The sequence below is a fragment of the Neofelis nebulosa genome, chromosome 3, assembly GCF_028018385.1.
Source record: "Neofelis nebulosa isolate mNeoNeb1 chromosome 3, mNeoNeb1.pri, whole genome shotgun sequence".
In the NCBI taxonomy this organism is placed as follows: Eukaryota; Metazoa; Chordata; class Mammalia; order Carnivora; family Felidae; genus Neofelis; species Neofelis nebulosa.
The window spans coordinates 174,527,794-174,633,634 of NC_080784.1; the positions used below are offsets into that span (position 1 = coordinate 174,527,794).

Sequence of the window (105,841 nt, forward strand, 5' to 3'; positions counted from 1 at the left end):
ACGAGATAATCACGTGTAGAAGTACTTCCTTTCAAATCACAGGCCTAGGCTTCCCCAAGAAGGTGATGATGTAACTAACACATTTCTGCTTTTGGCTTTTTGTTTTGTTTCTTATACCTTTTCCTCTCTCTTCCCTTAAGTACATAAATACACTCTAAGGCTGATCCCTCCTTATCATGGAAATAATGAATTCATGTCCATAATATAATGATTACATAAACATTAATGTGTTTTTCACTATCATTATTATTTCCTTTGTGGCCCCACCAATAACGACCACAAGATTTGCTTTGGGAATGGAAGTATTCAGTTTCTTGGTTCTCAACATTTCAAGAACATTTAAAACCGGCTCAAAAAAAGAGAAAAAAAAAAGAGTTTGGTTTAATTTTTAAAGAAGGCAACTAAAATCAATCTACCCTGATATAAAATGTAAAAACACATTAATCACAGCATTGTATTTTAAAAGATGGGAATTTAGTTGATACTCATTTTTATATTAAGACATAAGTTAATGACTTGTATATCTTAAAGGGTTTATCATAAAATGTTACTGCCCAGTGCATTTTTGCAAACAGTAAACAATTCACTGAGAGTATTAACATTCACATGTGTAATTGGAGTTTACAAATGTACAAAACTTTGGGTAATAAAGAGTTTAAACTTATTTTTCAACATCCGATAAGCTCATTCCCCTCAAACGGTTTGATTACAAAGAAGCACAAAGGGTTACCACCTGTGGCAAAATGTGAGAAACAAAAGCAAGGATGATAACTACAGACTTGAGAACATAATATCCAAAGAGTACCTGTCCATATCAAAAGACAAAATCAAAACATCTTTTATAACATAAAAGAAAACAAATCCACAGAATTAAATACTACTCAGGTGAAAGAACATTGTAGTGAATATAACATTTATTTTCTCTACATAAATTTGCATATCTTAAATTTAATACAAAACACCATGTGTCAATTATTCCAATTTGAGAATATCATAACATGTGGTTCTTAGTGAATCTAAATATAATAGGTTGAATATTTTAAAAGAACCCAAAGATCATTTTGTTTTCATCCGCTCATTATTGTTTTAATGCTCTAACGTTTTTCTTCACTCATTAGACTAAACCGATTTAGAAATAAAATACATAATCAAAGCTTATATAATACAGCTATTTCTGAAAAAAACTAAGTATTAGCATCGTCTTTAGTATATCATTAAAATAGTGGTTGTGGTTAAACAAATACAAATTAGTGCAACTAATGTAGAATAAAGTTACAAAGCAAATGTTAAAAGTTTTATCTGGTATATGTGCACTATAATAAAGGAAATCTGGATAATGGAGTAAAGTGTGGTTATTAATAAATGAAATTCCCAGTTGTGTTGTATTTAGGAGGACTGCATTTGTCTGCATATGTTAAACCAGGAACGTATGTTCACCACCCACCAGCTGTAGTTATGATTTGCTAAGAAATGACTTACTAGGAAATGCAGGATTTAATCCTGGTTCATCCACTCCTTCCTCCCTTGTTTTATCATCTTCACGTTGAGATTGGGCACTTTGTGCCCAGGTATGTGGCATTGTGAATTTGCTAAAAAATGTATCCAGTGGTGGTAGGATAATTTTCCTAAATTCATAAGGAAGAGGATATCTTCTTCACTTAGAAAACAAAGCACTACATTATAATTTGACAGTTACAACGCAAGCCCCAGCTCTTCCTAGACACAGTGGAGCAACCTAAAAAAGAAACAAAAAAATGTATTTGTTGCATTGGCAGGTACAAAAGTTGAGAAAACCATACCCAGTTTGAAAACTACTGAAATAGTCTGTTTTTGTCAAGGAGCTCTGCCAAACCCTGCCGCCCCAGCCTTGCTGTGGGCCTGGTTCCTTCCCCCGGAATCCCTCCTGCTGCCAGAGTTTCACAGATTAAGTCGTTTAGGGTGTATCACATTATTATGCAGTATTCGTTTCTCTTTAAAGGTAATTCTAAAAAAAAACTGCTCAAGATTTTTCTACCTGACCCTTTGTTTTGGCCAAAATGATGCACGATATGGATAATGAGGAAATGCTGAACTTTAACTCTGTGGCCAATGTGGACAAAATATCAAGTATTATCTCGAAAAGCCCTTTAACAGATGTGCTGTCTCAGAGCACACCAAACACACTGCGTGCCTGGGGTCTGCTTATTCCAGGGGAACCAGTAATTTCACATTTACTGACTGCCTTCTCTGTGCATGGTGGAAAGGTCTAAACCCATTCGACTAATTTTTAGCAGAGTATATAAATAATAAATAGTACTCCTCCAGCTCCGGAGGAATTGAAACAAATCTGGTGAATAAACTCTATGACAATGAGACAGACACCCTAGTAGGGTGGTAGGGAAAGAGATATGATCTCAGTTTATAGATAAGGAATAATTCTTAAATCTTTCACTTACTCTTTTATCATTATTTTTTTAAGTACCCTAGACACTGGGCAATTCATAGTGAAAATAAAAGTGTAGACAAGGATAGTTTTTAAATTTTTTAAAACATTTTATTTATTTTTGAGAGACAGAGACAGAGCACAAGCGGGGGAGGGGCAGAGAGAGAGACACACACAGAATCCGAAGCAGGCTCTAGGCTCCGAGCTGCCAGCACCAGAGCCTGACGTGGGGCTGGAACCCATGAACTGTGAGATCATGACCCGAGCTGAAGTTGGACGCTTAACTGACTGAGCCACCCAGGCACCCCAAGGATAGTCTTTAAAGAAGGGCTACTTTGAGCACATTAAGACCTAAGAATTAAAACAACAATATTTAGGGAAGGAGTGACTAATACAAAGTACTAAGAAAATGTGTTTTGTACTTATGTATGTAGGCGTACGTTAATGAAATGTTTTTGTCAAATACACGAAATCAAAATGACTTTCTAATCAGTTTGGCCTCTTTCCCAACCTTTCCAGTTGAATGACTGGATTTTAAGAACACACTGTAAGAGAATTCTCAGTTGTTCTCAATTTGAATCTGTTGTTTTGATCACTGTTCTATCTCCCTGAACAATCAAATCACCTGCTTTAAAGCCAAATCTATTGACAGTATTCTAGGAGTAACCTCTAGGTCATTTCAATCACAAGTGTCTGTTTGTAATTAGGAGCTTTTCTCAAAACACCCATGACCTGAAGTCTTTACACTGTAAAGAGTTGATGTTGCCATAACAACCAGGGAGAAAGGTCAGCTTAGAGTATTTCTTTTTTTTTTTTTTTTTTTTTTTTAAACGTTTATTTATTTTTGAGACAGAGAGAGACAGAGCATGAACAGGGGAGGGGCAGAGAGAGAGGGAGACACAGAATCTGAAACAGGCTCTAGGCTCTGAGCTGTCAGCACAGAGCCCGACGCGGGGCTCGAACTCACAGACCGTGAGATTGTGACCTGAGCCGAAGTCAGACGCCTAGCCGACCAAGCCATCCAGGCGCCCCTAGAGTATTTCTTCAATACAGTGCAGTCACCTCCTGCTTTGGGTCAAGGTGGGTTGTAGGGTGGGTGATGACTTTAGACTTTATAATCTCATTTCACTCCCTGACCAAATATCCTCTTGTTCATTTGTTGGAACACTAAATGGAAAACATTTGTTTTTCAGATTCTATGGCTATAAGTTCAAATTTAGGTGCTTTAAAATAGTAATAGAGGTGGCATGCAAAACAAAATAGCTATGTAGTCACAGATTGTTAATTTCGATAAGAGAGTAATTCAGCATAAAGTATTAATTACCTGTAATAACAAATCTTCTAAAAATATTTTTTAATGTTTATTTTTGAGAGAGAGAGAGAGAGATAGAGAGAGAGAGAGAGAGAGAGAGAGAGAGAGAGAGACGAAGCGCACAAGCAGGGGAGGGGCAAAGAGAAAGGGAGACACAGCATCTGAAGCAGGCTCCAGGCCCTGAACTGTCAGCACAGAGCCTGACACAGGGCTTGAATACACAAACCGTGAGATCATGACCTAAGCTGAAGGTGGATGCTCAACTGACTGAGCCACCCAGGCATCCCAATAACAAGTCTTAAACACTGGCCAACAGATTTCCTTATAACTAGTTTAACAGCATAAATCAAATATATCTTAGAAAAAGAGATTTTTACATCTTATTTTGGGCTCCTTCGTTATCATTCATATTGCCATGGTGGGATACTGATTTCACTTTTAAGAAACAAGATCAAGGTCACACGCTCAGTCCCTTTTTCTATCTTTTTCATTTAAAAACTCTTTTTTCTCAATTCTGCTTCCTGCCCTTCTTTCAGTAAAGTGCCCTTCAATGTTACTCTCTCTTTCTAGCATCTGGAATTTCTACTCTTGTTTTCACCTCTATTTTGAAAAAGACCTGCGGCTCAAATTCTAACTCCATTTATTTGCTGTGTGACTTGGGTCAACTATTTAACCTCTCTGTGTCTCAGATTCCTCATCCAATAGAGCCTGGTACATAAAATATGTTTAATAAATGTTAACTTTCTATCATCATCATTATTTGAAAATTGTATGCCCCTCTAGCTCCTGAGTTTATTTTTCTCTTTACTTTTTACATTGTGTGTAATCTGTCTCAAAATAAATAAATAAACATTTAATTTAAAAAAATTGCTCTATTCCATTATCTTGTCTAAGACATTGTCTGGTCATTCATTTGCTGTTTTCTTCACCTTCAATCCAACCCAGTAAGTGTAAAAAGAAAGAATAGATAGGACTTGGTAATATCTCTTGAATCCATCTATAGAGTTGACAGCTCAAGCCTTACAAGTGAAGCAATCTTCTAGATGTTTCATTTTTATCCAGCCTTCGCTTCCCCTGCTCCTGTCCCCAACTGCCACATGAACTTCCTATTACTGTATCACTCTCCTGGTTAAAAGTCTCCACTGGCTTCCCACTACCGAACTCTTTACCCATGGCCTTCACAGACCTCCATCCTGACCCCAACCTTGCTCTCTAATAGGAACTCCTACTCTTGCTAAGCATGGATCCATATAACCAGCCACCCTTCCTCAATTATCTTGCATAGTTCTGCTTCAGTGACATTTCTTTTGTGTTTTTTCACACAGCTTCCCATTTCTTTCTACCTTTTTGAATTGGATCAATTCATTTAAGGCTTAGCTTAAGTCCAGCTTCTCCTCACTAAAGCCCTCTCAACAACCATTTTATTTTTTCTTTGACTTCATATACCACACAATGCCTATACCATGGGACACTTCCCTACCAACTGTTCTACATTGTGGGTTCTCCCCTTGCACATGCAGATCATATTTATTTAAGTAGCTAAGTTGTATGACAGTGGGGATGCTTTTAAATTTTGTTTTCTTGACAGTACTTACTACTGCTCCTTGTATGTAGGAAAACCTTGGCTCAATTAAACATTTGAGCATCTTTCAGTACCAGATACTAAATTGGGTCACAAAATTTCTAATTCTGTTCTTGGTAATGATGGAAACAAGGATCTCAGAAGATCATTCTTAGAAGTATGAAGCCCTCCAGAAATAGACACGGTTGGAATTCTGCTAATAAGCTTGCCAGGTCAAGACTTGTTAATATAATTTAAGATTGCTATCTTTATTAGGTGATGACCAGACATTTTATCTGCTTCCAGATATCAATAGCTTGAGTATTTAAAAATTATTGCTCATGTATGGATAATTGGTTCAAATTTTTCTGATTTCTATCTTTTTTCTTATTTTCCACAACCTCCCTCTCTTTTTCCCATAGCTCTCCTGTAGTCCTATCTGCTTTACCAATACTAGAATATCTCATCAATTCCCAGCAAGCAAATGGTGGCAGATCAAAACTATTAATAATTTCCTTGAGTATTAACTTATACTTCAAAGATAATTTTGGATTTTAATTATGTTATAAAATTAAACAGTCCTTCTTGTTTTCATACATTTAATTCAGAGATGACCTTATCATGCTTATGCTATATATTTTGATATTGGATAAAATTGAAAGAATCAGTTTTACCAAACAAATTGTTTTAATAAAAACAGAGAAGTGTAATAATGAAAAATGAAATGCCATACCTGGGTCCACTCATTTGTCTGGGGATCATAAGCCTCCACTGTATTAAGATAAGTCTGTCCATCATACCCTCCAACAGCATATAATTTATCACCAAGTAAACAGACCCCTACTGCATCTCTGCTGATGCTCATAGATGCCACTGCAGTCCACATATCTGTTTTGGGATCATATCTGAAAGAAAATTTTAGAACTGGAGCTGACATTGTCCTCACCACATTTTTATGTAAAAATTGTTTATGGATGAAAGACTTGCATATAAGACCTGATACCATCAAACTCCTAGAAGAAAACATGGGGGGGAAGATCCTTGACATTGGTCTTGGCAATGATTTTCTGGATTTGACACCAAAAAGCAAAGGCAACAAAAGTAAAAATAAACACAAATGACCATATCAAACTAAGAAGCTTCTGCATAGCAAAGGAAACCATCAACAAAATGAAAAGGCAACCTATAGAATGGGAAAAAAATGCTTCCAAATTATGTATCTGATAAGAAGTTACTATCTAGAAGATATAAAGAATCATACAACTCAATAACCAAAAAACCCAAATAAACCAATTAAAAATGAGCAGAGGGTCTGAATAGGCATTTTTCCAAAGAAGACATCTACATCGCCAATAGGTACATGAAAAGGTGCTTAACATCACTAATCATCAGGAAAATGTAAATCAAAACTACAATGGCTGTTAGCAAAAAAGATAATAACAGTGTATGTGAGGATGTGGAGGAAAGGGAATAACACTTGTGTACTGTTGGTGGGAATGTAAGTTAGTGCAATTGCTATAGAAAACAATATGGAGAGTCCTCAAAAAATTTAAAATAGAAATACCGTATGATCCAGTAATTCTACTTCTAGGTTTTTATCCAAAGAAAAGGAAAGCACTAATTTGAAAAGATATATGCACCCTCATGTTCACTGCAGCATTATTTACAGTAGCCAAGACATGGAAACAACCTAAGTTGTTCATCAATGGATGAATGGATAAAGATGTAATACATCTAGAACACACACACACACACACATACACACAAACACACACACACACACATACACACACACACACACAGTGTAATATTATTTGGCCCTAAAAAAGAATGAAATCTTGCTATTTCAAACACATGGATGGACCTTGAGGGCATTATACCAAGTGAAATAAGTCAGAGAAAACAAATACCTATTATCTCACTTAACATGTGGACCCTAAAACAAAACAAAACAAAAAACCTGGCACTCATAGGGTGCCAGAAGTAGGGCACGAGGTGGGGGGGTGGGGAGGGAGGAATGGGTGAAATGAGGGAGGGGGATCAAAAGGTACAAATTTCTATAGTTATAAAATACATGAATCATGGGGATATAATGCACAGCATGGTGATACAGTTAATAATACTGTGCTTTCTATTTGAAAGTTGCTAAGGGTAAAAAGTTCTCATCACAAGAAAAAAATTTGTAACTATATATGGTGATGGATGTTAACTAGGCTTATTGTGATCATTTCTCAATATATACAAATGTCAAATCATTGTTATACACCTGAGACTAATATGACAATTACACCTCCATAAAAGAATACCTACATATCCAGAAACACCTGGGAGAGGCAGTATAGCAAAGTGGTTAGAGAACACGCTTTGGATTTGGGCTGAACAATCTTAAGTCTTTATCCTTCCAATTATTAGCTCTGTGGTATTGTAAAGTTACTTAAAATCTTTAAATCATAGTTTCTTTACTGGTAAATATTGCCCACCACATAGCATTGAAAATTTAATGAGAGAATGCATAGTAAGCATTTGATAAATGTCATCTTAAAGATGGGTTCATTTATTACACTTGTTTCCTATTAGCAAGGAATACAATCTTGTAACAAAAATTCAAAGAATACAAAAATATATAAAAAAGCAATAGCTAGCCTTTTTTCATTCCAACTTTAATTACAGAGTCAAGTGGTAGTGACTCAACAATTTAGTTAATATTTGATCTTCTAAATATTTCACTTTTTATTCTGAGGACCCAGATGTCTATTTCAGAACATGTTTTTAATTCAATTTACTTTTTCTTTCCATGTGTAACATTAAAAGTTTTTTCATTAAAAAAAATAAAAATAGTTTAGTTCTTTAAGCCTACCCCTTGTCTTATTACTGCTATCTAAAGTACATTTGGACATATTTTTAGAAAAAATCAATATTTCCCTGAAAACTTTTAACTTACAGTATTGTAGCTTCATTTAGTAAATCCATGACACTTAAACTATCCAAAAGAGCTAAAGTAAATACTGAAACTGCTTTATGGGTTTTGATTGTCCACTGAAAATCTGAGGAAATCAATACATGAAGCTCTGTGTAAGATGGCTTACACACTCAATCATTATAGCTGTCCATTTTTGAAACGTCCTGTTCCTTTCATGAAATACATTACCTAGAACAGCCCAGAGTTGTCTAAGAGCAGATACATCATGCTACAATGACCTATACTGCTTGTAATACCTCTTGCATCAATGAACAATTTTTCATCAGGTGCGGTACTGCAGTGAGCTTGTAATGTATAAAGTATACAAACGCTTCCATATTCCTTTCCTGAAATGTAACATGCAACAAGCATAGTCTGGATTACTTTCCCTAACACAGGGGAAATGCAGGTGTAACTCTCCTGCTTTCTCAAAAGACAACAAACCAACCTTCCGTATTATTTCACAGAAAGCACTCATTGCCATCAAACCTGCATTTCACTTTTTATCCTTCTTCCAATCATGTATAAATCACACACACACACACACACACACACACACACACACACACACACACACACACTAACTTCCAGTTGCTCATTAAAATCTAGACTCTTTGATAAGGCCTTAAAGACTCAACGTGATTTGCCCCTACCTCCACCCTAGTCCGCCTCCTTTCCTGACACTGTCTCCCTCATTCTTTGTTCTCCAGTCATAGTGTCTGCCTTTCAGCTTTCCGAATGAATCATATTCCTTTCTGCTTAGGAGTGTTTGTAATGTTCCCATTGATTCTACCTCCTAAATCCATTCAATTCTCTCCATTCCTTAAATTAGACTAATAGTAACAGATGGGAGCCTGAACTATTGTCCAAATCGTCCATTGATGTTAGGCTCTTTACCTGGCCCATACTTGAGTTTCATGAGGCCAGTTTGGATGACTTGTTTAGCCTTTTAGTCTTTTATTATTTCATGTTATTTCATTTTATATGAAAATGTGTTAGTAACGTTCCTCTCCTTTTTACTTCTAATTAGCCTCCAGCCCCTATTCCTTCTCTCTGAAATTCATCAACCTCCTTTCCTTTTCTTGTCAAGGTACAGTGTCCAGTACAAAATATGTACATAACAAATGTTTGTCATTTGACTCAATTAATAAATTGTATAATCAATTCTAAGGTACATTTTCTTTTTTTTAATATGAAATTTATTGTCAAATTGGTTTCCATACAACACCCAGTGCTCATCCCAACAGGTGCCCTCCTCAATGCCCATCACCCACCCTCCCTTCCCTCCCACCCCCCCATCAACCCTCAGTTTATTCTCAGTTTTTAAGAGTCTCTTATGGTTTGCCTGCCTCCCTCTCTAACTTTTTTTTCCCCCTTCCCCTCCCCCATGGTCTTCTGTTAAGTTTCTCAGGATCCACATAAGAGTGAAAACATATGGTATCTGTGTTTCTCTGTATGACTTATTTCACTTAGCATAACACTCTCCAGTTCCATCCACATTGCTACAAAAGGCCATATTTCATTCTTTCTCATTGCCAAGTAGTATTTCATTGTATATATAAACCACAATTTCTTTATCCATTCGTCAGTTGATCGACATTTAGGCTCTTTCCATAATTTGGCTATTGTTGAAAGTGCTGCTATAAACATTGGGGTACAAGTGCCCCTATGCATCAGCACTCCTGTATCCCTTGGGTAAATTCCTAGCAGTGCTATTGCTGGGTCATAGGGTAGATCTATTTTTAATTTTTTGAGGAACCTCCACACTGTTTTCCAGAGAGGCTGCACCAGTTTGCATTCCCATCTAAGGTACATTTTCAGTAGGCAGTAATATGATGAGAGAAGAATCTGAGTAGGCATTAGGAGACAGACTGAGAGACGGGCAACTCAACGTTTACAAAGCTCTGAAGGAACTGCTTCGCATATGGTAGATGTTCACTAAAGAGTCATTAATTTGTCTGCAAGTGTCAGACAAACTTTTCCTTCACAGGAAATTACCTTTCCACACAGTCTGAGAGTCTGGATGTCAAGTTGGATGCAGGAGCATCGTGTCCTCCAATAGCATACAGCAATCCATTCCAGGTAGTTACTCCGACTCCCCCTCTCCTTTTGGACATTTGTGCACAGAGTGTCCATTTATTAGTATGAGGATCAAAACATTCTACTGATTTGAGGCAAGAACTTCCATCACGACCACCAACTGCATAAAGTCTGTAAAAAACAGTGCCATCATTATGATTAAGACACAGAGGTTATTCTTATGGTATTATTGAATTTAAGATGCTACAGATTATAAGACAAACTGTCAATTTATGTGCCATCAAGAAAGAAGATATGCTAGCATTATATGACATATGTGTGTAACATATGTGTGTGTGTATATATATATACACGGGGCGCCTGGGTGGCGCAGTCGGTTAAGCGTCCGACTTCAGCCAGGTCACGATCTCGCGGTCTGTGAGTTCGAGCCCCGCGTCAGGCTCTGGGCTGATGGCTCGGAGCCTGGAGCCTGTTTCCGATTCTGTGTCTCCCTCTCTCTCTGCCCCTCCCCCGTTCATGCTCTGTCTCTCTCTGTCCCAAAAATAAATTAAAAACGTTGAAAAAAAAAAATTATATATATACACACACACATATACTATATATACATACATACATCATGTATATAGATATGTAGATAGATAGATACATATCTATACATATAGATATCATCCTGCATAAAATAGAAGAGGGGTGCCTGGGTGGCTCAGTTGGTTAAGCATCTGATTCTTGGTTCTGGCTCAGATTGTGATCTCAAGATTCATGGGTTCGAGCCCCATGTTAGTCTCTGAACTGATAGCATGGAGCCTGCTTGGGATTCTCTCTCTCTCTGCCCCTCCTCTGCTTGCATGTGCACTCTCTTTCTCTCTCTCAAAATGAATAAACATTAAAAAAAGAGAAAGTGACATGAAGGCAATGACCACTATTTCACAGCTGCCATCTGTTTGGCAGGTCACCACGGATTTCACAATGCATTACAATTTAGAGGTACAAGATGTGTCTTAGAATAAATGAAATGTGGTGTATAAATACACCATGACTTATTTCTTAAATAGCTAAGATAGGACTGGATTATAAAGGAAAGAAACGAACCTTCTCTGCACTTACCACAGGCTAGACATTTTACCTGTATTAATTTAATCATATCAATGATGCTATGAGAAACCATTTATATTCCTGTTTCATGGGTGAAGAAACAGACTCATGAAGATTAAGAGGCTAATACAGGGTCAGAAGCAGAACCAGGGCAGTTATAATAACGAGCAGTTGTATGGTGAGCAGTCGCCTGGGATGCTCTTGTAATAGTGAAATAGGAGGATAAAAGGATTGCTTGAAAAAGTGGTATATAAATTAATATTTATTACATGTGAACAGTATCCTTCATTAATTCAAATTACTGCAGAGAATACTGTAAGTTACTGAAAATGAATATGGTATGTTAATGTCCTAAGTGTTGCCTAGTAGATAAATTTTAATTATCAGTCAATATATTTCATTAATTTAAAAGTCTTTTACTCTGAACTTAAAATATATATAAAATATTTTAAATATTTGAGCATTTGAATATTTTTATTAAGCACAAAATCTTCTTGTACTTACTATTCACTTGGGAAGCTCTTTATAGATATTTTCCTAATCTTTTTTTCAAAACAGTAAAAAAAATCAGTTCATTGCTTATATAAAAGTCCTCACATTTTGAATTTACAGATGCCTCAGTTAATATTTAACTATTTTTCTTACCTCAAGAAATAATATTTGAACTATACCAAATGTCTGCCAATTAAAACTCTAAGTTATTATACTGAGGTGTATATATGTGTGTGTGTGTGTATATTTAAAGACTTTTTTTTAATGTTTATTTATTTATTTTGAGAGAGAGAGCATGTGTGGGAGGGGCAGAAGGAGAGAATATCAAGCAGGCTCCACACTGTCAGCCCAGACCCCAATGTGGGGTTTGAACTCATGAACCGTGAGATCATGACCTGAGCCAAAACCAAGAGTCAATGCTTAACTGACTGAGCCACACAGGCACCCCAAGACATTTGTTAAATTTTAATTCATAATGTAAAGTACACTATGCCACTTAAAGTGGTTCTTTTTTTTTTATCTTCAAATTTTTTGTTAAATTCTAGTCAGTTCACGTATAGTGTAATATTAGTTTCAGGTATAGAATTTAGTGTTTCATCACTTACATACAACATCCAGTGCTCGTCACAGCAAATGCCCTCCTTAGTACCCATCAGCCATTTAACCCCTCTACCCTCCTGCTCAGCAATCCTCAGTTTGTTCTCTACAGTTAAGAATCTGTTTCATGGTTTGCCTCTTTTTCTCCCCACTATGTTCATCTATTTTGTTTCTTAAATTCCACACCAGTGAAATCTGACTGATTTGTCTTTCTCTGATTTATTTCGCTTAGCATAATACTCTCCAGCTCCATGTATGTCATTGCAAATGACAAGATTTTGTTCTTTTTGAAGGCTGAGTAACATTCGTGTGTGTGTGTGTGTGTGTGCGCGCGTGCGCGCACATCTTCTTTACCCATTCAGCAATTGATGGACATCTGGGCTCTTTCCATAATTTGGCTACTGTTGATAATGCTGCTAGAAACATTGGGGTGCATGTACCCCTTAGAATCAGTATTCCTGTATCCTTTGGGTAAATATCTAGTAGTATAATTGCTGGATCATAGGGTAGTTCTGTTTTTAACTTTCTGAGGAACCTCCATACTGTTTTCCAGATTGGCTGCACCAGTTTGCATTCCCACCAACAGTGAAAGAGGGTTCTCTTTTCTCTGCATCTTTGCCAACATCTGTTGTTTCCTGTGTTATTAATTTTAGCCATTTTGACAGGCTTGAGATGATACCTCATTGTAGTTTTTATTTGTATTTCCCCAATGATCATTGATTCAAACTGGTTCTTAACTGAGAAGATGATCATATCTTAAATAGCAACATGTGGCTGTAGCGATATCTTATTCTATCTAAACTTTATATTAATAGTATGGAAAGGGGCGCCTGGGTAGCTTGGTCGGTTAAGCGTCCGACTTCGGCTCAGGTCATGATCTCGCGGTCTGTGAGTTCTAGCCCCGCGTCGGGCTCTGTGCTGACCGCTCAGAGCCTGGAGCCTGTTTCAGATTCTGTGTCTCCCTCTCTCTCTGCCCCTCCCCTGTTCATGCTCTGTCTCTCTCTGTCTCAAAAATAAATAAATGTTAAAAAAAAAAATAAAAAAATAATAGTATGGAAAGTGAAATTTATTTGAAACTTTGTTAAAAAATTTATTATCTCTTAAAAACTACTTTCTTGTGTTATCATTCTTAATGTTAAACTATTCTTATTTTTAACTAATACTTGTAGAATATTTGTCTGAATATGGGATCACAGAATATTAGAGGACACCAACAATTAGAAAATATTCATAATTAAAAAAACCATGTACAGGGGCACCTGGGTGGCTCAGTCCTTTAAGTGTCCAACTTCGGCTCAGGTAATGATCTCGCGGTTTGTGACTTTGAGTCCCACATCAGGCTCTGTGCTGACAGCTTAGAGCCTGGAGCCTGCTTCTGATTTGGTGTCTGCCCCTCTCTCTGCCCCTCCCATGCTCATGCTCTGTCTCTGTCTCTCAATAATAAATGTTAAAAAATTTTAAAAAGCCATGTACACACACACAGAAACACAACAACAGGATTCAAGGCACCACCCCCTCTTCACAGTGAACTCATGGGTCTTGACTATGAAAAGTGGTGTAGTATAGGGATTAAGAGATGAACTCTGGAGCCAGACTCTGGATTTGAAGCTTGGTTCTAACACTTACTAGCTCTGACTGTGGACAAGTTATTTAACCTCCACCTGCTTGAATTTCATCATCCAAAACATCTCTAAACCCTGTCTCAAAGGATTATTGGTGATCAAATTTAATATACTTTGAATAGTGCCTTACAATGGTTTAAGTGCTTAAGGGGAAAAATAAATTCTATCTCTATTTGTATTCTTTTAGAAAATGGCATTTTTATTTAAAAAATAATTTTAAACATTTATTTTGAGAGAGAGAGAGAGAGAGAGAGATTGCATGAGTGAGTGCAAGCAGGGGAGGGGCAGAGAGACAGGGAAAGAGAGAATCCCAAGCAGGCTCTGGGCTGTCTGTGCAGAAACTGATGTGGAGCTCCATGTCACAAGCCACCAAGATATTGACCTGAGCTGAAATCAAGAGTTGGACACTTAACGAACTGAGGAAAATGGCATTTTTAGATCTTAAGTGTCCAAACAATGTTTACACTCAGTTAATGTTAAGGGCTAAAATGTACCAATAATACTTTCTGAAGAAACATGATCTCAAGCAATGGCTTTCAAATTGTTTTCTAAGAACAGAATTCTGTGGAGGACTTGAGGAGGTCCCCAAAACAGTACATTTGAAATTTAAGTTTTAATAATTTTCAAAAATGTCACTTGGCTCAATTAAAGGCCATGAAAGATTCACAACTCATCTTTCTTTCCCATGACAGTATCTATTACAGTAAGAAAATAAACATTATGTCAAATTATGAAATTGTGCCCAATTGTATTGTACTATATGCTTTAAAATAAGACTTAGTCTTTTCTGACTTTTAAAATTAGGATCAAGAATGCAATGGGCTGGTGGATACTGAGATTTAACAGAAAAAAAAATTCTACTACTTTTAATCTACAATACAGTTAAACTGAAAAGTTTCCTGAGATTCCAATTAAATTGCTCTATTAGTTAAAATAACTGTTATCATTTTCAGCTACTGATCTGTGAATGAGGATTTTCTTTATACTGAACAACAACAAAAACCAAACATAGAAATAATCTGGGTGTTTTTAAAAACAGAGTTGTTCTTCTACATTGATTTTTATAATAAATATATGTTATAGGCTTAAACTTCAATTTACCTTAACTATTGAGATTTTTATAAGGTTTCATTTGAAAGAGAGATTCTACTACCAAAAAATATTTGTCAGTCAGTGGCTTAAAAGTAGCCTGAGCAATTGGAATTCTAAATAAAGCTTTTTTCTCTCAAACATGGTAGAAAGTGAAATTTTAACTTTTGACATTTTCAAGATATATTGACAGGATACAACTCATAAAAAAACATTCAAACAGTTCTTTTCTAAAGAAACAATTATATATATATATATATGTATGTATATATACACATATGTACATACACATCATGTGCATATAATGCACATATATATACATTTAAGAAACAATTATATTTTGCATCAGGGAGCATTGTAAAATTAAGTTTAAAATAACAAAAATAGTAATTAATTTAGGCTTTTCATTATGTAGATAAAAAAACCGAGGCACAGGGAAATGATTTGTTCTAAATCACAAGGAGTAGCGAGAAAAGATGCATAATTTTTTTCAATCTTTTTTAAAAAAAACACGATTTCTATTTTTTCCAGATTCTGGATATGTACCTAAAAATGGAGAACAGGGGCACCTGGGAGGCTCAGTCAGTTAAGCCTCCGCCTTGATTTCAGATCAAGTCATGAACTCACAGTTTGTGGGTTTGAGCCCCTGCTGTCAGTGCAGAGCCTGCTTGGGATTATCTCTCTCCCTTTCTCTCTGCCTCCCCCGACCTTCTCTCTCAAAATAAACAAAGAAACTTAAAAAATGGAAACCAACAAAATCTTTTAAAATATTGCTACTTTAGCAACGTGGATGGAACTGGAGAGTGTGATGCTAAGTGAAATAAGCCATACAGAGAAAGACAGATATCATATGTTTTCACTCTTATGTGGATCCTGAGAAACTTAACAGAAACCCATGGGGGAGGGGAAGGAAAAAAAAAATGAGGTTAGAGTGGGAGAGAGCCAAAGCATAAGAGACTCTTAAAAACTGAGAATTGAGGGTTGATGGAGGGGTGGGAGGGAGGGAAGGGTAGGTGATGGGCATTGAAGAGGGCATCTTTTGGGATGAGCACTGGGTGTTGTATGGAAACCAATTTGACAATAAATTTCATATATTAAAAAAATAAAATAAAATATTGCTACTTTGTTTTAAAGCATGCTTAGAAAAATGTTAGTTGATAGATTAGCTGTGATTAAAGTACCATGTCATCTAAGTGGTACCAGGACATTCTTCAATAAGGTCACACACTTCAGGTTATGTTCCAGGTACCATGCTAGGTGTCAGGAACAAAAAGTTAGACCAGGTCACTCAAGACTATGATATACTATAGGAGATTGATGAGTAAATAACAACAACAATAGATTGGTACCTGCTATGATACAATCATACACATATTATGCACAGTAAAAATGCAGAGGCTAGAATGGACAATTAATATGGTGAGGGGCACTGAGGAGATGGAAGTGGAAAGTGGGGACAGTTTTCCAGAGATGACAGTTGAGTACGTTTCAAGGATGCTGAATTTGCCAGGTATGAAACCAGGGAAATAATACTCTAAGACAGATGGGATGGGTCAAAAGACAATGTTGAGTGTGAAACAAAATACATTTTTCACAAATAAGTTAGTTTTGCTGGGGTGTAATATGCATGGGTAGAGGAGAGAAAGGTGGAGAGGGGTGGACGGAGGCAAGTAAGATATCTCTGTCTAGGAGTCAAAGCTGCTGAAGGTCTAGCAATAAGATTTTAGGTAAAGTTTTTTTCTTTTGTACTGTCAGAAAGAAATATTTCTAGCCAGAAATAAGGGCTAAGAAAAATGTCAGTGAACAAGAATTAGTTCAATGAAATAATCCCAGAAGTTAAAAAAAAATTTTTTTAATGTTTCTTTATTTTTTAAGAGACAGAGAGACAGAGTGTGAGTGGGGAAGGGGCAGAGAGAGAGAGGGAGATAAAGAATCTGAAGCAGGCTCCAGGCTCTGAGCTGTCAGCACATCGAACCCATCAGCCGTGAGATCATGACCTGAGCCGGAGTCAGACACTTAACTGACTGAGACACCCAAGCACCCCTCTCAAAAGTTTTAACTGAAGGGTCAAAACTGAAAAGATACTGTTAGTTTTCTCTTTTTTCTCATTCACTAGATTCTTTGGTGGCTAACTCTGCTACCAAAGAATTAGAAAGGATAAATTCTGAAGTTCTTTCTTTAGTTAAAACAAATGAAGAGAGGGGTGTGGAGATCACATACATTTTAAAAAGTAGGACATAACTAACATGTCCTGAGGAAATAAGACCTTAGGTGTGGGGAGTAAGTTTAGGAATTTCCTGGGCTTGCACCAATGGGTTAACAAGACATAAAGAATTACAAAACCATAGGGTGCTCTCACCCAAGCTTGGGTAAACAGGGTAAGACTCCCAGAATAAAGTAGGGAGGGGCCTAGGCCCCCAGAATAGAGAGGGAGGCAAAGGCCCCCAATACATGGGTATATGAGGTAAGCAAGATTAGGCATTCAGGTGAACCCGCCCCCCCCCCCCCCCCCTCAATTTAGTACTATGGCAGAAAGCTGCTTTTACAGGAGGGAAGGACCAAGTTAGGTAAACAGGTAAATAGAGCTATGGATGGACCTCTGCACTGCAGGTGAAGCTGCCCAGAGCAGAGCTGATTAGCAAAAGAAAAGGTGCCTCATTAACCCTGAGGTTATTTGACTTATCTGCCTTATCTCCTAGGCTAGCTAAGATCAACAGATAACTGGCACCTCCTGTCTGCCATTAACAACCATCTGCCCATCTGCCCGGTGCCAGGATTCTTCTATTGACCCAAACCACTAACACCCTATGTCTTCAAAACCCCCTTTCCCTCATGCTCATGAGTTAATGTTCACCGACGCATTGTCTCTTTGTGGATGCCCATCACGTTTGTAAGCCTTCTGATCTTAATAAATATGGGGCAAGGACCCTTATTCAGGGCTCTGGTCTTTTCTCGGACACTAGCCATCTGTTGCATTTCAATCCCGTGTCCCGCTTTCTTGCTAGACAAGAAAGAACTTTAGACTTAGAGTCTACGACACTTAGGTCATAAATTATAAACATTTTACTATTATTTTCTCATTTTTGTTTTGCCAATCGATCAGTAACACAATTCTACAAATAATTCTTGGTTTCTATATTTTAACTTTGATTCCTTCCCCTTTATGGAAGTGATGATAAAGCATTTTAAATGAGTAAAGGTATGCAACAAACAACTTTTATTTAATAACCATAGAGAGCTTCATTTTATGGAAGAAAGGTCTTTGATATGTATTTAGTCTCTGAGTTACCAAGAGCTATTGGTGATAGCTGTCCAAATCTGTTTACTCTAGTGAGAGCAGACTAGAGCCAAGACCACACCTTTCTAAATCCATTTCAGTTTCCAGCAGTTTTACCATGATAAGAAAGAAGTAAAAATAAAGTCAGTAGAAGAGATGGAAGGAATTATTTAGAAAAACACTGAGAGGGCCTATACTGTGCTTAAAACACTATATACTTTTGGGGCACTTGGGTGGCTCAGTCAGTTGAGCGTCTCACAGTTCATGAGTTCAAGGCCCACATCAGGCTCACTGCTTTCATTGCAGAGCCCGCTTCAGATCCTCTGTCTCCCTCTTTCTCTGCCCCTCCCCACTTGTGCTGTCTCACAAATAAAATTAATTTAAAACACTATATACTTTTAAAGCTATACAAACTACCAGGTTTTTACTATATTTTTACTATATATAAAGTTTCTTCATGTAAAATAATTTGAAATTTACAATATCTGTACATTAAAATGAAAGCCTAACACTGCTAAGTTATTTATATTTAGAACTACGATAAAAAGAAACTATTTAAAAAAATTTTTGTTTATTTATTTTTGAGAGAGAGAGAGAGAGAGAGAGAGAGAGAGAGAGAGAGAGAGAAGGCATGAGTGGGAGAGGAGCAGAGAGAGAGGGAGACACAGAAACCAAAGCAGGCTCCAGGCTCTGAGCTGTCAGCACAGAGCCTGACGCGGGCTCAAGCCCACAAACTGTGAAATCATGACCTGAGCTGAAGTCAGACGCTTAACCGATTGAGCCACCCAGGAACCCTGAGACTATTTGAAAAGTTTGCATCACTAGGGGCGTCTGGGTGGCTCAGTTGGTTAAGCACCCAATTTTGGCTAAGGTCATGATCTCGAGGTTCATGAGTTTGAGCCCCGCGTCAGGCTCTGTGCTGACAGCTCAGAGCCTGGAGTCTGCTTCAGATTCTGTGTCTCCCTCTCTCTCTGCCTTCCCCTGCTCCTGCTCTCTCCTTTTGCTCTCTCAAAATAAATAAACATTAAAAAAAAGCAGGGGGGCGCCTGGGTGGCTCAGTCGGTTGAGTGTCTGACTTCGGCTCAGGTCATGATCTCATGGTTCGTGGGTTTGAACCCCCCATCAGGCTCTGGGCTGACAGCTCAGAGCCTAGAGCCCGCTTTGGATTCTGCGTCTCCCTTTCTCTCTGCCCCTCTCCCACTCACGTTCTGTTTCTCTCTGCCTCTCAAAAATAAAGAAACGTAATAAAAAAAAATTTAACAGTTTGCATCACTCAAAGAAAGTATTTCTCTTTTGTGATTTATTTACAAATATTTTTACTCATAAAAATGTTTTTTATACATAAAATGTATTTTTATACATAAAAATGATGTAGCTCAATAAATTTGGTTTATTGTGTTTTAAATGGAATTTTAAATATTTCCTTACTTTCCACTTAGTACAGCCACACCTACTGTGCTTCTGGGGGTGGACATAGTGGCAACAAAATTCCACTGGCGAGCCTGAGGGTCCCATCTTTCCACTGTATTCAGATAGCTCCAGCCATCATGTCCTCCTACTGCATACATGGGACCTTCCAATACAGCCACACCTACAAGGGGACAGGAAAGAAGCAATGACTTAAGATTTACCACTAAGCCTTAAAGATCACATTTTAACTGAAATATAAATACACAGTTTACTGCCTATGATTTCTTCTATGAGTTTTATGGCTCCAGGTCTTATGCTCAAGTCTTTAGTCCATTTTGAGTTTATTTTCATGTTTGCTGTAGGATAATGGCCCACTTGCATTCTTTTGTATGTGACTATACAGTTTTCCCAGCACCATTTATTGAAGACTGTCCTTTCCCCATTGTATATTCTTGGCTCCTTTGTTGTAAATTAGTTGAGCACACATGCATGGGTTTATTTCTGGTCCACTGATCTATGTGTCTATTTTTAAGCCAAATACCATTATGTCTTCATTGCTATAACTTTGTAGTATAGTTTGAAATCAGGGGGCGTGATGCCTCTGCTTTGTCCTCCCTCAAGTTTGTTTTGGCTATTCTGTATTTTTGTGTGGTTCCATCCAAATTTTAGAATTATTTGTTCTATTTCTTTGAAAAATGTCATTGGAATTTTGAAAGGGATTTTATTGAATTGGTAGACTCCTTTGGGTGGTACAACGAACCTTAAACATACAAATTTAACTAAGGAAACATTTATAATAAAGGTATCTGGTTGCCACACAGCTCTTCTTGGTGGTAGGGGGGTACGTGAGGGGGAAAAATAGCACTATAGCCCTGGTGTTGTAAGATTTTTTTTTTAATGTTTATTTATTTTTGAGAGAGAGAGAGAGAGAGAGAGAGAGAAATAGAGCGAGAGAGCGAACAAGCATGAGCGGGGCAGGGGTAGAGACAGAGAGACAGACTGAGAATCCCAAGCAGGCTCTGTGCTGTTAGCGTGGAGCCCAACTCTGGGCTCAAACCCACGAACTGTGTGACCTCAGCCAAAATCGAGAGTTGGACACTCAACCAACTGAGCCACCCAGGTGCTCCTGGTCTTATAAGTTTTAGAGGCAGTATCTTGAGGTCCAACAGTGGAAACTTATTTAAAACTATATAAGATGCATACATTGCCATATTTAAAAGATTTTTTGGGGTGTCTGGGTGGCTAAGTTGGTTAAGCAACTGACTTTGGCTCAGGTCATGATTTTGCAACTCATGAGTTCAAGGCCAGCATCAGACTTCAACACAGAGCCCGCTTTAGATCCTCTATCTCTCTCTCTGCCCCTCCTCTGTTCTCTCTTTCTCTCAAAAATAAACACTTTTTAAAAATTAAAAAAAATAGGGACACCTGGGTGGCTCAGTCAGTTAAGCATCTAACTCTTGATCTCAGCTTGGTTCATGATCTCACTGTTTGTGAGTTCAAGCCTTGCATCTGGCTCTGTGCTGATGGCATGGAGCCTACTTGGGATTCTGTCTCTCCTTCTCTCTGCCCCTCACCTGCTTGTGCTGTCTCTCAAAATAAATAAATAAACTTAAATAACCTTAAAAAATAAATCCTCATTTAAAAAATTTTTTAACACATTTATTCATTTTTGGGAGACAGAGACAGAGTGTGAGTGGGGCAGAGAGAGAGGGAGACACAAAATCCAAAACAGGCTCCAGGCTCTGAGCTGTTGGCACAGAGCCTGACGTGGGGCTTGAACTCACAGACCATAAGATCATGACCTGAGCTGAAGTCCAACACTTAACCAACTGAGCTACCCAGGCACCCAATAAATCCTCCTTATAAAAAATTTTAAAAAATAAAAGATTTTTCAATAATTCAGATTTAAGATATGTTTGAAAAATCATTTTTATTCCTTTCCTCCTATTAATTCAAATTCATGACATTTTACTGTAGTTAGAGGTGATACCACAATCATTGGTGTGATTCATCATCAGGGAACCAAGCCAGATTCATTTGTTCCCTTATTCAACAAATATCTATTTAGTGTTTATTAAGTGCCAAGCACTTAATAAAAGAACAGATAAGGGCCCTGCCATCATGGACCTAATATTTTAATGAGGAAACAGGCAAAATATATCTCAGGTATTGGTAAGTGCTAATAAGAAAAATGGAACTGAGTAAAAGGGTAGAGAGGGTCAGGGAAGACCTCTTAGATAAAATTACATCTGAACAAAAACACAAATGAAGTTAGGAAACCAGACAGAGAGACAACTGAGAGAAGAGATGGTGAGGTAAAGGGAGCAGTATGTACAAACTACACACACACACACACACACACACACAGCTCCAAATATATATAAAATATATCCAATTATATGTGTATATGTATGTGTGCAAAGTTAACTAAAGGGCTGGAAGAAACGATAATGGGTCTAATTCAACTCCTTTAACAGTATCTTTGAAAATAAATTCTAGCAGCAGAACCACTTCTTCCAAATGAAGTCTTTAGGTAATTCTCACATATAAAAGAGATAAAAGGAGTGTTTCCTATGTAAGAATTTCTTTTATAAGGTCAAATTGATTTATTATAGGATAAATTAGTAAGAACAAGGCTGTTTTGAATGAAAGATCTAAAAAAAAAAAAAACTTAAGACATATGAACTATAGGATTATTCTTCTCTGAACTTGCTTCAATAAAATCTTATATGGTACCTAGAATGAACGATAGTATTCTATGCACAATCTGATTTGCACAAAACACAGCTGGATCATGGGCATTCTCATTCTGTGTACTCTAAGAATCTACCTTAAGTTAAAATTAAATTTCTTTTCTCCATGGTGGGGGAAAGTATGCATTTGAATCACACACTATTGACCCTGGATTTTATGGTCAACTCAAGGTTATAAGTCTCATTCATGCTGCTTTTAAGATACATTCCCATTCTGTGCCTATGTAATAAGTTGATTTTATGGACTAAAGATTAATATTTTATGGTTTCCTTAATTAAATTTCATATAGTTAATTTTTAGCTCCCCTCTCAATACCGTGCCCTTAATCCTCTGGTTTTACTGTCTTATCAAACTTGAAACTTAAGATCAACTTTAATTGAAACCTAATCACAAAAAGTAGAAGCACTTATTTCTTTGATTTTTTTTGTTGTCCAACTATCACACCAATCTTCATGCCTAGATAATTTACATTACTGATACTGACTTTTTTTGGCAGCCTCTGCTCTGGTGCTCAGCATTAATAAATTGAATGTAGTACAAAGCTATGCCATCTAAACTGAATGATGCCTTCATTGCTACTCATCCATCTTTTAATTCATCTTTTATGATGACCTATCAAATTCTTTATTGCAATTAATTTAAACCTTTTCCAAACTGTGATACATTGAAATATAGCCACAAATTTGTCTTACCGCTGAATGCATGCCTATTTTCAATGTGACGCTGTAGTGCCTCCCATAAAGAACAGTGTCCATCAATAGATGAATAGATGAATGGTACACACACACACACACAGCCATAAAAATGATGAGGTCATCCCATATGAGACATTCATGGACCTAGAGGGTATTATGCTAAGTGAAATAAGTGAGACTCAGAAAGGCAAATCTAAGAAATGAATAAACAAAAAAAGAACAGAATCAGAATTATAAATACAGGGGTGCCTGGGTGGCTCACTCAGTTAAGTGTCCAACATCTCATGGTTCATGAGTTCAACCCCGCGTTGGGCTCTGTGCTGATGGCTCAGAGCCTGGAGCCCACTTTGAATTCTGTGTTTCCCTCTCTCTGTCCCTCCCCTGCTCACACTGTCTCTCTCTCTCTCAAAAATAAGTAAACATTAACAAATTTTTAAAAAAGAACTATAAATACAGAGAATGAACTGATAGTTGCCAGAGGGGAGGGAGATGGAGGGCTGGGCAAAATGGGTGGAGAGGGAAATATAGGCCTCCAGTTATTGAATGAATAAGTCATGGGAATAAAAGGCAGAGCATAAGGAATATAGTCAATGGTACTGAAATAGGGATGTATAACAGGACAGATAGTAGCTATACTTATGGTGAACACAGCAGAATGTATAAACTTGTCAAATCATTAAGCTGTATACCTGAAGCCAATGTGACATGGTGTGTCAACTAGACTCAAATAAATATTAATATAAATACATACATACATATATAAATAAGAAGAGTAGTCTTGATCTCTACTCTTTGGATCTGGACTTGCCCATGTGACTTGTTTTGGCCAGTGCAACATTAGCAAGTACAATGCTAGCAGAAGGTTGAAAATTCTTTGTGCACTGTGGCTTGCCTTCTCTTGCTGCTTTTGAAACCCTGTGACTGGCACCATGTGAAGAAGCCTGGCTAGCCTGATGAATGATTACAGGCATGTGGCCCAGTTGTCTCTGTTCCCCAGGCCAACAATCTACCTACCACTATACATGTAAATGAGGCTATCCTAGATCACCTACCTGACCTGTGAGCCCACCAGAGATCCATGAAAAAATCTAGCAGAAATCATCTAAGGCAGGCATGCCAGACCAGAAAAATGCCTCAGCTGACCCACAGTTCCAACAGCTAAATATATGGTTGTTGTTTTAAACCTTTGACCTTTCGAGTTAGGCAGCAAAAGCTGGGTGATACAGATTCATTTCAAGCCCCATCTAGTTTTATGTCCATCTGCTTCACTCATCTAACAATTCTTTTTATTTCATCAATTCTTTCTCCTATCAGAAAAGATAGATCATCTGATATAAGGCCCGAAGTTATCTTCTATCAGCTCAGAGTGAGCCATCAGTTCCTTCAGAGTAAAGATAGTGTCTTCTTCATCTTTGTACACCTACAGAACAAAGAGCATGATGGCACATAGTACATGCTAATCAATGTCAGTTTAGTGTTTTATTGAATGAAAGAATGAAAAGTCTCTATCATTATATTCTCTGTGCCAGCTCAAGATTTCTCTGGGTTTTTACTCATTTCTGCTTAAAAAACAGGGGATATAGATGAAAAACAATAATGCTAAATATTTTTAAATAAACATTTCAATCAGGTTAGATTAACACTGATTGACAGAACACACATTTTAAAACGTGTTACACTAGAATCCTTAAATATCCATGTTTTTACTTGTGCTAGTTGCTGTTACATTCATGTATATTCTACTTCCCAGTTAAAGAGCATGTGAAGGAATGCTTGGCGACTGATTGCTGCTGACTCAGCAGCTGCCACATTGGTTTTCTTCTGCCTGGTACAGAATGTAAAAATGCTGTGGAAGCTTAATGATGATATCATGAATGAACGTGCATGGTTATACTCACCAAGGCCATGCCTGTGGGTGGACATAGGAGGCATCACACTCCAGGTTTTTGTTTTGGGGTTGTAGCATTCTACGGTGTTCAAAGTCTTCAGTCCATCTCTTCCTCCAACCACATACAGTTTGTCATCTAACACTGCAACACCAAACTGCAGCCTCCTCCCATTCATATTTGCTACAGGAGTCCACATATTTGTACGAAGATCATACTTTTCAATGCTTGTTGCTCCTTCACAGTAATATATAGATGTTACGTAAAAGAATTTCACATTTGAGTACTTTATGATTTTATACACATAAAAGTATAATTTATTAGCATTGACAATAATACTTTTATTATATTTCATTGAGCTCCTGCATGGTCAGGCCCCTGCTTATGTCTCTGACCTCATCTCCTACTATTCTCCAGGGCATACACAAGGCTCTACATTAAAAGGTCAAGTGAGAAAGGATTACTTGTAACAGCTAGAAGTGGCAGGAAAAGCAGGTAAGTTTGGTGTCATGGAACCCAAAATAAAAAAAAATTGTAGCAGGTAGTTTTGAAGGAAGATGGTAGCAGAATAGGACAACCCTAGACTTGCCTCATCTCATGACTACAACTAGGTAACTATCAGATACTCAATACACGAGAAACCGGTACAAAGACTGGCAGAACAAACTCCACATCTAAGGGCAGGAAAAAGGCCACATCAAAGATGGTAGGAAGTATGGAGACATGACTTGGGAGAGAAATGGATCATGGTCAATGCAGTGAGGAGGGAGTCATGGTATTAGAGAAGGGTGAGAAGCAAACCAGCACACAGAGAACTGCATGGGGAAAATGAATCCCCTTAGCAACTGGGCTTGGAAAATGAGAGGGCATGAATTTCATGAGTTCTTGCAACCAGTGGGGCTTAGAACCTGAGGTTTTAAAAGTCAGCATGCTTGGCTCTTGGAGACCTTGAAGAACATTGGGGCTGCTCTTAGAGAAAAGCATATCTGCAAGCTGACATACAGCACAGAAACAGTGATCTGAAGAGCACCTGGAGACACAGTGGAGAGGTTAGTTGCTTATATCGGAGTGTGTCCCGAGGAGGCAGCATTCATGGAGAGACCTCTCTAGTAACAAAGAAATTGGCAGGTGCCATTTCTCTCTCCCCATCCCTCATCACAAGCACAGGGCCACCTGCAGGAACCAGCACAGTGCCAACACTCACCACCTACCTTGCTTACATCCAGCCCAGCACCCCCCAAACTCCAGTGGAACTGCCCTTCCCAGTCACACTTGCCTTCGTCCCAGCACAGGGGCCCCCTTTCTCCAGAAGACCAGCCCAAACTCCTGCCAACTCTGCATCTGCTGACTGAGGAGTTTTGTGAGGCCTCAATTCCAGTGGTGGTGGTGACAGGTCTCTTTTCACAAGCAAACCAGAGCACATCTAGTTAAAATGCACTACATTCAGGCCAGGGACCAAACACTGCCCATAACAAGCAAAGAGAGTCTCTGCAGACAATTGGTATGAAGGATAAAGTGGCCAAGACACAGCAACAAAAGCACACGCAGCACACACTGGACACACTCCTGGAAGTACCAGGCCCTGGGGAACAGGAGATACTACACTGCAGGGTACTATAAGATCTCTTCTTTATAAAGCCATTACTCTCAAGAACAGGAGACATAGCTGACTTTCCAGAGAAATAGGCACAGAGACTTAGACAAATGAGAAAACAGAGCACAAAGTTTGGCTATAAAAGGGAGGAGAGAGATAGGAATTATTAGATCAGTTGAGAGAGGTTTTATTTTGTTTTTAAAGCTGGATAAACTTGAGTTTGCTTAAATGCTCATGGGAAGGATCTACTTGTGAGGAAAGAAGCTGTAAATACAGGACAGAAGGGATCCTACTTAACAGTGAGGTTCCTGAGGAATCAAGAAAGGGCAATGTCAGAGCACAGATGTGGGGCTGGCTTTCCTAAGAGGAGGGAAGGGATATACATTCTCCTGCGACCTGGAAGGACAAGAGCCTAAGTGAACATCATGGATTTTGGAAACTATCAGTGTGAGAAGTCTGGGGATAACTGCCTGGTCCTGTCTCTCTCTCTCTCTCTCTCTCTCTCTCTCTCTCTCTCTCTCTCTCTCTCTCTATATATATATATATATATATATATATATACACACACACATATATATATATATTTTTTAAGAACTGGAAGATTCCAGGAACTTTTGTTTGCTTTATGAAATGAGAAAAAAAATTAAAAGCGCCACCCCTCTAAAAAAATCCAACTTCCAGCTATGAAGAGTTCAATTAGAATCTATTTTAATTCTAAGTGTTGAATATCATATGCAATCAGAGCTCTTTATAGAATTAAAATCATAACAAATATTTATTCTGAAGTATTTGTTATAATTACTTCATCAGAGCACTAGTACTACTGGAAACTCCTAAAATTTAGAAAGAGTTTTGTTATATATATTATATATATAATATTATATATATAATCTATTTAGAATACTGTATATATAATATATGTATTTCTTCTCATACATTATAGTTTTTATTTTATTAATTTAACCTATGAAATTCTTAAGTTATTTGGGATAGATTACGAGTCTTTTTCCATCTCTGTATTCTTTTTTTTTTTTTTAAAGATTTTATTTTTACACCCAACATAGGGCTCAAACTTACAACCCTGAGATCAAGAGCCACAGGCTACTGACCAAGCCAGCCAGGTGACCCATCATCTCTGTATTCTTCACAGCAACAGAGTTTCTTGTATGCAGTAGCTGTTCAAAAATATTTTTTGAGCTTGAATAATCTTTCTTTATAATTTTTAGCTATAATCAGATTTTATTCATACACTCAGATTATTTTATGTAATAGTATACTTTATTCATCACTCTGAATTTGATCTTAAAAAATGTCTTCATTCCATTAAAAAGGCAATGCTAGTCATCTTTCCTCACTTATGAAGTTAGGGAATATTTCTTTCATTTTAAGTTCTTTCTTTTACTTCTAGCTCACTAGGCAGTATCATAGTCCTATGAACTGCTAAGTAAAATTTCCTTTGCTAACATCAAACATAATTCTTAAAATAAAAACAAAAACAAATATCCCCAAATAACAAATTCCTAATAATTACAAAATTCTGTGTAGAAGCTTCAAACTTCCTTGACTTATACTTAAAGATTAGCCTTTAAAAAAGTAAGCAGAAATATATGCTAACATTTTCTTAGTGGTTATTTAGAAACATTACCAGTTTATGTGTTAGGCTCTACACTAAGTTATATGTAGGGACCAAGAACCCAGTGATCAGATTGCCCTCCAATTAATGCAAATTGCTCTCCATTATAAAGACACTGGGTACAAAATAAGTTGAGGCCAGGGAAGATAGCTTGAATAGGATAGAAGGTAAGAGTAACTGATGTCTAGCAAAGACTCAGAAACAAAGTTGGTCAAGTAGTAAGGTCCAGATTACAGAAAGTCTTCAAACCTAAAAAGAGGAATTTATGTCTTATGTGGTAAGAAGTAAAGACTATTATAATTTTTAGCAGAGTAATGGCATATAAACAGAAGAAATAATGAAACAGAGGGTATAGTCTCCCACGTCAATGCCTGATCTGAATCCTGATTCCATCCCTAATTAGCTGTGTATTCTGGAGAAAGGTAGTTAACTTTTCTAAGTCCAGGTATCCTAGAGCAATAGCAACATTCAACTCTTACAGTTGTTATGAACATGAAATTAAAAATGATAGGTGAAGCACTTAACATGATGCCTAGCACATAGTAACAACACAATGAGCACAATGAATGCTATTCCTATGTTAAATGAATGTGATCAAAAGATATAGGCTGATAGGGGGCTACCTGGTACTAGAAAGTAGCAATGGAAATTTAGAAGAACAGACCCCTTTCAAAGACTATTTGGTGACTGTCAGAAGGTACGATTTAGAGGGAAGGGAGGGAGGGATGGGAAAGAAAGAAAGACAGAGATATATTATTCACTTTGGGTACTTAGTATCTGAGTTCCTTCTCATGCAAGGGGAATTTTCCACCGTAGGAAAGAGCTTTGATGAGAGGCAGAAACCCATCTACCATAAAGCTGAAAAGACAGATATTGATCCTCATTGTCCTTGGAGGCTTAGGGCCCAGGAAGCTGGTAAAAATAGATGCTTAAACCTAGGATTTAAAATCTAAGGCAGGCATTATAAAGAAGGTGCAGTGGATATAGTTCCTGCCCATTTCTCAACAGCCTTCTTTATCTGCTTAAATGAGCCAGAGTTGGTATCCGTTGAAAGACACTGAATTACAGTTCCGAGTCCTCAAGTCTGGGAGACATGGGTCAGAACACACAAAATTTGAGATGAAAGTTGGACAACAAACAGATATTTTATACAAGTTGGAAATATGAGCATAAAAGCAACACAATGGTATAAGCAATACAGAAATAACCGTTAAAGCCTTGAAAAAGAGAGGGAAAGATGGAGAGGAAGAAGTGCCAGTAACGACTACAAAGCTGAGCACCAGTTCCAAGCATATAGTAAACAATAAGTATTTGCAGATTGATTACCTGGACTGTAGAGTGCTCCAAAAATGCCAAATATTTATACTATAACTCTCATCAGTTATCTAACTTTATGTATTTCTGTAGCATTCAGTGATGAAGCCTATATTTAGAACTTCAGCATCTATAAATACATAGTACTCTACTATGTTCTGTGGGATAATATCTACAGCTATATCTTTGTTACCATGAGGCTAAAAGTTAAATCACAATAAAAGACTTTCAATTAGAGCTCATAGTTTTATATTCTTTAAAGATATCAGGTAGAAAAGAAATCTTTGAATGTGAATAATGCATCAAGGGCTTAAGTCATACAAATAATTCAAGAGATGGCAAAGGACAACCTTCATTCATCTGGCAAATATTTATTGATGCTATCTATGGGCAAGGCACTGATCTAGGCTCTGTGGGATATATTCTTGAAAAAAACAAAAAGCAAAAAACAAAAAAACCAAGTTTCTTGCTTTCCAGAGCTTACTTGTGGGTAAGAGGTAGACGATAAATCAATGGATCAGGTGCTATGAAGAAACATAAGTAGAGGAACAAGACAGAAAGAGGTAGGCCAAAGATTAGAGAGTGATGAACAGGTGATGACTGGCCATGGAAGTCTTCTTTGGTAAACTGATGTCTGGGAATCTAAGTGAATAAATTCTGCGAGGCATTCCAACATCAGAGCACACAGCATTCCAGTGAGAAGGAACAGCTAATATCCCCAGTGTGGGATAATGTTTGGCTTGTTACGTGAACAGGGAGGCCAGTGGGGCTAGAACACAAAGGAGTGGAGAAGTGGAATGAATGAGCTGAGCTCAGAAAGGTAGTCTGAAGTCAGACAGGTGTTGTCAGGGAATTTTAGGCGGTTATTAGTACTAGGAAATCAGAGGGAGATCCATGTACACTGAGAGATAATACACAGAAAGCTTCTAGCACAATACCTGACATTGGGTAGGCACTATATGTGGTATTTGTTACTATTATTGTTACTATTAGTAAAAACTGTTACAAGAACAACACAAAGAATTCCCAGATACCTTTGGTACAGATTTCCCAAATATTGAGGTTTTATATTTGCTCTCACTATATACGGGTATGTAGATTTTTTTTTTTTTCCTGAACTGTTTAAGTTGTAGAAATGATACCTTGTACCCTAAATACTTCAGTGTGTCTTCCTCAAGACAAGAAACCCTATCACAAAACCACAATACAATGATCAAAACCTGGAAATTAACATTTATACAATGCTGTCATCTAATCTACAGACTTAATTTGGATCTTATCATTTGTTCCAATTATGTCCTTTATAGCAAAAGAAATTCAAGATGATGCATTATAATAGTTGTCATATCTCTTCAGTCTCCTGAAATGTGGAATAATTCCTGAATCTCTTCTGTATTTCATGATATTAGCATTTTGGAAAACTACAGACAGACTAGTTATTTTGTAGAATGTCTCTCAACTTGGATTTGTTTGTTTCTTTCCTCATGATTAAGTTTGGATTATACACTTTTGGCAAGCGTAACTACAGATGTACAGCTGAGTTCTTCTTACTGTCTCCCACAAGAGGAACATACTACTGATTAGTCTCGTTACTGGCAATAAGACATCGATCATTTGGTTAAGGTGCTGTCTGCCACGTTTCTCCCCTGTAAAGATATTATTTCACCCTTTGTAACTACTAAGCAAGTGGTTGGAAGATACTTGGAGGCTAATTATCCTGTTCTCAAACCTTCACCTACTGATTGCAGCATCTATGAATGATTCTTGACTGAATTAGTCATCATTAAGGTGGTTGCCAAATGGTACTTTTTCTAGTCCCATCTTTCCTTCTATATTTATTAGTTGGCATTCAGAGAAAACCTTTCCCTTCTCCAATCTTTATTTGTGTAAGAGTGGGCTCATGCATCCTTACTGATTTACTAAATGATAATCTTTTATCATCATTATCTATTTTGATGCTGAAATTATCCTAGATTTGGACAGTAGTAGCCTCTACAAATGGCCTCTTCTGTCCCTTGACTGTCTCCATTATTCTTTGACCACTTCTTTACTTTCTGGCACTACAAGATGTGCTGGGTTTATCTTGTCTTTTTCCAGTCCTGGAAACAGCCATTTCTCTAAAAAAGCTCATTGGCCATATGTATTACTAATTAAAGTTCTTTTTTCCCCTCTTCCCCCAAATACAAAATGATTTAATACCTTTTGTTGAATCCATTCCTCCAACTGCAAATAGTGTTCCAACCGTTGACTTTCTAGGTTTTGTCCGAGGGCTTTGTAACATGGGTCGTCTCTCTGGTAATAAGTGGTACTTCATCGCTTCCATAATAAGTTTCTGACATTCTATATCATCCCGGAAAAGTGCATTATTTTCCATATCTGCCAGGAACTAGAAAAGAATAGGGAGTATGTACACTGAGTGACCAAGAAAATAGTAATTAAAAGAATAACCTATATAGTTCACAAATGGGAATTATCTCATTGAGAAAAAAAATCCATGTGTGGACATCTATTTTTAACTAAAATCTGCAATATTTACAAGATTTACATTTTAAATTTCATTGAAAAACATAAACTGACCGGATAACTGGTATGCTCTAAAACCTGAGTGGTGCTTATCTCTGGGTAGTGGGGAAACTGCTGCTTCTTAAATAAACTTTTTTACTGCTTTTCTATATTGTTTAGATTTTCTAAAATAAATCATTTTACTTTTTCTTTTTATTTAATTTATTTTTTTATTTACATCCAAGTTAGTTAGCATATAGTGCAACAATGATTTCAGGAGTAGATTCTTTAATGCCCCTTACCCATTTAGCCCATCCAGTCTCCCACAACCCCTCCAGAAATCCTCTGTTTGTTCTCCATATTTAAGAGTCTCTTATGTTTTGTCCACCTTCCTGTTTTTATATTATTTTTGCTTCCCTTATGTTCATCTGTTTTGTCTCTTAAAGTCCTCATATGAGTGAAGTCATATGATTTTTGTTTTTCTTGGACTAATTTTGCTTAGCATAATACCCTCTAGTTCCATCCACGTAGTTGCAAATGGCAAGATTTCATTCTTTTTGATTGCCGAGTAATACTCCATTGCATATATATATCACGTCTTCTTTATCCGTTCATCCATTGATGGACATCTGGGGGCTCTTTCCATACTTTGGCTATTGTTGATAATGCTGCTATAAACATTGGGGTGCTTGTGCCCCTTCAAAAGAGCATACCTCTATCCCTTGGATAAATGCCAAGTAGTGCAATTGCTGGGTCATAGGGTAGTTCTATTTTTAGCTTTTTGAGGAACCTCCATACTGTTTTCCAGAGTGGCTGCACCAGTTTGCATTGCCACCAGCAATGCAAAAGAGATCCTCTTTCTCAGCATCCTCATCAACATCTGTTGTTGCCTGAGTTGTTAATGTTAGTCATGCTGATAGGTGTGAGGTGGTATCTCACTGTGGTTTTGATTTGTATTTCTCTGATGATGAATGATGTGGAGCATTTTTTCATGTGTCTGTCAGCCATTTGGATGTCTTCTTTGGAGAAGTGTCTACTCACGTCTTTGGCCCATTTCTTCACTGCATTATTTGTTTTTTGGGTGTTGAGTTTGATCAGCTCTTTATAGATTTTGGATACTAACCCTTTATCTGATTGTTATTTGCAACTATCTTCTCCCATTCTATTGGCTTCCTTTTAGTTTTGCTGATTGTTTCCTTTGCTGTGCAGAAGCTTTTTATTTTGATGAGATCCCAATAGTTCATTTTTGCTTTTGTTTCCCTTGCCTCCGGAGACATGTTGAGTGAGAAGTTGCTGCGGCCAAGGTCAAAGAGGTTTTTGCCTGGTTTCTCCTCGAGGATTTTGATGGCTTCCTGTCTTACATTGAGGTCTTTCTTCCATTTTGAGTTTATTTTTGTGTATGGTGTAAGAAAGTGATCCAGGTTCATTTTTCTGCATGTCGCTGTCCGGTTTTCCCAGCACCACTTGCTGAAGAGGCTGTCTTTATTCTATTGGATATTCTTTCCTGCTTTGTCAAAGATTAGTTGGCCATACATTTGTGGGTCCATTTCTGGGTTCTTTCTCTATTCTGTTCCATTGATCTGAGTGTCTGTTTTTGTGCCATTACTTCTTCAATTAGAAATAATTTTAACTGAAGAAGAATAATTATAAATAGAAGTTGACTAATGACTGCGTTTACCTGAACTCCCTATACAGTGCTCAAAGAACAACAGCAAAACAACTTACCAATTTCTTAGGTGGAAGAGAACTCTAAATGGTGATTATCCTAAAGGAATTTAAATCCCTTGTGCTTCACTAAATCCCGTTTTTTTAACTTATGTAATTTTATGCAAAGGTATAGATATGGTTTCATCCTGCCTTTTAAAAAATGCATTTCTTTTCTTTTTGTGCTTGTTTCTACATCCACCTCCCTACCCCTATATTACTGTATTTCTTTCACTTGGGCTATTGATAAATGTGAAATTAATTTTTATATAGAGTATGAGTTGAAGAATATTTTAATCTCCTTCCAGGTGGATGGCCAATTCGGTACTAGCACCATTTATTAAACAATCCCCTCCATTTCCAAGTAAATGGAAACTTGGTTATACATTACATTCTCAAAAATACATCTCAGGATATATGAGACCTGTTTTCTGAATCTTTATTCTTTTCCATTGATCTATTACTATTCTGATACCATAATTTTTTAGTGTCTTTATGACATATTCTGATTTTTTTTAATTTAAATATACCACTACTGGGGCGCCTGGGTGGCTCAGTCGGTTAAGCATCCGACTTTGGCTCAGGTCATGATCTTGCGGTTGGTGAGTTTGAGCCCCGCGTCGGGCTCTGTGCTGACAGCTCAGAGCCTGGGGCCCTGTTTCGGATTCTGTGTCTCCCTCTCTTTCTGACCCTCCCCCGTTCATGCTCTGTCTCTCCCTGTCTCAAAAATAAATAAATGTTAAAACAACAACAACAACAACAACAACAATATATTAAAAAAAAAATAAATAAATAAATAAATAAATAAACCACTACTGTTCATTTTCATAGTTTTCTTGACTGTTTTTGAGTCTTTACTTTTCATATAAGCTTAAGATATATTTATCTAATTCCCCTTCACCATCTCGATCCTGTTGGAATTCTATTATGAACTTCATTAAATTATTTATTAATTTTGGAAGAATTTACATTTTTATGACATCAAGTCTTTCCATTTAGGAAGCCTTACCATTTGTTGTATACCTTTCTTCATATAGGTCTTATGCCTTTCTTTTATTAAATATACATATTTAATATACATATTACATAATTGATTTTTATTGCTACTGGGAAGGGATTTTTAAATTTTCATTTTGCATATATTTTGCTAGAGGAGAGACAAATCTTTGGTTATTGTATATTTGTTTATAATCTACTATTTTACAACATTCCTGTATATCACTCTAGTTATTAGGCATAATATCATTATCATAATCATCACCAAACAGGGATAGTGGACATTTCTAATATGTATGCCAATTACTTCATTTTTATTTTATTATTACAATTGCTAAAATGTTCAAAGCAATGTTAAATAATTAGGATGAAACAGAGTACCCCTGTTTCTGGTTTGAACTGATACAGTTGTAGTGTATGACTATTAAGGATGAAAGTCAATACAGCATCTAGTAACTTTATTATATTTAGGCTGTTTTCATCTCTTCCTATTTTACGTCATCATTTTAAAACTAAGAATGGTTCCTACATTCTTTCTGAATGCCCTTTATACATCCATTGACATGATCATATGGCTTTTTCACCTTTAAGTTATTGATGTAATAATTATCTTGACAGATTTCCTGAAACTCAATCATTCTTATATTTCTGGAACAAGACTTTCCTGGTCATAGTGTATCATCCTTTTGACACACTGCAGGAATGCATTTGATAATATAAGGTATATTTTACTAAATATATTTTAGTAAACCTGCCAACTTGTGCAGCCATTACCATAAACCATTTTGGAGCATTTTGATCACCCTACTTAGACCCTGCATACCTGTTTGCTGTTTAATCTCTGTTCTCATCTCCTATTTCATGTGCCAATCTGTCTCTATAGATTTGAAGGGTTTTTTTTTTATGTTTCATATAAAGTCATATACTGTGTGGTATCTTCTGTCTTCCTTTTTTACATTTAGTGTGTTTTTGAGGTTCAGCCATGTGTCGCATGTATTAGTACTTAATTTCTTTTATACAAAAATTTTTTTATTGCAGTTGGCACACAATGTTACATTACTTTCAGGTGTACAACACAGTGATTCAATAACTCTATACGTTATGCTATGTTCACCACAAATGTATGCTCACCATCTATCACTGTACAACACTATTACAATATCATTGACTATATTTCCTATGCTGTATCTTTTACAACTATGACTTATCTATTCCATATCAGGAACCCTGTATCTCCCACTTCCCTTCACCCATTTTACCCATTTCCCCACCCTCGCTGCTCTGGCAACCATCACTTTGTTCTCTGTATTTATGGATCTGTTTCTTTCTTTCTATTTTTTTTTTTAATTTTTAAAATATGTATTTATTTTTGAGAGAGACAGGGACAGGGCAGAAAGAGAGGGGGACAGAGGATCTGAAGTGGGCTCTGTGCTGACAGCACTGAGCCCAATTTGGGGCTTGAACCCATGAACTGTGAGATCATGACTTGAGGTGACGTCAGATGCCTGATGGACTGTGCCACCCACACCCACCCAGGGTCTGGATTTTTGTTTGTTTGTTTTGTTTTTAGATTCCACATATAAGTTAAATCATTTGGTATTTGTCTTTCTCTGACTTCTTTCACTTAGCATAATACCTTCTAGGCCTATCCATGTTGTCACAAATGGCAAGATCTCATCCTTTTTTTATGGCTGAGTAGTATTGCAGTACATGTACCTCTGTGTGTGTGTGTGTGTGTGTGTGTGTGTATGTGTGTGTGTGTGTGTGTGTAGACCACATTTTCTTTATCCATTCATCTAGAGATGGGTTGCTTCCATATGTTAGCTATTGTAAGTAAAGCTACAATAAACACAGGGGTGTATATATCTTTTTGAATTAGTGTCTTTGTTTTCTTTGGGTAAATACCCAGTAGTGGAATTGCTGGGCCATAGGGTAGTTCTATTTTTAATTTTTTGAAGAACCTCCATACTATTTTTCCATAGTGGCTATGCCAATTTACATTCCTACCAACAGTGCACAAGGGTTCCTTGGTACTTCATTTCTTTTTATTGCTGAATAATATTCCACTGATTGATGTACCACATTTTGTCTATCTGTTCACAGTTGATGGACACAGATTATTTCTAGTTTTCGGCTATCATGAATAAAGCTGCTAAGAACATTTGCATGCAAGTCTTTATGTAGGTAAATGCTTTCATTTCTCTCGGGTAGATACCTAGATGTAGAACTGCTGGGCCATATGGTAAATATATGTTAACTTTTTAAGAAACTGCCAAACCATTTTTCAAGTAGCTGCATCATTTTATGTTCCCACAGGCAATATATGAGGGTTCCTGTTTGTCCACATTCACACCAACAACTGTTACTATTTCCTTTTATTTTAGCCATTTGAGTGGGTGGGAAATACAGCTTTACTTTGCAAATACAAATGAATAATAATGTTGAGAATATGTTCCTATTTTGATAAAGGAAGAGTCTCTAACAAAAGTCACTGTAAAAAACGTTTGTGGCATTTGGAAACTGAGTAGAGTATGCTAATGGAAAAAAAGCCAAATTTAGACATAAGTCTCAGGACCTCTGCCAGAGTATAAATTATGGTATTAATTATTCCATATTTTTCTATGCACACAAAATATAGTTATACTTGCTACAGAAACCATTACCAAATATGCACTGAGTTGGCTCATTTAGATTGACCTTAATGTTCATATTACTTCTGTTATACAGAATTACTTCAGTCCTTTCTAAATAAAAACTAATGTGAAGAAAATGTAGAAAATAGGGGCTCCTGAGTGGCTCAGTTAGTTAGGTATCCAACTCTTGGTTTTAGCTCAGGTCATGATCTTATGGTTCCTTGGTTCGAGCCCTGCATTGGGCTTTGCACTGACAGCAGTGAGGGGGTGGGGGCTGCTTGGGATTTTCTTTCTGCCCCTCTCCCATTTGCACTCTCTCAAAATAAATAAATGAACTTAAAAAGACAAAAAACAAAACCGTAGGAAGTAAAGTCTTGGGAATCTTAATAGTTACTGCAATTTGAAGTAAAATATATTTTTAAACATGCTAACAGTCTCTCTATGAATAAGTAGAGAGATGAAAGCCATTAATCCAAGCATCAGATTAATCAAACGGAAGGTACCAGGAATCATTTAGAAAATCATTCAGGAGGCGCTGAGAGAGAACTAAAAACCACTCTTGTATACTCTGCATGTTAGGTGAACACATGTGTCTTCCCTGCCACTAGAGAATGACAAATTACTTAAATGAAGGCATTAAGGAAATAGAAACATTTTTAATGTGTAAATTTTTATCTTCTCTCTCATACTTGATCTCATATGACTATTTTTCTAAAACGGCCCCCTCCAATACTACTTAAAGTAAAAAAATAGAATGTGAATGATTTCTCAATTCTATAGGCTTTAAAAGATGTTTTGGTATAAAAAATGTGTAAATCAAAAGAATAGAAAAGATAAGTACTGGCTCATTTTATGTTTTTTTTACTTTTAGTAGAAAACAATAATAAGAATTGAGAACAGAACTGTGAAGACCAAGATACTTGTACTACAGGCTAATCATTGGAAACTCTGAGAATGTACATGTCGAAATATTTTAAATAATGTACATCTGTCCTAGTATTTCTATCCACATTGTTTAAAATTTGATCAAATAGAAAAGCTTGTAATATATTCAAGGATAAAACAAAAAAACACAAATATGTATCTTCTAGATTATTCACAGTTAAAAAATACACAGTAAGTCACACGAAAATGATCATTTGGTAGAGGATTACAATTACATACAATTATACACATACATACAATTATTTCCTAGGTCATTTTAGGGATCTACTGTGAGCGACACTACACTAGAATTACTATATGTAAAAGCATCCCTTCTAGCTAGACTGAATAGTGTTTCATATTAATAGAGTAGGATAAAAGTTCATTGAGAAAGGAACGATTTTACAGAAGTAAATTCTTTCTTTTAACTTTATTATTTTTTAAATTTTTATTTATTTTATTTTAATTCCAGCATAGTTGACATACAGTGTTATATTAGTTTCAGGTGTACAATATAGTGATTTAACAAGCCTATAAATTATTCAGTGCTCATCATAAGTGTACTCTTAATCCCCTTCACCTATTTACAAAAGTAAATTTTTTAGGTAACTGGACCTAATGGCAATTAAAAAAAATTTTTTTTAATGTTTATTTATTCTTGAGACAGAGACAGAGCGTGAACAGGGGAGGGGCAGAGAGAGAAGGAGACACAGAATCCGAAGCAGGCTCCAGGCTCTGAGCTGTCAGCACAGAGCCTGTCATGGGGCTCAAACCCACAGACTGCGAGATCATGACCTGAGCTGAAGTCGGACGCTCAACTGACTGAGCCACCCAGGTGCCCCCCTCATGGCAATTTTTTAATATTAGTCACTATTATTTGATATGCACTAGACAATTTAAATAATTGTAATATTTTCCTATCTTTTAAAATAAAACATACAGAATAAAATCCAACATTTTCTTGATGGTTTTAGAGTCCTCTTCCAAACTTCCATTGCTTAGGGGCACCTGGGTGGCTCAGTCAGTTAAGCTTCTGACTCTTGATTTCAGCTCAGGTCATGATGTCACAGTTCATGGGATGGAGCCCTACATCCGGCTCTGCATTAATAGCACAAAGCATGCTTGGGATTCTCTCTCTCCCTCCCTTTCTCTGCCCTTCCCCTGCACACTCTCCTCTCTCTCTCAAAAATAAATACATAAACTTAAAAAAAGACCTTCATCACTTGATAACCATAATTTTGCAAACTTGCAAGGAAAGAAAAAAAAAACCCTGCTAGTATTTCTAAGTGTCACAATAGTGCAACATAGAATTATTAATGTAGAAAAGAAAAACATTGCTCAGAAAGGTGAAGTAACTTATTTATATCATACAGGGCAATGTAGTTTCCATCAGTCATCACTATTTATCTGCTAAGACATTGATTGTCAAACTAGAGTGTGCTTCAAATCCACATGAAAGCAAATTAAAATACAACCTACTAGGCCCCATCCCAGAGTTTCAGATTTTGCAGGTATAGAATGGGGCCTAATAATTTGCATTTTAAGTTGTGTATCTGAGACTTTCTTCCTTCTTTAGAAAGACCTGGATTGCTATATACTTCCCTCTTATGACCACCTTTGCTGCATCGCAGAGGTTTTGGGCTGTGGTGTTATCATTTCCATTGGCTTCCATGTACTTTTTAATTTCCTCTAACTTCTTCGTTAGTCCATTCATTCTTTTTTTTTTAATTTTATTTATTTTTTAAAATTTACAAGCAAATTAGTAAGCATATAGTGAATAGGCGGAGTAGATTCCTTAATGCCCCTTACCCATTTAGCCCATCCCCCCCATAACCTGTCCAGCAACCCTCAGTTTGTTCTCCATATTTATGAGTGTCTTCTATTTTGTCCCCCTCCCTGTTTTTATATTATTTTTGTTTCTCTTCCCTTATGCACATCTGTTTTGTCTCTTAAAGTCCTCATATGAGTGAAGTCATATGATTTTTGTCTTTCTCTGACTAATTTCACTTAGCATAATACCCTCCAGTTCCATCCACGTAGTTGCAAATGGCATGATTTCATTCTTTTTGATTGCCAAGTAATCCTCCATTGTATATATATATACCACATCTTTATCCATTCATCCATCGATGGACATTTGGTCTCGTTCCATACTTTGGCTATTGTTGATAGTGCTGCTATAAACATGGGGGTATGTGTATGTGTCCCTTCGAAACAGCACACCTGTATCCCGTGGATAAATGCCTAGTAGTGCAATTGCTGGGTTGTAGGGTAGCTCTATTTTTAGTTTTTTGAGGAACCTCCATACTGTTTTCCAGAGTGGCTACACCAGCTTGCATTGCCACCAATAATGCAAAAGAGATCCTCTTTCTCCGCATCCTCGCCAACATCTGTTGTTGCCTGAGTTGTTAATGTGAGCCATTCTGACAGGTGTAAGGTAGTATCTCATTGTGACTTTGATTTCTATTTCCCTGATAAAGAGTGATGTGGAGCATTTTTTCGTGTCTGTCAGCCATGGATGTCTTCTTTGGAGAACTGTCTATTCATGTCTTTTGCCCATTTCTTCACTGCATTATTTGTTTTTTGGGTGTTGAGTTTGATCAGTTCTTTATAGATTTTGGATACTAACTCTTTATCTGATATGTCATTTGCAAATATCTTCTCCCATTCTGTCGGTTTCCTTTTAGTTTTGCTGATTGTTTCCTTTGCTGTGCAGAAGCTTTTTATTTTGATGAGTTCATTTTTGCTTTTGTTTCCCTTGCCTCCGGAGACGTGTTGAGTGAGAAGTTGTTGTGGCCAAAATCAAAGAGGTTTTTGCCTGTTTTCTCCTCGAGGATTTTGATGGCTTCCTGTCTTACATTGAGGTCTTTCATCGTGTGTGTGTGTGTGTGTGTGTGTGTGTGTGTGTGTATGTATGGTGTAAGAAAGTGATCCAGGTTCATTCTTCTGCATGTTGCTGTCCGGTTTTCCCAGCACCACTTGCTGAAGAGACTGTCTTTATTCCATTGGATATTCTTTCCTGCTTTGTCAAAGATTACTGGCCATACGTGTTTGGGTCCATTTCTGGGTTCTCTATTCTGTACCATTGATCTGAGTGTCTGTTCTTCTGCCAGTACCATACTGTCTTGATGATTACAGCTTTGTAATATAGCTTGACATCTGGGATTGTGATGTCTCCAGCTTTGGTTTTGTTTTCAAGATTGCTTTGGCTATTCGGGGTCTTTTCTGGTTCCATACAAATTTTTAGGATTATTTGTTATAGATCTGTGAAGAATGCTGTTGTTATTTTGATAGGGATTGCACTGAATATGTAGATTGCTTTGGGTAGTATCAACATTTTAACAGTATTTGTTCTTCCTATCTAGGAGCATGGAATCTTTTTCCATTTTTTTGTGTCTTCTTCAATTTCTTTCATAAGATTTCTATACTTTTCAGAGTATAGATTTTTCACCTCTTGGTTAGATTTATTCCTAGGTATTTTATGGTTTTTGGTGCAGCTGTAAATGGGATCGATTCCTTGATTTCTCTTTCTGTTGCTTCATTGTTGGTGTTTAGGAATGTAACTGATTTCTGTGCATTGATTTTATATCCTGCAACTTTGCTGAATTCATGAATCAGTTCTAGCAGTTTTTTGGTGGAATCTTTTGGGTTTTCCATATAGAGTATCATGTCATCTGCAAAGAGTGAAAGTTTGACCTCCTCCTGGCCCATCTGGATGCCTTTTATTTCTTTGTGTTGTCTGCCCATTCATTCTTTAGTAGGATGTTCTTTAGTCTCCCAAGTATTTGTGGTCTTCCCAACTTTTTTCTTGTGGTTGATTTTCAGTTTCATAGCGTTGTGAACTAAAAATATGCAAGGTATGATCTCGATCTTTTTGTACATGTTGAGGACTGATTTGTGTCCCATTATGTGATCTATTCTGGAGAATGTTCCATGTGCATTCGAGAGGAATGTGTACTTTGCTGCTTTAGGATGAAATATTCTGTATATATCTGTTAAGTCCATCTGGTCCAGTGTGTCATTCAAAGCCATTGTTTCCTTATTGATTTTGTTTAGATGATCTTTCCATTGTTGTAAGTGGGGTGTTGAAGTTCCCTACTATTTTGGTATTATTATTAATGAGTTTCTGTATATCTGTGATTAATTGATTTATATATTTGGATTCTTCTACATTTGGGGCATAGATGTTTACAACTGTTAGGTCTTCTTGGTCAATAGACCCCTTAGTTATGATATAATGCCCTTCTTCATCTCTTATTAGAGTTTTCATTTTAAAATCTAGATTGCCTGATATAAGTATGGCCACTCTGGCTTTCTCTTGGCGACCATTAGCATGACAGATGTTTCTCCATCCCCTTATTTTCAATTTGAAGGTGTTGTTAGGTCTAAAATGGGTTTCTTGTAAACATTAGGTAGATGGGTCTTGTTTTCTTATCCATTCTGTTACCCTATGTTTTTTGAATGGAGTGTTTAGTCCATTGACATTTAGAGTGAGTACTGAAAGATATGAATTTATTACCATTGTGTGTTGCCTGTGAAGTTGGCATTTCTGGTGGTGTTCTCTGGTCCTTTCTAGCCTTTGTTGCTTTTGGTCTTTTTTGTTTTGTTTTGTCCTTTCTCTCCTCAGAGAGTCCCCCTTAAAATTTCTTGCCGGGCTGGTTTAGTGGTCACTAACTCTGACTTTTTCTTTGTGTGGGAAACTTTTTCTCTCTCCTTCTATTTTGAATGACAGCCTTGCTGGATAAAGAATTCTTCACTGCATATTTTTCCGATTCAGCATATTGAATATATCCTGCCACTCTTTTCTGGCCTGCCAAGTTTCTGTGGATAGGTCTGCTGCGAACCTGATCTGTCTTCCCTTGTAGATTAGGACTTTTTTTCCCTTGCTGCTTTCATGATTCTTTCCTTGTCTGTGTATTCTGTGAATTTGACTGATATGCCTTGTTGATGGTTTTTGTTGACTCTAATGGGAGTTCTCTGTGCTTCCTGGATTTTGATGTCTGTGTCTTTTCCCAGGTTAGGAAAGTTTTGTGCTATCATTTGCTCACATAAACCTTCTACCCCTTTTTCTCTCTCTTCACTCTCTGGGACCCCTATAATCCAGATGTTATTTCTTTTTAATGAGTCACCGAGTTCTCTAATTCTTATATTTTATATATCTTATATATAAGAATATATTCTTATATTCTTTTGCCTTGGTTTCCTCTTTTTTTCTGCTTCATTCTTCTCCATAAGTTTGTCCTCTATATCGCTGAGTTGCTGCCTTGCTTCATCCATCCTTACCGCTGTGGCATCCATTCAAGACTGCATCTCAGTTATAACATTTTTAATTTCGTCCTGACTACATTTTACTTCTTTTATCTCCACAGAAAGGGATTCTATGCTTTTTTCAACCCCAGTTAGTAATCTTATTATCATATTCTAAATTCTGGTTCAGACATCTTGCTTGTATCTGTGTTGATTAAGTCCCTGGCTGTCGTTTCTTCCTGTTCTTTCTTTTGGGGTGAATTCCTGCTGAGTTCTTGGTTCAAGTTATACAGATTGTTGAGTTAATCCTCAGATCAATATTTTAGGTGTGCAAGATGGTTTGGTGTTGTTCTAGCTGCATTTCAGGGACAAGAGACACAAGAAACTTCCATGCTGCTCTGCCATCTTGGTCCCTCCCCATAATTTGTATTTTAAACAACTTCCCTTGTGGTGCTGATCCTATACTTGGAGACCACAATTTGAAACAAATGGGCTAATCCAATGGATTTTCTGTCATTTTCTTGTCTCTTTGAACAAGATCATAATATCTGATAATGTTAAAATTTCCTCCTTCTTAGACTAGAATCTCTTTTTAATCTTTATTTATTTTTGAGAAAGAGAGAGAGGGAGACACAGAATCTGAAGCAGGCTCCAGGCTCTGAGCTGTCAGCACAGAGCCCGACGTGGGGCTCGAACTCACAAACCGTGAGCTCATGACCTGAGCCAAAGTCAAACACTCAACCAAATGAGCCACCCAGGCGCCCCAGACTTGAATCTGTTTTTAACAGCACTCCAGTTATTTAGGCAGGTTTAGGAACTACCACTAAATCCTACTATTCCTAGGGTTCCACTCCTAGTGCCCTTGTGTTCTCTTTGGTCATGTCTTTCTCTTCCTTTTGGCTTCAACAACCTAATAATAAATTTTCAAAACTCCTTCCTAGACTCCAAGAGGATTAAAGGTACCAAGAAGCTCTGGGAACATGATTCTTCCACTTTCTTCTCACCTTCAAAATCAGGTCTTCATCCTCAATTCCTTGTCTTAATTGACGGCACCTTCCTTAACGTACCTGGACAAATCAGAATCATTTTGGAGCCCTCTTTTATTTGTACCCTCCCCTTTCAACTGATCATTAACTTGTATCAATTCTAATTCCTAAATAGCTCTTGAGCCTGGTAATTTCTCTACCTCCACTGCCAGAGAGGGCTTAATTCACTTGCCTGAATCTAATAGTCTTCGTAATGGATTTCTATTTTGACCATTCCAATCCAATCTCTGCAACACTGTTAGAGGATCTTCCTAAATAAAATGTTAATTATGCCATTCTCTGTTTAAACTTTAGTGCTTCCTCAATGCTTCTGGGATAAAACACAAACTCTTTGGCATAACTAGAGATTCTCTGTTTCTCCACACCTTTTATTTCTGCTCTTAAGCCATGCAAGCACTCTTCAAATTCCAGGGCATGATGCATTGCTCATGACTCCATAACTAGGTATAATCTATCTCTCCTGGGCTATCCTGCCCCCTCTTCTGGGTAGCTACTCGGATTATTTCCATAATGCCATGTTCATATATCTATCACAGCCTACCTCTCATTATATTGTAATTACAAATTTATATTTTAATCTATTTCTTCCTCAACTTGATATTCTTCTTCTCACCCAGCAATTTTACATATAGTACATTCAAGAGGCATAATGGTTCTGTGAGAATGGCACAGAACTTAACTTGGGTTCAAGTTCTACCTCCATCTTTTATTAGCTCTATGTTAGTCAAGTAGCAAAGGCAAACAGAACTACAATGCAGAAGGACAGGAATTTATGCAATCACTTTATGATTTTGAGCATATGGTTTTACTTTTTTAGTCTGTTACTTCATTTGTACAACAGGTGTTAGACTAAATGGCTGCCTTTTAACTCTAAGATCTTACGCCTATGATTATCAGCAGTACCGTGGATAACAGAAATTTTAAAGAGTCATGCAAATATAGTCTCATAAATATTTGAAACTGCAGCACTGAAGTCAATTAACAGGTTACTTAATTGCACAGATTTTTTTTCGAAGTCTACTAGGATTTTTCACATTTTATTTTCTGTAATCTAGAAAAGGATAAGAAAAAAAAATTCTGCAAAGTATAACTCTCTTTTTAAAACCTGATTTCAAAGGACATGTTTTACAATGTTATTTTTCCTGAATTGTCATCAATTCATGCAGTTTCATTCCTATGAATTCATAGAAAATTCTTCCTTCCAAAGAGAAGATCTTTCTTATAAAGTATCAGCACTAATTTTTGTCTCTATAAGGTAGAGAGCAAACAGTAACTTTTGTTAACAATGGCTGGAAATAATACATAATGCCCAAGATAAATGCAGGTAAGATAAAATTGATGGCACTTGAAACAACAAAAATCTGATCTCGAGTAGTAACAGCTCATTCTTTCTTCACTTTCAAGGCCTCTTTCTCTATTCAAGCCTTCAAGATAAGCAGCAAAATAGGCAGTAGAAATTACTGTACAGAAATCCCCCCTCCTAACCATGGGGGATATGTTCCAAGACCCTCAGTGGATGCCTGAAGCTGCAAATAATACCGAACCCTGTGTACACTATGTTTTTTTCCTATATATACATACCTATGAAAAAGTTTAATTTAAAAACGAGGCACAGTAAGAGATTAACAACAATAGCAAATAATAAAATAGAACAATTATAATACTGTAATACAAATTACGTGAATGTAGCCTTTCTCTCTAAATATCTTATTGTACTGTACGTGCCCTTCTTTCTCTTGTGATGACAGAAGATGATAAAATGCCTGCGTGATGACCTGAAGTAAGGTGGATAACATAGGCACCGCGATGCAGTGTTAGGCTAACTAATGATCTGACAAGACGTCAGAAGGAGGATCATTTGCTTTCTGACCATGGCTGACTATGGGTAACTGACACCACAAAACCAAACTGCAGATAAGCTGCTGCACATTCCAGTTAGAACTGTACAAAGGGGAAACTATGCATGTAAATATGTTATGACTGATCACCTTGAATACACGAACTAGATGTCTCTCAATTCTAAAATGATGCTGATAATCCTACCATGATTATTTATAGCACATTTGGTTTCACAGAGCCCTTTTCTCATCTTTATAGTAATCCTGTGAGACAAAGAGAATGTTATCTCCATCTGATAGACTAAGAGACTGAGGTGTGTGAAGATGCCCAGATACAGAATTTTAAAATGTCAGAGCTGGAACTCTTTATCACGTCTCAGTTTATATATCACCAGAATCCAGCATTTAGTGGATACTTAGTAAACATGTAGCAAATGAATTAATCGAATTTTTCTGGTTCCTAGTGTCCATTGCTACTTGCATTAGCAGCTTTACTAATTCTCAATTGCTAGGATAGGTTTCTAGTTGAGTCAAATAAAATTACTAACCCCTAAGTGAAAATGTTATTTAATTCATGCAATTTAGGTAGCCAGACCTTCTGGGTTGAATATATATATGCAGAGGGGCACCTGGGTGGCTCAGCTGGTTAAGCATCCAACTCTTGATTTTAGCTCAGGTTATGGTCTCACAGTTCATGAGATTGAGCCCCAGGTTGGGCTTTGTGCTCACAGCCCAGAGCCTGCTTAGGATTCTCTCTCTTCCTCCGCACCTCCCATGTGTGTGCATGCACGTGTATTCTCTCTCAAAATAAATAAACTTAAAAAAAAGAAAACATAAGCAGAAATTTTTTTACCTATCTTTTCAACTATGCATTTCATAGGAGTATATGTAAAACGACCTTATCAGATAGAATAATCAAAGGAAAAAACCTACAGACATGTACATAGTAACATAATTAGCATGAAGTAAATACTCAAATGTTGTTGAAATTATGATGCTGATTAAATAATCAAAAATAGTTTACCTGTGGTGCAAGAAGAGGTAGCCTAATATAAGCCAAAAGTTTACTGAGATCTTTCCGTCTCTGTTCCAAATCATGACGGACCCAAGTTAGAAGTGCATTCAGTATCGTCTCTTCATTAGGAATGTTCATGTCATCGCTGGCCAAGAGCTTCGCAATTTCGCTGGCTGGTAATAGTACAAATTCCTGGTTTCGAATTACTTCCATGAAATGTTCCTAGAGGGAATAAATAGCACATAAACAACACTGCTCCTCCTGTCCATCGGTTTATTTAAGATAAAATAAAAAATTCTGAATTAGATGCCAAAATACAGTTTGTACAGTTTGTACCTTCCTTACAATAGTATCACTAGGAAAGAAACACAGTAGAAAATAACATTTAAACTGCAATTATGTTGTTACATTTTAAGTCTCTATATCAGTAGAATTAAATTCTACCATTTGGTACATTTTAAAAATGGACCTGGGATTGGTACGTATTGCTTTGGTCAAGTTAGGGCATAGTTCTGGCAAGTCTTTCAAGAGGTAGAAGGTAGAAAAAATGAATTAGACTCTGAGATGTAGGATACTCTTAACATCAAATTTAGTTTACATTTGTGGTTGCCGAAGAATTTGGTTAACAGTACAGCTAAACACTTGGGTGAGTGATGAAGTTATTTCTCTTACCCAGAAAGGGCTGCCTGGCTGGCTAGATCGCTCAAGACCATTCCCAAGACCACAGAAGTCTTCTCAGACTCTGCCCAGGAAAGACTGTATGTCCTTAGGGCTATCCTAGAACCTGATTAGCCTATACTAGAGTGTTTTAATGTAATTTATAAGACCACCCAGGATTTTAGATCTGTTTTAAAAACTTCTAATCTGATTTATGTATGAAGTTCTTTTGGTCTCAAAGAAAAAGAGCCAAAGCAAGAGTGTTGACATAGAATGCACTGGGACCCTAAGCCCTTGCACCAAAGATCATTCATTTTCAGTCACATATTAGAATCAGGCTCCTTATAATTTGAAATGGGAGATAGAAATGACTTTAGCTGCGAGATAATGACTTTTGCTAGGTTATTATGCTAAACAGTCTGAAGAGACGGGAAATTTGCTTTCTGGTGTGCAAGGTTACAAGTCTTAATGCATGGACTGTTTACATAACTATAAAATAAATGCAAAAGCTATGTATATTGTCCCTTAATGTTTTTCGTACATTTCCTAGTTTGCTATGGCTGTCTCAGCATACACGGTTCTAGTGAAATAGCTAGGGCTGTTTAAATTAGAGCTAGAGATAAGGACTGGTGACTATCTTCTATATTAAAATGAGAATTATATGTTCCACATAGCTTGCAGTAACCCAAATTAGGTACTAATCTAAAATATATCTTGGGTTGACATTCCTTTCTTAGAAATTCTTAAATAGGAAACCATACATGAATAATTAACTAAATTCAATTGCCTCAATTCATCATGATTTGTTAAAGATGCCCAAATGTATCTATTTTAAATGACTGATTATCATTTTCAGATATGTATTTTAATAAAACCTTGATGTTGGCTTCAAGCAAACTGTTCGACCCAATTATATACTGACATTATAAAATGATTTGGTAACACATGGCAAAAGCTATAAAAATGCTTAAGCTCTCAACCTAGTTACCCCACCAGCAGTTTAATACTTTATAAATAATTCACAAGGGAAAAAAAAAAAGCTGATGCTTCTCTAATGATGCTTCTCTGAATTATTATTTATAATAGTACAGAATAGGAATTAGCCTAAAGGTCCAGCTATAGGGGTTTGTAACTCAATGAACTATTAAGCAGGTATTAAAAATTTCAAAAACAAATATCATACAGATACATGGAAACATATTTATTACATAATATTAGGAAAGATTCTCAAGAAATCAAAATTTCTCTTTTTCAACTTTAATTGTTTAGTCATTTAGTTATAGCAGATATGTGATTAATTAATTAATTTTTAAATTACATCCAAGTTAGTTAGCATATAATGCATACACACACACACACACACACACACACACACACACACACATACATCTTCTTTATCCATTCATCCATCGATGGACATTTGCTCTTTCCATACTTTGGCTATTGTTGATAATGCTGCTATAAACATTGGGGTGCATGCGCTCATTCGAAACAGCACACCCAATTCCCTTGGATAAGTACCTAGTAGGGCAATTGCTGGGTTGTAGGGCAGTTCTATTTTTAATTTTTTGAGGAACCTCCATGCTGTTTTCCAGAGTGGCTGCACTAGTTTGCACTCCCACCAGCAGTGCAAAACAGATCCTCTTTCTCCGCATCCTCACCAACATCTGTTGTTGCCTGAGTTGTTAATGTGAGCCATTCTGACAGGTGTAAGGTGGTATCTCATTGTGGTTTTAATTTGTATTTCTCTGATGATGAGTGATGTGGAGCATTTTTTAATGCGTCTGTCAGCCATTTGGATGTCTTCTTTGGAGAAGTGTCTATTCATCTCTTTGGCCCATTTCTTCACTGCATTATTTGTTTTTTGGGTGTTGAGTTTGATCAGTTCTTTATAGATTTTGGATACTAACCCTTTATCTGATTGTCATTTGCAAATATCTTCTCCCATTCTATTGGCTTCCTTTTAGTTTTGCTGATTGTTTCCTTCACTGTGCAGAAGCTTTTTATTTTGATGAGGTCCCAATAGTTCATTTTTGTTTTGGTTTCCCTTGCCTCAGGAGACACATTGAGTAAGAAGTTGCTGTGGCCAAGGTCAAAGAGGTTTTTGCCTGCTTTCTCCTCAAGGATTTGATGGCTTGCTGTCTTACGTTTAGGTCTTTCATCCACTGAGTTTATTTTTGTGTGTGGTGTAAGAAAGTGGTCCTGTCCAGTTTTCCCAGCACCACTTGCTGAAGAGACTGTCTTTATTCCATTGGATATTCTTTCCTGCTTTGTCAAAGATCAGTTGGCCATATGTTTGTGGGTCCGTTTCTGGGTTCTCTATTCTGTTCCATTGATCTGAGTGTCTGTTCTTCTGCCAGTACCATACTGTCTAGATGATTACAGCTTTGTAAAACATCTTGAAGTCCAGGATTGTGATGCCTCCAGCTTTGGTTTTCTTTTTCAAGATTGCTTTTGGTTATTCCGGGTCTTTTCTGGTTCCATACAAATTCTAGGATTGTTTGTTCTAGCTCTGTGAAGAATGCTGTTGTTATTTTGATAGGGATTGCATTGACTATGTAGATTGCTTTGGGTAGTATTGACATTTTTAACAGTATCTGTTCTTCCTATGCAGGAGCATGAATCTTTTCCCATTTTTTTTCTGTCTTCTTCAATTTCTTTCATAAGCTTTCTATAGTTTTCAGTGTATAGACTTTTCACCTTTTTGGTTAGATTTATTCTTAGGTATTTTATGGTTTTTGGTGCAATTGTAAATGGGATCACTTCTGTGATTTCTCTTTCTGTTGCTTCGTTATTGGTGTACAGGAATACAACCGATTTCTGTACATTGACTTTATATCCTGCGACATTGCTAAATTCATGGATTAGTTCTGGCAGTTTTTTGGTGGAATCTTTTGGGTTTTCCATATAGAGTATCATGCCATCTGCAAAGAGTGAAAGTTGACCTCCTCCTGCCCAAGTTGGATGCCTTTTATTTCTTTGTGTTGTCTTATCGCTCAGGCTAAGGCTTCCAATACTATGCTGAGTAACAGTGGCAAGAGTGAACATGCCTGTTTTGTTCCTGACCTTAGGGGGAAAGCTCTCAGTTTTTCCCCATTGAGGATGATATTAGTGGTGGGTCTTTCATATATGGCTTTTATGATCTTGAGGTATGATCCTTCTATTCCTACTTTCTTGAGGGTTTTTATCCAGAAAGGATGCTGTATTTTGTCAAATGTTTTCCCTGCATCTATTGAGAGGATCATTTGGTTCTTGTCCTTTCTTTTATTAATGTGATGTATTGCATTGATTGTTTTGCAGATATTGAACCAGCCCTATATCGCAGGTATAAATCCCACTTGGTCGTGGTGAATAATTTTTTTAATGTATTGTTGGATCCAGTTGGCTAGTATCTTGTTGAGGATTTTTTGCATCCATGTTCATCAGGGAAATTGGTCTATAGTTCTCCTTTTTAGTGGGGTCTTTGTCTGGTTTTGGAATCAAGGTAATGCTGGCTTCATAGAATGAGTTTGGAAGTTTTCCTTCCATTTCTATTTTTTGAAATAGCTTCAAAAAAATAGGTGTTAACTCTTCTTTAAATGTTTGGTAGGTTTCCCCTGGAAAGCAACCTGGCCCTGGAGTCTTGTTTTTTGGGAGATTCTTATTTCTAACTCAATTTCTTTACTGGTTATGGGTCTGTTCAAATTTTCTATTTCTTCCTGTTTCAGTTTCGGTAGTGTATATGTTTCTAGGAATTTGCCCATTTCTTCCAGATTGCCCAATTTATTGGTGTATAATTGCTCATAATATTCTCTTATTATTGTTTGTATTTCTGCTGTGTTGGCTGTGATCTCCTCTTTCATTCTTGATTTTATTTGGGTTCTTTCCTTTTTCTTTTTCATCAAACTGGCTAGGTGTTTATCAATTTTGTTAATTCTTTCAAAGAACAAGCTTCTGGTTTCATTGATCTGTTCTTTTTTTTTTTTTTTTGGTTTCTATAGCATTGATTTCTGCTCTCATCTTTATTATTTCCTGCCTTCTGCTGTTTTTGGGTTTTATTTGCTGTTCTTTTTCCAGCTCTTTAAGGTGTAAGATTAGGTTGTGTATCTGAGACTTTCTTCCTTCTTTAGGAAGGCCTAGATTGCTATATGCTTCCCTCTTATGACCACCTTTGCTGCGTCCCAGAGGTTTTGGGCTGTGGTGTTATCATTTTCATTGGCTTCCATGTACTTTTAAATTTCCTCTTTAACTTCTTGGTTAGTCCATTCATTCTTTGGTAGGATGTTCTTTAGTCTCCTAGTATTTGTTATCTTTCCAAATTTTTCTTGTGGTTGATTTTGAGTTTCATAGTGTTGTGGTCTGAAAACATGCACAGTATGATCTCGATCTTTTTGTACTTGCTGAGGGCTGACTTGTGTCCCAGTATATGATCTATTCTGAGGACTGTTCCGTGTGCACTGGAGAAGAATGTGTATTCTGCTGCTTTAGGATGAAATGTTCTGTATATCTGTTAAGTCCATCTTGTCTAGTGTGTCATTCAAAGCCATTGTTTCCTTGTTGATTTTCTGTTTAGATGATCTTTACATTGTTGTAAGTGGGGTGTCGAAGTCCCCTACTACTATGGTATTATTATCAATGAGTTTCTTTAGGTTTGTGATTGATTTAATTATTTGGATGCTTGCACATTTGGGGCACAGATGTTTACAACTGTTAGGTCTTCTTGGTCAATATACCTCTTAATTTTGATATAATGCCCTTCTTCATCCCTTGTTAGAGCCTTTATTTTAAAATCTAGATTGCCTGATATAAGTATGGCTACTCTGGCTTTCTTTTGGTGACCATTAGCATGACAGATGTTTCTCCATCCCCTTATTTTCAATATGAATGTGTCTTTAGGTTTAAAATGGGTCTCTTGTAAACAGCATATAGATGGATCTTGTTTTCTTATCCATTCTGTTACCCTATGTCTTTTGATTGGAGATTTTAGTCCACTGACATTTAGAGTGAGTACTGAAAGATAAGAATTTATTGCCATTATGTTGCCTGTAGAGTTGTTCTCTGGTCCTTTCTAGTTTTTGTTGCTTTTGGTCTTTTTTGGTTTTTTTTCCTTGTCTTTTCTCCCCTCAGAGAGTCCCCCTTAAAATGCCTTGCAGGGCTGGTTTAGTTGTCATGAACTCCTTTAGTTTTTGTTTGTCTGGGAAACTTTTTTATTTTATTTTATTATTTATTATTTTTTTTAATATATGAAATTTATTGTCAAATTGGTTTCCATACAACACCCAGTGCTCATCCCAAAAGATGCCCTCTTCAATACCCATCACCTACCCTCCTCTCCCTCCCACCCCCCATTAACCCTCAGTTCGCTCTCAGTTTTTAAGAGTATTTTATGCTTTGGCTCTCTGCCACTCTAACCTCTTTTTTTTCTTTTTCCTTCCCCTCCCCCATGGGTTTCTGTTAAGTTTCTCAGGATCCCACATAAGAGTGAAAACATATGGTATCTTTCTCTGTATGGCTTATTTCACTTAGCATCACACTCTCCAGTGGGAAACTTTTTCTCTCTCCTTCTATTTTGAATGACAGCCTTGCTGGATAAAGAATTCTTGGTTGCATATTTTTTCTGATTCAGCACATTGAGTATATCCTGCCACTCTTTTCTGGCCCAAGTTTCTGTGGATAGGTCTGCTCAAACCTGATCTGTCTTCCTTTGCAGGTTAAGGGCTTTTTTCTCTTGCTGCTTTCATGATTCTTTCATATTCTGTGTACTTTGTGAATTTGACTGATAATGCTTTATTGATGGTTGGTTTTTGTTGAATCTAATGGGAGTTCTCTGTGCTTCCTGGATTTTGATGTCTGTGTTAGGTCTTTTCCCAGGTTAGGAAAGTTTTGTGCTATCATTTGCTCACATAAACCTTCTACCCCTTTTCTCTCTCTTCATCTTCTGGGACCTCTATGATTCTGATGTTATTCCTTTTTAGGGATTTAGTGAGTTCTCTAGTAATACACATTTGTAATTGCTCAAAGGTAGTGTATAGTATAATCAACATTCACACCATACTGCTGTTGACTATTGGTTTCCTTTCAAATGGTATTAGTGGCATTACCAATGCAATGGGATTAATTCATCAATTAGAAAAGGACTATTATATAACAATATACATTTTATTATTTATTTGTTGATATACCTATTTCAGAATGCTGTCCATTCCATTCTAATTCATTTTAAGTGAAAATCAAGTCTCTCAACAACTTACAGAAAGACTACTGAACTCAAGGTTAAACACAAAGTGCTTTTCAAAGTATTATTTGGTTTTAAAGCAGGGATTTTAACAGAATTCAATGTTTTTTTCAAGGTTTTCTAGATCAAGAAACAAAATTTAAAATTAAATGCTTGTATTTGTTTCATAAATCCATAATGTCATTAGATATTTGTAATAATATACCCAGTCTTAGACTTTTTGGTGGAGGTTAAATAACTTGTGCCAGGTCACATTCAGTGGCAGCCAGAATGAGCACCAGTTTCCAGATTTCAGGATAACAAGAAAGAACTCTTCATCCTCTCCTACCTGTGCTCACAGAGGACGAGTAAACATCCCCAATACATGCATCATTTACTGACTGTAACAACTGAATTCACTATGTGGTAGTATGCTTACTCTCTTTTGTGTTGTTGTGATGAGCACCAGGTGTTTTATGAAAGTGTTGAATCACTATATTGTGTACCTTGAAGCTAATATAACACTGTATGTTTTTTTTTTAATTTTTTTTAACATTTATTTATTTTTGAGACAGAGAGAGACAGAGCATGAACAGGAGAGGAGCAGAGAGAGAGGGAGACACAGAATCTGAAACAGGCTCCAGGCTCTGAGCTGTCAGCACAGAGCCTGACACGGGGCTTGAACTCATGGACCGTGAGATCATGACCTGAGCCGAAGTCGGACGCTTAACCGACGAGCCACCCAGGTGCCCCAGTATAACACTGTATGTTAACTCACTGGAATTAAAATAAAACCTTAAAATCTATTTTGTAATGTAAATAGCTATCACGCTACCAAACACTTGCTAGCATTATGCCTTTCCTCCTTTTGGAATTAGGTTTTAAGCAAATGAAATTACTGAGGGATTTGTTTAAATTGAAGATTGAATTTTGTGATACATTTTCATCGAGTTCCCATAGCAACAATTCAAGTCAAACAATCTTCCTCTAAATGACTTATTGTTATTAGACTTAAATTTCATGTCTCTGTTCAAACTGAATAATGTCAAATAAAGGTCTTGAGAAAAAAAATACCCAACTAATTGGATATGAAAATAGTTTTAAAAACATTGACCTGAATCAATAATATTGTAATAACTCTGTATGGCTATAGAAAGTAACTACACTTATCACAGTAAGCATGGCATAATGTATAGAATTGTTGAATCCCTACATTGTATACCTGAAACTAAACACTGCAAGCCAACTCTACTTTAATAAAAAAATAAGCAATTTAATTTAAGTCTAAGCCATTATGTCTAAGCAGCCACTGTGCCTCTACTGTAAACAACAGGCATGACCCCAGTGCATTCCTTCCTAAGAAAGAGGTATTAAATTATGAACGGATTATGACGAAAAGAAAACCAGCTTTACTTTATTTATATTCATCTTACTCCCCAAATTATTTGAAACTGAGGTTTAAGACCAAAATGAGAAATCTGCAGGGAAAGATAAAGACTGAGATGGGGGGAAAAAATCTCCCCTGGGATTTAATTTAGAAGACACTAGATCTGTATGGTTTTGCCCTGTCATACAATCTCTAGCTTTTTACTCGAAGCACTATAGCCATTATAAACAAGCAACATTTTCGAGAAATGACGACACCACAGGGGAAAAATGAATCATAAAGGTTGTACTTTTGCATGAGTGCTTGTATTCCCTCACATCAATCCCTACTGTGTCAAATAGAGTAAATCTCTATAATGATGGTAACGATGATGACACCATTTATTGACTGGGTATACTATGTGTCAATTTTAAGCACTAAACTGCTATTAACTCATTTAATCCTCACATCAAGCTTATGAAGTTGGTGGAATTATTCTTCCCAGTTGTTGCAAACATCTGTTCTCACAATTCTTTCCAAATCTCTGTTTCTGTAGTGAAAGATTCTTAAAGTACCTGTCAATCCCTTCACAGACAAACCAATTCAGTGGAAGGATGGGGGATGGAAGACAAGGTAGACAAAAACATCTCCTGAATGTTGATAAAATAGTAGTATGGATAACTGGTATAAATGTGTGTGAATGTTCACACTCTCTCTTCTCTCAGAAGCTGTACTGTCCTGATTGTAGCAGGTCAAGCAATCTTGGCCCAGCTGTGGAGACCTAACTGCCTTGGTGTGACAAGATGGTCATTCCTTAAAAATCCAAATATCCTCCTTTGCGCAAACCTTCCTACTATGAAGACTGTGGGACCTGGTCCTAACAATATGCCTTCAACATGCGCTTCTTTTCTTGGTATCCTAGAGCAATCTGTACCCATTATCCTCCAGGTTTCTGAATGAGAACCTCCTCTGCAATTTACTTTGTGCACATAATTTGCTACAGTTAACAAGAACATCTTTCTACATAGCTAAAAACCCTTCTTATATATAACCAGATTTATCTTTAATAAAAAGCTTCCCTTTCATTCTATCATCTGTACTAGTACTGTACCAATACCCCACAGTCACCATCACCAATTTCCATCAGTGAATATGTAGGCAATTCTGAAATACACCCAGGTGCTACAAAGGAAAATGTAGGGGAAATCCTGCTTTAAAGAGTGGCAGATCTGAAAACCTTGAATACAACAGTCCCAGGCCACTGCTCTGCTTCTCAGCAACTACAATAACTTCAGGCTTGACTCATATATCCAGGAGAAATATTACTTGGTGATTCCCCTCATAACTCAATGAAAATATTTTGCATTAGACAGTAAACCTGGACCTCACGACATATGGCAGAACCATGGGGAAACAGCAACATGTAGATAAGCCCACAACAATAAGGAATGGGGTAAAGAGCATATATGCCTTTCTGCTTTTCAGAAAATACATACCATAGTATAATTGTGAGCCACTTTATGCAAATCTGTACAACCTTGGGCATCAGCAAAAGAACGGATTCCAAGACAGTTGGACGGGTGAAGCTGTTTCATTAAAAACTTACAGCAAGCTTCAACAACCTGTGAAAGCTGAAGAAGGCAAGCTGTAGATAGCAGGCACTCAATATTATCTTCTTTTAATTCAAGGCGGCCTTAATGATAAAAAGAAATTCCATTAACTACAGAGCTATATTAACTTTAATTTATAAAATAATCAATGTTAATAGTAATAATTCTAAACAAGAGTTCATTACATGAATTCCAGACCTAGGTGGTTTAAGATAGTCCAAAAAGAAAAGTACTAAATCAAAAAAAAAAAAAAATCATTAGCTTTTTGACTTCTATTAAAATAAAAAACTAATGGTTTATTTTCAGAATTTTTAAATGATGCTTTAAGTAGCATATCTAATTTTAAATGCAAATAATTTACAAACATTACATAATTCATCTAATTATTATATTAACATTTAAAAATACCAATCATAAGCTTAGTTATGATAACCACTTTAAAGATTCTAATATAAAGATTTTAACTTATGAAGTATCATTAGGGGTGATGACAACAACAGAATTAACTGTTAGCTGTGGCAAGCTTTGCTAGAAGCAGGAATCTGAAATCTAAGAATATAACATAACCTTAAGAGGTTTTAAATTTACATTTTCAGACTTATTACCTGTATACGCATACTGAATCAAGGACCATAGTGAATTAGGTTCAACACCTTCCATTTTTATTTCCTCTTGTCTTGCTTCCCTGACATCATTAGTAAACATGGCAGCAAAATAATCAGAGACAGAGGAGAGCACCAATCTGAGAACATATCAGAAGAAGAAAAAATCAGTGACCACATTATAAAGTTGATGTTCATCAATAAATGCTGCTGCTTCTCTTTCTCTCTTTCCTTCTTTTTTTTTTTTTTTTTTTTGATTTGTTACCCATAGAAAGTGCATGGTACTGGGAAATGCATTTTAAGTTTGACAAATTGCTTTATGCTCTAGTTCCTTCCTTGGAATAATAAATTACCATTACTGAAAATTTTCTGCTGAGGTAAATGATTTACCCATTCATTACTCAAATATCACTTTAAAACATCCAGAAGAAAAGCTAAAGCCCACAGCATGAAATTGACCATATAAAAAAAGAAAAAAAGTGTAGCGTTTATCTTCTGTTTATCACTTTTGGAAATAACCTAAGGTTTTTGTGTGTGTGTTTTTTTAAATTTAATTGTAGAAACAGTAAATATATGGGAGACATTTGAGAATGGTTTTAGCAGGTTATTTTTAACTTTTGTGATTTTTTATTACTGTATATTATAATGTTCATATTTTGTTATTATAGTATTTGTTGTAATACTATAAAACTATAATATTTTTGTAATAATACATTATTATATATTATCTATATCTGATCAGATTTTTGATAGTCATGTATGAAGAAAAATAGGTCATACATACATATTTTGAAATGTGCATTTTTTATGTGATGTCTTGGAGACACTGCCATGTCAGCACACTTATATAGATTTATTTATTTTTTTTTGAAGAAATATTAACAGATAATAGTTGAAGCTCCCTCTGTGTTCCCCTCTACTTCCATTCTCCTCCCTCCCCAGGTGTGCAGTGCTAAGTCACAGGTTTACCAGATTGCTCTCCAAGGTGCTATCCCAATTTAGACCCCCACCAGCACTGTATGAAAGAGAACATCTTCCCACAACATTGTCAGATGTTAAATTTGGGGGCCATGTGCAAGGTGTTAAGGGGCATCTCACTGTTGTTTAAAAAAAATTTTTTTAATGCTTATTTTATTTTTGAAAGAGAGAGACAGAGCGTGAGTGGGGAAGGGGCAGAGAGAGAGGGAGATGCAGAATCTGAAGCAGGCTCCAGGCTCTGAGCTGTCAGCAGTCATGAACTCATGAACTTGAGCTCATGACCTGTGAGCTCATGACCTGAGTGGAAGACGCTTAACCGACTGAACCACTCAGGTGCCCCTCGTTGTTTTAATTTTCATTCCTCTGATTGCTAGTGAGATTGGAGGTCTTTTCAAACAGTCATTAGTCATTCAGGTTTCCTCTGAGAACTGCCTATTCATTTATTTCATTTATTCACCAAACCAATTCATACCTAATAAGAACTGGGCACTGTTCTAGATATTGTCAGTATAAACAACAGACAAAAGATCCCTTCTCTCATGGAGTCTTACATTCTAGAGGGAAGGGAAATAATAAACAGCAGAAGTAAATGCAATAGTGAATTAAAGAGTGGTAAGTGCTAAGGGGGAAAGGGAGGATAAGGGCAAATGGGGAGTAGGCAGTGGGGTTAAATAAGTAAGTTTTCTTACTGGAAAGTGGCACTTGGGCAAAGACTTGAAGGAGGTGCGGGAACTAGCCATACAGGTGCCTAGGAATAGCATTCAGGCAAAGTAGCAGCCAATGCAAAAGCAAAAACCCAAAGGTAGCAGTGGCATGCCTGGCACATACAAGGAACATGGGGGCTGTGAGTGCACGAGGACAGGAGCTGGACAGAGCATAAAAAGGCACTGGTAATCACACAGGCCACTGTGAGGACTTGGGCTTTCGCAATCAGCGACGTGAGGAGTCACTGAAAAGTCTGATTGCAGGAGTGACTGTATCTGAGTTCTTTTTTAAAGGATCACTCAGGTAGCTGTGTAGAAAAAAGAATGTAGGGGGAAAAGGTGAAAGCAGGGAGACCAGTTGGCAGTTTCTGGCACTGGTAACCTGAGTTAGATGGTGAGAGTTTACACAGACGTGGAAGGGAAGGTAATGAACTCTGTTTTAGAAATAATAGAATTTGAGGGGCCTCTATGAAATGCAGGTTGAAGTGTCTTTTCTAATAAACCAATGCTTTTTGTCACAGTATCTAGTAGCATCTCAATAAATGTATACTCATCGAATCACTGGAAACTAAGAACAAGCCCATTTTTCCTAACGATTTCACTTCCACTTTGGAAAGTTTAAGAAAACCTTTGAGACAGAGTGTTAATTAGTTTTTGAAAGCATAAAAAAAACAACCCTTTGAGGTCCTCACAGTGATTAACACCGAACAATTGAATATGGAATTATGAAAAGAAACAATGAAATATTCTTTATTAAACACCTCTCTTTTCCTTTTCTTATTTCAAAAAATAGTAGCATCACTGCTTTTCATATTTCTTAGAGAAGTCAGCAAATAGAAGTTGGAACAGGTGTCACTATTTTAAAACTCTTCACAGGTTTTGCCATTTCCTTCCACTAGCTTTTTTGCTTCTAAATACTCACAGCTCTCATTTCCATTGAGTTTGTTTAAAGTTATTTAATAGGTAGAATTTAGGAGGAAAGCTGCTCACAGTAGCTGAAATCTATACCAAACAATACTGACCAATCTGAGGCTAGTGTGCTTTGTTTTTCTTATTCTGCAGAGGGAAAGTGACCTTTCTGGGGTCATTTAATGTGTAATAATTTCACATGCACTGCTTTCTTTGTAGAAATTCCATGAAAGATACCCTTTTCCAAAAGCATCCTATCCTAATAGTTAGTTGGAACAAATTATCTCAACATACATCACTAAGTTAGCAAGGAAATACTTCTCACATATAGAGACTTAGAAAACAATTTACCTGTGAGCTGGAATTCTGCGATCACCAGCAACTAGAATTACATCACATAACTGTTTATGTCTCAAATAGTTTTCCATCTTTTTAAATGTTTGCTCCGCATGATTAAGGGCTTGGAAAAATTCATCTGATGAACATGGCTCCATAGTATGGCAGGATGATAATGTCTGACTACTATTGGAAGTCCTGAAAAGAAAGAGAACACACCTTTTGAAATATTACTATCACATTGAAAATATATTTTTTATCACGTCCTTTAAAACCCTTTAAATGTAATAGAAGTAATTGATGCTATCAGTCAACAGTAACGTGTAATGATTCATTTTTGCCTTTTAAATTCAATGATGGCTCAAAAAATGCATGTGTCTTGTAAACATTGTGAGTGAATGTGACACCTATTAGTAACTATACATACTCTTTGTGGTGTCTGTTTTTGAGATCTTTTTACTGGTCAACATAATATCTCTGTTGAAAAAGAGCCAAGTTATATTCATAATGATAGTTGTATCTCCTAACATTATATTTCAGGGTGTAAGACATTATTCTTTGAAGGCAGGAAGGCAATGAAACTATTTTAGAGATATAAATCCCAGCCACCCTTTACTTAAAAATGGGTTATATTCCACAGTTCATTTTATAGGGTAACTGTTTAGAATATAAAACATAGTTGACCTGTGACTAATACAGGTTTGAATTGTGTGGGTCCACTTACACGTGGATTTTTTTCAGTACACATAGTACGGTACTAAAAATGTATTTTCTCCTTATGATATATATATATATATTTTTTTTAATTAATTTTTTTTTTTTAGAGAGAGCGCATGCAGGGGAGGGGCAGAGAGAGGGCACAGAGGTAACAGCTCTGCTGTGTGGGGCCTGAACTAAAAAACTGTGAGATCATGACCTGAGCTGAAATCCCCACTCAACCAACTGAGCCACCCAGGTGCCCCTCTTCCTTATGATATTAATAACATTTTCTTTACTCTCTAGCTTACTTTACTATAAGAATACAGTATATAATATACAAAATATATGTTAATTGACTGTTATTTTTAAGATTTCTAGTCAAGAGCAGACTATAGTTAAGTTTTCAGGGAATCAAAAGTTATATGGGGATTTTCAAATGTGTGTGGTTGGTGTCCCTAATTGCCATATTGTTCAAGGGTCAACTGTACACTGTCATAAAAATAATGTTATAAATAATTCATTTGACCCTCTAGTCATTATTCAAAAGCCCAGGTAAACTACAACTTATATTATAGGTAAAGGAAATTTGATGGTCTAACCCAGATATCTAAAAATTATTTGAGATTTCCAAATTATAATTTGAAAAGTGTGAGTTTTCATATGATTTACTGATGGAAATGGTGAAAAAGTAAAAAGGTTAACATCAAGGTCCACCCCTCTCCACCACCCCCATGATCACTTGAATCACATAATCAACATCCATTGGCTATGCAATTAATTACATAACCACTGACTATGCCATAACTTAGCTCTCATTTCTTGTCAGATCTACTTTTAGGGATAATTATGATTTTGACAAATGCTTTGTTGATTCAATTCTCATCGTATCTTAAGAGAATATTCTTAATATAAACCACTAATAATCTTACCAAAAAAGAAAAAGTCACTGTATCTTTTATGTTTAAGGTAAAGAGAACTGAAGCCAAGGAGAGCAAGTGCCTTGCCAGGAGTCATGCAGTTCATACGTGACAGAAACAGGCCTGTCCACCTTTAAAACCCTTTTACTTTTACTTGTGAGAATATAGCTAGACTGCATCTCCCAGCCTCTGTCAGAGATAGGTGTGGTCTTATAATAGAAATGAACTGTGTCACCTCCAGGCTAAAGTGGCTAAGAGCAGGTGTTCCTTTCTCGTGCTTTCCTTCTCTTATAGGAGTTGAATGGAGAGGACTGAGGGCTTAGATCAAGGAAGAGGTAGTACAGAGACATGGAAGATCACTCAGGTAAGAACATTCATATAGGTTATAGTCACAAGAATTCTCACATTGTATTGAGATTTATCTGTCTTAGATGGTAGCAGTATATTGACTAATACGTATCTCTCCTAAATTCTCCCAGCCCAACACGTTTTTAATGCATATAAATATGGGCCCTAAAAAATGTTCTGGGAGGAAAACTGTCAATAATAATAACAGAAGCAAAATATATATTATCTAGAATGCATGTGTCATACACTATGAATATTGGTGTAATGACTTTGGAAATCCAATATAATATACTCAAACTTACATTTGAGATAATTATTATAAAAATAAAGTAATATGTAAATATATGTGTATTTATAAATAAATGAGAATTAAAAATTATTTTAAAATCTAGGAGAAAACATGAGCAATAACAAATGATGGTAACTGGTGAATAAGGATTTGAAGATTTAAAATATTTTTCAATAAAATGAAGTTTTATATTGTCAAAACATTGACAAGTGATTTTAAGAGTTTTACTGATCTAAGAATGAAAAAAAATTAGAACATTTAATTTTCATAAACCACAAATTATTTCAAGAACAAGATCAAGTAAATAAATCAAGTGCTTCTTTCTTAGGGTTCCTACATTTCCGATCACATTTCTTATATTAAATTCTCAGTAATGGCGAGGCAATGAGTTAGCTGAATGTTTTTGAGTGATGAACTGCCATTATCCAAGCATAAATTCTAATCAATGTTAAATTCTGAAAGAACAATAGAGCTTTATAATATCATTACAGGCTAGTTTTGATGTTGGTATAAGCCCAATTAATAAATAGGCCATCTCTTTCCTTGTCAAGAACTTTCAGGATGTTTGGTTCTTTAACCTCTGGAATGAATAAGAATAGCTTGGGGAGCCTTTCAGCATCTGTATTCAGAGCCTCATTCCCTAAGACTGATTCACTAGGTCTGAGGTAGGACCTGAACATCACATTTTTTGAAAGCCCTACAGGCGATCTGAACACACATCACAGGCTGAAGGGCAGTGGTGTGCACTTCAGGGAGAGACAAATACATTATACAAATCAGCATGTGATGAACTTACAACTTTACACAATAGATACTTTAAACATGTGTAAACTGAATTTTTGACTAAAATATTTTTATTTTTAATTTTTTTTTTTTTTTTGAGAAAGAGAGACAGAGTGTGAATGGGGGAAGGGGTGGAGACAGAGGAAGACACAGAATCTGAAGCAGGCTCCAGGCTCTGAGCTGTCAGCACAGAGCCCCACATGGGGTTCGAACTCACAAACCGTGAGATCGTGACTTGAGTTGAAGTTGGACGCTTAACTGACTGAGCCACCCAGGTGCCCTTGACTAAAATATTTTAAATGAACTAGTTGAACTTAATGGAATATTTGTCATTTTTAAAATGAACATAAAGGTAACACATCAAAATCGTTTATACATATACATATTAACAAACAACAACTTTTGTTTCTAAAATAACATTTCAAACTTTGTTATTTCCTTTTCAAGGCTTCCACTGCCATCACCTATTAAATAAACATATTATTTCAATATGACAATTAATAACTGAGATCTCTGGGCATAGAAATCACTTCAATCCACTGCTACAAATGAAAGATCAAAAGAGGTGCAGGCTTCTGATTTGTATACATGGAAAAAAAAGTGAAGCCATCCATTCACAAAAGGATCATGAAAGAGGAAGAAACAGCTACTCAAAAGACTTAAAGAGCTGCACAGCTTTCTAGCATTTCTTGTTTTAAGAAATCAGGGGGTTTACATATACACTTTTGATAATGCAAGAATTAAACTTAAAAAAATTACCACATCTCCATACAACTATAGGACCTTGGCCATTAGAAAAACTATATATAGAATTTTTACATCTAGGAGAAATCTAGTTGCATTTAATCCAATTCCCTTATTTTGAGATAAAATCCACAGCCCAAAATGGCCAATGTAATCAACCAAAGACACACAGGCAGCCGGTTACAGAGCCAGGATCAGGAAGCATTGAGTGTTGCCCAAACCACTCACAAAGAAATGGAAATTCTTGCCTACCTTCATCCTTAAGGATGAAGCTCCCTGTATATACTCTAAGGGTATGAAAGGAGGAGGATGGTATAATATGAATGAGGGTGATTTCACAGATAATATAATTAAGAATTTTAGACAAATGTTTACTTCTATATGACTACCCTTTTGCTAGGTGTAAGAGAAAAGTCTTCTAGGTTTTCATGGGACAGAGATCACATCTCTATCCCTGGCTAATCAGACTGCTTTTAATACTATGGCTCCATGTAATTTATAATGTTAGTATTTCCTTATCATTTCTTTTCCTGTTATGTATTTTGGTTTGGAGAGTTGAACTGGAGAGGTATAGGGTAGTGAACATTTTAGGAAAATTCTAGAGTTGTGCTTTCCAGTATATTAGCCACTAGCCTCATAGTGCTATTATAATTTAAAAAAATGTTTTTTTAATCTTTATTTTTGAGAGAGAGAGAGAGAGAGAGAGAGACAGAGTGTGAGTGGGGGAGGGGCAGAGAGAGAGGGAAACACAGAATCTGAAGCAGACTCCAGGCTCTGAGCTGTCAGCACCAGAGCCCAACGCAGGCTTGAACTCACAAACTGTGAGATCATGACCTAAGCTGAAGTCAGATGCTTAACTGACTGAGCCACCCAGGCGCCCCTACAATTTAATTACAATTAAATTTAATTAAACATTCAGTTCTAGTAGATAGACTAGTCATATTTCAAATGCTCAATAACCTCAGGGGGCTAATGGTTGCCAAAATGAATGGTACAGATATAGGACATTTCCATCAATGCAGAAAGTTCTATTAACTTCTTCAATAGCGAAATAGGAATAAGTAATACCTAGTACTTTCTTTAGAGAATCTGTCATGGGAGGATTATTAAATGAAATGATGAATGCATAGCTCTAGCACAAAGTACACAGTCAAGGTAAGCTACTGTTGGTAGATCCTATGTTTTCACTGGCAAATGGAAAGGCCTGTCTTTTGTTTTTATACAATGTTGTTTGGCTGGTTTGTTGGTTGTCTTTTTAAAAAATGATCCCCAGCATTATCAATTTTATAACTAAATTTCATACTTCCTAATTAAAATGGTCTTTTGTAAACCCAGTAGACATCAAAACCCACAATACAATCATTTAAGAATAGGCCACTTACAGAGCATTTAAAATATATTTCTCTGAGATTCTATACAATCTTCCACATAACAGAGGAAACACATCTAACATCTCTGCTTTGTTTTAGTTATATGATGTTACTACAATGGTAAATCATTAAAATCTTTCATAATGGATATTCACTGTGGAGAACTATGCAATGCTGAATATTTCCAAGCTACAAAGAAACATTTAATTTTTAGCTTACTGCCCTGCTGCAGTAGACAATGAACCTGTAAGTCATGAAAATGCCTAAACATAGCAAGGAGGCAAGTATTAAACAGAATAAACTCATCAACTATTTCCAGAGTAACTCTTAATAGGCAATATTGCACCAGAAGTTAGACACTGTGGGGCTGCAAACAAAGATAGAATCTTTAGTGAAGGAATTTGAAAAGTTTCATGAACTAGAAAGAAAATTAAATAGCAACACTGCCTAACCCTTGCAATTCCTCAGATTTCATACATGTGACACTCACATGTACAAAATACATACCAAGACCAACATTGCCTTTTATTGAAAAACTACTTAGATTTCTTCACTTTCATCATCAGAATTTGCTTTAAGCTTTCTTCATGGAGTAAATTTTCAAAATAAGTTTAAAAAACCACTTCATAAAAATTACACTGTATGTAGATTTGAATAGAAAACAAAGCTGCATGAGACTCAAACTGGTCTGCTTGGCTTGCTCTCTCTGTGATTTACTCCTAGCTATCTGCCTCATAGCTTCTGGCATTCAGAATTCATGCTTTTGCAAATTGCAAATTACTAGATCATGAATCTTTTGGCATCCTCTACAAATATTCAAAACCACAAATGTAAAATAAGAATGTAAATTGCTTAGTATAGGCTAGCAGTCTCTAAATCTTTTTTATGCATGTCCTTTTCAGTATACTTTTAAGCATGTGCCCAAATATATAGATATTTACTAATTTATAAAAGATATACAGATACCATTGTACAGTTTTTATATTCTAAAACATAGCAAAGATAGAGCTTTGAAGAATAAGATAAAGGAATATGGTTAGCAATATTCTAATAACTGTATGGTGACAGATGGTAGCTAGATTTATTGTGGTGATCACTTTATAATGTATATAAATGCTCCCTGTTGTAGATCTGAAACTAATACAATATTGCTTGTCACTACACTTCAATAAAAAAGCATAAGATAAAATGTAAATAGAAGATCTATTTTTGCCATTTCTCCAGCTGATCATTTTGTATATCCCCAGTTGGAGTGTAAGTGCTATTGGAATATAGGGAAGGGAAAGATCAACATGAGATAGTGTTTGGAAAGGCAACAAGTAGCAAGTGAGACCTGAAATGTGTCTTGGAATTAAGTGGGTGAGGAAGAAGAAAGTAAGAAGCTTTGAGGTTGTGTCCTTTAAGAGGAGGACAAGGCAGGTGTATAAGAAGAAATGACAAGAGGAAAGGCAAAAGAATACCTTCACCTCTTCCCTTCTCAAGACAAATACTTTTTAATTTTTTTTTTTTTTTTTTTTTTTTAACGTTTATTTATTTTTCAGACAGAGAGAGACACAGCATGAACGGGGGAGAGGCAGAGAGAGAGAGGGAAACACAGAATCGGAAGCAGGCTCCAGGCTCCGAGCCATCAGCCCAAAGCCCGACGCGGGGCTCGAACCCGCGGACCGCGAGATCGTGACCTGAGCCGAAGTCGGACGCTCAACCGACTGAGCCACCCAGGCGCCCCAAGACAAATACTTTTTATTTGAGAGAGACAGAACATGCGTGCATGAGGGCACAGGGAAGGGGCAGAGGAAGAGGGAGAGAGAGAATCATAAGCAGGTCCCACGCCCAGCACAGAGCTAGACATGGGGCTCAATCTCACGACCATGAGATCATGACCTGAGCTGAAATCAAAGAGTAGGACACTTAACCGACTGAGCTACCCAGGCACCCAAGACAAATATTTTTGATTTTGGAATTGAAGGGAGTTTTTCCTGGTACCAGTGCCAGAATATCTATGGTGGAGAGAATTAAATGTCTTAGAAGAATCAAATTGTCTTAAATAATAACCAGTGTGAAGGGAAAGGGCCAATGGGTACTCTTATATAATGCTGCAGAGAATTAAAATAGTAGTAATGTTCCTGGGGCGCCTGGGTGGCTCAGTCAGTTTAGAGTCTGACTCTTGATTTCAGCTCAGGTCATGATCCCGGATTCATGGGATCAAGTCCCATGTTGGGCTCTGCACTGACTGCAGCGCCTGCTTGAGATTCTTTCCCCCTTTCTCTGCCCCTCCCCTGCTCATGTGCTCTCTCTCTCAAAAACAGAAATAAATTAAAAACAATAGTAGTATTGTTCCTGAAATGACTCTGACAATACAAATAAAAAACCCTAAAAACGTGCACACCTTTGGGACTTTATCCAAAGAAAACAATCATTTGTATGTACGGAGATGAATAGAGATCTTGCTACAGGGAAGGTTTATCACAGGCTGTTTCTAACAGGAAAATACTGAAAACAACCCAAATTCTAAAAAAGAAACAGAACATTGGTTAAATAAAAGGTGTATCTGTGCAGGGGAGGATGCTGCAGCCATTTAAAAAGATGTAACAGTTAACGACATGGAAAACTGTTCTGGCGGACGTTGTTTTTGCCTATCCAGGATCCCTTCTTATGGTAACAGATCCATGTCTACCTTTTGGGAAACCACACATTCCCCTATCTCAGTCCACATGGCTTGGGAAGAGATGGACCTTCCCCCTGAACAGGGTTGGACTGGGACCTGGCTGGTAAGAGTATCACATCTCCTAGCAATTATGATTGGTTTGAATGAACCCATGACCCAAACAAGGCCAGTAAGAGTCAATTTCAAGATGTTAGCTGGCACTCTTTGAAGAGTCACTCTCTTTCCATTGAGGTTGCTAAGCTGATAAAAAGTAAACATGCAGCTGCTAGTGGCTTTTTTGCTACCATACTGTGAACCTGCCCGAGAAAATGCTGTCACAAAGGAAAACAGAATCTAGAGAGGAAGAGTAATAAGGTTTGTGGTGTTATTCGAGTAGCTGCATTCAGCCATGAATAAAACTAAGCTTTAACCTTGGATTTTTAATTTATTTATATGAACCAAAAATTTCTCGTTTTTTGCTTTAGTCAGTTTGAGCTGGGCTTCTGTCTTCTACAACAACAACAACAACAACAAATCCTAATTTTAATATTTGCATCAGGGCAAAAAAGTGGGTTACAAAATAGAATCTACGGTAAGATTCAGATTTTCACTTGAAAAATGCATATATTTATTAAATATGTATAGAAAATATACTTGAAGAACACTTCCCCAAATTCTTTTTTTTTGTCAACATTTTTTATTTATTTTTGGGACAGAGAGAGACAGAGCATGAACGGGGGAGGGGCAGAGAGAGAGGGAGACACAGAATCGGAAACAGGCTCCAGGCTCCGAGCCATCAGCCCAGAGCCCGACGCGGGGCTCGAACTCACGGACCGCGAGATCGTGACCTGGCTGAAGTCGGACGCTTAACCGACTGCGCCACCCAGGCGCCCCACACTTCCCCAAATTCTTAATGGCTGTTATTTTTGGGATGGCAGGATAGCGATTCTTATTTTTCTGTTTATACTTATCTCTATTTTCCAATATCTCTGTGGTAAAAATACTACATAATGTGGAAAAAACTAATTAAAAAACTGTCTAAAGAACTCTATTCAGCTGTCTTCACCCCTTGCTCTCTGTTGTTTATAACTCCCAAATCATTCTTTCCTTCTACCACAGTAGTGAATTTTGCTGGACACATCGCTACCCAGGTAAAGATCACATTTCTGAGCCTCCCTTGCAACTGGCTGTGGCCATGTGACTAGGTTTTCAACAAAAGAATATGAGCAGAATTGATACATGCAACTTGTGCTATTCGCTTAGTATCTTCCCTTTTCTTTTGTTGGTCCTTCCCACAGGCTAGAATGCAGAGTTGAGTAGCTTTGAGCAGGAGTTGAGTAAGCTTTGAATGTGAAGAAAAGGTAACATCCTACAGGATGGAGAAACAATATGGAAGGAATCTGGATCTCTGTGTAAACTTGTGAAGCAGAGCTACTTATCAGCCCTGAGCTGCTTGCTTATCTGTTAGGAAATAGAAAAATAAACTTCTATTTTATTTGAGCCACTGTACTTCTGAATCTCTTTGTTTATATCATCTTAGCCTATCCCTTACTAATATGCTCCCTAAAGTTAAATGACCAAATTATATGGCTATGTGCATATGGGTATATATGTGTGTGTATGGCAGGGTGTGATTGTTTTCATGCCTAATATACCTAACATTAAAATTGTAAAACCTCGCTATCTAGTTCCAAATGGATAAAAATAAAGTACAAGCAATAAGTGGCATAAAGGCAGTTTCTCTGCCTTTAAAATTTGGAGTTATAAAGGCCAGTTGTGCAATTGTAGCACCAATCCTTTTTCCTAGGCTGATTCTTCAGCTTTCTCAGCAGCTCTGTGAACTCATATGATTCCAACAAATTCCTATTCTGTTAAACCAGCCAATTTCAGTTGCTTAAAACTAAGAAGGCACAGTGATGCAGCATACAGAGATGCTTTAGAAGGTTCATGAGCTCCTTGCACTGTATACTAAATATTTAACACATACACATACACACCTACATGTGCACACACACAAATGTGTTCCTCAGTTTTAGGTCAAGGGAATCCATGCTATGATTTGGGCATATATGTGTGACAGAACATGCAATACAACCTTCCCAGATACAAGTACATTACAGTTGAACTTCTTTGCAATCCCCGGAAACAGAATTCGTTTCATGTGGAAATGTAGAGGATTTAAATTTCAGACCATACCAGAAATAATAGACTGGTTCAAACAAGGAGATGTGGAGACAACATAAAGAGGGTTAAGAAAAGAAGGTAGCTAGCGCTTAAAAAAAGTGGAGATAACCCCTTGTTGGGAAAGCCTTGAGGAGGACCTAAATGCTTCAAGAAGAGTTAAAGAATAGCAAGGATATCTGTAATTGAAACACAAAGGAATGAGCAGCCAATTAAGATGGGTCAGACGGAAGACTGTGGATAAAGAGTTGTGGCCATGTTAAGAAACTATACCTGTTAGCCAGCCAGGCTTGGCATTTTCAAGAACCAGGCTAAGAAGATTAGCTGAGGAGAGAAAGTGAAATTGGTTTAGAATGAATCATTAACTATTATGTTAATCCAAGCTGAACTTAGTGATGAAATAGTCACAGACAACTGCCTACTGGTGTGTGAGCATGAAATCTACATCTTAATTGCTTGGGCTCAAAATGCAGCCACTTCCAAGTGATCAAGGTCAATATCAACAGTGTAAGTGAGGTTGATAGTATGTATCCTTGATATGATGTTGACTAAAATGCACTTTACTTTGTGGTCTTACTCCCCACTACTCATAACCCCAGTCTAATCATGAGAAAAACATCAGACAAATATCAATTGAGTAAGACATTCTACAAAACACCTGACCAGTACTAGTACTCCCCAAACTGCCAAGGTCATCAAAGAGAAGGAAAGTCCGAGAAACTGTCACAGCCCAGAGGAGCCTAAGGAGACATGCTAACTAAATACACCATGGGATTCTGGGATTCTGGAGAGGATCCCACAGTAAAAAAAGGACATTAGGTAGAAATTCAGAAAATCTGAATAAAGTATGGACTTCAGTTAATAATAATGTATCAACACTGGCTCATTAATAGTAACATATGTATCACACTAATATATTAAAAATAGGAAAAACTGAGGGTAGGAATTCACTACACTATTTTGCAACTTTCCTGTAAATCTAAAACAGTTGTAAAAACACAAAGTTCATTTTTTTTAAATGCAGTTTTATTTCACTTACAAACTTGGAGGAAGTTATCTAGCCTTTCTGTTCTTCATTGGTTTCATCTCTAAAATTAGAATGGTAACAGTGGCTATCTCAGAAATTTGTTGTGAAGACCAAATGACTTAATACTAAAATGCATAAAACAGTGTCTCACAGATACTAAGCAGCCAGTCAGTATTAGCTATTATTAGTTTTGAATATTTGTAAAGTACAGTAATATTTTATGCATATTGCCTAAAGTATGATATCGAGATCTGACATGTAAAATATTAAGGTCTAACTTTATGAACAAAGCTGGAAATAATGAAATTTCCCCCAATATGTCAAAAATGACATAAGTTCAAAGCTGGCAAATCAAGTGAAGTATAAACTGTGTTAGTATTAATCTATGGTCACAAGGTAGGTCAAAATGTAAACTTTGCTGGCCCTGGTAAGAATTCATCCTGCATTAAGGGCTTAGGAACCTAGTACTCACATAAAAGGTGGCAACTCTCACTTAGGATCTAAAATTCTTCACGGTATAAAAAATAAGTGTTGTATTTTAATGTCAATGTAATGACTTAGATGATTCCCACGGAGAAAATGCTGGCTAGGTTACAGACCCAAGATCAAAGTCAAAAGATAAAAACTTTTAAATCACTTAGATGTGTGGCAGGAGAAATGAGCGCAAGTCTAAGGGCTGAGACAGACATTTCTTCTTGTTAGAATACAACTAATCAAACACAGGGAACCTACGATGCTTTTAACTACTACCTTGAATTGCGCAGACCCACTGTAAGTGCTGGCATTTTTGTGCAGGTAAAACCACTCAGCTGTTTTCCCTTTCTTTCTAATAACTCAAAATTTCAATCTAAGTTCTCAGATTTACCTATGTAAGTAACACGAATGCTTAAAAAAGAAATTCTCTCTTTACCGTTAAGTATCTCCCTGTTATGTCTTTGACATTTTAAAATACCAATCTACAATATACTCAAATAAAATGTTTACTATGTTTTCTTTTTTGTAAATATTATGTAAGAAAAAGAATTATTCCCAGTTATATACAAAAATGTGATGAATGTCAGCATAGCTTCTTTTGACATTAACAGTGACAGCTTTTGATTTGTTTACAGTAGAAGGGCAACCACCCAGAGACTGCTCACTTGATCACAAAGCTGGGGGCAAATACATATATCCTGATGACAAAGATCAAAGACTCAGAGCTGAAGGACTGAAGGAAGATGTGAGAATCAGATATATTTAATCTAGTATAAAACAGAGGAGTAATAGCGACACACAAATGTCAATTCTAAATCCAGAATGGTGGGATTTTTTCCCTTTTTGCAATAATATGTTAGGACAGAGATTTCAAAACCTTTGGGAATATTAAGATGCTTTGACACATTTCCCTTCTTATATCTAAAAATCAGAGACTTTTTAAAAGTACATTTTATTTTTGAAATTATAATTTTAAGATTAGTTTGGTCACTGCAAATCTAAATTATTTAGTCCCATCTTATTATTTACCTTCTCAATCTTCTTGATTAGCATTTTTAAAGCAACTACATTTAGACTTTTTAAAATACCATTTTCTTACTTTTATATCCCCTGTAAGTAAAAATGTCAATTTTATATTCTTGAATTATGCATAATCTCTCACTAAAAAAAAAAAAAAAAGGCAACCTTTTTCTTTCATAATGAATATCCCACTAAGATGATATTTTGATATGGATACTAAAGAATACATTAACTTAATTTTAATAATCATTAGTTATGCATACAACCTTTGTTGTAAGAAAGTAAATTATAGCAACCAAGGTGTGTATAACCTTTCCAACTTTATACATTGTATATGTTCACATATGTATAATCTCTCCAGGTAGTAGCTACAGGTTAAGATTTTTTAAATTTATGGTGATAAATAAATGCTTTGTTTTTCTGATTTTGTTAAAATATTCTTGATACAGTGTATTGATTTTCAAATGGAAAGATGATTATTTTTTGGTTTTCCACAAAAATGATACACCGTGAACCTTTTATTATATACACTATTATTCTCTTTATGGCAACAAGTCTCCAAAGAAAATCCAAAGCAATGAAACCACACTAACTCAACTGCTCTCCATATTAAAACTATTTGTGTCTCCTATTCACTTAAGATAATGCCAAATCACAAACTAATTACGTTGTTTAAAAATTAAATACACTAGTTACCTATGTAAAGATATGCCCCTCTCTCCAGTATACAAATGATTATAGATGACTGGTCTATATTTATTATTATTCCAACACCACAGTTCAGAATTCCATGTTCTGAAGGTTAGAAGAGAAGGCAGTAAATATCCCCAAGTAATAGGTACTTGAATATATGAACTCATTTTGTCTCCATCTCTTATGATGCCTATAATTGACAATAATCACCATACAAATTACAAGTGTTATCAAAACCTGAAAGAAATTTTAAAAGAAGAATCCAGTAATCAAATTAGACAAACAATAGCCTTTAAATATTTAGAAATATTCCTGAATGAAGCTGAATCAGAAAGATGATTTTCATATTATAACTTATTACATAATATATAGTGTAGTAGTTTAAACTGATTAATGAGAAAATTCATTTCAAAGATAAAGCCAGGTTCCAAAGGTGAAGATGAATGAAGTCATTGTGAAATCACCAATTTATTCTTTATGTTCTCTCCTCAAACTCACTTCCCCTTCTTGCTCTGCCTTCACCCATTAACCACATCTAGCTCCTCTCCTGAAGGAATGCCCTTCACTTCCCTAAACAGCACAATTTTCAGTGAAGTGAAGGTAACAGGAATTAGTAGCTGTCATCTTAGAAAGAGACATGTTACTGTATTTTCTGTATTAGTCTGGAGAGCTACAACATAGACAGGACAAAGAGAAATAACCATAAGAAAAATATTATTGTAACTACAATGCTGTAAAAAAATTATTGACAACTACAATGTGCATCTCCTTGTAAATCCTTTCATTTTCATTAAAATTAAAACATGACTCACTAATCTGCTGCAAACTAAAGTGTCATGTCTCCTACAGTTTTCATATGACTATAGAAGGTAAATGAATGAAGCAAACTGCAAGGCAATGATGCATAAAATTGCTACTATATATTACTTTCCAGGCAGAACGATATCTATATATGGAACACAAGATATTTCAAAATGAATGCTACTTGTTGTCTTTATAATTTACAGAATTGAAATTAGTATTAGAACATGTTAATAAACCCTAGCAAAAGTACCATATATGCATACCAAGGTATTATGTGTATACATGCAGTGCTATATAGATTTCATACATAAATAATAACACTAAATTATTAACACTATAGAGAATATACCCCCATACCCCATTTCTAACAGTAAGAAAATAATCAACCTGCATGAACTGGAATCAGATTCATTTTCTTCTTCACTAGTGCCATCATCCACTTCTGGTCTATCCAGCCAGTGTGCACCGCCACAATCTTCTGCTGTAAACTCAAATGCAGGGACTTCAGAGGTGGATGCCATTGGCCAAGAAGGTGAATTCTGAAAATCCAGTTGGCTGGACCTTCGGTAACCAATTGAAGCCAAAGGCAATTGTAGGCTACATGGATCTAAAAACTTTCTCCCACCGTTTGCTCCAGTCTGTCCTCGATTCCAAAATTCTCCCTGCTGGCTGTCAACTGTAGAATTAGATGATGCTTGATGGCTAAACCACCTCCATCTGATTTTCAAAATCTGCTTCACATCAAACTCTTTACGAGAACCAGACATCCTCAGAGAAACCAAGTGATCGTCTAGGCAACGGGCAAAAAGCACTGCACACAGATTTGTGCATCCAACCAAGACAAGAGAAGTCTATGCCCTGCTGTGCACAATAAACAGATTGAAAGGAAATAAATCACATTCACATATATATCTACATTAACTTTTATACGACTATAGCGGAATATAAAGAACAAAGGAGAATGAATAACGATGAAACACGGTGGAACATTCCATTCAATCAGAGCAAACTCTCATCCACCTATCCTGAAGCAGCTAGAGCACTTTCCCCCTTTCTCCTTTCCCATACTGACCATTAGCTCTCACAAACACTGACAGCATTCATTGAAGTCCTTTCAAATGCAGAACACCCCCCTCTTTTCTTAAACCACAAGTGAGAGAAACTGAAAGCACTATCCCGTTGCAATATCTCAGTCTCTGCTGCTTAGTGTATTAACTCTTTCATTGCTACAACAAGGAATTTATTCCAGAGCATTTTCCTTTGTACATAAAAATCACTGTAAAACTAAAATGTTTCTATTTTTATACTAAATTCCTAAATGAGATATCACAAAATAATCATTTTTAAAAAGCATGTTTAATTAGATGAGTAATAATGACTTTTAAGCTGTGCTTTTTTGGGGGAAGGGAGGGGGAGGGATAAAAAGGTGGGGCTCCAGTTTGTGGCTTTCAGTTTCTATCTTCTTCCTTCAGGAAAGGAGTGTATTTAATTAATAACAGTAAGATCTGGGGTAGGATTTCATTTGAGCAAAGAATAGGAAAAAGGAGAAAGAAAAAGTCTGAAAACTACACAGGATCAAAATATGACAGTACTTACTCTTTTCTTCAAATAAACAACTTGAAGCCAGTATTGCCCTATAGTTGGGATTGGGCTGCTTTAATTTAGTATAGTTTCCAAATTTCTATGACACCACTTAGAAGGAGGAAAGTGTAGTTCAAGAAAGCTACCCAGGACTGGGACAGGATTACTTCTTGAGTGTACAAGTACCCTAATGGTGCCCTCTGTTGTTAGCAAAACAGAAAAATAGTCTGAAGATGGTGACAGTTAAGGCAAGCTGATAAAGCAAATAAAAAAATCAAAATTTAAAATACTGAATAGTTACCATGAGCCAGACACCCTACTAAGCGTTGTGAGGGACACAGTTGCATAACATCTTGGTTCCTACCTTCAAAAAGAACTCAATCAAGTTACTGACACAAAAAGCATTTGATAATTTAAATATAAGAAACATTACAATGTTGCAATATTAATATACTGTGATCTACAAATAGAGAATTTGAGTTTTCAAGGTGCTCAGCATCTAATGCTATTTCACTCGGAAGACAATGCCTATTATCAACTGACCAGAAAAAAAAAAAAAAGTCTGTTTTGGAGGCTTACAACAATACTGGGAGGTATAGACCTTACCTCACACAGCTCTCGAGAAGAATAAAAATTATTCAGAGAAACAAGAATGAGAGGCATGAAAAGCTATCTACAAATTTGTGCTCAATATGGTAGAACAAACCATAAATACTGTAAGAAACAGAAAGGAGGTATCGGGATGGTGTGGAGTGGCATGGGCCAGTTTCATCAGGGAGAAAGCCTCTAGGGATAGTAAGCTATATAGACAGAATTGGGATAGATTTTATTAAAGAAGGAAGATATTAATAAAAACATGAAGTGAGCATATTGACAAAGAAAGGGGGGAAAACAGCAATGGACCAGCCAGCCAGACATACCTAATTAATTTTAAGGAGCAAAAGGACATAAATTGGAATGAATATGATGAGATAAAATGCCTTGAGCACAAAGCAAAGGTGTAAAGGCTCATAGGCAATAACAAGTGGACCGTTGAATGGGGCACTGTTTTAAAAAATTAATTTGGCAGTAGCATGAAGGATGCATTCAAGAGTAAAATGACTTTCTCTGTCTGCTAACCTGTCATAACTCCACTCTATCCACCTTTATTTCTAACCATTTTCCAACAAGGACACATTGCTTCTTTGGTTGAGATAGAGTCTACATTATGTTGCTCCCTCTTCTATATGCTGTTTGTGTCCCAAGGTCTCTGGTTTTAAGATATTACTCATCCTGGGGTGTCTGGGTGGGTCAGTTGGTTAAGCAACTGACTCTTGATTTTGGCCCAGGTCATGATCTCAAGGCTCATGAGTTCGAGCCCCATGTCGGGCTCCGTGCTGCCAGCACGGGCTTGCCTGGGATTCTCTCTCTCTCCCCCTCCCTCTGCCCCTACCTTGCTCTCGTTCTCTCTCTCTCAAAATAAATACATAAACATCAAGATCTTACTCATCTTTTGAGGTTAGCACAGGCACTACTGCCCCAAGAGGCTCCTCCAATTACTCTAGCTTTGTGGTTCTCAACAGAGGTAGCACCAACCCTCCACTCCTACACCCCCAAAAAGGGATTCTGGAAGTCACGGGGGCAGGGGGAAATTTGTAGTTGTTTGATGACCACAGAGTGCTACAGACATTAAATGGGTGGAAATGGCAAACATCTTGCAGTTCATGGTACAGACCCTCATAATGGAGAAATGCCACCGCAGTAGTGCATAAGGATTTTGCCATCATCTCCATTCAGCTTTACATAAAAGAATTCTTTTCTCTCCATTGTTTTGAAATTCATCTGTGTGGCTGCCTGTAGCAGCTTATAGTTGGTTTTTATAGCTATACAGTATTTCACTATATAAACATACAACCAAAAAAATGCATTCTATTGCTCATTTTAGTTGTTTCTAGTTTTAGATTTTTAGAAGTAATCCTGCTATGAACACTCCTGTCCATGTTATCTGGTGCACATGTATATGCATTCCTATTGAGTATATATACACAGAAACAAAACTGCTACATCATAAGGTATGCGTATGTTCAACTTTGATTATTATTGATTTATACTCCTACAACCATATGAGGATTCCAGTTACTCCATAAACACTGGAATTGTCAGTCTTTAATGTTAGTCATACTGATGGGTGTGTAGTGAAATCCCATTTGATTTTACTTTACATTTCTCGTTATTAATGTTATTGGGTAACTTTTTGTATTTACTGGGCATTTGGACATCCTTTTGTGACAGGGCCTTTGTTTGTCTCTTGATCTTTTTGATTTATTGGCGCTCTTTATTTCTAATATGAGTCTTCTATTAGCCATATAATTTTAATGTAAACCACCCTTTTTCACTGAATTGAGGTATTACTTTTGTTATTAATTAGCATCTCACATATACAGAGATCAATTTGGGGATGCTAATTGTTCTATTTGTCTATTTTTTTAATGCTTATTTATTTTGAGAGAGAGAGAGAGAGAGAGAGCGCGCGCGCGCACAGGGAAAGGGCAGAAAGAGAGGGAGAGAATCCCAAACAGGCTCCATGCTGTCAGCACAGAGCCCAATGTGGGGCTCGATCCCACCAACGATGAGATCATGAGATCCCACCAAAATCAAGAGTTGGATGCTTAAGACTGAGACACCCAGGTGACCCTACTATCTACTTTTATGCCAATAGTACAGTGTCTTAATTATAGTCTACCTATAAGATGTTTAATATCCATTAAAGTTCCTATCTCCATATATATCCTTTTAGAATAATTTTTAAAGCTAATTTTAGATATTTACCCTTCTCTATATACTTTAAAGTAATTCTACCCAATCCTTTTCTCAACAAAAAGCCCCAACCCTATTGAGATTCTAATTGAAATTGCATTAAATTTGTGTATTAATTTTGAAATGATTGGCATTTTATGATATTAAGGCTTCACATCTAACCATATATGCTGTTTAGTTTGTTCAGAGCTCATGCTCACCAATAAGATTTTGAAATCTTTTGACTATAGGTTCTGTGCCTTTCTTACAAAACTTTTTATCATGTTCTTTTCTTTCTTCTTGTCACTGTAGTAAATGCAATATTTTATTTCTAGTTCCATTTCCACATGGTTATTGCAATTATAACAAAAGTACTGAGTACATTTACCTTGTATCTAGTCATCTTATCACACTTCTTCATTAGTTATATTTTAAATATTGGTGTTCATTTTTCATTATGTTAAGTTAGAGGTACTTTGAGACATCTAAGTGGAGACGTCAGATAGTTGGATAAATGTTTCTGGAACTCTGATCCCAGTTCCAAAACCTCTAACAGAAGTCTAGTAGTGGAGAAGCCACTAAAGGAGACTGAAAAGGAATAACCAACGAAGAAGTAGAAAATCTACAGGGTCTGGTGACAGGCAAGTCAAAAGATAAAGGTATTTCATGGCAAAAGGCATGGTCACAATGTCAAATAAGAGGTCAAGTATTATATGCAAAGAAATATGTCCACTGGAGTTGGCAACATAAAAAATTTGCCAAATAAGATAGGAGGAGTCTCAGTAAAGGAGTGGGGACCAAAGCCAGACTGTGGCGGGTTGAAGGTTAACGGGATATGAGAGGAATAAGAGAAGACATGTATAGACAACTCATTCAGAAAATGTGAACAGTGGGGCACCTGGTTGGCTCAGTCAGTTAAGCAACCAACTCTTGGTTTCAGCTCAGGTCATGATCTCACAATTTGTAAGTTCGAGCCCTGTGTAGGGCTCTGTGCTGACAGTGCAGAACTTGTTTGGGATTCTCTCTCTTTGCCCCTCCCCTGCTCGTTCTCTCTCTCTCAAAATAAATAAATAAGTAAACTTAAAAAAAAAAAAAGAAAATTTGAACAGTGAGGCTGCATAATGGGATTGTAGCTGGAAGAGGTGAAGGATCAAAGTAATGGTTTTGCTTACTTCCTTATTTGTTGCTTTTTAAAAATATGAAGCATATTGGAATGATGAGAATGATCCAGTAGGAAGAAGAGACTGATGACTATAAGGAGAATCACTGGAGCAAAAAACAGTGAAGACTCTGATAAAAGGAAAAGAATGGCACCTGAGTGCAGCAGATGGCTTAGATAGTCATAGGAGGAGGGATACTTCCTGTTGTAAGATTTATAACTTTCTAAATGCATCGATTATTTAAAAGGATAGATATGCATTAAGCAATCTACTCAAGATGAAAATCAAATCAGCCCTCTAAAAGGAGTCATGAAATAATAAAGATTAGAGGAGACACTGAAGAATTAAGAAATAAAATGACAGACTAAAGATCCAGCTCCTAAAAACATTTGCCAATATTTTCTCTTACCTCTAGCAAATTTAACCAAAGAAAAAACAAATCAGAATTCAGAAAGAGGATAAAACAAGTCATAATAAAATAAAATATTTAAATAAAGAGTTAAAAACACGAATATGGCTACAAAAATTTTAAATGTCAAGTTGAATAAGGGAAATGCTGACAAATGGAGAGAATTTAGGCAAGCAAAGTTGGAAAATAGTCTTCAAAGATAGAAATTACTCAAAATCCCTTACAGCTAGATCTCTATTTAATAATTTTGCCTAAGGTTAAGCTTGTCTAAGCATGGGCACTTTGGAGAAAAATCTTCATTGTAACAAAAAACATTAAAAAATTATCTATGGATACAGTAGCTTGTTATAGTGCCCATGTTAGAAAGAGCTTTATGGAAATTATTTCCCAGATTTAATTCAATTCTTGGGCCAAATACTTTATAAAAAATGTGTAGTTAGCTTAAGAGTTAATGCTTTAATGGCATGAAATTTAATATTTACATAACACCTTTTCTTCTGTTTCATCAGCTTTTGCCAAACAATATAGAACTGTTTTGCTCAAAAACTTACCCAGCTCGGTTGAGGAGTACTTCTTAAAATAATTATTCTCACAAGATCAATACGTATTAAAAGTCATTACATTGCTAAATTATTAAAATGGTCTGCCTGGACTACTCCATATCAATTAGATCCCTTCCTATTCTCTGTACCCCAACTCTTTAAATTTTTTTTTATAGCATCTATCATTGCCTTGCATACTAGCTGTTTATTTCCTTACTTATTATCTTTATCCTCACTACAAAGTAAGCTATAGTAAAGCTTTGGTTAATCACTACAACCTTATAACTTAGTATGGTAGCTGGCAGACAGTAGGTGCTCTATAAATACTTCTCTAATGACTGAATGTATCGAACAATTACAAGAGCAATAATAAAAATATATACATTTTTGAAATTATAAAGAATCTAATTTAAAAAATATTAGAGGGGCACCTGGTGGCTCAGTCAGTTGAGTGTCCCACTCTGGATTTTGGCTCAGGTCATGATCTAACGGTTCGTGAGTTCAAGCCCTGCATTGGGCTCTGTGCTGACAGTGTGAAGCCTGCTTGGGATTCTCTCTCTCCCTCTCTCTCTGCTCCTCCTACATCTCTCTCTTTCAAAATAAATAAATAAACTTAAAAATATATTAAAAAACATTTATCTCTGGGGACAAAATCTTTTCAGTATTTTTTCAACTTAAGAAAAAAACCCATAATATATATTACCCTAAGTATTTCCTTTTTCTATTTCATTCTTTAGGCATAAGAAATTTTTTATCACTTTGAAATCTAATGGCTAAATAGCAGATGTCTTTTTAGAGTAACCAACATTTTCTTCAAACTGATCATCAAATTCTATTCTGTACCTCTCTCTTAAGAAGTTGCCTTTCCTTAAAATGGAGATGCAGCTCACACTACTTAAAGTAGAAAAGTCTCAATTATGAATACATTTTTCAAAATGTAATTAAAAAATCCACATGCAATTTCTGCTTCAAATCTGCTCAAATGTTAGTTTGTGAATTCAAAAGATGACTCTATTCAGTATTATAATAGCAATACTGAAATGCCATTAAGATAGACTGCAGACCAGCTCACTTCAACAGTGTGACTTTTAAAGGCATGGCTTCACTCAATAAAAATCACAGCTATTGAGTAACCGAGTTATATGGGTAATCATTATTATACAAACCTCTCTTCACATAGTTTTTAAGACAACAGCTTTGCTCTATGAGCAATCAATTGTAATAAATCTATTCCTATAGTTTTAAGTGTGTAATATAGATCGCATAAAACACTTCAGGAATTAATTTCACTGTACTAGCCCAGCAGCATTTCACCTTCCCAAGTTTTCCCTCAACTATAAAGAGTTACAACATATGATTTCAAAGAACACTTTAAAGTTTGATGTTCTAGGATAGACTTTAAACTTAGTCAAATTAGGTCTTTTATCAGAATTTGGCTTAATTATCTGAAAACTAATATAATTCCACTAACACTTAAAAATGATGGCAGAAAATAGTTAATTATTTACACATATTAGAAAAGATGTGAAATTTAAACTTTAATTTCAGAAATATGTCAGGTATTCTGTACCTCTTCTCCAACTCCATAAAAAGTCATTATTATAAATGTAAAAACAAAATTCTACTTATGTAAATTCAACACATCTCTGTGCTATATGCAGAAAAAACTTAAAGAACACAGAAAATAAAATCTTTCAGGGCAGGGACCACCATATCCCTAACAACTTGTACAATGCATGGCATTCAAACATTTACTAAATTTAAATCAAAGAATAAATGAATAAATTAATGACCCAGACCTTGATTGGAAAGATCTGAAAATCTAGCAGAAGAGGGTTTTGAATGAAACACTTACTGAATTATCAAGAAATAAGTATGTCCTTCATGTGGGAGGGGATGAGGTTCTTGAGTCCATTTAGATGTATGCTTCAAAAAAAATTGGCAACAGTGAAGAATGGATTTGTGAGGGAAGGCACCATCAGAAGAGAGACCAGTTAGAAAGCTCTTCAAGGTAAGAGGTACAGCTTAACCATGGCTGGAGGCAAGGAGATCTGAAAGGGGGATGGACATTAAAGATATTACAGAGACAGGCCTCATAGAAGCTCTGTGGCAAATGGAAAGGAAGCAGTCAAAGATGATAGCATCTTCAAACTTGGGTGACTGGAAGAAGAAGTAGGGTAACATCGACATAGAAAAGGAAGTAAGAAGGCTACAGCTTCAGGAGGATTGAGTGTAGCTTCAGATAAATTTGGTTTTATTTTTTTTTTTAATTTTTTTTTTCAACGTTTTTTATTTATTTTTGGGACAGAGAGAGACAGAGCATGAACGGGGGAGGGGCAGAGAGAGAGGGAGACACAGAATCGGAAACAGGCTCCAGGCTCCGAGCCATCAGCCCAGAGCCTGACGCGGGGCTCGAACTCACGGACCGCGAGATCGTGACCTGGCTGAAGTTGGACGCTTAACGACTGCGCCACCCAGGCGCCCCTAAATTTGGTTTTAATTAAGTATTGGGAATAGGGGTCTGGAGTCTTATCCAGCTTATACTTCAATATCAATCTATTTAGGAAATTAGAAATTTAGAGTGTGGATAGAGGGGTCCTAGGCTGTTAACACTTGTTATCTTTTCATTCTTTCTACTAGTTACACACACGGCATCAGAATTTCTTTTGTAATGAAAAGAAGAACGTTAGAATATAATCCGAAACCCAAAATAAGGTTTCTGGTACAGTGTTAAATCTTTCATGTTGTTAAAAATAATTGGGTAATATTTCTGCTTTAATCAACAAATTAAAGATGAATATTGGATTTAAATTCAGCTGTAACAAGCCAAGAGATTTAGCTTTGTAAACTACTCGGTGGACTGAAAGGTCAGCAGTTGAGAACTCTGATATATACGGAAAACTGAAGGTGCTTCATGGTAAAAGCCATCTAATATAGAAATTTTACTTCTTTGTGTACCCTAAAAGCACTGTGTGACATATATAAGATCAAAGTGAAAAAAAAAAATGTGTGAGGTAAATTTTAACCTTTAAACTAAATTATGTCTCCTTGCTAAATGATCATACATTATCCCAAACTACTTGCTCAGATAACTTCTTCCCTAGACTGGAAACTCTATTAAGGTTACAGAAAGAGCCATGGCTTTTGAGACACTTAAAATACAAGAACTGACATTTAATTTTAAAAGTTCCATACAGCATGGTACAGACATAGAGGCAGGCATAGGGTACTAAGGTCAAAGCAAAATTTTCAATCTAGCTGGACCTCTCTAAAAGCCCCTTGTCAGATGAAACCTCATAATTGGTCCATTAAATGAAAAAGTCAGTAACTGTAAAAATTATACTCACATATCCTTAAAGATTTTAACTGAAACACATACATGTACATTCATTCACAAATCTTTTCGTATAGGGTTAATGCATATATTTTATCTGGGCCCCCTGCTGAGTTTGTGTCCTCTTTCTTGTATAAGCCATGCCCACAATGACCCAACATCCATGATTTCCATTTATGATTTCTATAAATGGAGAACTTAAAAGCACTTCAAAAATAATACAAATACAGAATCTATTAGACCAGTGGTCTGTCCACCTTGAGATAAAAAGCTTCTGCCATAATGAAATTAATGTACTTCCTTCTAGCAGAAAGTGTTACCATGAAAAAAATGTCAGCTGAACAAAACAGTGTGCTTAGTGATGTGTCTAATTTACATTTCAGTATGAGCTCATTTCCTTGAGAATTACTAATAGTCTAAAACCAGTTAGTTGGCCCATGAACTTTGACAGGCACTGCTTTAGACTTTGATGATCTCCAACAGACACACACACCCTCCCTCACCCCTACCCAGTCATTTTACAGTTTTCCAGCCTTCGTCAAATTTGATAGCCAATCTGTTAAGAACTCATTTATATTAAGATCTCCCAGAGCATTCAACTTAATTTTCAAAGAATGACTTTTTTCTTTACCCTCATTAATTAACATGTTTACAAATGTTTCATAATTATTAAAACAAGCATAACTGTTAAAAATGGGTTTGTGAGGGGCGCCTGGGTGGCGCAGTCGGTTAAGCGTCCGACTTCAGCCAGGTCACGATCTCGCGGTCCGTGAGTTCGAGCCCCGCGTCAGGTTCTGGGCTGATGGCTCGGAGCCTGGAGCCTGTTTCCGATTCTGTGTCTCCCTCTCTCTCTGCCCCTCCCCCGTTCATGCTCTGTCTCTCTCTGTCCCAAAAATAAATTAAAAACGTTGAAAAAAAAAATTTAAAAAAAAAATGGGTTTGTGAATAAACACAACCAACTTTTGGTGAGTATCCAACTCAAGAGGTAAGCACAGAGTTGTGCAGAGTTGTGCCCTACTGTAGGGCATTCTATTTAGCCAAGAGTGTTTAATTGGCCCTGGGGATCAGTAAGTACAATTGACAGAGGGAAGAGGGTGCATTAGGTTAAAGCTATGAGTCAGTTCAGAGGTAGCTAGTTGAGGGTGCTTCTGTTGTTATTTTCCCACATTATTACTTATTAATGATAAGCCTAAGTGATATAGCAGAAAGCCTGAGTCAATAACTAAACCACTCACCAGCTAGCTGTATAATTTAGGCAAATCACCTCTTTGGTTTTCAGTTTTGTGTGTGTGTACATGTGTGTGTTTCAGTTAAATCAGATTAGGTAAGTAACATATGCAAGTATTGAGTAAGGATCTAGATTTCTAATAGCAGCTACTATTTCCTGAGTGTGTAAATGTGCGTGATAATATGTGAAGTACTGTACATTGAATGGGGCTTTAGTTGTCTCAAACACTCTGGCAAACAGGTCATTCCTTTCTCCCCTTACATATGAGGACGCTGAAGTCAAGTGAGGTTATAAGATATGTGGGTAGCAGGGTTCAATGTGAATACAAAGACCAGATACTTTCAAATATGCCACATTGCTGCTTGCTTATAAAATATTCTCATCTGGAACTCATAACTACTTTGTGAGAAGGCAGAGTAGGTATTTCCCCCCATTGTCCAAATCAGGAAGCAGATTCAGAGTATAGATGATTTGTAGGTTAGATATCAAGGAGTAGTAGAGTGGACTTAAATTCTTTACCAGTAAGATCTGACCAAACTAAAAGCAAATAAGGCACAAAAAGAGAAAAAAAAAAACAAACCGTCCTTAAAGAACGTATCACTTCTAATATAACAAAATACTGTTTATCATAATTGCAATTAAATGCCAAAGTGGTCTTTAATTCCTGAAGCACAAGAGCCTCCCAGATTTCTCCCCACTCGACTCCTTCCCAGTTTCTGTCACAAATTCTTATAGGACAATATGTTGACCCACATTAATATATATCAAAAGTACCTTTTAATCTTTCAACTGCTTATTGGTACTAATAACTGGTAGTAAAGCAAGCAACATTTTAAAAATCAGTTAAATTAACATTATATGGTGTTTTTATCCCCGTACTCATCTATAAAAGTTATCACAGTTGATACTATGAAGACCATAGTATAATTGTAGCAAAATATTTCCTTTTAAAAATAGCCCTTTAGGGTGAGCTCAGTTGGTTAAGCATCCAACTTTGACTCAGGTCATGATCTCATGGTTTGTGATTTGAGCCCCATGTCAGACTCTCTGCTGTCACCGCAGAGCCTGCTTTGGATACTCTGTCTCCCTCGCTTTCTGCCCCTCCCCAGCTCACTCTTTCTCTTTTAAAAAACAGTCCTTTAGGGGCGTCTGACTTTGCCTCAGGTCATGATCTCACCTTTCTCATGAGTTTAGAGTTTGAGCCCCGAGTCAGGCTCTGTGCTGACAGCTCAGAGCCTGGAGCCTACCTCAGATTCTGTCTCCCTCTCTCTCTGCCCCTTCCCTGCTTGCACTCTGTCTCTGTCTCTCTCTCAAAAACATTAAAAAAAAAAAACTTTTTTTTAAATAGCGCTTTAACTTGATGACAGGTAGAAAAGATTTCCTTGCCACTCACTCTTGGATTTTATAAATTTAGGTATATATTTGCTGCAGCACAAGGATGAAAGCTATAATACTATAAAGGTAATGGCAAACCACCAATAAACTGCGGCTTGATCCTTCATGGTTGGCATGTGCTGAGACACCCAACTGTCTTATGTGCCATAAAAAGTAATAATCTGGATAACCATCATTTTGTCTTTTACTGACCTGAACAAAATTCAGTATTTCTATCTTCTATGTAGCTTTATGGTGATGGAGGGAAATAAAGTAATCAATCAGTACTCTCTAGACACAAATATAATAAAACAAAATTGGCTGGGTTCTGTGTATACATAATGAGCCAATCACAGATCCAGCTGATTCTGCTGCAGAACCAATCAGATTTTATAGACGGTATATTAGCTGGAACAGTGAAAGCTGGGTAAGGAAAGGGTAGTAAAGGGCAATGTAAGCAACAGAGAAAAACGTGAAGCACTGTTTCTCAGCTGCTTGTAATTAGAAATCATTAATCAATACAAATGTTACACCAGTTCACCATTATAAAGAAACTCCCTGGCTTGCCCTACAACTAGACCTTAAAAAGAAGCCACCAATTCATTCTATTATTCTCTAATTCATTCATTCTGTAATTCAGTTCCAGCAAAAAGCAAAATGAGTTATGTAAGTGAGTCAAATGGCAAGCAGTGGAGACCAGTGGAGGCTAGAATTATTCTTAACAACATTGTTAGGAGGCAGTTCAGAACAGTCCTCCCCAACTCCCCATCTCTGTGGGGCAGGGGGGTAGGACAAATTGGTTCAGGCCCTTCCAAAGCACCATGCTGAATCTGTCCACCAATTCTAAACGACTATGGAGCAGGAGAATTGGGTATTTCTTCTTTCTACTTATCAGAGAAATATTGCCCCAAAGACAGGTATATATTAAGTAAAAGTGAACCAACCAGACTCAAGTCTAAATTTCCTCATCTACTTTCCATACTATAGCCAAAGTAACCTCCCAAAATCTAATTCTTGATCATCTTACTTTTACTTAAAACTTGTTCTCGATCACCTACAAGAACAATAAAATCCAAGATCTTTACAATGGAAACCAGTGTTTCTAACAATCTAGTAGTTCTTGCTACCTTTCCAGCCTTACCTTCCTCTCAACCTCTCTTCCTATTTCACACTTTTTCTGTCATAAGAGCTAAAACACACTACATCAAAGGAAGCAAAATGAGTATTATTGCAATATTTCCCAAATGAAAAGGACTATGGAAGATACTGCAGATAATACAAGTGTGAGTGGAGTTAAATTTTTTTCCTTTCTCCATTTAGCCTTCAGTTAACTCTCTTAGCTCTGTTCCCTGGTGATCTGATAAACACAGGTATGCCAACTATGTCACTAGGCAACACTGCTTATAGTAAAAATGATGAGTAAATTTGCACCTGAACTCAGAGGAACTACAAATAAACTATAAATACCTCACAGGTAGCCATAGCTTTGACCTTCTTGAGTGTGACAGCTCTTGTAATTGGCGTATCCCTCATGGGGACCCTGGAAACTAAGTCTATGGAGTGGTGTGGCACATCGCTTCCTGTGAGACCCGAGATGTTTAAAACCAAGGCAGCCACCTACGTCCACCTGTTGCGAGCTTTCTCTCCTTCAGCTTTCACTTGGAGCAGGGACTCCCAGATGGCTACGGGAACTGCTTACATGGACTGCTGTGAGGATCACAACCACAGGTGAGGAACACTGGATGCTGTCTTGCTTGAAAGCTGTGGTTTCTGTCTGATGTCCTTCTAAGTAAACACACCTATGGTAGATTTCTGACTGTTCAGCTGAACCTAAAAAGACCCATACATTTGCACGGCAGTAAAAGGACGTCTCAGAATGACACTGCAGATGTTTTACAATCGGTACCCCAGCTCCTCCCCTCTGTCTGTTCTTTTAGACTAACATATATCCCTGACAAATAAAATACACAGCTTGTACTCACCTTTCTTTGTTGTTATTCCTTTTCTGGGGAGCCCATCTTCCAGGTAACATATCCTACCTCCCCATAGTCCATTCCTTCAGCCATCTGCTGAGGTGAAGCTATGGATATTTGCAACCAGAAAGAAAGGAGATATTGCATAGGTAAAGAATGCAAGGAAACTTTGCTGAAAGGCTAACTGTATACACAGAAAAAGAATGGAAATTTATTAAGAATAAAAAATAGGCGAAATTGGTGGAGAGATATGGCAATAGCATGTTAAAGTGTAAAATGTCCAGATAGAGTGTCTAGACTAATTGAAGAAAAGAGCAGAGTAAGGCAGTATATCAAATGCGCCCTTCCTTCTGCATTATTAGCCATGGGGAGAAGCCAGGGAGCCCTGGATCAGCATCAAAGGCAGGGGACTTTAAGAGTTAGGCAATTTGGTCATCTGTAACTTGGGAGAGGGAGAAGGGGTGGAGGGAAGGATAACAAAGGAGATGGTTTACCAGTAGTTCAGGGAGGGAACAGTGTTGCTACAAGTCAGCTCCACCTCTATCTTCTTAACCTGATTATCCTAATCAGCCCGTCCCAGTGGAATCTGTAAGCTGATTGTTAATTGTATAGCAGAATTTTCAATAGCATTACAGCTTTCTTTAATCCCAAACTATTCAGATCTGTCTCCTCTATTACAGGTTGCCAAATACCCTAACTTGTTATACTTTAGGGCCAACTCCATTATTTCCAAACTCTGAGAGTGGTTAACTTGAGAATTAACCAACATGTGGCACTTAGAAAAAAATTTAGTTCTTCTAGACTTGCTAAGGGCTCTAGTTAGTCTCCTTTCAGTGTGTGAATTCTTAGGTTAAAACACCCAGTATTCAAAAGCAAAATAAAGAAAGCCAGTCAACAGAACGAGGAATGAAGTATACGTGCAGAGACACTAGCAAGGTATCCTGGAGACCTGGAGGCAAAACAGCCCCAGCTCCTAACTTGCTGTTGTTGATGTCAGTTGCCTCTGAGACTGCTGCACTCCCTGCTCTTGGACTCTGTGACATAAAGCTATATCCTTCTTTTAACAAAACACTGTTTTTGCTCAAGCTATTTTGTCACCAAAAATTCCCTAAAACCAAAAACAGTGGTTGGGGCAAAGTATACAGAATCAGGTTTTATCATATGGAAAGATTCTACTGATGAATCTATTGATGAGAAGGAGAGAGAGAACTCAATTAATACTATTTTATTTGGGATTGTAAATTTCCCATTCATCTTTTTATTCTCATAGGAGCTAACACAGTGCCTTATACACACCACATTTAACACATTTAAATATTTTTTGAATGAACATATAATTAAAAAAGAATGAATCTACTTGGTCAAAATAGTATGTCTAATTATGGAGTTTTTCAAAAGCATTTCATTTCCAATTAATAAAAAATATTCTTTGCAATTCTCATTAGCATAATTCTATGATTAAACACACATGCTTTTACCCACACCAAAAAAAAAAAAAAATGCTGTTTTCTATGCTCTAAATGCTGAAAAGCATATTTTGGATTTCATTTCTCTGGATTTTATGTTAACTCATGGGACTATAAAGCCTGCATAGCGTAGTCATTAAGACTGTCTGCAGAATATTCCAGTTCTCCTCCTGCTGGGCACATGATAGAATTGCATTTCTCAACCTCCTTGAAGTTGGGTGTAGCCACATGACTTGTTGGGCCAATAAAATGGCAGCAGAAGTTATATGTGTCACTTCCAGGTAGAAGCCTTCAAGAGCCAATGTGCAATTCATCACCTCCTTTTCCCTGCCCTAAATTGTGGAAGCATGTGTTGGGATGGAGCCTCTGATAAACTGGGGCTCCAAATGACCACCTGTAACAGAGTTCTGCTGACCCTAATTGGATATGCCCTGTGACTAAGAAACAAACCTTTTTCTAAACCAGGAAGATGTGAGGGTCTTTTGATATATTCACCAGACACCTCTCTCAAAAGTGGAATGAAAGCAATGAATAGCTCCAGCCTTCAATCTGTCTTCCGAATAGTAACATTTTGTATAGCATTACATCATTTATAGAATACTTTCTTATAGAAGTGTACCTCATTATCCAAACTCTCAAAATCCAAACACAGGAACTGAATGAAGTAAGATACATTTTTGGACCAATCCCTCGTTCTCTAAACCCTCACTACCTGATATCTGAAATTCAGGAACCAGATACATTTAGATGAGGTGATACCCCTTGCCTTTCAAACTCTTGCCACCTGAACTCAGGAATGGAAAAAATTTAGCCAGTAAAGGATTCTTGATACATTATTTTATTTGTACCCTTAAAACTGTTTTTCTATTACATTACCTATGAGACCCTCAACATCTATTGAATGAACTGTGTGCTGTCATCATTCTAATTTTACAAACAAGGGAGAAGAGTCAGGGAGGTTCATAAACTTGCTGGGAATAACCTAACACTTTAGTGGCACAATCCCAGACTTTCTGGCTTCAAATCCCTTGCTCTTTTCACTAGGTACCAAGCTTCCTAAGGTCTCTTACAGCTGTAAAATTCCAAGATTTGATACTAAATTAACAGTATCAAAAGTGTTTGTGATTTAAAAAAAATGTCAATGGCATATTTACAGCCAAGAATAATTAAAGTCATTCTTTAAGCAATTCTACTTGCCTGAACCTAGTCTAATTCAGTATCCTGAAGCACAGGTCAGGAAGAACTCCTAGAGATCATTACTTGCAGAACTATGAGGCACTATGAAAGAATTTAGGGGGAATTAGACTTTTCCTTTGACATACAGTATATTTAAAATGCTGACTGGGGCGCCTGGGTGGCTCAGTCGGCTAAGCGGCCGACTTCGGCTCAGGTCATGATCTCACGGTCCGTGAGTTAGAGCCCCGCGTCGGGCTCTGTGCTGACAGCTCAGAGCCTGGAGCCCATTTCAGATTCTGTGTCTCCCTCTCTCTCTGACCCTCCCCTGCTCATGCTCTGTCTCTCTCTGTCTCAAAAATAAATAAACGTAAAAAAAAATTAAAAAAGAAAAAAAAATAAAATGCTGACTTAAAAAAAATGCTTTTAGATGATCTTCACTTTGGTTCTTACGAAATTGGCTGACCTCAAACTCTTTGCTCTCCCAATTTTTATAAAACCTCTGTTTTAAGAAATACTCCTGAAGAATTGCCTGTCTGTCCATTTCTGTCAGTTCAGTGGTTCTCAACAAATGAATTTGGAAAAGGTCACAAAATATATTCCCCTTTAAAAGGGTTATCTTTAACATTAGCCAAGAAGTTGAGTAAAAAACTGTTGAAATTTGACTAACCCAGCGATTTCAAAGTTATTTGACTTCAGACTCTTATTTCAAAGAAATAAACTACTGATTTCTCATTTCCTGGAACAGCTTGGGAAATACTGTTCTAGGTAATTCTAAGTGTTATGAATGGTTCAAGTTAAGCCTTTAGGGAACTTATCTTTAGAGTTTTATTACTGTCCTTCATTGAAGAACACTAAGATTCATTATTTTGCGTAGGAATATTTTAAAGATGCTGCCAACCTTACCATGCCATCTCCCTTTTTATTAGAGCCCATGAGAGAATGTTTCTTCTGAGGCCTCATCACCAGAAAATATCCTGCTTAGGCAGAACTGATCTGTTTTTATCTTGTAATTAGAAACACACTGAAACTTACTGTCCCCCTCCCCCCGCCTTTTTTTTTTTTTTTTTTTTTTTTGCTAGCTGCTATGAAGCCCAGAGCCAAAACTGTGACTCACTTTTAGTACAGGATCTTACAGTATGCACTTGGTATTATTTTTTTCCTTGACTTGGTATTATTTTTCTTGCTCTGCCTCAATTTTCTCATTTAGTTTTGTTTTATCCTTTTGTACCACATGGAGACTAAGGGGCTTCAAATCATTTTTGGAACTCTATATTGTATATATTAAGTCCTGTCTTACTAGTTTCATGTTGATTTTTCCCTACCTGCCCCATTACCTGAAAACATCAGTGTATTCACCTTTGTGTAAAAGTATTCATAGTGATGACAAACCAATAGAACATACACATTCACTATACAGGCAAATCCGCAAATGCTTAAAACCTGAAAAAAGAGTTACTATTGCTCTTTTAGCGGTCTAATAATCAAAACGACTCATTAAACTGTTTTCTAAACGGAAGGAGAATTACCATTTATTGGGTACCAGTAACTGCTAGGCACTTAATATACAACCGTTTCACTTCAGTGTCTTTGCATATACACTGTCTCTGAAAGGACAAATTAGAAACTGGTAAAATTGGTGGGCTGCGGGGCGGGGGGAGGGGGCGGGGAGAGAATTTGTACAGATCCCTCTTGTACCTTGTGAATTTTCTGAATACATCAACTTTTCCAAAATGTTTTTTTTTTTTAAATCAAATGGGACTTTAGTAAAGGCGGCAGTAAGGCTTTACTCTCTGCTACCGCAAACTTTTTTCCTCGTCAGCTTTGGATCCCCGAGTATGTCACTGAAATGCCCGACGGAGTTTCCAGGAGGCACGCCAGCTTTTACTGAAATAAAGTCCCTTTCTGATTCTCCACGCTCCGGGATGAGGCAATTACTTAAAATGAAAACTGAGATTGTGATAGCCTGCGGATAACAGTGAAAAAAAAAAAAAATCCGAAATGGTTTCCAGTTGGTTTTATTAGTGGAAGAGTGCCGGGAAGAAGCCGCGCAGTCCTGCCTTGGCCGGCGGGCCGGCCGCACCACCGCGTGCAGAACTTCGCCCAAGTCAGAGCGCGGCCCACACGCAGCTCCGGGCCCCCCGCTGCGCGGCGGGGAGGCCGGGCCGGGGTTCGAGCCCCGGGCGCGGCTGGGGCAGGGCCCCGCTCGGCCCACCCCTCCGCTCGGAGGTGCCCCGGAGGGCCCCGCGGGACCCCGGCCACCACGGCCCGGAGGGAGGGTCGCGTGGGGGCGGGGAAGGGGCCTCCATGCGCGACCAGCCCGCCGCGGCCCCCTCCCCGACGCCGAGCAGGAAGGAGCACTTACCGCGTCGGGCTCCGGAGGCGGCCGGGGGTCACGGCGGGGCGAGGCAGCCAGGAGTGAGGCAGGGGGCAGGCGGGGGGCGGGGGGCAGCGGGCCGGGGAAAGGGATGCTCGGCCCCACGGGCGTCCCCAACCCCTCCCCGGCAGCCTCACCCCCGGTGCCGGCCGGCCCGGAGCCGGCCACTCCCCCTCCGTCAGGCTGCGCTAGGCCGAGGAGGCACGAACTCGTCGGGCAGCCCTGGAGGGGGCGGGCGAGCGAGCGGACGGGCGAGCGGGCGAGCGGGCGAGCGGGCGGGGGTCTGACCGGCTCGCCCGTCAGACCCGCCCCTGCCGCCAGGCCCCGCCCCCTCCGCGCGGAGCCGCGAGCCCTGGGGGACCGCCGCCGCCGCCGCCGCCGCGGGCTTGGCGGTTTCTCTTTCCCTCCACCCCCAGCGCGGCGCGCGCGGACGGCTTGGGCCGAGGAGGGAGGAGGTGGGAGGAGGTGGAGGGAGAGGGAGACCGAGGAGGATGCGAAGGAGGGGCGAGGCGCGGGCTCTGGCGACGGGAGCTCTTGGGGGAGGGGAGCGATGGGGGAAGGGGCGGAGGAGGGACGCCGGGCTGGGCGGGGCTCTGGGGGAGTGGGCGGGGCGCGACGGACCTGACAAAAAATTCCGGTTGTTCCCGCCCCTTGAAGCTGGGATGAGGGGAATTCCTGGGGCTGGAAGTTTAGGAAGAGGCCCCTCTTCAGAGCAAGAAGAGAGCGGCCTCTCTCTTCTTGTGGATTTTGATTCCTTGGAGAACAGGATTGTATTGTCCTAGAGTTTTGGGGGAACTCACCAAGAGTCGCCTCTCGTCTCCATGTCCTGTAACTCTTCCCTTTGCAACAACCTGATAATTATTGTGCCCCAGGCAGTGGGTTTGTGGCACAGCAATTATGATCCTCAACTCTGTCACCGTAATCCTTGTTTTCCAATGGTAGGATAATAGGAATTCAACAAAAGTAGGTTTTTTATTCATACCTGTAGGCAACGTATGTTATGCAACAACTATACGCTAGGTGATGAGAATACCAAGAACTAATTTATTCGGCGCCTATATGCCAAACACAAATCTAAAGGACTTTGCATATATCAGCTCATAATCAGTCGGACAGAACAGCTAAGGTCTCTGTTCTCCGTGGAGTTCTTAGGGGAATAAAGGAGGGAGGGAGTTTTCTTCTTTTGTCTCAAGAGTGACGTGTAAAAGAAATGCTCACCTGCTTTTAGTTCTCAAAGTAATGCACATGTTCATTATTTGCAGATTCAGTGTTTGCTACTTTGAGCTAGCAGCTATATGCCGTCCTGAGGACTGAATGCGTTCATGTGTTATTTCTCCCCCACAAAATGACATTTCCTTAGGAGGTCTTCAGTATATCTCCACAATAAAAATCCAGTGCAAGCAAGTGGCCCAGAAAACTGATGGATCAAATCATTAGCAGGACAACATAGCCCTAAGATGATAGCGCCTGGGATGGCTGGCTGATTTATTTTGTACCCTCCCTCTTGGGGAAATGGTTAAGGAAAAGCACCATAGTGTAAAACAATGAAGCATTGACATGGACTGTTAGTTCAAAAGGAAGCGGATGGGCCTATTTAAAACTGTTACAGTCAGGAAAGGTACATCACAAAAGCTACCAGTGAGGGCTCCAATCACAAAGCTCAGGAGATATATCTATCTATATCTATCTATATCTATCTATCTATCTATCTATATATATATATTTTTATCAGAGCCATGTGTTTGTGACTTCCACCCCTTCCCATCCCTTTGCAACCATACCCACATGCACAAACAAAAATTATTTCAGTAGTATTGTGTTTGTTTTATTTGAGAGAGAGAGAAGGTACGCACGCATGCACGCATGAGCGAGCAGGGGAGAGGGATAAAGCAAGAGGGAAAGAGAGAATCTTAAGCAGGCTCCACACCCATAACCAAGATGGATGCTGAACTCCATCCCATAACCCTGGGATCATGACCTGAGCCAAGATCAAGAGTTGGATGCTCAACCAACTGAGCCACCCAGGCACCCAAGTAGCATTGTTTTTAAGTACACAAGTTGTGTAAACTTTTGGCCTGAATTTTTGGGATTTGGTACTATTTTTCAGCCCCCATTTGATTTTTTTTTCAGGGTTAACATTTGTGCAAGTAACAGCAAATGACATTCTTCTCATAGTTTTTTTTCCCCCTCTCATTTGTTGTTCAGTTTTGGAATTTTAATTCAGTCTTTCTCATTTGGGTTTATAGTGAGAAAGACTAGAAAAGCATTGCAATCAAATCACATTGCAATTGCGGTAAAAATTAATCCTAATTTAAGACATAGGAATTCCCATAAATCCTTTCCTTTTTTTCATGTCAAATATATTTTTTCATCTCAAAATCTATTCTCTTTGATTTACTCACCTGTATTTTCAGTTTATCTGCTCTACCACTCCAGTAAAAGCAAATTAAATAAAACATTCCTCATGGTTTCTCACCGTGCTGCTGGCCTCAGCTCCTACCTTGCTTGTTCTCAGGCTGTTCCCCACACTGGACTCCTTCTCTTCTGCCAACACATCAAGCACTTGCCAGTGAAGCTTTTACATGTCCCTTTGTCTGCATGGCTTTTAGCTAATCACGTGACTGTCTCCCTTTTCCTTCATGTCACTTTTCCTGACTACCCTATGTAAACCTGCAAACTGTGCCTCCCCCCTCTCTCTAGCTCCTCATTTCTCACCACTTAGTACACATGACATACATCTCTATTCCCACTAGAATGTGAACTCTGTGAGAACAGAATCTTGTCTGTTTGGTTCCATGTACATCTCCAGTGTCTCTTACTTATGGAGTCTGTCACATAGTAGATACCAGCAATTTTTTTTTTCATTAATATCTATTCATCATTTATTCTGTGTTTGTTCAATTAGCAGATAGCTGTTACTCCTCAGTAAATATTTTTGAATGAATGAATGACTTCAGGTGAGAAAGATAGTGTGTATTCCTTTTTGTAACGGTCAAAGGACTTTCATGCAATTTGCCTTACAACTGACTCATAGGACTTAGATGTATTAATAAGGTCTAAAATAAATAAGTATCACCCTAGTTAAAATTAGTATTTGAAATAGCTGTTTTTAATCTCCTATTCTGGCAATATACTAAGGAACAGGGTTTGAAAAAGCATTCACAGCTAAGAACTTATGCTGAGATTTTACAGCATGGCCCATAAATGGGTCTATGGTATCAGAGAATAATGATGGATTAATAAATCCTGTCAAAGTCTTAATATTTTTCCGTGAGATTAAATAATATAGCACTGATCAGAAGTGGAATAATTAGACCTAAAATTTGATTAATGATAACTTGATAGATGGTATTAATACTCCTTTGTCAGTGCTGTAATAATTTTAATTGATAATCATGATGGTGAAGTTAACACTGTCTTAATTTGGTTAAAGCATAGTACTGATAGGGACATTTGGGTGCCTGAGTGGGTTAAGGGTCTGACTTCAGCTCAGATCATGATCTCACAGTTCCATTCGTGAGTTGGAGCCTTGCGTCAGCTCTGAGCTGATGGTACAGGGCCTGCTTGGGATTCTCCCTCTCTCTTCTTTCTCTGCCCCTTCCCTGCTTGAGCTTTCTCTCTCTCTCTCAAAATAAATAAAAACTTTAAAATAAAAGTTTAGTACTGATAGCAAACAGAACTTATCCTAGTGTGTAGACACTTTTAATAAAGAAATGATGTGACTTTTCATTCTCTGCCCTGATTACCAGTTTGGGTGAGTGGGTGGGGGGATTAAAGTCTTAAATATCGTTATATACAGTATCTGTGTTCAAAATCTGGATCCTGGCAATGGGATGTCTTTTAGAGGATTTAGAATTTTTTCAGCAGTACTGCTGCTATCCATGTTTTGGCATGAAACAGCCTCCTATTAAAATACAGAGCTTATTTATTTTTTTAAGTTATTTATTTTGAGAGAAGGGAGGGGCAGAGAGAGACAGGGGGACAGAGAATCCCAAGTAGGGTCTGCCAGCACTGAGCCTGATGTGAGGCTCAAACTCATGAACTTCAAGATCATGACCTGAGCAAAATACGGAGCTTTATTATTATTATTATCATTATTATTATTTTTGGGAGATAGAGAGGCCGCAAATGAGCAAGGGGCAGAGAGAGAGAGAGGGAGAGAGGGAGAGAGGGAGAGAAGTGGGGCTCACCCAAAGTGGGGCTCATGCTCCTCCAATGTGGGACTTGAACTTGCAAACTGTGAGATCATGAACTGAGCCCAAGTCAGATGCTTAATGGCTGAGCCACCCAGGTGCCCAAAATACAGAGCTTCAAAAGGCACAAGCAGATCATACCCCTGGAAGGAGAATCTCCATGTTGACAGAGACAGGTGGCCAAGTAAACCCAACTCAAACTTTGTCCTCTTGAAGTTCACCTCAAATTTTTACTCTGATTTCTCTTGATTTCCCAGAGTAATTTAATCCCCTTTTAACTTGGTTTAAATTCAAAAAAGGCGGGGGCAGGGAACAAAAGAAAGAAAAGGGGGGAAAAAAGCTTCCTTGGCTTCTTTTACCACAACCAAACCCATCTAGAATTTTCACAATGAACTTTACTAAAATCTAAAGGAGAATAGAAATGAAATTGTTATGGAAAATGTAAACAACATATATAACTCCACTCATTATCAAGTGACTCTTTCGCAGTTTGCATTCTTCTAAGAACATCTGTTTCCAAAAGGCAGTTGTAAATTTGCAGACAATCTCTGTAGTTTCCTCCCCTCTTGGCTCCCTTTCTTTCTCCACATGGTAGGTCACTTTTCTGTCTTTTGCATGGGAGCCATCAAGCCTGTCCCAATTACAGCCAAGGCTAAAAGCCTCACTTATACTGTTCAATTCCTACCTGTGGCTCAGAAGGATACAGCATGGTCCCAGTTCAATCACAAAACTTGGGGGCTGACACCACCTATAAGCTCCTTCTTCAGGTGGGACTCTTCTTACACACAGAGGGAAGGTCACTCCAGCCCCCTGTCAGGCCACCTCCCTGCATTCCCCAGAACTGCTCACACAGTGCTGGGGACATGGGGAAGGAATGTGCATTCTCTCATGCACATATTTCCATCCACCCATACGTAAGTAGCCCTCCTACAATCAATCAGGCCACATTCTCTGACTGGAAAAAAAGGTTTTTGTAAAACAACTTTAAACACTTCCTGCCAGTCCTCTCAACCTAAAACACAAACCTGATTCTGTTCATTCCCTGGTATCCTACTTAAAACAGTTTAGTGACCTTTCATTGTCTTTGAGGTAAAGGTCAAATATCTTTGCATGTTTGTAACATCCTTCATAATTTAACCCTTGTCTCCCCAGGCCTATGCCCATTGCAGTGTCCAGCATGTATCATTTCTCCCACAATTATGTCTTTAAATATGTTTCCTCCATCTGGACTTCCCTGCCTTTCCAATTCCTGCTTGCCTAACTCCCTTAAGACTCAACTCAAGGGTCACCTCTTTATCCTCATGCCTCCAGGCTAAGTGTGTTCTTCCTCTGAAAACACGTAATACTGCAGGGGGGGAAAAGTAATTTTCCCTCTACCCTTCTAAGGTTCTTGGCTGAGACACTCTCTGTAATAAAAGACAGATTAATAGGAGAAAAACAAAAGTTTAGTAATATATATACCTTCTGAATACATGGGAAATACCCAGGAAAACTGGATAACTCCCCCAAATAACCCAAGCCACCACCTTAAATATCATCTCCAGCTAAAGACAAAAGATGTTGGGGTGGGGAGGAGGGCAGTTATGGGAGGTTACCAGGCAAAGCACACTAAACAAGGGTATGGTTGTGCAGATTTAAGTCAGTTGCCTTCTCCATATATAAGAGTTTCTAGAGATTTAGTCATCTTCCTCTTCCTGGTACAGAGGAGACGCCCTTAAAAATGGAGATTTGCCTTATGAATGTAAATGTTTCTTACAAAAGGGTGACTTCTACTTGGTTTTCAGAACTTTTCCTGTGTCTGTGCTTCTTAAAAATAATCAGCGAAAATTAATCCTTATGCCAAAGGGGTGTATTTGGGGGTGGTATATTTTTCTCCCCTTCCAAACCTCTACTGTGCCCTCTAGTGTAGCAGTTACTTGATGGGCTGTGAACATTGGCTAACTTGTCTATCTCCCTGACTAGCTAAAAGTCCATAATTGCAGGCCATAGTGATTTGTTGAATGAATGAATGAAACACTACCACTTGTCTATGAAGCCTTGAGAAATAACAACTTATTAGAGTAAGGCCAATGTTTCCTTGGAGCTCTAGAACATACACAAACAAGACCTTTCCTCTAATTTTTAACATTACTTATAGCATTACCAGCAGTTTCATGAAACTTTAGAAGGGCCTTAATTTAGGATTCCATAAACTTACAAGGCAAGGGAATGCACACATAGTTCTTATATTTATTTTTACCCACTAAAATAATTATTTCAGTATTTCAATATACTTGTTTTATTTTAAAAAAAAAATCACAGTTGCAAGGTGACAAATTGATGTTGATTTCTTATGAGTTAAAAAATATTCCAGGATGTATCTTCATACTTGATACATTACTTCCTGATTTACTAACAGACAAGAAGCACTCAATCTGGCTTCCATTTTAATGTTCTCAGATCCTAAGTTCATAACCACATCACCATGCTGATGGTTTGCTTATAGAATATTCATTTCAGCAACGCTCACCAGCTATGAAGAGGCCTACAGCAGAGGAGACGCTGTGTTACTTGTTATGGGGGAGAGAACAAACAAAGATGAATCAGACAGATATGTAAACTGAAAAGTCCTTATCAATCATTATGCTTCCTCTTCCTCCTCCATTTTGTTCATCTTTTTAAAAAGCACACATGCCTCTGTGTTCACACTTGCATTCTATATTCAGTGACTATACTTAGCACAGAATTCTCAGGGAAAGATTCTGGCTGAGTAACAAGCAGCTGACTTGAGACTGGAAAAGAATGGGTGAAAAGAAGGAGGCATGCACTATATAGATTCGAAGACATTTGAGTCAATGGTCTGAAGAGGCAGAGGGCTCTTCTGAATCTAAGTAATACTATTTCTTGATTGTCTTGGTGGATGGAGAGGAAAAGAATAAAATGCATTCATAATTTGACATTGAAATGCCCTCTCGTTACACCCAGTTCTTTTTACCTCAGGCTGAACCTATTGGACCTAATACTTTCAGACTCTGAACAATTGATTTCACTCTATTTCCTAGAGAATCAAAGATTGTTTGTATTCTAGCATCATGAAGAATGTTTCGATTTGTGCTTTTCTGTCTCTTTATTCGTGTAATTAACAAGAGAGTCCATTTCAATGTCAAAATTAGTTGCCAGAAACTGTTCCTGGAGGCCAAAAAACTGCAGCGGTTATAGGGATCCATTCCAGGGTGGTTTTCCCTTCTTGCTTGCCCTCTCTGAGCATACTGGTGGGGACAGACAAGCCTGCCTCATGGGCCTTTTAAGGAAAGTGGCCCCACCATGTTCTTTCCGGCATAGGCTGGTATCTCAGGGCAGCAGGTTTTGTTAGTGAACACAGACTCTTTTCCCTGCCACAGGTGATTGGGAGTGGGAACGGTGTAGGCAAAGCAGCCACGTATGGGCTGGGTGTGAGAAGGCCAGACACTTCTGAGGAGGCCTGTGCGTGAAGGCCTCGGGTGAACTCTACCCAGTCTCCAGCTTTCTAAACACAGTGGTGGCAGATCAAACCAGATATTCCCCAGCGGGGAGGTGAACAAAGAGAAGGCAGTTTAGTGAACCATAGCCTGTAGTCTGAGCAATGCTGAGCACCTTCTCTGGTTCTCTGAGGGGCTGGGTGTACTTTCCAGGTTGACCTGGCTGAACTGGCTGCTGAAGACATGACCTCCTGTGTGGCCTCATGCCCTGGGTTTCTTTGCAAAGTCTCACCACAGCCACCGAAGGCAGGCAGGGATGAGGCTCTGCTCTGGTCTCCTCCTGCCTCAGCTAAGGCTCTCTCTGAATTTCTTTTCAATTTAGTTCCAGCTCTGGCCCAGTCTTCCAGTCCCTTTCTCAGTAATCTCCATTTCTGAAACAGCAAAAAGCCTGTGTGGAGTGGCGGGGAGGAAAACTTTTCCTTTTTTTCCCTCCTGGATTCTTTGGCTGCTCTAATAATTAAATTGACACAAGACAGATTAATAGGAAAAAAAAATTTAATTTCATATATACAAGAGGTCATAGAAATATGAGGCTCAAAGATGTAACCAAAGCAGGCCGCTTTTATACCTTTCATACAAAGAAACCATTATTTGTGAAGATTTAACAAGGGGGTTGGGATAGCAAATTGATAAATAAATAACAAGGTTTATTCGTACAGTCTTCTTGGCCCTGAATTCTCCATCTCTGGCAATAAGGATGCCTTCTACCCTCTAGGTGCAAGAAATGTACTCTTCATGTGAGGAATTTATTTTGTGCTCTCAGCGAGGCAAAGGAGGGTCAGAGTGTCCTTCTTGCACTGTGTCTTAAGTAATTTTAATTGAAAATAATCAGTATACCAAAGTGGCATATTTTGGGGTAACCTTTCTGAACCCTATCAGTAGAGAAAGAGAGAGAAAACATTTATCGGGTTATAATTTACATATAGTAAAATCCACTCCTGTTATGTACAGTTCTAGAGTTCTGAATCATGCATGCAGTTGTATAGCCAGTATATATCTTAACATCAAGATATAATCTATATATGGAACATTTCCCTCACCCTCAAAATTCCCTCAGGCAGCTTTGTAGTCAACCCTCCCTCCATTTCCAGCCTCTGGCAACCACTGATGCATTTTCTGTCCCTGTAGCTTTGCTTTCTCCCTTGTGTCACATAAATGGATCATACACGACCATCTTTAACATTCTTATTTAAAGCAGCATGTGCCTTGCCCAACTCTCTGTTAGAAGATCATACTTTGCCTTATTTTTCCAGAACACTTAACATTATCTGAAAATAAACTCTTGTCATTATTTGATTACCGTCTGTCACTGGAATGTACACTTCTTCTAGAATGTGAGCGTAGAGACTTTGCTTCATTTGCTACTTCATCTCCAGGGTTCAGAACACTGCCTGGCATTGTGTAGGTTTTCAGTAGATATTTGTAAAATGGACCGCAAAATGAATTGAGGACATTGGAACTTCCTAAAACCCTCTCCATACTCAGGCAGACTTCATTAATAAGAAATTATCTCCTCCAACAAAATGTGTTAATCCAAGCATTGCCGTGTTGCTAAAGTAGTTTGTCTGCAGGCAACACAATTAGAAGTAATTAGGCTGATCCAGATTATGAATTGTCTTTTAAACTCACCTTCTGGACGATTAGATTACCCGGAATAGAACTAGTATGAAGTGAGTAAAATGAAAATAATGATAGTAACTATTTCATAGGGTTGTAAGGAGGATTAAATGACTTAATGTAAGTGAAGTGTTAGGAGCAATGGTTCTCAAGTGGAAGCTATTTTGCCCCTGCAGAAACAGCTGGTAATGTCTGGAGACATTGTCTTGTTGTTGTTAAAACTGGGCTAGGGAGTTGCTACTGGCATCTGCTACTAAACGTCCTACAGTGAACAGGAGGACAGCTCCCTACTAAGAATTACCCAGCCCAAAATGTCAGTAGTGCTACCCGTGAGAACCCCTGGGTTAGAGCAGTGTCTGGTACACAATAAGGGCTATGTTTGAGTTTGTTGTTGTTGTTGTTATTACTATTATTATCATTATTATTATTATGTAAGTGACCATTCTTGACAAATGTTCTCACACAGTCTGAGGGCAGGGTGAGGACAGCACAGTGGTTGAGAGCCTTAAGTCTGCAGTCAGACTCTGTGGATTTAAAGCCCAGCTTTACTTTTTGTTAACAATGTGACTTTGAGCACTTTCTTGACTTTTCAATACCTAATATTCTTTGCTTGTAAAATTAGAATAACAATAGTAACTTCCTCAGAGAGGTGCTGGGGGACTGAATAAAATAATCCATATATAACGTCAATACTGTGCAGGAGCACATAATAAATGTTCAATAAATGTCATTGATCATTGCTATTCTTTTTGTTGACCCCAAAAGATCTCTCTGTGCAATATAATGAAGGGATTGAGATAATTTCAATGACAAAAGAAATAGAAAATATATTGCTCATATAAAGTGTATACAAGTGTATATCTCACATAACAATAGACGACTACATAGAAGTTTATCCAAACCATCCTTTTTAGGCTGTTATTTATTATTTTTTAAAAAGTGTATTGTTCTTGCTTCCTTGGGTAGAGCAGCTCCTAGAAATAAAGGATTCCGTCATTTAAAAAATTTTTATGTAGCACACAATGTACAATTACTAATTAAGGCTTTCAGTCTTGATTAGATGCATAGACACATTAAAGTAATTTGAGAACCTGAGTCTATGATATGAAGTATAAGACTTAGGAAAGTTAAACACTAATGTAGTAGCAACAACCTCTTGTGTTTTAGATTTAGAGTTTAGATTTTAGATTTAATTTCTTACTCCTTCATCAAGATAGGAGGGAGAAGCCCACAATGGGTAGATAATACCAGATTTGTATTCATGTTATTAGACTCTCCCTTTATAATCCAATATCTGTGAAGGTGCTTGGGAAATTGTAAAACGAAATTATGGAGCTGTGGTCCATTATCATTGCTATCAACTCTCTAACAATTTGCTAGAGGGTTGGATATTTCCATTGTTAAAAAGATGACCAGGCTTTTTAGTTTGTTAGTATCTATTCCACGCAGCCAAAATCAGGCTGCAAGTAAACTTTGTGTTTAAGAATAAACTACTTGATAAACTATAAATTATTTGGTTTAATATTATAAATACAATGAAGAAGAGCTGTGTTTCTTAGGATAAAACCTTTAAGTATATAATCTACCATATTTTATATTCTGTCACAAATAGGGGAGAAAAACCTACCCTATACAAAATGAAATGGAACATGACAACCTGGGGAAATATTTGCAACATATATGGCAAGGGATTCCCAAGTGAAAAAGGCCTATAAGGCAACAACAAGGATATGAATGCTCCAGGAAACGACATGAACAGGCAATTCATAAGGAATTCAAATTGCCAGCAAATATGAAAAAGTTTAGACTTACTAGCAATCAAAGAAATGAAAATTAAAACAAGATTTTTGTTTGTTTGTTTGTTCTTTTCAGAGTGACAAATTAAGGGCATAATATGGCCAATGTTGAAGTTTGCTGATATTTGAGCACTCTCATATATTGTTGATTGAGTATATATTGACTCACTCATCTGGGAGATCATTTTCTATGTGAATTAAGAACTTTAAAAATCTTTACATTGTTTGTCTTAGTAATTCTACTCTATCAGACTCACACAAAGATGCATATATGTGAATATTCACATTGTAGTGCTATATAAACAAATATTATTAAATGACATAATTGGAATACTGTTAAAAAT

General features: G+C 37.4%; 1 protein-coding gene across 9 annotated transcripts; it reads right to left on the reverse strand.

Annotated features, from left to right (window-relative positions):
- Positions 1 to 595: 595 nt before the first annotated feature.
- KLHL5 (kelch like family member 5) lies at positions 596 to 99,293 on the reverse strand. 9 transcript variants are annotated; one of them, XM_058722826.1, is made up of 13 exons: positions 94,383 to 94,681; positions 89,388 to 89,485; positions 74,202 to 74,300; positions 61,025 to 61,207; positions 58,086 to 58,222; positions 57,367 to 57,563; positions 47,664 to 47,876; positions 31,949 to 32,135; positions 25,221 to 25,445; positions 19,892 to 20,054; positions 10,253 to 10,465; positions 6,029 to 6,200; positions 596 to 1,735 (listed from the first exon to the last, which is right to left on the reverse strand). In XM_058722826.1, the coding sequence occupies exons 2-13, from the start codon at positions 89,435 to 89,437 to the stop codon at positions 1,679 to 1,681; spliced, it is 1,896 nt and encodes a 631-aa protein (XP_058578809.1). In that variant the 5' UTR covers positions 89,438 to 89,485; positions 94,383 to 94,681; the 3' UTR covers positions 596 to 1,678. The 9 variants fall into 9 exon arrangements, with proteins under 9 accessions (XP_058578809.1, XP_058578805.1, XP_058578806.1 ...); XM_058722822.1 differs by lacking the exon at positions 94,383 to 94,681 and adding an exon at positions 75,390 to 75,863 and having other exon boundaries at positions 89,388 to 89,470; XM_058722823.1 differs by lacking the exon at positions 94,383 to 94,681 and adding an exon at positions 75,390 to 75,860 and having other exon boundaries at positions 89,388 to 89,460.
- Positions 99,294 to 105,841: the final 6,548 nt, after the last annotated feature.

Excerpts from the sequence above, each read along its gene's own strand:
- KLHL5 (XM_058722822.1), bottom strand. The coding sequence starts at position 75,769 with ATGTCTGGTTCTCGTAAAGAGTTTGATGTGAAGCAGATTTTGAAAATC. Across the intron at positions 61,208-74,201 it reads AGGGGCATATCTTTACATAG|GACTTCCAATAGTAGTCAGA; the intron begins GTAACTAGTGTA and ends CTTTCTTTTCAG. Across the intron at positions 20,055-25,220 it reads CACCCACAGGCATGGCCTTG|GTGTGGCTGTATTGGAAGGT; the intron begins GTGAGTATAACC and ends GTCCCCTTGTAG.